This window comes from Chamaea fasciata, unplaced genomic scaffold, assembly GCF_029207755.1.
Source record: "Chamaea fasciata isolate MVZ Bird 193981 ecotype frontalis unplaced genomic scaffold, bChaFas1.0.hap1 SCAF_1, whole genome shotgun sequence".
NCBI lineage: Eukaryota > Metazoa > Chordata > Aves > Passeriformes > Sylviidae > Chamaea > Chamaea fasciata.
In genome coordinates this window covers 127849820-127993998 of record NW_027094086.1, presented here as the reverse complement: position 1 = coordinate 127993998, position 144179 = coordinate 127849820, and the positions used below count along the sequence as shown (strand labels likewise).

General features: G+C 38.7%; 5 protein-coding genes across 12 annotated transcripts in view; 3 read left to right on the top strand and 2 right to left on the bottom strand.

Annotated features, from left to right (window-relative positions):
• The window catches only part of TAC1 (tachykinin precursor 1), a 6697-nt gene extending 3733 nt beyond the window's left edge, over positions 1-2964 (top strand). For 3 of the 4 annotated variants that reach the window (XM_066197041.1, XM_066197056.1, XM_066197033.1), the window contains one exon: positions 1875-2502. In XM_066197041.1, coding sequence (XP_066053138.1) covers positions 1875-1924 — 50 coding nt within the window. In that variant the 3' untranslated portion in view covers positions 1925-2502. Of the gene's footprint in view, positions 1-1874; positions 2503-2617 lie in introns of those variants that run through there. The other variant, XM_066197048.1, reaches the window with a different exon arrangement.
• Positions 2965-14111: 11147 nt separating this feature from the next.
• Positions 14112-30384, bottom strand: ASNS (asparagine synthetase (glutamine-hydrolyzing)). The gene is made up of 12 exons (XM_066197021.1): positions 30316-30384; positions 28330-28612; positions 24897-25134; positions 23281-23466; positions 22871-22972; positions 20711-20838; positions 19868-19994; positions 18374-18480; positions 17938-18038; positions 16386-16467; positions 15964-16119; positions 14112-14638 (listed from the first exon to the last, which is right to left on the bottom strand). The coding sequence occupies exons 2-12, from the start codon at positions 28576-28578 to the stop codon at positions 14429-14431; spliced, it is 1686 nt and encodes a 561-aa protein (XP_066053118.1). The 5' UTR covers positions 28579-28612; positions 30316-30384; the 3' UTR covers positions 14112-14428.
• Positions 30385-42437: 12053 nt separating this feature from the next.
• C1GALT1 (core 1 synthase, glycoprotein-N-acetylgalactosamine 3-beta-galactosyltransferase 1) lies at positions 42438-56916 on the top strand. Of its 4 annotated transcripts, none has more exons than XM_066196990.1 (5): positions 42439-42491; positions 44756-44841; positions 48689-48928; positions 50674-51341; positions 52523-56916. In XM_066196990.1, the coding sequence occupies exons 2-5, from the start codon at positions 44835-44837 to the stop codon at positions 52730-52732; spliced, it is 1125 nt and encodes a 374-aa protein (XP_066053087.1). In that variant the 5' UTR covers positions 42439-42491; positions 44756-44834; the 3' UTR covers positions 52733-56916. The 4 variants fall into 4 exon arrangements, with proteins under 4 accessions (XP_066053095.1, XP_066053087.1, XP_066053105.1 ...); XM_066196979.1 differs by lacking the exon at positions 42439-42491 and adding an exon at positions 44188-44246; XM_066196998.1 differs by lacking the exon at positions 44756-44841 and having other exon boundaries at positions 42438-42491.
• An 11071-nt stretch (positions 56917-67987) lies between these two features.
• COL28A1 (collagen type XXVIII alpha 1 chain) lies at positions 67988-126643 on the bottom strand. Its single transcript, XM_066196967.1, has 36 exons — positions 126262-126643; positions 125322-125476; positions 124289-124848; positions 123610-123630; positions 122925-122981; positions 121657-121710; positions 121102-121143; positions 120414-120440; positions 118955-118999; positions 117310-117354; positions 116955-117008; positions 108729-108797; positions 107205-107273; positions 106710-106778; positions 105700-105768; positions 104847-104915; positions 104238-104306; positions 102847-102915; positions 101814-101885; positions 99822-99890; positions 99180-99251; positions 98498-98566; positions 95648-95716; positions 92256-92327; positions 90655-90723; positions 84740-84808; positions 82556-82624; positions 77414-77482; positions 75399-75479; positions 75273-75308; positions 75045-75081; positions 74195-74749; positions 72245-72432; positions 69933-70149; positions 69317-69493; positions 67988-68726 (listed from the first exon to the last, which is right to left on the bottom strand). Exons 2-35 carry the CDS (start codon positions 125452-125454, stop codon positions 69324-69326), a joined length of 3504 nt encoding a protein of 1167 aa, XP_066053064.1. The 5' UTR covers positions 125455-125476; positions 126262-126643; the 3' UTR covers positions 67988-68726; positions 69317-69323.
• Positions 126644-137282: 10639 nt separating this feature from the next.
• MIOS (meiosis regulator for oocyte development) overlaps positions 137283-144179 on the top strand; it is a 12551-nt gene continuing 5654 nt past the window's right edge. Inside the window, exons 1-7 of one of the 2 annotated variants that reach the window (XM_066196943.1) lie at positions 137283-137708; positions 137982-139351; positions 139550-139648; positions 140545-140802; positions 141637-141806; positions 143439-143504; positions 144117-144179. The exon at positions 144117-144179 is cut by the window's right edge and continues 96 nt beyond it. In XM_066196943.1, coding sequence (XP_066053040.1) covers positions 138055-139351; positions 139550-139648; positions 140545-140802; positions 141637-141806; positions 143439-143504; positions 144117-144179 — 1953 coding nt within the window. In that variant the 5' untranslated portion in view covers positions 137283-137708; positions 137982-138054. Of the gene's footprint in view, positions 137709-137930; positions 139352-139549; positions 139649-140544; positions 140803-141636; positions 141807-143438; positions 143505-144116 lie in introns of both variants that reach the window. The other variant, XM_066196954.1, reaches the window with a different exon arrangement.

Genomic DNA, 144179 nt, shown 5'->3' with positions numbered 1-144179 from the left:
TGCCTAGAGTGCTAATAAAAGAGAAAAAAACCCATAAATTTTACTGACATATCAAGAAAATTTTGGAGGCTGAAAATGCAACTTGTGATCTAAATCCAGATCTCATCAGGTAAAGGGATATCTTCTCTGGAGATCCTTATTTCTAATATTTGGAGTAGAAGGTGAAAGAACAGGACTTTGCCATTAACACCACCTCTTTCAGCTTTTGACTTCACCTAAAGCATTTTAAACTCTGAATGGACATTGTGAATTTGTTTTCCCATAGTATCCTCGCAGAGGGCAGAATTCTCCTCTCCCCTCATGTGCAGAACCTGTGGGAAACTGGAGACTCCCCATAGCTCTACATTCCTTCCCTATGCTATAGGGCTGTACTGAGTAAATCCCTCACTGTGAACCATAAAGTATCAGTTGATTCTCCAGGATAGGAATTTTTTAAAAAAACCTAATATATATTTCATGTCTCTGAAATAGTTCTTACTGTTTTGTTAAATGGATGATAAAAGTTAAATTACTAGCTGACACCTTTATATTATGTGGATACATGCTGTGATCTATATTCTGCAATTATGGTTGTCAGTAACTTTCATTTTCAATTAAACCCCCTTCAAGACTAGTAATATTGCTCTCTGCATTATTTTGCAAATTGCTACATATCATGAATAATTTTGTACAATTTTCTGCGGTGGCAATAGCTATTAAATGCATAATACCTGTAAATATATCTGCTATCGCAAAAGTAAATAGCCTGTAAGTAATAAATTGGGTTTGGTTTCCGCTGGGATTACATTTACATTAATATGAGAATGCATTTTTAAAAACATTTTCTGTATTTTACAAAGATTTTATTGCCCTAATTTCAAAATTGCTGGTATAGTCAGGATACTGTTATGTGGTATTTCTAACAAAAGGGAATAATGATGTTTTACTCGTTGGGCTATGTAACACTTGTCTGACAGGTAAAACTAGAATTCACAGCTTTTCTGCCTGATTCCTTGAGGGGGAAATGGTAAGAAGTTTTTTCTGCTCCTTTTGAGGGGGAGATAGGTCCTAAGGACCTATCAAAGCAAGATCAGGAATATTAAGTGTTAGGACTACCCTCACTTCACCCATTTGGGAGATATTTAACTGGGCAGGACCTTTACCCCATGCTGTAACCACAGCAAAAAGGCTCTCAGCTCCCTGGTAATGGGCAGGGGTTCGTGCTGTCCCTCTGGATGTGAGCACATTGTTGATTTACAGCCTCAGGTGCCAAAGCAGGGTAAGGGGATGCTGATGTCTCAGTCCCTCGTTTGGGGACAGCCTTGCTCAAGACGGGCTCTCTGGATTTTGCTCTGATTTTAAATGAGCTAAAAGGAGAGATCTACCACTACCAAACAAAAAATGTTACTTAAGTCTCTTTTAGCCTGTGGCTTGTCAGCATGATAGTCTGAGTACATCTGAGGCACTTGGCTCCTGCTGTAGAGTACAGTAAAATTATTCCTGTGGACAGGGAGAGTTTCAAAGAGCTGACTGCACAGGAATGAAGGTGAATATGTCTGTACAGAAACCCTCTACCACAAATTGACCTGAATGCTTAGATCCCATCAGTTAGATGAATTACTGGGAAGGGGCTCTGAGCTAATGGTGCTTCAAGCAGCTCAGCAGACTAAAGGTAGAAGACATTCCTCAGACCTTCAGCCTTCTGGAGGAGAGTGTAGTCTGAGAGGTAAAACCAAATCAAAGCAGCTCAGGGATGGGCCAGGAGCCCTGGTCTCTGTTCCAAACACGCCACTGGTGTCTGGTGCCAGCTGGCTGCAGGTGTCTGACACTTCTCGTGCTTGCTGGTGTTTATCCAAGGCTGTACCTTGTGCTTCAACCTGCTTCATTTTTTGCAGGGTCCTCTGAAGGGAGCATAGCACAGAATTACGAACGGAGGCGTAAATGAGACATCCCCGTGTGTTATTTATTAAACTTCATTTGTTCTAATGGCCAATGCAGTGTAATATAAACTAACCACTGTATGAAATAATTATTTATTTAATAACTGAGGGGGTTTGGTTTTTTGAGTTGTACATTCAATAAAATTATTATTTTTCATATTGTGGCAGTGACACGTGTTGTGTAGGTGTGTTGTGGTTCCGAAAGGACCAGCAACCCTGGTAATGTCTCACAACAAAGCACATTGTTTGATATAACCTATAAAGTTATGTTTACTAAACAAGCAAGTATTCTTTTGTTCATTGAAAGCGAGTCTATCAGCTTCACAGCTAGTCCAGAACAGAACTGATGTTCAGTCTAGTGCCTCAATTTGTTTTCATGGTTTATAATGTACTGTAATTTCTGTATCAAAAAATATATTTGTATCATTGCAGCATGTTTTATGTTCTGTGATTATGTATCAATATATTTTAAAAAGGGGGATGGGTAAAGTTTGAATGGGAATCCAAGGTCTTCATTTCATAGTCTGGAATTTTATGATAGTAACATTTTAAATAAAAACTCCTCTGGGGCTTTTGCAACATACTTCCTTGGTGATAGTGATGGAGTTATTTCCCATGTTGGTCAGGAACAAGATTTGGATCCAAGCAACAGTGGTCTGAGACTGGAAAGAAATATCAAATTATTTTCTTTTTTGCAGGGAGTCTGTGAGCCTTCTCATATATGTTTGGTGAATGTTTGAGGGATTTGTTACTGGAGATAGGAGTTCCTGGGATTGCTCCTGGTCACACAAGGTGCCATCTTTTCTAAACCTGGTGGAAATCATGAAGCATGTTGGCTGAATGGAAGGAGCATGATCTATCCCCCAGTTCCAAGGGGAATAATTTGCTGTGGTGTTAATCCAATACTGTAGGTTTATTATTTGAAAGTCAAGCTCTTAATAAATTCTATCCCTCAGATTCACAATGAAAGCACCTGTGGGCATGAATACATGCAATATAAAAGAAAAAAAAATGTGACTGTAATTATCTTTTTAATTAAAATATCTGATTGCTGTATATCCAGGGTAATCCTGAAATGCTACATCCATCTCACCAGAGGACAAGGCATCTGAAGTTCTATCTTCTTTCCCCCTGCTATGGGTTATACTTTGCTGATGCTATGATGCAAACTTTCATTGCCGATGCATCACCAACAAAAACAGTCAGCATATACAAACTAAATTTAAAAGTACGCAATACAAAGGGATTCACTGCTTGAGTTCATGGACTCATACACCTCCATTTTCAAGGCTATCTGAAGCATCATTACAACTTCCCCTATTAGGAGCAGGTGGGGGCCGGGCCTCACTCCTGCTAGGTTAGAAGCAGCACATAATCCTGCCCCTGCTTAAAACAGATTCCACTTTCAGCTAGGTAGAAGCCAGATCTAGCACGGTTGGGGGCTACACGGTGGCAGGGACCACACTGATGTGAGATGCAGTGGTTGTACTGGCACTCTGGCAGCTCTTTGTCTTTCCAGGGCTAATGTTCAGACTAACAAACTTCTGTAGGAACTCCCATAGAGCTCAGTGAGGAAGAGAAACTGATTGCTGGGTTAGCAGCACAGCAAAAGCACTGTGAAAATCACTGTTGAATAATGCTTGGTGAAGGGTAGAAAGAAAGAAAAACCTTAAACTATTGTTACCTCTGCCTGGAGGACCCCGGTGCTCACAGAGCTCACAGTCCATGTGTGCTGAATTATGAGACACAGAGAGGAAAGAAAAAGCCCTGCCATTCACTCCCTGCAGCCTCCACATCTCAAAAACGTCCCTGCAGAAGAAACCACTGCAAAGCCCACAAATATACATGGTGTAGTGGTTTGAAAGCAAAACAAATGAGAGGCTCCAAATCAGAGATACAATTTACTAGGAAGAAAGGAAAAAAAAAGTAAAATAAAATAGATGCAATAATACAAAAGACCATTGACAGAATCAGAATACTACCTGAGCAGAGTGATGGAAGCAGTCCAGATGAGGTGGTCTTTTTGAAGCAGTGATCCCGTAGAAAGGTCTGGTAGCTCTGGTCCTCTGGGAATCCAGTGGGTAAGGACCCCCTGTACTGTCCCAAACTCCAGATTATATCCAGGTGAGAATTCTTGGTTTCCCCCCCTGGGCGGAGCATCTCACAATGGGATGATGAGTCATGCAGGGGGTCCTTGATGGCCCATTAAACAGAGACAACTCCCGGAGGGAGTTATCTATGAGTCATGGGCAAGGCATTTGATGGGCCACTAACAGAAGATAATGGCCCAGAGGGAGGGGGTCTGGGAAAATACTGCCCCACCTGGATTCAACAGTTCATGAAGATGGTGGTAGAATACTTTCTGCACATCCTATACTACAACCCAGGACTCATGGGCTTTCAGTGTTTGAAAGACAGCACAGGTACTAAATAACAGCAGTTAACACATAAGACTGAATTTTCTAGAAAAAACATAGAATGGTTTGGGTTGGAAAGCACCTTTAGAGATCATCTAGTCCAACCACATGCCGTGGACAGGGACACCTTTCACTAGACCAATTTGCTCCGAGCTCCAACCAAATTGACACTGAACATTTCCAGGAATGGGGTATCCACAATTTCTCTGGGCAATGTGTTGCAGAGTCTCACCACCCGCATTGTAAAGAATTCCTTCATTAAAACCAACCTAAGACTACCCTCTTTCAATTTAAATATTTGATCAGCTTCATGCCCATCCTCTGTAGTTGCTCCAACAGATCCATGTTCTTCCTGTGCTAGGGAGCATGGAGCTGGGTGCATCACTCCAGGTGGGGTCTCATCAAAGCAGAGTAGAAGGACAGGATCACCTTGCTCCCCCTGCAGCCTGCACTGCTTTTGATGCAGGCCAGGATGTGTTTGTCTCTGTGGGCTGTGAGCTGGGTCGAGTTGTTGCTCATCCACAAAGAGCCTCAAGTCCTTTTCTTCAGGGCTGCTCTCCATCCATTCCCTGCCCAGCCTGTATTTGTTCTTGGGATTGCCCTGACCCAGGTGGGGGGTGTTACACTTGGCCTTGCTGAACCTCATGAAATTCACATAGGTTCACTTCTCACACCTGTCAAAGTCCTTCTGGGTGGCATTCCTTCCCTCAAGCATGTCAGTGGCATCAACACAATTTACTCTAGAATGAAAGGCTGAGCCTCTGTCACTAATACAGTCTTCTTTTACATGTCAGTCTGTTGAGTGATTTCAATCTGGCATTTGAAACAACTCGTTTTAATTTCTGGTGGCAAAATAATGTCAGATTTGTGCTAATTTGGGTTTTGAACAATAAGTTTCAAATTGACATTGATTTATATGTTTGTATAGACATATATTCCAAGCTAGAAATAAAACAAACACACTAAGTGGCATAGCCTGAAATGTTCCAACTGACTCTACCAACAATATATTAAAATCCCCTCATCACATTTCAGCACTGGCAGGAAAAGAGAACCCTCCTCACATTTCAGTGCTGATAGGGGTGGCTCAGCCAGGCCATGCCACATCAGGGCTGTGCCTACCCAGCAGGTCCTGGGCACATGTGCAGGTGCATGAATTGCCCACATCTGCAGGCATACAGTCCAGCTGCCTGTTCCTGCCACAGACTCACTCCCAACATCTCCCCACAACAATATTTGCCCTCACAGGCATCCTGGAATCCTGGGGATGCAAAAAGGAATTACGTTTTTTATCTGCCTTTAATCTTAAGCAATATAGACTATTGAGTACTTCAAAGGGAGTTTTAAATAATTTCTGTGGTCTTTAATCTCCCTTTTAGGGCTCCATCAGCTTTTAAACACTTTTATGTGTTGGACAGCATTGCTTGCAGTCCCAGGCCATTGGTGCCTTGGATCTCTGGGCAGTGCCCACTCTCCAGCTCCACTGCAGGCTTTGGAGAGGCTTTCACTAAATCCCTCACTGTCTCCACAACAGCTAGCCACAACTGTGACACAGACCAAGCTCTTTTTGGTGGCGGCAATCTGACATCCATCATATTGCAGAAACTAATCAATAACACTGCAGCAAGGGCATCTGTCAGCAAAATGCAAACAAGTTTTAAATAAAGCAATGAAAGTCTTTCTAGGAAATCAGCACAGAGAGTAAACCCAATGCTGATAATTGTCCCCACTGGGGATGCTGTAGGCAGCTTGACATCACAGCCCACCTCCAACATGCTTAGCACCCGTTTTGCTTAATTCTTCCCCCAGAAATACATCAATCATCTGCACTGTGACATGTGGCTGCTCTTCTGGTGGGAACTGTCTCCCTTACACACAGGCACTCCCCTTCACCCACACAGGGATGTTGAAGTCAAATTCTCAAAAGCCTGTCTTGCCCAAGAGTGACAGAGGGCCGGCAGCTCTATTCATCATCTCCATCTTTCTGCTGTTGCATGGACACTGGTTGTCCATGGTGGAGATTCAGCCAAACTTAACCTGGCAGGCCAAAGCCAGAGCCAGAGCCATTGCTCACAAACCCTGCCCACGAAATGGGGAGCTTGGAGGGGGGTCTGGCCCCCCATACCTCATTTCATCTGGGGAACTCAGGCTCTGTAGTGCTTGCCTAATTCTCATGCCACAAGTAAGTCCTTGTTCTGTTCATGCCTGGAGAATGGTATATTTCAGCTTGGTCTTAACCAAAAGAAAAGGAAGGATCTGGAGATGTCTGGGAATGGGGATCTTGAAGGAACCAGCTCCTAGTCATCATGAGCTACAGCAGAAAAACATGAAGAGGTTTTTTGAAAATTATTAAAGTGAGTCTTTAAAATGCTGTTTATTCAGAGTATGCCAGGAACAGCTCCTTCAGAGCTACCAACAGCCATTATTTAAATGCAAACTTTGTCCCTTAAACTATGTCTCCTAAATTATGGCTGACTGCTTTATCATAAGAGATACCGAGCAACTCCCAGTGCAAATTTTGATAATGACCAAATGCTTTTCTGATGAGCCCAAGCAATTCCCTTCGCCATAATATTACACACTGCATTGACAAACATCTCAGAGTGACAGGACAAGAGCATCCACTGGCCCCTTCCCTGGAGCTGTACTGTGTCAGTATACAGCCACCTGCAGGGCCAGATACAGCCACGTGTCCTCCTGTTGTCTGCAGATGAGCTCACTTCCCTTTACAGAAAATACTTGTTACGGAAAGTGTAGTGATTTTTTAATTTTTGTTTTTGGTGTTAGCAAGCAAACAAATATCCTTGAACCTACATCTTTCAGGGAAGAAAAAAGGATTCTCTGTGCCTTATTCTTTTAATATTTTTGATGGAGACTGAAACGTTTGTCAGCTGGACAGGCTGTGTGAAATTCATTATGGTATTCACAAAAAATTATTGCTGCACCATTCCTGATAGATATCTGATTTCTATCAGAATAAACCAGCTCAGAAACTCCGTTTTAAAGAGAGATATACAGAATGTGCAGAAAACATCACCTCTTGTTTTCCATGTCCAAATTAAACAATGTTACTGCATATGGAAGAAATGAAATGTGAACAGACTGTTAGACAACAAAACACTTCATCTGTCACGGTGCTTCACACTCTCCCAGAAGCCTGAAGGGAGGAAACCCAGCAAGGTGAGATGGCCAGAAGTAACCACAGTGGCTGAGCTAGAAATGCAATGCACACCATGGACCTACCCAGCCACTTCTGCAATGTGCTACCTAAGTGCAAAGAAACTTCACAAATTAAAAAGAATAATGTTAAATGCTAAGAAAATAGTTGGGGGGGGGGGGAGGGTGGAGTGCCTTTTCTGTTTTTTTCCTATCTGAACCATTTCCTACATTTTTATTTCAGCAGCATAGCTGTCAAAGACTTACAGGATACACCTGCACCAACATATCACAGAAGAATTTAGGTTGAAAAAGACCCTTAAGATCACCAAATCAAGCAAATGTAACAATGGAGACACCACCTGAAGGCAAGAGAGAGTGGAACTGTGTGAAGTAGGTAAAGAGCTGCATAAATTCTTGTCTTATATTCTCAGTCAGAGCTGGAGTGCCTCAGTACCAATACATATTAAAACACCTTCAACATTTTATTTTCATGAACTAGTTAGCATTGAAAAGATCTAGCTGAGTAACAGAACATTTTTAACCACAGATATTCAATTTTGGCACATAGAAATGATTTCATTTTCACTGTTATAACACTCAGACAACAATAGTCACATTGTGTTTCTGTGTACCAAAGCATTAAAATTCAAGCAAAATGCTCCAGAGGCAAACCTTGCTTGGAGAAGACACACAATAATGAGTGAAGGAATAGATACATACAGTGTAGTTATTCTAAGACTGCATTTTAAAAAAATTATAATCCTGTGAATTTTAAAACAGTGAATTTTCACAATACCAGAAGACATCACAACTGTTTTGGGAGACTTCAACATGTACAGCTTGGATTCCCACAGTGCTTACTCAGCCCAGGTAAAGCCTGCACTGTGTGGGTGTGAGTGAGACCCACCCAGTGCACCGCAAACCTCACCAAAATCGTGCATAGGCACAAGACAGCATTTCAGAGCAGCACCTTCACTTCTTGAAATACAGCATAATGAATTCTGATGTCTGCAGATGGAAACCTGTTTATCCACAGCACATCTTCCCCTCACTTCCTTACCAGCCCAATTCCAGCTCGAGGAAACAATCAAACCTTCCTGTCCTGCCCTCCCAGGCTGCCGAAGGAGTTCCAATTAGTGTCAATTGGGATAATAGCTCTATTTGCATTTTTAAGCTATTATTAGCAAGTTGTCAGTCAGCCAGTAATTTGTATCACTTTGGTATAATGAGTATTTAAATATTTAAAAAGAGAATGTTCCTTTCTACCACCCCCTTCCTTTTTGTGCTAAAATAATAATGGTTTTAATCAAAAGTAATTTGTATTAATATACATTTTGCCCCAGGTGTTAAAGGCAGTCTTCAAGAGCAGTGGTGAGAGATGCTAAGTAATACAGCTTATTAATATAGACAATTACTCCTATCCTTGATAGTAGCAAAAATGGAGGCAGCTTCTGCAATCAGAGTAATCTGACTCTCCTCTTGGCCTCTGCAAGATGACTATAGTTTAGGAATTGAGGTCAGTTCAAACAATTTTAAGTACCCAGCACTATAATTTTCAAAAGAACTGTTTTGGACCCAATTACTCTATCTATTACTCCTTTATGAAAATTCATCAAATAAGCACCCTGTACCACAAAAAAAAAAAAAAAAAAAAAAAAAAAAAAAAAAAAAAAAGAGAGAGAAAAAAAAGAAAAAAAAAAAAAGCAGAAGCCCTCTTTCACAGTACGTCTGGAGCAGACAAAAGGTTGTGTCTGTTTCCACATTGCCATTACACCACCAATGGTCACGGGGGATGTTTTTTCCTGACAGGGCTCTAGTCTAGATGCTCAGGTGTGCACAATGCATTTGTATTTTTAAAATACTTTTGAGATAACACCTAAGCCTGTCTGATGTGCACTTGTAAAACTTCCTAGCAGCCTTGGGAGGTGGGTTTATCAAGTTCAGCTAGGCCAAGGGCAAGGCTCACACCTGGGTCAGAGCAATCCAAGCATAAATAGAGGCTGGGTGGAGGATAGATTGAGAGTAGCCCCGAGGGGAAGGACTTGGGGTGCTGGTGGACAAGCATGAGCTGGTAGTGTGTGTTCAGAGCCCAGAAAGTTGATGGTTGCCTGGGCTGCACCAAAAAAGGTGTGGCCAGCAGACCGATGGAGGGGATTCTGCCACTCTACTCCACTCTGGCAAAACCCCACCTGGACTGCTGCATCCAGCTCTGGGGCCCTCAGCACAGAAAGGACATGGAGCAGTTGGAGCAAGTCCAGAGGATGCCATGAAGATGATCAGAGGGTGGGAGTACCTCTCCGTGAGCACAGACAGCATTAGGGCTGTTCAACCTGGAAAAGAGAAGAGCGTACAGCTCTTGTACCTCCAAAGGAAGCCTACAAGAGAGCTGGAGAGGGATGTTTTGCAAGGATATTTAGTGACAGAACAAGGGGAATGGCTTTAAACTGAAAGACAATGGATTTAGATAAGATATAAGGAAAAAATTCTTTACTGTGACGGTGGTGAGACACTGGAACAGGTTGTCCAGAGAAGTTGTGTGGATGTCCCATCCCTGCAAGTGTTCAAGGCCAGGTTGGATGGGACTTTGAGCAGTCTGGTCTACTGAAAGGTGTCCCTGCCAATAGCAGGGAGGTTGGACCTAGATGATCTCTAAGGTCCCTTCAACCCCATTTTTTTCTATGATTCTATCTTAATGTTCTCTTCCGAAATCCTACTAATCCTTCTGAAATCTGACTATCTGAAATCCTGTGATCCCTATATTAATCATGACGCAAAATAGAAAAATGAAAAACCCCAAAAACTTCAGAGGTAAAATTAACGCTGCTCATTCCCTGGGGTGGTATTGTCTTCCATCTTCCCTAGAACATTTTATAGCTATTCTAACTCACGTTACTGATTTTAAAATATTACTAGTTTTGAATTACTTCTAAATTGAATATTGAATGCCTTCAGTACTAATAAAATTCAACCCTTAGCTGCCGCTTTACCTGCAGCACCAGCACGAGAAGCTCTGCACAGCATCTTTTGAGCAGGATCAATTTGAAAGCATTTTATTTTATGCTTGGTTTTATCCTTATTCTAATCAAGTACTTATTAAATTCCACGAGGCTCACGCACAATTTCCAGTGACAATCGTTTGTGAAGGAAGATATTAAAAGCAGAAAGAGAGCAGGATGGAGAGCATCTTCCCCAGGGATGAGGAGCTCATTTGCACGGACGTGCTAACTAGCGGCTGCCATCTGCCGGCTAGAAAAAGAAATTTTTTTTAAAAATGAAATCATCCCAGAAGCAACTTCCCCATTCGAATTCAAATTTTGACAGACTCTTTGTGTCATGCTGGGGGAAACGTGGCTGCCCGTTGGCTTCCCGGGACACAGAACAAGGGGCGGAATCAGCTCCGATTCGCTTGCACGGGAGAAACACAAAGTCGGGTGGTCTCCAGGGTAGTCAACATCTTCTGTTGTAGCTCATAGGATGATTGAAAGATCCAAAACTGCGCATAGTGCTGGAAAAAAATGGTTGCCCAGCTAGTTTTCTCTTGTTGAAAGAGTTTCCAGGCAACAAAAAGATGGAAAGTGGCACTAGAGAGGTGTGGGTGAAATACCACAAACAGGTCTTAGAAAGAAGCTGTTAATGTACCAGCTCCACTAGCTACCACCCCTACCAACTTGCAAAGAAGCACAGCAGCAAAGACCACCTCTCTATGTCATTCTTCTTTGTCCCCTTTCTGGGAACAAGCTTTGTAAATAAAAAATTTAAATTACTGTTTTAAATTAAAATAAATTGAAATTATTAAATTAAAATAAAAATACAATTACAATTCTGTGCATTACCTGTATCCAGAGACAGGTTTACACGAAACTAAGACTTTCCTAACTGCAGCCTTTCTGTCAACCACAATGTCTATGTAAATACATCAATAAAAAGCAATAGGCCCTGAAGTTCCAAAATGAGGAACTGTGACAGGCATGGTACAGGTGATGCGTGTACTTTGGCGATCCCATAAAAAGGCACTGAGGAACACACAGTGGAACTTGTTACAGAAATAAGCTGCCTGCTTCCTTTGGAGACACTGTTTAGTAGCCAGCTCAAACACAGGCTTACCTTGTACCAAATCCTCCTTCCACAACTTCTGTTAATGGGAACCAAAAATTAGGTCTCTATCAGAAAAAAATAAGTCCACACCTCCAAAGACTCTAAAATAGGCTGCTTTTACACGTTACTGTGATTTTGAACATAGATTCAAAAATGTTGTATTATTTCAAACCATCCCAAATTAAAAGACTCTGACCAATGGACTAAGGGTTTGTAAAGTGCCAAGTGCTCTCTGGATCTTACATGCCGGTTTGTACTGGGAACCTTCTCTAGAGAGCCACTGTCAGGGACATTGGGATGTGGCAGATTTAGAGAGGCTCCACACAAGCAACAACAGGAGGCTAAAACAGCATGTAGGCTTTATTAAAAATATGAAGGGCATGGGTGGCACTGAGCAAGCCTAAGCACCTGGTGGGTCTCATACCCTGCAGTGCTCTCTTTGGAACTGGTAATTTCTCATTCCTCAAAAGGACGAAAGATTGCTGTGAAAACAAAATTTATTAACTTAATCAATTCAAATTTAAACAAAACCAAACAAACCCACCACAAATCAATTTAAAGAACCCTACATTCTTTTAGCCACTTTGAAAGAACCCTATAGGTTCTCCCTCAGCCCTCATCAGTCCTGCAAGCCAAGCAAATACTCATCTCTGCCTTCCCCATGTGGACCGCCAACTTCAATTCCCCATCCCCACCTGACACAATACTAAAAAAATATACTCAAGCTATCGGAACTGTCCAGAAAAGAAACAGAGTAAGAAAAAGAGGCCACCACAGCAGGAAGAAAGCTAGATTAAAACTAGACAAGACAGTATTGCACCCTGGATCTGCATCCTGTTCCCTCTTGTGACAAACTACGAACATGGCTGCAGCTAGCAAATGATCCAGAGTAGCTGGGTGTTTTTTTCTTAAATTTTCTTTTTTGTCTTTTTTTTGCCTCAATTTTTATTTTAAAGAAAAAAAAATAATGAGAAAATAGAAATAATCCATCACAGAAACAAAAAAGGCTGTAGAATTCCATACATGGAGAAGGAATAAACAGGTTTTATACTCAACAAGACCTTTGACAAGGCAGCAAGCACTGTGTTCTTCCTGTGCACATTAGTAAAAAGCTAAAATAACTAAATCATCAGTCTAGAATATTGCCCTGATACATAAGTCTCCATTGCACTAGGAATTATTAAAAAATTACCTGAATTTCCTTGAATGCTGCAATGTTGCAGCTGAAAGTGCATTTGAGCAGTGGTCCCAAAATATGTTTAGCCTATTTTCACTTTAGGCAAATACTGTTTTCTTATCACAGACTTGGAAGTTTACAGTGAGTAGTAAATCTTACCTGTACACATCAGTACCTAACCACGTATTCTACACTCCTCTCTCAACTCCAAATATTCTTAACTGTTTCAAAGAAATCCAAGAAGACAAGCATATGGCCCTTAAGTAAGGAAGGCTACAGGAACATATTACAGACAGCTTGGTGCTGTGGTGCCACCAAAAGTTTCTGGGATACAGATTCAAATGCAGGATGAGGGTGGAGCAACAAACAGACAACCACTCATTTTGTAAAGGTTTTAAATCAGAACAGCTTATATTTTATCTTTTAAATAAAAATGGCTTTGGTTTCCTAGTCAAGAGGGACAATAAAGAAGACTTGTTTTCATGAAGAGCATGATGCTAATCAAGTCAATCTGCAGCACACATACGTATTTCTTGACCACCCTGATACTTAAGTTACCTTCACAAAAGTAACCCCCGTGACTAAATAGTTAATAAAAAGTTGTCATGGGTAAAAATTCAGGTGTTTTTTCAGTAGAGTATTAGAAGTTCTTGTGATTTCTGAAGCAGTTTTTTCCCCAATTTTTTCCAAGCAAGGCATCTGATCGCATTGTTGTCAGTGATGCTTTCTCCAGCTACAACCTATGGTTAACAGATTTGGTTCACCCACACAGTTGGCCACATGCAGTTCAGCAGCAACACAGATGACCTTTTCATCATACAGGTGAGAAATAAAATTCTCACAATGAAAAATTTCTTAAAATACTTCCTCATGCAATTTCCATCAGACTGATACACATCACCCAGTTAACACTCAATTTTTTCAAGAATAATAAATACTTTTATAAAAACTGAAGTCCTTGAGTTAGAAACAAGGACATAACTTGGCTTCTCCTATCCATTCTGCTCTTTGATAACAGTCACATCTTTTGACTGATGGTATATTTACAGAACAGCCAACTGGTGGCTTCACAGTAACAAATAAGATTGCCGTTCATTTAATTAAAACCCATCTCAATAAAACTCTAGAAAGCATCTCTGCATAGCTGCGAATATCTAAATACTTTTTGAAACCTACACCAAAGTTTTCAGGTGTGTGCAGAAGGACATTCAAAAGAGAATATAGATACTATCCAAGTCCCTCAGCCAGGAACACAAATCACTCGATAGCTAGAGTCCCATTCCCCTTTGCTCAGAGGGTCAGAAGCAGTTGGCATCCTTCAGTCTGATTCAAGTCCTCAAAACAGAGCACACATTAAAATATATTAAATGATTTCAAGGAAAATTAATACAATCAAGGTTACATAAGGAATAGAATAAAGTAGTCAAATAAAGTAGTCCCCTGTCCAGAAAGTATTTTCCCATGAATTACAAAGTTTTGGTACAGCAGCATGGATTTTTAATAGTACACTAACAACAGAAAGCTTTCATTTCCAATAGCATTGTCAAAGTACATCTTAAAGACAATTTAAGCTTTAGGTGTGCATAATTTGTTTGGTTTTCTTAAAGCAGAGTGCACACAAAACGCTTGCAGCACTTTTATTTGGGGATTACTTGAACAGTCTATTCTTGGGCAGCCGACTTGTAATGTTTCAGTGTGCGTGCAGAAGGATCAGTAGCTTTAACCCATCTTGGCATCCAGTAGTGGGGCAGCCAGCTGCTCCGCCCTGAGTAGTGCTTTTCAAAGATCTGGCGGTAGTAATAACTTTCTTTTGTTTTAGGAGGATTGAAAGGATATTTCTCTGCTGCTTTCTCCAGTAGAAGGTCATCAACCTACAGACATCAGCAAAACTCAAGTTAAGTTGAAAATACCTTCAACTGTCTAAGACACACAAGGATTCACCAACCACTAAAAGTCCACAGTTTTGGAAAAAAAAAAAAAAGGTCTATTCTAGAGGCACAGGTTTGACAGGTTAGACCTTTGTCACAGGCTCATTTGATCTTTATGAATATGTAAATGTATTTCCAGTATTGTTGGTATTTCTCTACATGACATGTGAAGCCCATTTCTCTGGGTCCCAAACACCTTTGTTAGCAAGGTCACAGACACTTTTTTCCTACCCCTCCTTTGCTGTGAAACAAGTGCAAAAGCTTAAAGTAGTCATTTTGCCATGTAAGTGGCTTCCTAGGTTGTTTTTGTAGCTTGGGGAAGAGCTGGCTGTTATAATCAACACCAATAACCATGCTCTTAGCAACAGAAGACCCGGGATGCAGAGGCAAAGACACCTGCAGTTGCTAAGTTGGCTGAGAAAGGAAGGATAAATAGTTGCACCACTTGAGGCAATTTCAATGAGCAGTTTCTGCTGCTATCATGCTGTTGAACTTTTCATGTCTGTGAAATAGATTTTCTGCTCCTACAGCAGCACAGGCTCAGAACAGGCAGCAGAACACTGCTGCCTGACCCGACTACTTTCCTGCCTGAGGAAACAGAGAAAGAAAATGGGGAAGAAAGAGTTGGTGGTAAGACAGAGAGGCTCCCATCCAGAGGCTTGACTACATGTATTTCCATGTAAGAGAGTTCTGGTGTAAATAGGGTGTTATTCCTTCCTCTCCATGATTAAACTACCTCTGCACTCCAGAGAGGATTATCCTTTGTATAGAGTCAAAACCAGTAAGTCTTCACTGGTTAACAATGCAAGCAGATGCTTTAAAAAGCAAAAAGGCTTAGCTAGGGATGGCTTTGAAAAATGAATGACGCAAACAAGAAAGTACATTATAAAGTCATTATGTTGTTACTCAGCTGCAGAATAAGTTCATGCAAGTGCCTTCAGCTGAAGCAGCAGCTTTGCCTGTAATCCAGAAATTGTGTTTGTTGATACACAATCTAATTTGCAATCCAGACACTTAAATGATGTTCATTTCCTTATACAGTAATTTCTGGCAGAGTCTAGAATTTCTTTGTAACTAGGATCACAAATGCCTTTAACCAACTCAGATATCTAGAAGAATGTTGATTAAGGTTTATCTTACGCCTCCACAGGGAAGCTCAAGTTAACTGTTATATCCAGACTTATTCTCTCAACTAAGCATGTGAGCTACCTCTCACTGGCAACCATATCTAATACACCTAAGTGAGAAAGGAAAAAGTGGTATTTTACCTGTTGATCAATATAGTCCTGAAGAATGGAAAACCAGGATTTCTTTACTGATGCTATACCATCACTGAAAGCTTCTTTGGGTCTCCATAGAATTTCTTTGGGAAGTAAATTGGAATCTTCAAAGGACAATCTTAAAAGGTATTTTTCAACTCCATTCTGTTTGCAGAACAAAAAACAGTGCCATGAGTCTCAGGAACTACAGTGCAAAGATCTGGATTTAAACACTTATGAAATGGTTTCCTTCCAGACGTTTTGGTCAGAAAAGGGTTCCCAGTAGCCCAACAATTCAGTATATATATTTAAGAGCGTGCTTGACTTTGGGTGGAGAACTTAGCCATCAAATTCAGCAATCTCGTCATGCTTAGAACATGTATCACTGAATTTGTAAACTTACGTTTGGATCCAGCCCTAGTTTTATGTACCTTTGGGATTCGCAGTTCTGCTGGCAGAGATAAATAATAAGAAGTAAACCGATGATCCAAAAATGGGACTCTCAGTTCAAGGCTAAGCAGGGGGAATAAATAGAAAAGACACTGAATTAATCCAACAAGTCATCTACTTAAAAATTCCACAGCAGCTAAGCCTTCCCTATCTTTCACATAAACACCAAGTTTTCTGCTTTTACTTGAAAGAAATTTCACTTGCATATTTACATTTACCTGAATTTAATTCACCAATTTGTAAAGTCAGGTTTATAGTCTGCACAGATTAAAGATTACGATGTTTTATAATGCCAAATGCTGGGCAGTTTACAGTGCCCTGAATTTACAGACTATCGTCCTACAGGATCTGCAACAACCATTGCAACATGTGTGCAAAAGCACACTTTAAAAAATCCTCTTCCTCTCAGAGAACTACCAAGTCACTCACTAGGATTTTCATCAGCATTCGTAAACATATCACAGAACCAAGCAAGGACTTCTGCTGTCGTTTCTGAAATCCACATTTGTTTGTGCTCCCAAGACAACAAAAGAGAGCCCTACAGCATTCACACAAGTTCTCTCCTGTACCTTTGGATATACATACAAAGCCTTCCTGCTTTTGTATACTACAGCTTCTAAGGACACAGAGGGCAACAAAAAAAATGACAGTAACTGCATTGTCAGCAGAAAGAACCCCTCTTGGTGTGTCTGCTCAAGAGCCATTATGCTGTCCAGCTTCACAAGTGAAAGGAAACGTTATACTGCATTCTAGTAGTTTCACTGTCTCTTTAGCTTCTACTCTGATAAAAAGCTTCAGCTACTTCAGGTTATACCCACCTTAAAAAAAAAAAAAAACCCAAATGAACCCAATACTGAGTATTCAGTAATCGAAACTGAGGCTCAATTTCTCCATATACTAACAAGATCTGCACTGCAAGCCTCCCCTTACAGTTATTCTTGTTCCTAACTGGTAATGGTAGTTTCATCCTTTCCTCTCTACTCTTAGTTCTAGACAGCTTTCCAATATTATTCTCAGTTTAATTAATGCATTTCTTTCAGTAAAATGCTTCTGTTTAGTAAAACAATATTATTTTCTACAGCACTCAATTTGAGATTCTTTAAGGTATCAGTTACACAGATTGTATCCTAATATCTCCTTATTACAGTCAGCTACCTAATGCATATCTCTTTTTCAGTATGTTGTTTTAGTTCCGATTATCATCAGATTCAAGATTTCTCTTTATCTAAACCTCCAAAGACCCCAAAGTCAAATACAACTTTGCCTTCCCTCCTTAACTCTGAATATTTGTATTTTTAATTCACTGCTTCTGATAAGACCAGTACAGTCCTAGACAAAGAAATATTTCAGTTGGCAATACAGTGGGCCCTATAGTCACAGATCTGATTAAATTTGGCACTGTGCTTTACTGCTGCTCAAATGCCTTAAGGCAACAACTTTATATTGGTACACAAATCCTCAGCAGTCTTTTCCTGCCTATCTTCTCTTGCTTTTAAATTATGAGGGCTCAGCATCCAAGGGAATACATTTTACCCGTGTGCTGCAGTGGTTCTGTCTGCACGAAGTACATCAAACAGGTAGAGCTCCTTCAGAAGCCTCTCACTCTCTTCTGCAGCTTCCTCGGGAGATGGTGCCTGAAAACAAACATAGCATGGAGCACAGAGGTGGAACACAGCTGCACTCAGGGAACCATTGCTGGCTGCCCTGCATTTGAATTGTAGTGATCACCAAGCAATCTCAAAACCAGCAAAAACTACACACAAGAAATAACAGTCTCAGGAACTGCTGAAGATGAAGAAAGCTATTTTTTAGGTGATTAAATCCCTTGGATTTTATGCTACTCCAGAAGAAAACCTCAACAAATATACAGTTATGAAAACTCAAACATCACACCGTGAAATATCAGAGATGCTCTGTTGGAAGGCAGAACAAGCAGCACAAGGGCATTCTGTATAGTGAATATATTTACCTTATGGAAGTATATATATCCTTGTGTTAGTTCATCTGATCCTTCTCCTGAAAAAATGACCACACTGTCTGTTTTCTTCCGAATATATTTGGAGACAAGATACATACCTTAAAAAAAAAAAGTATTAAGTTATTAAAGTACATCTACATACATAATGCTATATACAGCTAGTGGTTTAAAATTTAGCTTTTTAGAAATTTGTCTCCTACACTACCTCTTCTGAAGCAAAAAACTGATATCAAGCCATAGCATCTTGTTACTCAAAGCCACCAACAGCCACACTAAGTTGGTGCTGCAACTACATTTAAACTGTGTATTTACACTTGGCCCTCAAAATATTGGAAAGATATGTCTACTTGTGATCCTGGGAACACTGGGGGATTCCCATAGGAATACAGAGAGGAATTGTTCTGAATCAATTTGAAATTAAGTGCATGATTAATTCCAGCACAGTGCTGAAGAAACTTCCTAGCCTTGGGGAAAAGCAAAGTTGCTGTTTAACTCTCCACCACTCTGAGTTGAGCTGGATAAAGTAGTTTTTTCAATTTTTTTTTGCGAAGAATTATTTATAAAACAGAATTATGCCTTCCACTTTTTCACTCAGTGCATCTTTCTGAATGGGATGTTTTTATAACAAAATTATTACAAGTCTAAAGAAAAGGATCTAGTTTATTATTATACTAAGTAGCAAATCACAAAGAAAAAATGACAGCAAGAAGTTTTAGTAAAATGCCTTCAATTTTTAAAGAAATGCATTCATTATTTCACACTGCTAAATCCCATTTCATGAATTCCAGCCAGAGAGTTTAGTTTCGAAAACTGTGTTGTCTCTTTGGCTTCATAACTCTTCTACAACAACACAAGATTAAGTGGGTAAAATGCTGTAGCAGTTTGCATTACACAAAAGGTCCCATTGGATTAGAGGTTTTGCCCTCTTATCAGGCTGGCAGTGCTTTGTTAGAAGCTGCTGATGACTCCCTTCACTTTTCAGAATCAAGCATACATTATAAGAACCTGTGTTACTAAATCAATGTTATTAAGGGCAATAATAAATATTTCCCATTAGTATCAAAATTATGCAAGGAAAAGGTAACTGTGATTTGCTGTCATAATATTCAGTACCTCACAAAACCTGTGAATTCCCCCCTTCCTCCAAGGATCATACTTACTAGAGCCAAAAGCTCAGACCTGCAGATCTATAATTTCTTCTCCATGTAACTATCGCTTTTCATCTCAAAGCTTCAAGAACAGTTCTTGAAGCTTTTCATCTCAAAGCTTCAAGAACAGTTCTTGACAGTTGCTTTGTGCAGTCAGGGACTTGTAAATAACTGCTTTTGCCTCAGTATGGTATCACAGGTAAGTCTGGGTAGTAGAACTTTGGAGTCCCAGTCCCAGTCCCCAGATCCTGTGACAACTAAGGTAGATGACCATGTAAGTTTGCATAAAATATAATTTGAGTGCTATAAACCAAAGATTGCCATTATAAAATCTTACCAATAGAAGCTCTTATTGTTGTTATATCGTAGGTTTCCAATGAGAAGATAACCTCCTCTATTGCCTGAATCCCCTCTTCAGTATTAAGTATTACTTCGTGATGTTCACTTCCTATATGTGCTGCCACCTGTTTGCAAAAGGTCAAAATAACACATCACTTCTCAACTAAAACATTTTATAAACATACATTGTGTTTAAAGCAAACACACTCAGCGAAAGCACCTGCTCTGTTCTACTACAATGAATACTACGACATTAGGCCAAGAAAAGACATTACTTAGCAGACCTTTGACTTGCAGTGGTATGCTCACCAGAAAGAACACATTCTCCTTAATTACAGTGTTCAATCATGATTGCAACAGACCATCCAGCTGCTTGCCTAAAACATTAACAGAATCTGTAGAGGCTCTAAATATTCCAGAGAAAAAGCAGCACACAGGACCCCAGATGCCAGTTGGTACAAAACTGTTAATTTGGCAACCTGACAATTAACTTACAACACTTAACACATACACAAATGCCTTAGTGTGGGAACCATAACGTGGAGACCTACCCTAAAACCCAGTGGCAGAACTGAGACAAGTCCAAAGTACTACCCTTTTGACAACAATGCAAGAGGACTCTGTCATGAAAGTCTTCCAAATGGAAAACAGATAAGGTTCCAGCTGCCTCTTTTGTAAGATTAAGCAGCAAGTGAATGATTTACTGCAAACTGATTTACATCATAGCAACAAATGACTTTACAGTGTTGCTATTAATGCCATACCATGAAGTTAGCACCATTAATATACACTGTTTAGCACTCAGTAGCTCAGAACAAAATCAAAGCAATGCTCAAGATACCTTTCTGGCAGCAAGTAAGTCAGGACTGTTTTCCATTCCAATTGCAAAGGTTTGTAATGGATAATTGATGTTGATTTCTTTCATCAGTTTCAGAAGTACAGCTGCAACCAAGCTGGAATCTAAGCCCCCTGCCAACAAAACAAATTATCTGATTAGGTGTTTGAATGATGTTTTGCTTCCCCCTCAAGGAATCTAGGTACTGGAATCCTATGAGTGGCTTCATTTTTAAGCTGTGTGAATACAAGGTACTTCTCATACACATGCACATTTACTTCTGCTTAATGAAAGAATCAGATAACTTTAGTGGAACATCTTCAGTAATAGTTATTAGTACTCTTGGTGTCAGAAGCATCAGTGGAACTCCTTATTTAAGATAAACAGAAAGTATACAGAACACATTGTACCACTAGAGAATAAATATGCCCTTTCTCAACTTTGGGGATTTATTCTCCATTTTAAAATCACTCCCTATCTTCCTTTTACCTACACATTTGACAGTCAACTGACAGGATTATAGTTTTTTTTTCTTTTGCTGTAAGTAAAATAACAGATTTAAGTAAAAGAACAGAATGCTTAGTGTAAGGGTTCTACTCTTCTTCAGTAATTCTTTTTTTTTCCTTCTCTTCTTTCTAGAGGAGAGTGAAAGGATTTGAATAATCTGGAGAACAAGCAGAAAATAAAACCAAGAGATGCACAAGCTGCCTAAATGTACTCCAAGGATCCACCTCTTTATTATCATGAGCTAGTTCTGCTAATCCTTGGCTAGTTTTACTTGCTGCTCTCGTAGAAATTACTTAGCAAAACACAAGACCTGTTTGCCCATATCTGCCTGCAGTTCTGACAAGCTTGAGGCAAAACCCTCTTCTCTTTGTTTCCTATAGTCTGCATATGTTTTTTCAGCTAATTTCATTAGCATCAATTCCCACCCTGATCCCCTTTCTGGGCATGCTATCTTGTAGAAAAAAATATTTCCTGATGAAATTACATGCAAATTCTGAGAAAAGGAGAGCACAGAGTGCTCAGGATGCGTAAATTAGGAAAATAAAAACTGTGACATTGAAGAATTCCTTCTGTGATTAGAAAAAAAAGCAGTTCTCTGTGATGTTCCAAGCATACTCAAAATTGTGAAACACTGAGATATTCTGGTATTATTTATATCAGCACATGGGCACTTAGTTTTGCTGCTTCCTGCATGTGCATCTGAGGAGCAGCTGACTGCCTTCTAATTTGATATTTGAAATTTGGGGTTGTTTTTTTTCTTCACTGAATTTTTTTACTAAAACTGAGATCTTCCAACTCTGTGTATCTTTCAGTTTAATTTACCTTCTTCCTACTTTTTATGATTGCATAGTAAAGAAATGGTCCAGCAATATCTCCTGGTCAGTCCCCTCTCATCCAGATGCACATTTAATAGGGTTCATGACAAATGAGTGTAATTACTGTTGCTCAGTGAATGCATGAAAAGCATTCCAGAACTCTAACCACAAGCACCAAGTGCCACACAAACACAGGAAATAAGGTGTCAGAACCCATGGTTACAGAGCCTTACCTCTGTAAAACTGAACCATCAGATCACAACAGTGATCAGGTAAGTCAGTGAACAACTTCCTGTACCACAAGCTATTACCTTATCTGCAAAAGAGCGTAGCAAATAATTTTGGTCCAGATGGTCTCCTGTAATATGGTAAATTAAGGAAGTTTAGGATGGAGACTAAAGCAAAGATGGCAAGTAAGAATTCTCCTGCTTCTGAAACATGCCAAGGCTTTCTTCTAGGTTCAATCTGCGCCAAGTCAATGTAATAATTACATTCTCTTTTTAGACCAACCTAAGCAAAAATCTCATGTATTTAAGAATACATTGAGTGATTTTCAATTGGAATACTCCATTTATTTGTCTTATTTAAAAATGCTCAGTGTCTCAATAAGCCAAGATCCCAGCCAAGAGTAAACTTTAAAAGGATAAGACTTTTAAGATACTTGTAAACTGGGAAACTTTACTCCAAACTAAGAAGTTCCCTGTTGCCTGTTCTAAAAAGCATAAGAAGATTCAGATCACTCCAGGTATATTGCAGCAGAACAGCTAATATACTTTCCTTTAACTAGCAGAGGATGGGCAAAAGAGAGAGAAGGTACAGAATCCCTGTGGTTCTTGCTACTTACCTGACAGAAGACAACCAATCCTTCTGTGAGCCATCAAACGTTTTCTAACAGCATTTTCAAAGAGAATACGGATGTTGCTTTTCACTGTTTCAAGGTCAAAACCTGCTCAGAAAAAAAAGGGCAAAAAATGTCCAAAAAGTGTTACTTAGACTTTGCTGGACGATGCTAATTAAGAAACCAAGATATTTGTGTGAATCTCCTTTGATAACAAGGACACTCAAGTCCATCTTTGTACAAGGCTGCCTACAAAAACAATTCTAAAATCCCTAACATTTTAAAGGTTCTTACAGGTTGGGGTTTCTTTTTTCTTAAATGGTACTTTTTAAATGAATCAGTGCAAATTTTACATCCAAAGATTATGATTTTTCACTTTTAAATCAGAATAAGTAGCAAAATATTTACTGTACTACCTGAAGGCAGAGCTTCCACTGTATCACATGCAACATGGAGTGGTTCATCTTTACAGCTGTGAAATTTTACTAATTCCACTGATGCAACCTTGCCAGAGGGCTTTAAGTCCAAAACTTCATAATGACCCGGAAGAAATGGCTCCACTTTAGAACATAAGGATGTTGAATGCTTTAAGTTGATAAGTCCTAGACAAAAAATGGGAAAAAAGAAGAATTGTCAGAGTTTTTGACTTAAAATGGTTAAGTTGTACCTCACTCAAAAACCTCTCTACTAAAACGATATACAAATATATTCTTTGGATCCTAAATCTGATATTAAAAAAAATATCCTTCTGAGTCACCATCAGTCCTGGCCAGAGCATGATTCTGCTTCTGGCAGGATGTACACATAGATCTGAGGCAGACAGCAGAGAAAGCAAACGAGCAAGTTTTACTAATTGGCAAGTAGCAATTTATCCCTGTGAACACTAGGAAGAGCACTTTTCTAACTGACTGCATTACGGCCAGGTCGAAGTATAATATGCTTAGGAGAATTTGACAATTATTAATTAATTTTGTGTTTAAAATTAATGAAGTCAAGCTAACAAGGGGTTTGCAAAAAAATAACATCACTGTAGTGACTGCTTAATTGACATACATTTGGTGATTTCAAAACTCATTGGTTCTAGACTGATCTACTCCACTGCTATTGAACGCTAGCTATAACACTTGTAGCCAAACCCCATTTCCATTTCCCATGGAGAAAGAGGATGTTTTGCACCTGCTGGTTGTGATCCTCAAAAGGGACAATGAATTGCTGTTACAGAGGGAATAGTAATTCACTGTGATTGCTATAGGACACAGTTGCCAAAACATTCACTTCCCTTTTTCTTTCACAAGCAACAGAAATGGTGCAGAGCTCTTAGTATTACTCCACAGTACTATTAGAAGAGTCAACCTACACTGGAGTCTGATAATAAAATACATATACAATAAATGGGAGAGAAACAATCACATAAGTCAATTTTAGCCAAAGTGCATTTTAGGCAGTAAACTCTCTTTTGACACTGTTTGGATTTGTTTATGATCACACCAAGAGTAGAAATAATTACTTTAAAAGACACATCACTATGTGTCATCTCAAAGGAAAAAAATCATCATCAAATAAAGTATGCGATTCTGGGAAATTACACAATGCTGCAGTAAATTCCAGTAGGGTTTCAAAATTCCTGGCTTTTACAGATTATCAGTTCTTGTGGTATAATTACCTAGTTTGCTACGTAACACCAAGACCAAAGTCTAATATAATTTATTGTAACATAAGTCTAGTCTAAGTCAATAGACTACATTTAACTTTGGTCTAACATAAAACATCTTGAGTTCAATACTGCTATGACTCCAGCACACAAAAAATTCTAGTTACATAAGCAAGCTATTTTAGAGATATTAAGGACAATAAAATATCTTGGATGTTCTTACTTTAATGATGTATAGTTCTTATATTACTAAATATAGTTCATTTATTACTGAACTTACAGTTTATTTTCTCTTCACACTAAGAAGAAAGCCCAACAAAGAAGTTAGTCTCCAACAGAAATACCTAAGATTATTTAGGCACTAAACACAACTGGCTTTACCTTTTGCCTCAGAACAGACACCCAAAAATCCATCATCAGTCAGCACCTTAAACAGTGGTCTGACTCCATAGGTATCTCTCGCCAGAAACACTTTTCTGTTTGCAGTGTCCAGAAGGATGAAAGCAAATACACCATCTAGCATGGATGCTGTTTGTTCTATTCCTCCTCTGTTGTACAGATGAAGGATAACCTCACCATCCACTAATGTTTGAAAGTCAAATCCAAACTGCTTCTGCAGCTAAGAAAAAAATACAAAGAAAAACGTAAATAAGCATTTGCAAACATTGGCTGCTTATTAATTGTTTCTTAAGAATAATCCTGTATGTAAAAATCACAGTTAAAAAGTTATATAAGTATTTCTGCCAAAGAAGGAAATTATACTTTTGTGTTCAAAGTTTTATTGGGTTTGCATGGCCAGGCTCTGGTAGTAGAAGGACTACAGGGGTGGCTTCTGTGAGAGGCTGCCAGAAGATTTCCCCGTGTCTGGCAGAGCCAAAGCCAGGTGGCTCCAGGACAGACCTGTCACAGGCCGAGACTGAGATAATATTTAAGAATAAACGAAAGTTTTGTGCAAATGTAATTGTGGCCAGAGAAGAGTGGGGTGAAGCTATGCAGAGAGGAACAGCCCTGAAAACACCCAGGTCTGTGGAGAAGGAGGACCAGGAGGTGCTCCAGGTGCCAGAGCTGAGATTTCCCTGCACTCCATGGTGCAGCCCATGATGAAGCAGCTGTGTCCCACAGCCCTTGAAGGATCACAGGGCTGCAGAGATCCACCCACAGCCCATGGAGGAGCTTCACACTGGAGCAGGTGGATGCCTGAAAGGAGGCTCTGAACCCATGGCAGACCTATGCTGGAGCAGGCTCCTGGCAGGGACCTGCAGACTTGTGCAGAGAGGAGCCCATGCTGGAACAGGTCTCCTGGCTGGACTTGTGACCTGTGAGGGACCCATCCTGGAGCAGACTGTGCCTGAAGGAAAGCACCCTGTGGAAGAGGGACACACACTGGAACAGTCTGTGGAGAACTGCTGCTGTGGGACAGACTCATGCTGGAGAAGTTTGTGGAGCACTGTCTCCCATGGGAGGGACCCCACACTGGAGCACAGGAAAAAATCTCCCTCAGCAGTGTCAGGAATATCATGTGATGAACTGACCAAAACCTCCATTTCCTGTTTCCCTGCTGGGGAGGAGATGATTAGAGCTCAAGAAGGAGGAAGGGATAGAGGGAAGGTTTCTTTTTTCAAGGCTTATTTTACTTCTCATTACCCCACTCTGATTTTGTTGGTAATAAATTCAATTTAATTTCCCCAAGTTCAGTCTGTTTGACCCACGACAGTATTTAGTGAGTGATCTCCCCCAGTTCTTACCTCAGCTCATGAAACTTCAGCTATATTTTCCCTCTCCTGTCCATTTGTTGGAGGGAAGCTTTGGTGGGTACCTGGCATCCAGGCAGGGGGACCCATTACAAAAATTTTACCCAGGATCATCTACAACAAGACTGACAATGCAGTCTTAAGCAATTCACATTAAGGCAAGTTTTCAGGGATTCACTTCTATTTGAGGATGTCAAACTGCAAACCCATGACCCTGGTCTTCGGAAGCACTATCCAGCCACTGTCTAAAAACAAAACCACCAAACAACTCAAAACACATAGACAATGTGCAACATCTCTGCAAAGTACTTTGGAAATAATCTTTGGTTTACTTATGCAGTCTCTGCAATTCCTCTGTTTTTTCTATGCAGAGAATTTCCTTCTGCCTAATCTTCCTCCATTCCTCAAACCAGCCTTTTCACTCTGTCTGTGCATATAAAATGGAAGAGGAAGAAATGAGCTGTCAGACTTAAGTCAGACCAAATATCTTTCATGTTCTTCTGGTACTACTCGTAAAAGTCCTTTCAACACATACAAAACAGGGGGAAAGAGAGGGTTTCACTAAAACTCTAACAAGCCAAGAAACCCCATAAAACCGATGCTTTGATATTTAAGTTCTTTGGTTTTAATTGTTACTTATGGGGCACTCTTAGATCAAATTGAGTGAATGTTAAAATAAGTAAGTCATTGACCTGAGGAAGGCACCTGTTCCATCAATGATCCTTTCTTAGGTAGGTTTCAGCCACAAGCTTGAAAGAAAAATCTCATTATAAAGAAAGAGGGTACATAATGTAGTGACAACAAACAAAAAAATCCCTGCAGATGGCAATGCAAGTGTTGCACAGTTAAGGTCCCCTTAGGATTGTGTGTTGCATGACTGAGAGTAATTCTCACTGCCTTCAACAGCAGAAAAACCACAGTGCAAAACACTGCAAGTAATACAGACTGCTGGTACAGTGCATTTCACATGCACTGAAGGACAAAGTCTCACCCTTCAAACAGCCAGACACTTGAAGACTGGGAAAAAAAATTAAATCTCCTGCCTATTCAGTCAAACTCCCAATGACGTTACTGATGTCACTGACGTGACTGAGAGCAGCCTGACTTGACTTAAAAAATGTGACCTTAGAAATGTTATAACATTAGCATTGGAAATGCTATAATATCTCAGACTATTCATACATTTCTGATGCTACTACACTTAATATGTGATACATTTTACACATTCATTCAGCATGATTCAGAATCAGACACAATTTTAAGCCGCTTTATAGATCAAATTTGGACAATCTGAATCATCTTGCCAGTAACAGGCAGCATGGACATCTTAGCACAGGGACTGGGAAACACTGACAGTGCTCAGCATCAGCATCACATCCATCAGGGACATTTAGAAACTTGAGGGACTAAATAGAGTTGCTGCTTATATTGTGCCTGAGAGACTAAGGTGGCTCTCAAAAACCCCACAAAAACCCTGACTTCTGCTGCAGACACCTAAGGACTTCTGTGGCATACTGGAAACATCTCCCTAAGGCTTTTTGCTTTTATACAAATATGTAAGCATACATAATATGCATCACTATCACTTAAGTAACACATCCCATCTAGATTGAAATGCAGTAATAAAACTGTAATACCCAACAACTTGGAAGAATGACAACCCAAAACAATTGAAGAGCAAGACAGTCTAAAAGCATTTGCATTATGAAGACAGAAGAAGGGAAGAAAGAGGCCTGGAATTCTTCTCCCCAAGAGAGAATGAAGTATGTGTCTTAACTTTCAACTGAACAAACCTGAAGATGCAAATATTTATTGCCCTTCTTGTCAATTTAAATGTGATTTTTCAGTGTTAAAGATTAGGTATGTTGCTAAATAAGCTACCAGATTCACAGCTCATTGAGATGATTTACTTCCCTTTTAATACTACTTCTTTGATAACTTTCACTTTTTTTCTGATATTCTAGTCCAACACATTTTAAAGATGTTCTGAATCCACTAGTCTTGAAATTAAAAAAAAAAAAAAAAAATTTCTTAAATTGCCTTATCATGTATACAACACTTACCTGCTTGAAATTGTAAATTTCTCCATTGTAACACAGCCAGAGGTATGGGAATTTCTTCACCCGGATAGGCTGCATACCATATAACTGATCAACAACTGCCAGGCGGTGGAAACCAAAACAACAGTTGGTGAAACCATTGACGTTCTCAAAACGAAATGCATCAGGACCTCTGTGTGCTATCTTCATGGCACTGAGACATTGCACAGAAAGGCATTCATCGCTCCCAAAGAGGGCCCAGATACCACACATTGTGAGGCTCTTCTTCTGCCTGCACGTGGAGAACCTGTTCAATAGAGACATGAACACTGTAAGCAAGAGCTGACACTTTGCACTGGGCCTGGCTGAGAAGGAGTTCATTCTCCCCTCAGCAGCCCTCACAGTGCTGTGTTTCGTGTTGGTATCACAGCAGTGTTTTGGCTACTGCTGACCAGTGCTCACACAGCCTCAATGCAAGCCAACATTTCCTCCTAACCAGAAGGCTGGGAGCAGGCAAGATCTTAGAAGGCAACTTAGACAGGACAGCTGACCTAAACTATCCAAAGGGATATTCCATATCTGATGTCTGCCCAGATAAAAAATATAAGGAGGAGGATAAAGGCAGAGCAACTACTATGTGTGCTGGAGCCCTGCTTCTCAGGAAGTGGCTGGACATTGCTTGCTGATGGGAATGAGAGAATAACATTTTTGGTTTTTTTCTTATGCTTGTGCATGATCTTCACTTCTCCTTAAAAGTAAACTGCCTTTATCTCAACTCATAAGGTTTTTTATTTTTCATCATATTTTCTTGCCCCTCACTCCATCCTGCTGAAGAGGAATGATAGTGCCTTGGTGAGCACCTGACATCCAGCCAAGGTCAACCCACCACACACCTAAAACCCATAGATAAGAGATGGAGTCTGTTAATCACTTAACTGTCAAGAGACCTGATAAAAAGAGTAGCAGACCTTACTAACATGAAGTAAAACCTGGCTTGTTCAAAGTATGATAAGCAAATTTTAGCCAGCAAGAAACTAGGTTTAAGTTTTACCTTCAGATACAGCAAGGCTGTCTATGTTGTTTTGTTTTGTTTTTTTTTAATATAGAGCACAAATAGAACAAACCATTACTGGTCATAGAGTATGATATGTTGAAGTAACATCATCTGAGCAGAAACATTAAAGATCCTTTCAGTTTGTTGCTTTCACATTCAAAGGGGGTTTGTAACAAAGAGGGAGGCTCTTCAGCAAGATCTGTAGTGACAGGACAAGGGGGAACTATTTCGAACCCAAGGCGCATAGATAAGACTGGAGTTCCCCAGCAGCAGCGTGGCAGGCCCAGAGGCAAAGGTGTGGCGGGAGCAATGCTGTTGCAGTGCCATGCTCCCCCCAGCACGCCGCCGCAGCCCCGGCGTCTCTGGAGATGCACAGCGGCCTTGCAGCTCCCTGAACCCTAACCCTGACAGTGCAGAAGCGCTGAGGCTGGGGACCCACAGACCAAGTGATGTCCTGGAGCCAACAGCCCAACGCGGCCATTAGGGTTAAGGTTCAAAGAGTCACAAATCCTACAGCTGCGGGGACACTGGCGATGCAAAAGGCGCGCCAAGGGGAGCACGGCAGCGCAACAACACTGCTCCCCCTCCAACATCTGTCCCATCTGGACATGCGATGGCGCTGCGGACCTCAGCCCCAGCACATGGAGGGAGCTAGGCTTTCCCACCATCTGGAGCGTCCTCCTGGCAACCCGCGGTCCCTGGGCGACCGCGGGCAGCCGGGGCAGGTTCCCTCCGAGCGCACCCGCTCCTCTCGGGCCCTTCCACACGGCCGCCCCTTCCTCCGGCAGCCGCCGCACCTCCCGGGCCCGCCGCTCCCTCGCCAGCCGGCGGCAGGAGGCCGAGCACGGCGGCAGGAGGCCGAGTACCGCGGCAGCTCCTCCGGCCGACAGCCCCTCGGGCCGGCCCTGCCCGGCGCAGCCCCGCGGCCCCGGACCACCCCAGCCCCGCAGCCTTACCCGGTGCTGCCGCCGGCGCACGGAAACCCGCCGTCCACGCCGCGCCGCGCCGGGGGATGGAGGAGGCTCCGCCCCCGCCGCCAGCCGCTGTTGAAACACGCTGCGAAGTTTCATCATGCGCCTCCCCATCCTGCCCTGCCCTGCCCTGCCCTGCCCGCTGGCGGGGCGGTGGAAGGTCGGGCTTGGGCTCGCAGCCATGCCCGTATCTCCGTCTGCAGCAGGCCCGGGCTGCCCCGCAGCAGGGCGGGAGCTCGCAGGCCGAGCAGCGCCGGCTCCGGCACCTCCCCCGGGCCGCCGTGAGGAAAAGCCAGCACCGGCAGGCATCGCTGGGCGCTCTGGCTGGCGTGGGCTCAGGCGGGCGATTTGTAGCTATCAGAAATTCAGTCCCTGCAGGTGTGCTCCCAGCTCTGCCTTGCGTGGTGTCCAGGGAAAAGAGCTAAGGCATTGCCCGAAAGCTGCTTTATTTGGTTTGGGAGCCGAGCGCATGCGAAGCTCATGCCTTTGGAAGCATTTGCCGAGGACTTTTTCTTTGCAAAACTAAGTTCTGAATCGTAGACATGATGGCTAAAACAGGATTTTGGTGTTTATCTGAACTTTGTTGTTGGACAGTTATGCCTGTTTGTCTTTGAGAGTGCTAAAGTAAATGAAATTCAACTCTGCATATTAGAATAATGAAGTCCTGAATATAAACCATAATTCTCCACGAATACTTCAAGAGAGCAGTTAGTAATTCACATGCAGTGTGCTTTCATAGCCAGCTTTAGTGGAATTACTGTAAATCTGCAGTACTGTGCATAAAGTTCTTCAGGTCATGCAGTTTGTCAGCAGTAAGTGTAGTCTGTGTGTAGAATTTTAAAAGGACCTTTAGGAAGCCATTAAAAGCATATTTTTGGGCTTCAGAAAGAAAAATGTGTTGAAGCATCCTGAGCATGAGAAGTAGACTCCAGTGCTGATCAGGAATAGATGTAGGATGCTTCTGTTCAGCACAGCTTCACCTGGATGCAGGCGGCCTGCATATGCCATGTGTGCAATTCCCAGAGCTGTGCACTGCCTGGAAGGGCAGGGTGTAAGCGTGTGCAATGGCACATGGAGTCACTGCTCACAGAAGAGAAATGGTTGTGGTGAGGAACACCTTCTCTCTTGAGGTTTTTTCCAGAGACCTAAATGTCACTCTGCATTTTGGAAAGCTACAAGACATTGTAGACAAACCTAGTACTAGCTTAGGTGGTTTTGGGGGGTTGTTTGTTTGTTTGTTTGTTTGTCAGAAGCTTTTGTAAGCAGCCTTTCTTTACATCTTCACTTCTTTCCTCCATGCAGAAGAGATTTTTTAATGGGTCTGCTTATGCTCAGATTGTTGTCTGGGCGCTTTTGTTGATGGTTCCTAACTATTGAAGTCCTGGTTAATAACTAGATCTCATACAGTGCTTTATGAGAGTCTCAAACCATTGGTACAATAAAAATCTTTTAATGGAGAAACTGAGGCAGGGCGACTGAGAAGTGACTTGCAGAAAGTGGCTTGGTAAGGTTGGATAAGCACAGCCAGGGTAGAGCAAAACCTCTCAAGTCCTGATTTTAAAGCCTGCATCCTTAGGGTACACTGGGTAATTTATCCTACCCTGTACTATCACTTCTAAAAACTGAGGATAACTGCTGCATTTAACTGTGTCTTGCATGTTTAATGCCCAATTTTAATGAAGCTGATGGTGTTATATATGGGACTATTTGCAGAAATACTACCCGTGATCTCTTTCTTAATATCGGCAATGTTATTGTTTGGTAGTTGTAAAAGCGCAAGAAAAAACTGGTATGTCCCTGGCCTTTTCTCTACTATTGTCAACTAGCCAATTATAGTCTGCTTATATTAAGTCTCATTCTTCAATATCCAGTGTTTTCTTTCAGCATATCTGCAGGCAGCACTAGATGTAATTGCAACTCAGTTTGTCACCTTTGTTCTTCTCAAGTCACATCTTTCCTCTCAGTTTTCTCATTCCTGCAGACATCATGTGTAATAGTTTCTCCAAAGCATTGTCTTCTCCACTCTACTCCTCCTAAGGTTGATTTTTCCTTATATTTTTGTTGAAAGAAATTAACCTTGCTTCTAGCTGGGTTAAGAGAACAGGTGTAAATACTGGGTGCCATTAGTAGCTAGGAGACTTTCTGCTTTGTGTAATGTACCTGAGTATTACCACTTGGCCACTGAATAAAACCATTTAGTAATGGCTGAAAACCCTGTAAGAAAGTTCCTGATTAATTAATTAGGAAGTGCTTGTATTAGTTTTGTTCTAATCAGCTGAGATGAAAGGCTAAGAGGTTTCTCTGAAGGCAAGAGATAAATGAGTGAATAAAAGGTAAAGTTAACAGTTAACCCAAAGCTAATAGGTAAGTGAATAAATGTAGAATGAACTGGTGCAACCTCAGGACTTACTCTGAACTGATCACTGTTAGCTCAGCTCTCAGTTGAGCATTGCTCATAAATGAAGTCTGTGTTCTTATTTTGTCCCATTAAAGATGAGTACCTTTGGTGCATCTGTTGCATGTGGTGCCACCAGCATGTTTGGAAGCCTGGAAATGTCTAAGTTCTGTGAGATTAATGAAATGTATTTGGACAGGAGAGAGAGCTAAGGGGAAGGGGAGAAGTGGAGGCTGTGATTAACAAAGGGAGATGGGGAAGGTTTTTTGCTTTCTCTGCAATGACTAACAAATTAACAACCTGTGGTACAGGGGGTTTTAGAGGACATAGTCTCCTGAAGAAAGCCCTCATGAGAGGGCTTTTTCACGAGAGAACACATTTCAGCTGATTTCATGATAATGGCTCTCTCAGCTCTCTAGTCCCATCTTTTGCTCTCACTGCAGCTGTGCAAGAAAGCAAGATCTGAAGTGGAAGACAATGGCAAGATTCCAATATTAGAGAAGGACTTGCCCTTTTCTGCCAGCATCCAATGCACATTCTCGGAAGTTTCTCAGGCAAGAATTCAACACCCTTTGCTGATGGTGGAAGTTGCCGCAAGTGGATTCATAGACGGGGTCATTAAGATGGGCAGGACTGTAAAACACTAGAAATTCTGTTTGTGTGTCTCAGCACAGCCTTACACCAGCCCTTTGCACAGAAATTACTAGAGAAGAGGCATTCTGCACCCTACCAGGCCACCTACTTAGTCATGGACTGTTTTAAACACTTCATCACTGTGAAGTCAACACAACGTCTTCAAATTGTTGGCAATCTGAAGAATTATAAAGATTATGCTAAGACAGTTTCTGGTTTTAAAAAACTGAAGATTTTGGCTGTGAAAAGGAGAAGTATGTATCTTGTCTGTGCTTTCAGGACTCCCTTTGCAACCAGTATCCATTTTTAGCTTGGACCAAGTACTTGGACCTAGTGGTCTTGATCTGGCCATGAAAACGTTTCAAATTGTAATAGGAAGACTTGTCTTCTCCTAACTTGTGTAGTAATGGAGGTGTGGGAATAGGCAATTCTAAGTTTCCAGATGCCTCAAGCTGTGTTTTTCTCAGCATTCAGTGACTAAATGTTTTCTAGGGCAGGGGCTTAGCTTGAGAGCAGAAGGTTGTTCCTCCTGATGAAGCTACACGGAAAGATCTGTGTACCATGGTGACACGGCAGCCCATTATACTGAGAGAGATCAGTGGTGGGCAGGGCTCAGGGAAAGGTGGAAATCAGTTTTTCCTCCCCAGTCACATGAGTTGGCAAAAACAATGTTTCACATACCTGGCTATCTTTTAAGTATAGATGCTTGTTGGATAGGGGTAGATCCACCCCGCAGTATTGTAGTGACAGGTGCTCTGCTAACACATCTGACATCTGAAATGCATGTTTGTATGTCAAGGATATGCACATGCAGAGAGCAAAGGCCTTTGTCTATATTGGTTTTCCTTCCCCAAGAGATAGTAACACTGTGTGCTCTTGAAGTCTGAATGCTTGCACTCAAAATCTCAGGCTGAATTACTTTAATTCCTGAGTAGAGAAAAAAATGAAAAGAGAAACTCTCAAATTCAAAAGCTGTTTTAAGACCCATAGCTTGAAATAAGGTAGGCTCCCATTTGTATTATTTAGTGTGGCTTTTAGCTGGAGGGAGTGTATCACATGCCAGCAAGCTTGCAGCTTTTAAATAACTTATCGACCTAACAGAGCTCTTTGTTCCTATAATTTTGAATTTATTTATTTTTCCTTCTTTTCTTGTCAGTTCCTTTCCTTTCTAAGACATTTAAAGGACATACAGCCTTTGTCTCTCCTCCAGACAAAATCTTTTTTCTCATAGTATAAAAAAGTAGCTGTCTCTCCCACTGGGAGTTCCTATTGCTATAGTCTCTCTTATTTAATCCTTTTTCTTTTCTTCCTGCTTAATTATGTTAAGCTTGAAAACAAATAAGACTTGCTCTGACCTCGGACTTAGAGGTCACAGCACTGCTGAGTGTTGAAAGAAAATCTCTAGAGCCCGGGCATTCAGGACTTCAGTAAAGTACTAGGAAGGCATGGCTAGTGCAGCAGCAAGGGAGAACACAAAGTGAGGTGATTTGTTATTGCCTACACAAAAGGCTAAGCATTTTTCACCACTGCTGCATCCTTTTTTTAACGTCCCAGCCCTTCCATCATCCCCCATGTTTCTTAGCACAGACAAGAAAGGGTTGTTGTAAGAGCTGTTGGCCATACAGTGCTCATGGCAGGCATGGCATATGGCACACCAATGGCTCTATTGTCCAGGCCTGGACCACAGAGGAATGAAGCATTGCTGACTTTGACTCAATAGTGGTCTTGGCTAATGAGAAAGAACCCAGTGTAATTTATTCTCTTCCTGGGGAGGGTGAGACAGGAACAAATCACAAAACCAAAACACTATATACATATATATACATATATATACATATACATATATATATATATATATACACACACTTATATATGTGTGTGTGCTTTTTTAACCACTTACAGAATTAGAAAGAAAAAATAGCTGTCGCATATTGACTGTGCAACATAAACCAGCTTAATTCTCTAGAGTTCGTAGAACCATAATGGTAGAACTACTTTAAATTCTGGTTCTTTTTTATATAGTAGTAAAGATTAGGTGTCAGCTGAATTAGCATTTAAACTAACTCTTGTAGTCAATACAGCAGGATTAACTGCAAATTACAATCTTCAGTTCACTTTTTCATTGTAATTTGCCCATTGTGGTATTTTGCCCTGTTCAATAGATGTTTTCTTTAATACAAACAAGATTTCTTTTCACCTAGAAAACAGCCAAATTCAGCTGTAAGAGAGATGGTTAGCTGTTATAAAACTGTGACAGCTGAATTCATACTTGAACACATATAATTGAGTTTTAAAATACACTGATAAATATTTTTCAGCTGCAATAAATGGGCATAATTTTATTGGAAAGTTATGTTGGCACCCTCCGTTGTGTTGCTTTAGTCTTTTAAAGTGTATTTAATGTTGTGATTTGTTTCTGGAAGACAAAAAACAAGGGCTCAGTAAAATATGCTAAAAAGGCACAATTATGTTCTCCTAAGTACAGTTAAGAACAATAAAGGAAGAATGATAACAGTTATTGGACACTGCATGAGAATTTTTTTTCCGAGAAAGTCAGATGGTCTTTGGTTTTTAAAAGATTGAGAAACTATTCTAAAATCTATGACTGTAGGAGCTCTTTCTCATCACTAGGTCGAGCTATTACCTCAATATGAGAAGCTATTGCCATGCTAGTACTGTTACCAGAAATAGAGGTGTAGAAGAAATACAACAAAGGTCTGCAGTGGAATAATGAGACTGCCTAATGTAACCTTTGCAGTGTGGAAAATAAACAGTTGCATTACCACATGCACTAAGTAAATTATTCCTTTAAAAGAAAAAAAATTAATAATGAAAGTAATTTCCCCCCATTTTCTCACAGAAGCACACACTAAAATAGAGATCACAGTATGTCTTACTAATTGTATTAAATCACCAGCACTGAACTCTTCAAAGGTAGTATAGTTATTATAGCTACTTACTCTCACATTTTACTAGGAATTGATTTTGAATTCTGTACAGAAGTAAACTTCTGTTGTTGTTACTGCTATCATATAAACGGTAAAATCTAGTGTCTCTCCTTCCAGTTCTCCCCTAGCTAGAAACTGAAAACAGACTTCATAAAAATAGCTTTGTCTTTTTACATATAAAGAGAAGAAAGAGAAGTCTTCCTGATTCAAAACCAAAGAAAACCAATTCTAAAGGAACTCAAATGCAGTATCCATTCAAAAGGATTAAAATAATTAAATAATGAATGACTGCAAAGAAGAGTTAGTTCTGCATTCTAATTCTTACTGAACAATATCTCATCTCTTATTGTGGATGCCAGATAAAAATGTGTTTTCTGGTATTAATGCCAACATTTTTATTAAGCTTTTTTTCCCAAAGAAACCTGATCCAACTGAAATCTTCTGTCAATTCTCATAGAAATACAACTATATAAGAATTATACTTTATAGCAGCATTACTTTGAATCTTGTTTTAATTGACAGCAACCCTCAGAACCTCTTTGCTTTTGCCAGGTACCAGATGGGCAAATGAAAGGATCTATCTGCAAGAGTTGGCTACTCCTCAATCTGTTCTGAAATTTATCTCTTACTAGAGTTTTTATTATCAGAGAATGTATTGTTTTATTTCCGTCACAGGATTTGACAGATAAAATATCTGCACTTGTCCTGGCTAACTTTTAAGTTGTGTGCATATGTAAAATAAATGGAAAAACACTTATCTATACAGAAATATATCAGCAACAAGAATAAAGAGAGACACACATTTTTCTTAAGTGCTTAAATGTTCACGAGGCTATTTCCACAAATAAATCAGGGCCAGAAAATAAAGTATGGGAGGCTAATTATTAACATGCTTATTGGCATGACTTACATCCCTGCCAGGTAGTATTTCTTTGAGAAAATCTCTGGGCAAGGTACTAAAGTAACGCTTGCCAAGAGTTATTTCTAAAGACCAATATGGACAAGGCTGAGGTTTGGGTCAATCCAGGGGAATCCCAGCAGACTTCTAACCAGTCAGTGCTCCCTTATGCCTGTCCTGCCCATTATGTCCCATGGCATTGAAAATGAGTGTCATTTTCTCAGTTTCGTGATATGAAAATCCTTCTGATGGGCTAAAGCACAGTATTCAATTTACTTTGAACTGAAAATTTGTGAAATATCTCTGTCAAAGGATGGTCCCTGGTGCTGTTTCACCTACAGAAACACAGTTGTAGCCCAGAGCGTTTTGAAGTGGGCTTTGGGGCAGGTCTGTAAGCAGGAGAGAAACATTGTGACAACTGGTTTTCTTGCAGTCTCCAGAATGAGAGCCTATTACATTTTGTCTGGTATTTTGAATGAAAATACAAAGATACTCTTTTTTCTTTTTTTTTTTTTTTAATTATTTTGATAATGAATAAATTCCCTTTACTTCAAACTTTTTAGAAGTGTTCCTTTGAATTTCATATTTTTATCAAGATTCAGGGATTAATTCCTTATTCTGCCACCTGAAATGTACAACCTGAGTTTTTGGCACACGCTGAGTACTAATCTACACTGAATACTAACCCGGAAGTTCACAATGGCTTGCTTTAAGTCAATTATTTGTTGCAAGGAGATCTGGTTAGCAGGAACAGCAGCATAGAGATTGTACAATTGTTTAAAAGAAGACAGTACTTCCAACTTCACTGATCAGTAACGTGTATTATTCCAGTCCTGGTGGTTCTACTATTGTTTGTGCAAGAAACACAGTGAGTAAAGTTCCGTATCATAACAGGATGTCAGACTTTCAAGCCAACTGGTGTTCTTACTTGTAAAAGGAAGGTGGGGTCATACACTCGTACTTCTTTATTATATTAAAACACACTTTATGTCACACAGTAATCTTACCATAGTAAATAATTTACTTTTCCAGCTCCATATATGGTTCTGACTATTCCAGGACATCCCAGCACCATATTAGTGCGTCCTGCCCCAAGTCAAGTGGGCAAAGGTGTGGTGGTAAATTGAAACTCCATTCACCTTTCTAAAGGCCTTTGTTCTGTTCTAGGAATTAGGGTTGGTATGTGTAATTCTCAAACTTGATCTGGCCCAGTGTGCTTGCAACTACAATTCGTGGGTTCATAAATGGGCACAGAATGGATAGTTGTTTTTTTAAAGAATAATGGCCTTGCTAAATCTGAATGGTCAAGTTAGTGAGGTCTTTTATAAATAATATTAAACAAGTAAGGCATTCAATTTAATCTGGCTGTCAGATCAAATAGGAGTGAAAAGAAAACACAAAAGTAGTTTTCAATCAAAATACATGAAAATTACTTATATAATGTATATTTTCATGGTCTTACCAATGACCTCTAAAAGCAATGGCATAAATGGACTCAATATAAGATCATTTAAAATTGAACAAAATTCCTTAACAGCCATTAGCTTGTAGAAAGCTATCTACAGAAGGCAATCAGTTTCACCCCAGATATTAGATACCAATTACATATTTAAATGATATGTCTGTAATCAGTGACTTGCCAAACTGCAGACCCTCGCAGCTGTTGTTGCATTTTGCCTTCTGCCTTAACTTTGTGTGAGCTTTCCTGTCTAGAAACCTGTGTTTCCGGACTCCTGCAGATGGAAATGGGGGGACTTGAGAGCAGTAGCTGATCTCTGAATGGGCTTTTATGGAAGGTCTGTACTCCAGAGTGCTGACCAGAGGGTGTAAGCATCGAAATGCCCAGACAATTATCTCACAGAGACCTCCAAAGTGATGAGCAGAGGGATTAAGGGCTTGCTACTCTGCTTTTGCCCTGCTCAAAACAGTCTATATTGAACATGGCTGGCCCTCCTAGGTAGGGAAAGATCTCGTTCTTTGTATTTACCAATATGAAGACCAAAGTGATTGGTTCCTTTTTAAATTAAAATACTAGAAATTTAATTTCCCTTTCATTTGTTCCCAGCCACATGTGCCAGAAGGTAATTGGTGTGAATCTCCTTGCCATATTACTGTGATATCACTGTGTCCTCCAACACTGCTGGGCTTTCTCAGCAGCTGAGGATAATTTCCCATAGTACTGGTACATTTATATAGAAAAGGACTGTGGTCAAGCTCATCTGCACATTGTGGAAGCAAGACTGAGCACCAGGCTCCTCTCCCTTCTGCCTCTGGCTTTTCCCTCGACCACCCACCCAGAGGTATGGTGCTGAGCAAAGCAGTGCTGCACAGAAGCTGTGGAAGTGTTTGCTACCATTACACATGCAAGACAGTCCCTTGGGGGGGCCTGTTTCCTTACCCTGAACTGTAAGAGATTGCTGCTAGAGAGGTGTAAGAGAGACAGCTCATCTCTCCCTGAGTGAAAAAAAAAAAAAAAAAAAACAAAACCCAAACCAAAAAAACCCAAAAAAAACACCAAAAAAACCTGCTTTTATGTGTGGTATGTAAATATCTCCATAAAATATTAAGCAGCCATTACAACATGGCCAAACCAGTTGCATTTATTAAAGCAAACTTTTTGTACCAATATTAATAGGCAAGATGTGGCTTTTGTTAAGTTACAGAACATTCTACCTTCTCTCTGAAATTTCCTTTTCAAGCTACCCTAACAGAGTGAAACAGCTCAATGAACATGTCAGTATGAAAAAAGTGTAGCAGTTCATGCATAAATTTACGGGTGTATAATATACATGGCCACAGTACTTGATAGAAGAACTCCTGTGATGCAAGGCCAGGCTTTAAAGTTCACCAGACAAAACTGAAGTCTTGTATTCAACTCAGACATGCTGCATTATCTGTAATATAAAGCAGTTTGAAAACTTTGTTTAATCTATTCTAGAAATTTAAAGCGTGCATTGGACATGGGATAGGCAGTAATTCTATCCAAATTTTGTGGGGGTGGAAAAAAGGGAAACAAGAAGATAAACACAGACTCTTTTGTTTGTTTGTTTTACTTTGCAATTTCCATTGTCTTTGTTATTGTTTATTGTAGATTTTTTTAATGCAAATCAAACTTCTGCCCTACAAGAAGCCTACCCTTTCTTCTGATGAAACTAGTTCAAGAAGATACTGTTCACCAAGTTGTTTGTAATTTTTATTTAAAGAGGGTAGCAGAGTGGGATAGGGCAGAAATGAGAAACTATGAGCCAGAGTAATGTGAGACTTGGGGGCTTCCTAAATTGTTACACTCAGCATCTCCTGATGGCCACACTTCAAGTGCTGGGTCCAGCTGTGGGTCCCTTACTTCAGGAAAGACATTGAGGTGCTGGAGCGTGTCCAGAAAAGACCAATGGAGCTGATGAACAGTCTGGAAAAAATCATATGAGGAGCAGCAGAGAGAGCTGGGGGTGTCTAGCCTGAAGAAAAAAAGAGGCTCAGGGGAGACCTTATCACTCTACAGCTGCCTGAAAGGAGGTTGAAGCCAGTGGAGGGCCGTGCTCTTCACCCAGGCAGCCAGGGACAGGACAAGAGGAAGTGGCCTCGAGCTGCACATGGGGAGGTTCAGGTTGGACATCAGGCAGAGTTTCTTCATGGAAAGGGTTGTTAAACATTGGAATGGACTGCCCAGGGAGGTATGGAGTAATTGACACTGGAGGTGTTCAAGAAATGACTGAACGTTGCACTTAGTGCCGTGGTCTTGTTGACAAGGCGATGTTTGATCATAGGTCAGACTCAGTGATCTTGGAGGTCTTTTCTAACTTAAATGCTTCTGTGATTCTGTAAGATCCATCATCCAAAGAAGTAAAAACAGACATGAAAATGGAAATGAAAGGGCACACCTCTGAGGTAATTGTTTTGGAGAGAGGGGAGACAGAAGGAAAATACACAGATCTACAGCTATGATGAGAGAAACCTATGGTTTGGACTGAACCCATGGACAGGCTGGAGGAAGGAGAAGGAGAGAGGGAAAATCAAGAAGAGTGTGTGCAGTGACCTCCATTTACAGAAACACTAGTGGCCCTCAGCATGGACCAGTTCTTCTCTGCACGTACCTACACCCAGTGCTTAAAAACACACACACGACCCCCCCCCCCCCCCAACCACACCACAAACCCTCTATGAACTGCAGAGCTCCATTTTCTACCCAGTGCTGGCAAAACGATATTTTTCAGTTACAGTGAAATGAAAAATACCTTCCAAATCTACAATTCCTCTTATTTAATATGCTTTTTTCCTAAGGAAATCACCAACAGATGAACGTCAAGAGCTGTTGGAAAGGTAGGCAGCTTTAGCACAGGGAGATGAGAAGCGATTGCAGAGGGCTCGGTATCCTAGCAACATCCCTTGCAGTTGCCTAATGGTATTTTGGAAGAGCAGCGCTCCAGACAGGCTGAAGTGAGGGAAATGAGGGACTGGAGCGCAGAGGAGCTCCGCAGCCCGGCCTGAGCTCCCGGCACTGCCGCTTCCAGGCAGGACCAGGCAGGCGACAGCGAGGTAACGCGGTGGAAGGGCGGGTGGACAGCGCTGCCCGGGGCATTTCCCCGCTGGTCGTGCCGCCGGGGCGCCGCGCCGCTTACCGACTGCTGGAACCTCCGGGGAGCTACCGCTCTGCGCTCTTCAGTCCCTCCCGCGCCCCCCCCTTCCCCCCGGGACATTTTTTGCCCCGCACCCCTGGAAGTCCGGGCCGAGCCACCGTGCGCGGCAGGCAGCCCGGCCACCGCTCTCCCGCTGCGGCTTCGGCCTGGGGCGCCCGCCCTCGCCCGCCGCCGCACGCCGGGAGGCTCGGGCGCCGCTCGCGGCCCGGCCCGGCCCGGCGACGTGGCCGCGCTGCCAGCGGATGGGGAGGAAGGGGCGGGTTCCCGTGACCGCGCCGCGCAGGGGGGACGGGGCGGGCGAGAGCGCCGCGCTTCTCCCGCGCCAGGAGCGGAGGGAGCGCAGCGGACGCGCGCGCTGCCACGCGGCGGAGCCGCCGCCGCGGCGGGAACAGGGTTAACCCCGCGGGTGCCGGAAGGGCCCCGCCCCCGGCCCGCTCGCCGGCCATTGAGCGGGCGGCGGGGCGGGGCGGCGGCGCTCCCGGCCCGCCCCGGGGTGGTGCGCGGCGCGGCGCGGCGCGGCGCGGGGCGGCCGCGCGATGGGGCCGGCGGCGGCGCGGGCCGGCGGGCGCCGGAGCCTGCCCTGCGCGCGGCCAGCGTGTGCCCGCGCGCTGTCGCGCGGCTGAGCGCGCACCGGGGCCCCGCCGGCCCGAGAGGTGAGGGGGGCCCGGCCGGGCCCGGGCGGCGGGGTCGGGCCTCGGGGGGGCAGCGTCCTGTCCGCGGGGGCGACGCGGGAGAAGGCGCCGAGGGTGCCTCCTCTCCGCGGGGACGGGGCGGAAGGGGGCGGCCGGGGCGCTGCGTGTCACCCCGGCGGCGAGAAGGGTGCCCGCGGCTGCGGGGACAGCAGGTGCCCGGCTGCACGCCTGGGAAGGCGAGGCGCCAGAGCGGGGGTCTCCTTGGAAGAGCGCGAGTCCCTGGGAGCCCAGCGGAGGGAGCAAGGTGCCCGGGGAGCCGGCAGTCGCTGCTCCCGCCCCCGCAGCGGGGACTTCCTGGGCGGACGTCGGTAGCGAGGGCTCGCTCGGGAGAGGTCTGGCGAGCCGTGCTTCGGGCACGGGCACTTGTTGCCGTAAGACGGTGTCAGCTTTTGGAATGAGGAAGGAGAGGCCAAATCTCCTTTCCAGCTCACCGGTACTGTGGATTGTTACACGTCTCGTTTCAGTGCGGTTGTTGGCCTGTACCGAAGTACCTTGCTTTGATGGTTTGTATTTTCCGGTAGAACAAGCAGGAATTATTTTGAAAGAAATGCTTACGCTATTAGATATTTAAAGTGGAAAGATACAGTCTGTGCTTAGTCGATAGGAAACTGCAGAAGCTCACAGAAACCCTAGATGCAGGCAACATTAGCAAATGTGCATATATGCACAACTTGTGCATATAGCTGCATTTCAGAGGCATATAAATATACAGAGCAACTAGCAATAAATATGACTTAAGGAGCAGAAGGCCTGTTTGCACAGCTGACGGCGTTTTTTCTGCATTCTGGTTGAATTATTCTGATGTGTTGCTTGACTGTTTAGGACATGGTGGTACAGATGAATTTCATTGCTAATTGTGCAACTCTCAAAGGACATTTACGTTGTTTCATCACGGGGCCTCAGAGCTTCCCCCTTGATTCCTAAGTAAGAGGTACAAGAAAGAATCAGCTCTTTACGTGGGTTTAACTTTATCGAATCATAAAGTGATTATGGAATGATAGCAGGATAAACATGTTTAAAATTAGAGTTATGTTATGTTCTACATTGTGCAAATTTCAAAATCCCAGACTTGATAGTTGTGGGGGGTGTTTTGTTGGTTTTTTTTTCATTGTTATGTTGTTTTGAGGTTGGGGTATTTCTGTTTGTTTGCTTGGTATTTTGTTTAATGTGTTTCTGTACATGGCCCAAGTTTGCCCAAATTTGTGTAAAAGTATTAATTTTAAAAGTGGTTGGGTTGTTTTCTTTTGGCGGTGGGGCCAAATTCTTGCCATATATACATATTGCATATTTTTTCCCTAAATTCCCATTGGCTTGTGGAAGTGACCTTAAAGCCTTCATTGGAACAGCAGGGTGAGAGCAGTAATTTAAATTAATGTGTTCACACAGAGAATCACACACAGAATCATTAGGTTGGAAGAAACCTTCAAGATCGTCGAGTCCAACCCAGCCCTAACACCTCAACTAAACCATGGCACCAAGTGCCACATCCAGTCTTTTTTTGAACACATCCAGGGATGGTGACTCCGCCACCTCCCCAGGCAGACCATTCCAGTACTTTATTACTGTGTCTGTAAAAAAACTTTTTCCTAATATCCAACCTATATTTCCCTTGTTTCAGCTTGGTACTGTGTCCTCTTGTTCTGTCAGTTGCTGCCTGGAGAAAGAGACCAACCTCCACCTGACTACAGCCACCTTTCAGTTGTAGAGAATGATAAGGTCACCTCTGAGTCTCCTTTTCTCCAGGCTAAACAGCCCCAGCTCCCTCAGTCGTTCCTCATAGGGCTTGTATTCCAAGCCCCTCACCAAAAGGGGCTTCAGAGGTTCACCAGCAGGATGCACAGAGGCACAGTCTTATCAGAGGAGTCAGCCCCTGGTTGTGTCACTGGGGAGCCACCAGCCCCATTGCCCAGGTGTGACATATGCAGCAAGAGAAGAAGTCTCCAGGAGGGATGTCTGGAACAGCTCACAAGATCGAGGGAGCTAACTGCCCAGAAAATATGGGTCATATGGGATGCAAGAGAAAAGCATCTTGTGATGCTTTGTGATGTACAAAATTATGGGGCCCTCCTGGGAGGGGCTAAAGGAAAGTGGTTTGAGGAGGAACAAGTATAGGAAAACAAAAGGATGAGATAAAGGACCTGGTCAGTTAGAAACAAGTGGCTGGTCAGTCTGTTTGGCTGTGTCCTGGGCCAGATTGCCACAACCTGTCCTCTTTTCTCATTAAGGTGCCTTTCTAGCTGCTTTGCTGGGCGAGAGGACTCTGTACCCTATTCTCGTGTGCATACTGAGTGCCAGCGACTGGAGATGCACAGTAAGTTGTAGGGACCTCTGTGTATGGTATGCCAGCAACTGGAGGGACTGGAGTGAGTGAGGGGCCTAAATTTCCAGCAGCTGGAGTGGGACTGTGAGGTGCAGAGGCTTGCGTGTCTGCAGTGCCCGTAACTGGGGAGATTGGAGTGCGTGAGTACAGTCTTGGTAAGGATGCCAGTGTATGGTTGCTCGTGAGTATGACACAGGGTTAGCCAGTGAGGAGGATTAAGAGGCTTGGGAGCCAGGCTTTGATGCGGCTGTAAGTGTGGGACAGGTACTAGTGAGATCAGAGGGTCATCAGTTTGACAACGGAGCAGGGCTCTGGGGAGTCTGAGGATTCAGGATTGGTTCCTGAACAGGTTGAGGGTCTGAGACCAGATACAGAGGGATCCACGTTGTATGTGTATATTCCCCACTAGCAGACCTTTTTCCTGGGCAGCTAGGCAGAGGAGTAGCATAAAGCCAGGCCATGTTTGTGTCTGCATGAACACTTGTTTTCGTCTGTGCTGATCTGTATGGTCAGCCGCGTGTATGTGCATCTTTGCATGCGCTGCTGTGGGAATACATCCTCAGCCTGGCTGGATCTGGGCACATGGAGTTGCAGCCGCCTTGTTGTCAGTGGGCTGCCAGGTTCAGCAGCCCCTAACACAGGAAAATTAGTTTTTCTGTAAGCTTGAAGATGTAGAAATTGTTGACTCAAGAAACTTAAATTTAGAACCAAATCTTCAATGACTTTTACGTTGTGATAGAGTTTGAAAACATTTGTTGGTTTGATTGATGTGAATAGGGCTACCTACATGAATATCTAAATATCTGTATTTGTTTAAGCTTCCATGATAGAGCAGTGGAGCATAAATTAAATTCAAACCTAGCCTTTTATTGTAGGTGATTTTTTTGAACAGTATGTTTTTAAGTCAAGTAAAAATAAAGATGTGAATAAAAGCGGGGATGTTTTAGTGACCTGGTAGGTTTTGTGCTTACCTTTTCCTTCTCTGGATGTCATAGACTTGTAGCATCACAAAATTATTTGAGTTGGAAGGGATCTTTAAAGATCATCCAGCCCCTTTTAAAGTCCAACTTCATGCCATGAGCAGGGACAACTTTCATTAGATCAGGTTGCTCAGAGCCTCAACCTTAAATGTTTTGCGTGTCTTCCCCCTGAATAAATCTGTGTGTAAGAAAGAATATCAGGAAGGAGTGGGGATGTTTATCATCTGACAACTGACCTTCCTTTTAGGCATTTTCTGGTTCTTCTAATGTAATGCTGTAGTATTCAGTTATTTTTGCTGTCAAGTTAAAAGACTCAATTTATGTGCAGTATCAAGATATCATAAAAAATGAAAATTTCTCTCCTGTTACTGTTGGAGTTTACAAACATGTGGATATACACCCATACATGTTTATAGTGACCCATTCTGTTGGTATAAAATTGATAGAATGATAAGCAGATTATTTTAGATTGAAACTGTAACTAGAGGCATTTTTTATCAAATATGAAGTACAGCTACTACCTGAGAAATCCTCTTTGTGTGTGAAGTACTGCCAAATCAGCTTCTGATTTCCAATGTGATGAATGCATTTTTTTCATTTTTCAGCATTTCCAGCACATTTCATTTTTTTCCATAGAATTCAGTTGTGTATAATTTCATAGTTAAATGAGCAGCAATTATTTTCAAGTTATTTTCATTTTCTTCTCTCCAAGCAAGAGTAATTTTAACAGCTTTTAGAGCAGATAACTGAAATTGTATGGCAGAGAGACTCCTAATATTGAAAAGTAGAACAGTGGAGACTTTTCTTCTAGAAGGTGGTGTAGCTACACTGTGGGCATGCATGGGTTTGTGTATTTCCCCACTTTGAATATACCAAAAGAAGGCATTGTTTTATTTTGGCCATCTCCCTATGTGTATTGCAAATTTTGGGGAGATTTGTGGTGATAATGGGGAAAGCAAAACCAAAAAAAATAATCTAAGTACAGCAGATCCTTTGCATTGTCACAGGCTGCTTTTATGCATGGGCTTTTTGACTAAGAGTTTGGGAATTTTGCCTTCTTTTTTTTTTTTTTTTTTTTTTTTTTGGCACCTGATCAAAATACTCATGTTTTCTTCTCAATTTAGTGGTGTAAAAGGCAATAGAAATAAAGCTGGAAATCAAGTAATTTTTTCAAGGCCTGGGTCACAAATGATAATACAGTCAGTTTTTACTTTGTGATGTGATGTCTAAAGGTAATCGCTTGCTTCTATCAAGATGTAGTAGTGAATTGAGGGAAGACAATGTGCAATTAAAAATTTTTATAATGTGCTTGTTCATGTTAAAGTATTACTACAGCTCCTTATCAACCACAGTTATAATCATTTAAGTTTTATATACCCTGTACATTTCTTGATTTTTATTTTGTGCTTCGAGTTATGTTTTCAATTTTCTTTCCTTTTTCTAGCAGTGTGGAAAGAAAAGCATTACCACATGTGAGAGCTGCTTCACTCTTACATGGTCTTCATCTGCACGTGTACAGTAAATCTGGTGGATTTTTGAAAGTGCCAACCTTACAACATGCACACATGGCTTCATCCTTTGCTTTCCCATCAGGGGAGTGGAAGAACAGACAGAAAGCTGGAATTTGGAGTGTATGTTGCTGCACAGTGATTCATGCAGCTTGCCTGGGGACAGCCTGTTTCCAATACACTTCCCAGGCAGTGAGAGGAGGGGATGCAGGCTAAATGAGTTGTTTTGGTGGCTGCAGCTCCTCTCTGATCGATGGTTTTCATCGATGCTCTGTGCAGTCCATAATTTTCTTTTTTGGGCTCCCTCATGAGCTAAATTGGCTTCTGCCCACTGTCATTAATAATGATCCTAATGGATGGAACATCATTGACTTGTTTGTAAGGCTCTGGCTTGAATTCAGTGTGTACTTAATAGTCAATGTTTTTGTAGTTTAGTCATGAGTTATTAGAAAATAGCTCAACTCTTTCCTAAGATGAAAAACCCTCTACAACCTGAAATTGCTTTTCAAGTGTTAAATAAATTAAAATTCACACTCCTTTTTGATGCATTAAAAAAAAATCCCTTTATGCAGGCATAGCTGCTGATCTGGTTTAATAAAAATGTCAGCCAAGTCCTTTAGTTTTTGAGGAGCAAGGGTGTGGCTGATATGAAGGGGTGTTTTTATTACTGGAATACAAAATTTTTGAAGTGTAGAAGAGGATTCAAGGCTGATGTACTTTCTCCTTCTCTTCCTTTGAAAAATGAGTGTTTCTATATGAAAATTCAGATGTTGTGCTACTCTTTCTTCTGAAAGTCAATCCTCAGTAATTCCTAATAGTGTAAGGACAACTGCCCTATTTTGGGAGTAGATTTGCTTTTATAACTCTTCCAAATCTGCTTGTGATTGACATATGCTAAGAATTCCTGTAATATACATTTGGCTGGAGTTTTAAGAACATGTTGTGACCATGTTGTATCTTGACCTGTAGATTGCCACTGATCATCATCTTTTAGCTTCATGAAAGACTTAGGTATTACGTTTTAAAGTGCAGTTTTGTAGGCTGAAGAGATTAAAAAAGTGTACGTATATTACAGTTTATAAAGCTACTGCAATTCAGTGTGTACAATCTTGTTTAAATGTTGTATAAATATAATTAATAGGGTTTTTTATGTACAGCTACTATCAATGGATGTAGAATTTTATATTGATACTTGCATTCTCTTGTACTTAAATTTCTGTGCAAGCCTAAGGGAGCTGAAACAGCTAGGACTGAGTTCTGCTTGCAGAAATTTAGTCCTTGATTTTTTCCTATAGTTTTGGATTTGATTTCTATGTTAAGTCTAATGTATTTTTCACTTGGTTTTGACAGCATCTCACCTTCAGGAGATGGCCTCTTCTAAGTCTTTGATGAACCTTCTAACCTTCACTTTTGGCTCAGCAATAGGATTTTTCGTCTGCTATCTTCTGTTTAGCATTGTACTAGAAGAACAGGTTAAGATCCAGCCTCATGTTCTTCACAATGATCCACATGGTCAACACTCAGCAGATACTGACAACAATCAGCTGCAAGGACAAATGAATTTCAATGCAGATGCTGGACAGCATAAAGGTATTTTGTTACACCTGGCTGATTAGCAAATGCCCTCCCTTTTCATGCATTGCAAAACATTGCTTCTTCACTGCCAAGAATTTATATGAATAATTTTCGTTCAGTTTCCCCATGTTCAGGTTACATCTAAATAACTTTTTTCTCCTAAGGTCTCCTGAATAGTAGTTTTCTTTGTTTACATTTTTATTACAGTATTGATTTTATTACAGTATTGATTATTGATTTTGTTACAATATATTTTTATTGCAGTAGTGTTGGGTTTTTTTCCTTAGAGTTCAACTGTTTGTCAAACTTCTATGTATAGACTTGTTTGGAGCAGGGACTTCTCAAATGAACTATTCACACCAAATGGCAGTTTTGCTAAGCAGATATCTTTGCTAGCATTGTAGATGTGGCTGCATTGCTTTTTTACCCTTAAGAAGCTAATTTTGGACATCTAACTTTTGATCTAGCCTCTAAGATAAAGCTAAAATGAAATTTTAAAGAATTCCTTTTTGGTACAATTAGTAAAACACAGAATTGGAGCAGGGGGGGCAAAGGGGGTCACTGTGGGCATGATTTGCCAAGCTGATTATGCAGCAGTCCAGGCACAGATTGCTGTTTGCAGTCAAAGTCAGAGAAATTCTCTTGCACTCTGATTATTTTTATTTTTCCAGAGAAGGTAGACACTTCAGATACTTCAGGAATACTTTTACACTTGATATATTTCATTAAATGAGTTCATTTCAAATCCCAAATACAGAGAGTGTTTGAGTAGGGACAGCTTGGATGAGAAAAAGTGGACTGCAATGCATTTGCTGAAAATGTTAGTAAGTAATTTGTTATTTAGACATATTTAAACTCCAAACTTTGTAAGATGAGTGTGTGAGTGTTTCATATGTAATTGTAGAACAGTGTTACAGAGCAATCTTATCTATAGTTGCATAAAGTGTAAGCAAGTGTATTTTAGTACCAGTTATGCAGATTTCGGTGTCCATGAAACATTCTTTTATGTGAGTTAGAATCTTTCTGTATGTATCAAATGAAAATGTTTCTTTGAAAGCAATGAATACTTTGGTAGCTTGAAAAACATTGTTTCACACTTCAGATAACTGTGTTTATTCTGGATTGCTGGAAATAAAAACATGTTATCAACAATAATAGTAGTTTCATAGTAACCTAAATTACTTAATCTGTTAAATTATTTCTGGTTTACCATTGGCTTTATTCTTAAAACATATTTTGCTATTTTAGAAATATTCATTAGGTTTTGTTAGTTAACGTGAGAACTTACTAGCTTTTATAAGCTTAGCTTTTATATTAAAAAGCTTAGCTTTTTTGCCTTTCTGTGTTGTAATGATTTAGGTGTGTTCATTTTGAATGGCAAAAATATTCTGTTTTTAAATTTTTATTAGTCTTCCAGGACCATAAAGAGGTTGGCTCTGAGCAGTTTTTATGTACAAATCAGGGTTTGCTAAAGCCACACTTCTCTGAACAGACACCCATTTTGATATGACTCTTATGCTCTCCTTTATCTTGTGAAGTTGAAATATCTTTAGGAATCTTAATTTTTGAGAGTCTTGTTTGTTTCCTTCCAGAATCTAGCGTGGAGTTTATTAACTGGTACATTTGGAAGCAAAAGCCTCTTCTCTGTCTCTATGTTTTTTCTGATCTAGAAGCTGAATATTTGAGGAGGGGGGAGATTGCTGTTGGTTTGTTTGATGATCACGTCTAATATGGTTTTACAACTTTCCTCTTTTTTTTAGATGAGGATAAAAACATTGCAGAAGGACTGTATCACAAGGTGAAAATACTGTGTTGGGTCATGACTGGACCTCAAAATCTGGAAAAGAAAGCCAAGCATGTTAAGGCCACTTGGGCCCAGCGCTGTAATAAAGTACTTTTTATGAGCTCTGAGGAAAATAAAGACTTCCCAACTGTGGGCCTAGAAACCAAAGAAGGCAGGGACCAACTGTACTGGAAGACTATTAAAGCTTTTCAATATGTATATGACCATTATTTTGATGATGCTGATTGGTTTATGAAAGCAGACGATGATACATATGTTATATTGGACAATTTGAGATGGCTTCTTTCAAAATACAGTCCTGAACAACCAATATACTTTGGAAGAAGGTTTAAGCCTTATGTGAAGCAGGGCTACATGAGTGGAGGAGCAGGGTATGTTCTGAGCAAAGAAGCTCTGAAGAGATTTGTTGCTGCATTTAAAACGAACAAATGTACTCACAGTTCCTCTATTGAAGATCTGGCTCTAGGAAAATGCATGGAGATCCTCAATGTGGAAGCAGGAGATTCTAGGGATACAAGTGGTAGAGAAACTTTTCATCCATTTGTTCCAGAACATCACTTAATCAGAGGATACCTACCGAAAACATTCTGGTACTGGAATTACAATTACTATCCTGCTGTTGAGGTAAGTCCTGAGGAACCTGGTATCCATTTTGTCAAGTGCATCTTATAATGTGTGTGAGCATGTGATGTGTGAATTAGCATTAGGTGGAAGAATTCAAGAACAGGATTTGGAATTTTTTTACATATTAAAGCTGAATAAAAGAGTCTGGTTCTTCAGTAGATTTTTTTTTCTTTGTAAAGCAGCAATCTATTTTTATACTTGTATTCAGCAGCTAAAGCATCTCTGAAGCTTAAACCAGCTGTATGATGCTGTATTTAGTGTGTCAGGAGGCAGCAGCTTTAGCTAGGGCTGCAGTGCGTGGCTGAGCTGTGGACAGGTCCATCTGTAACCAATTCATAATGGAAATTGCCTGTGCTTGGATGGAGACTACTTCATCTGGTATCAAAATCAAGCTATATTGATGCAACCAAGTAAGTATTGAAAGAACAACAGTTACATAACAATTGTTCTCTTCTGTGTTTTAAATATTTAATCTTACTTCCAGTTGGATTTGAAGTATTAGTAGCTCTGCAGTCAAAGCTGCTGAAAAAAGAAACCCCAAAACTATGCTCCGGAGAAGTGTTCTCAAATTTGAGCTATAAAATATAAGTTGTTACCAATGTGCTAACAATGATCCTATAGCTCTTAATAAGCTCAGTGAAATCAAGACATTTAAAACAAAACTCTGCAATTACTTGTTACAACTTTCTATCAGTAGGAAGTTATATATTGACAATGCTGCCAAACTGTATAATATGTCAACACACAGAGATGCAAGTACACACACAATTTGCTTATACATTCTGTCTGGATGCTGACATAAGTAACAGACATGTATTGTTTCATATAAAAATGTAACTCATTTAGGCCTGCTTGCTGCTTCTTGCTGCTGTTTAAACACCACCATCAAAAATTAAATATGGAAAAGCAGAAAACCTCTGACATTAATGAGAGTAGCTAGTTTTTCACTGGCTTGATCACAGAAGCAAAAGACTTTGTCAGCTTTATTTTGGAAAGATACCTTGGCAGATATGTCTGGTACATTTTGCTTGCCTAACATTAACTTTTGAAGTATATGTATGACTGATGGTAGTGAATTTCTTACCACTAAATCAAGTATTTCTTTGAATTCTCCCTGGATCTTTAATCCAGGGCGTGCTTTGCAATTCTTGCTGATGGCTTTGCTTTGTTTTGTGTTTCAGGGTCCTGGATGCTGCTCCGATCTAGCAATTTCATTCCACTATGTTGACTCTGTGACTATGTATCATTTGGAATATTTGATTTATCATCTTCGTCCGTATGGGTATTTGTATAGGTACAATCCTGATTTGTCAAAGAATCCAGAAGAGCAGAGCAAAAATGAAGCACTGGAGGATAATCAAAAGATAAAGCAAAAAAATTCTGAGAGCTAATTGGACTTTGAGAAAAACAAACCAAAAAGAAGCCAGTACAATGAGTAAGAGTCTCCTCAAACTTGTGCATGAAGCTTGTGGAATGAAATTACTCCTGGAGATTCTTATTTCAAAAATCAAGTTGGCAGCACTTCTTGTCACCCTGTGTACAACAGAGTGGTGCTGGCTCTGACTGCTTGGGATAGTGTGACCTTGCAGCCCTGCTTATGAAGATTTGGGGCCCTGAAGCTGTGAAATTGGAGGTTTGTCTGGCGCAGTAATATCTGGAAGAATTTGTATAAAAACCATAGTGGACAAGTCCACAGATGATCGTACCATATTTCCGTTCCTTTTTCTGTTCTCCTCTATTTCCTTTCCATTAAGTCAGTTCTAATATTAGAAATTGGATGCTGCCCAGTCAAACTCTTCAGGATGGCTTTCTGAAGTATTCTCAACATCTTGAAGTTACTTTGTGTACCTTGTTCTAAAAGTAAGGCAGAGACACAGAATTAGAGTCTCCAATCTGCTTTGCCTTAACAACAGAGTGGCAGAATTTCACCCACAAGACTAATCTGAATTGTTTCAGAAACAGAATTCACTGCTGTGAATTACTTATAAAGTTTTAATTTCTATTGTGCAAAACAATATGAAGTTTTTGGGGAGGAATACTCTTCCGGAGAGAAACTCAGAAACGGTTACTGTTGTTTAAATTGCTGAGGTGATGCAAACTGCTTACATATTTGCCTGTGGCTTTCCCCTCCCCCCCCTTTTATTAACTTATCCTTTTGGGTAAATGGATATAAACATTCATCTTAGCATTTCTCAGCATAAGGTAGATGCTTTTGAAAATAGAAGTCCCATCCCACCTGCCACATAAACCAGGAAGAATAGTATCTTAGTGAAGCATTGTAACAGCTTGGTTTCACCCGCTATTTTAATTAGTTTGTTTCCATTTTAATTTTCACTAGAGGTTAAAATTTTCAGGTACAGAAATGTCCTATTTTAAAACTGCACCAAAGCCTGTTTGTTTGGTTGAAGTACTTAATTTCATGTTTCTGAACATTTTTTTCTTCCACTTAAAAAAAATTTCTGTATCTGCTTCTTGTTACCCTTTTCAGTACAAAGTGTTAAGTGATCCTTTTTTCACTGTTTTTGAAGCTGAAGTACGTAGTTATTCAGGTAAACAAGCCTGAATGCAGGAATCTTTCAAAGTGCATTAACGTTCTCCACTACTTCATAAGTATCTCTGCCTTTTAACTGGAAACACTTTCTTGGGTGGGACAAAATAGGTGTTTTAATTACTGATTTTTTTTTTTTCAGAGGCCAAATGTATGTGTTATAGAGTTAATATAAAACTTTCTGCTTTTCTCCTTTTCAATTTGAGTGAATGGCAGTATGGGAAATGGGATTAAGCGTGACATGGAGTGTTTTTATTCCACACTTGAACAAGAGTTTCTTCATCTTTTTGTTATTTTTCATCTTCATCATATTGATGAATTTGGACATAACCTAATTACCTCCAGTCATTGTTTTGAAAAGGGCATATAGTGGTAGCAGACAGCCTTATTTACTACTGCTGGTCCTTCAGGATGTTCCTGGAAGATGATGTTACCATAAAGTACTGGAAATTTTTTTTTCCAAAGATAGTTCTAGTGCAGATTGGAGTTCTTTCTGTTGTCCAACAGTAAAGTCATGGCTTTCTTTCTGACCATTGCTGTGCAGCATGATGGTAATTACTGAAATAGCTCATGATGTTGAAATGCTGCATACATCTTCTTCTCTGCCTGAACGTAGGCTGACTTCATCTATCAAGTATTGGTTGAATAGTTCCTGCTGGGTTAAATCTGTTGGTCTTTATGAGCAGCACTGCTTCTGAAGTACTGATAGGGACACGAGCTTTATTTTACCTTAATTGTCTTAAGTAGAACATTATAACTGCATTGGTTTAAGAAAGGAAAAATCTCCAGTTTGCTGTAGTCAGAGGGATGCTTGTCCAGAGGACGGTGGGTGTTAACATGCTAAAAAGTGCTTCCTTCTGTGAGCTAAATATTTATCCCACAAGCAGCACAAACCAATCATTTTGTGAAATCCATATGGAATTGATAACTCCAATAGCATTGTTCAAACAAGTGGTTAAAATATTCAGGGATACTTAAGGAAGTTATAAAATGAAATTGATATCCCAACCTATTCTCTTTGTAAATTCAGCCCATGTAGAAGATCTGTTGAACTACTGTACGGTTCCTTTATTTCTGCTTTCTTCAGTTCATCCTTGGGGATTTAAAGATTTTCTACCACAACAGGCAGAACTAATCCTGCATGTTTTCTGCAGATTTGTGTTGTATGTTTGCCCTGTGCTGTCCTGTGAAGCAAAATCATTTCTTCTTCACGTTCCTTACTGTGCTGACTATTCTGTCTCTGGCTTTCCAGTTTCATCCAGCATAAGTCTCAGGTGGACAGGAGGAAGCAGGATGTTTGAGCTCCACACAGGTTGTTTGCTGGGTAACAAGGTAAACCAACCACTGCTGAGCTCAGGATGAAGCCTTCTCTCAGCAGCAGTTCTAGTTCTTATCTGCTACCCAGCTGAGGCTTGTGGGTTTGGCGGAGTAGGGGAGGAATATCCCTTTCCACAAAATGTGCAGGACCTCAGAGAGACTAGAAAAGCAAAGGAGCAAGTTCCCTTTCTGAAGGGAATAAGGCTAAGGACATAATACTTTGTGATAAATGGTTGGCCTGTCCGGAGAAATAAATAGCCTTTTCTTCAAATGTCCATTCTTTGTTTTAAAGTGTCCTTGTGCATAGGCCTATGAATCTATTTCTTTTGCCTTTATAACAGCACTGCAACGATTTTTTTTTCTCTCCAGACAAGCTAGAAAAGTATCAGGTTTTACATTCTGTGATTATAACAGAAACCTGTTGTTCTCTTTGAATTGTTTTGCCATTACCATGAGCTGATACCTTTGGAATAATTGGTTTCTCACTGCCTTCAGAAGCCTCAGTGGACAAGGTTGGAATGTGAATGGTTAGTGTAATTTTCACATACAATATTACACTAATATTAGTAGTCTGCTATTTCACTCTCAGGTCTTTGTGCTTTGAGAAAGTATTTATTGAGTTTGAGAATTTTTGCAGCCCAAGGAGACTATTTCAGATGCAGAGACTTCCTGAAGCACAGCGACATGGACTTACTTAGGCTGTGCAGGTTACTGCTCTGTGGTTTAGTTTCTTAATTTTATAAAACCTAAAAGCTTTCATTGTGAATTAAATTACCCATCTAAAAATTTTGAACTATTTTCTTGAAATTACTAGGCAGTGGATGTGGGAATGTCCCCATGTGTGACAGAATAACACTTTAACATTGTGTTAAGTGGTTTCACATCAGAGAGACTGAGAGTGGCAGGAAGTTGCTTTCTGATCATTGGACTTAATCAGAGGAGAGTATCAATCCTTGTTTGCAGAAATAGACCAATTGTAATCTTCTTTCACTCCCAATTCATTTTTGCAGTCTGTATTTGTGTTATTTAAGAGGTTACACACTGGTGATGTTTATACCATCTCCCATTTTGTGGAAGCTCTTTTCACAGTACTTTTGCCTTTAAGGACACTTTCTTTGTTTTGCTTTGGTGGGGGTGTATATTAAAAATCACTTTTTCTTCAGCTGTTGCCATTTGTTCTGTTATGCTTGCAGAAGTATAAATTTCAGTGAGTAGCTGATAGACCTCTTATAAATGCTTTGTTATCTGGGCAAGATGTTTTGCCTTTGTATGACAGAAAAGTGTGGGTTATTTCTCTGCTGTACCTGCTACTGATGCTGATAGTGCACGCACAGGTAAAGATTGACCCCTCAGTACCGGACCACTGGGAAAGGCAGTTTTGTTCTTTTTCTGTCAAGAAATCTTCTGTGGAACTCCAAAACTGTAATTTGCTTTGTTTTACCATATTGTATTTAAAATACTCCACAAATGTTATTAATAGTCTAAAAGAATTGAATATTGCTGCTGGACAGTATGCTCCACTTAAAATCTGTGAATGTTTCACTTTGCAGTTATAGGTAGTTGTGTTCCTCATGGCAGATAAAAGTTGGTGATGTGAATGGAATGGTCACCATAAGGATTTGTTTCTTAAATACCTTCTTTGAAGTGCCTTTGACCAATTTCTAGCATCAAAATTAAGTTGAGAATTGAATAAATAAAATAAATTATCTCATACACAGTTAATGTCTGTCTTCATTTACCCCTCCTGCATGTCAGTGGTGTTGCATGGCAGCACTGTTTAGTCTAATAAAACTGTTCTTACTTTTTCTCTAGGGTGGGTACAGGAAATTCAAAAAGCTTTTCTCATTTGTTATGATTCGGTGGTTCTATTTTTATGCTATTAACAAAATACCAAGCTATCCAGAAAAAAAAAGATAGTAGACTTTTAAAGGGTAAAATAAGTACTAGTACCAGATTCACATAAGCAGGCAGCTGTTTCTGCATTGTCCTGATTCTTTAGTGTCTCCACATTATTACAGATTCCTGAGTGAACTGACTACAACTGATACCTCAGAAATAAAACAAAACTGTCCAAAGTTAACCACCTTTTTTTTTTTAAAAAAAAAAGGATTTATTCTTTCAGTGAACCTCTTATTTCTGGGGAAAAAAAAGACCTGTTAGGATTTAAAAATTGTGCTTTCTAACCTAAATGTTTGTGCAGAACAGCATTCAGCAGTAAAAGTGCTGGCACTTGGGCAGCTGGGAGGTGTCTACATCTGGAACTCTGGTTGTTGGACAGGGTGTTGGCACAAGCACAGTACAGCTGTGTGTCATTACCTTAAGTACTGTAATAGACCCTGCTAATACTATTAACCTGGATTAATTAACTGTTTAATTTCAAAGTGCAGGAAATGGGTGACAACCAGTTTAACTGAGCTCAAAAGTTGGGATATTTAAGGGAACAAGAGCCAATTGAACAGACCATAAAAGCTCCTCTCAAGTTGCAGGCAAAGGTTATGCTTTTATGTGGTGGTGCTGCTGTAACTTTGAAATTGTCAGGATCAGACTACATCCAGCACATTGCAGGGTAGTGCAAGTGCTGGAGCAAAGCAAAGGCTACAGCTGCTACTCTGGAGAAAAACTTTCCTTAAATGTGAGTCTGCTTTGCTTACTTTTTATGGTTTGTTTGTTTTTTAAATATATCACAGACTCACCCATTTGATTACCAGAAGTTGTAGGCACAGTGAAATGTCCGTAAATGACGGTAAGCTCTCATTGCCAGCTCGTAGAAAGCTTCACTGGCTCAAGGGAATTTTCCTAGAGCTCTTCCCTTGTGGACTACAGCCAACTAAAAAGTAAGTAAACATTTTACACCCAGGAGCTGCTAAGTTTGTTCTAAGCTGCAGGGAAGATAAGCCTCTGTACTGCTCATTTCAGCTCTTCTTCCTGAATGTATAGCAGCCTTTCTGACAATGTTTCACCTTAACGAAACCCTTCCATGGGTTCCTGAAATTTGGTGGTGAGGAGCTTTTTCTGACAATATGAGGAGTAAGTGAGAAAATCAGAGCTCAGCAGTGAACATTTTCATTGTTCCACATGTAAAGAAATTTAACATGGACTTGGGGAAACAGATGGATCGTGGGATGTCACTTCTAGGTTAGGGTGATATTTGGCATTTTTAAAGGGAAACTGGTTATTTAATTCAGAAATATAGCCTGAGGTCTTCATTTTTTTCAACTTACGTATAGTCCTTCAAGACTTCTTAAAATGCCAAAAAAAACCCCAAACCAACCAAACTGTAAAGATGTTACTGTCATTGGTTAGTAAAAAGAATGTTACAGGGAGAATTAATCATTTTTTCATTTAAACTCTGCTTTACTTGAGCAGGTATGTAAATTTGCAGTACTGTTCTTCAGTTGTACAACACCTGTCTTGTACAACAAACTGTGATGTCTGTGAATCCATCACTTTGGCATCTTAAAGTCAAAACGATTGGTTTGCTTTTTTGAATTTCTAACCTGGCTTCCAGCAACTCCTCATTTTCCCCTCCTAGGATAAATTTTTAAGTGACTGCAAGGAAAGGAACTTTGTCAATAGCTTCAGTCACCTGAAGAGCCATATCAGCCTTCTGGTGCTGCTACTTCCCAGTTCCACCCTGTGTTTTCAGTGTTCCCCAACAGAGCTGGATCATCCAGCATGATCTCAGGGAGTCAAGGTTTTGACTCTTACTCCTCAGTCAAAGAACTGATAAAAAAGACTTAGGAATTAATGTGCATTAGTACCCTGCACCTTTAAAACCTTGTACTATGATTTTTGTTGGATTTTTTTCACTGTCCCACATGAGTTCTTTACTGGGAATCACTCAAATGTTGTGCTATTAAGTGCTGCCTTCCTGCTTCCTGCCCCTGGAGATGGAGACCATAAGATTTAACATAAATGTTAACCTAAGGCCAAGTGAGTACTTGGCAGAAATAAAACCAAATAGATATGTCTCTAATTAATTTTTAAATGAACATTTTATTCAATCTTGTTACTCTAAATGTGGGAGTACTGTTAAATGTCTGTTCTCTGACTATTTCTCAAGTGGAGGATGTGGCTGTAAACTGGATCCTATATCCTTCCTAGATTTATAATCCAGATGAGCACTCTGCAGGGATTAATCCTAAATCAAATGAAAATCACACCTGAGGGTCTGAAATTTTTCCCTGCACAGGAGAGTGCTTCACCAGCATTTGACCATTTACCATCGAAAACAGCAGGTTTCACATATTCCACTGTAGGCTCTGTTGAAATCATAGCTGAAATATGGTTAGTGTTTCAAGGACAGGTAGAGTAATCATGTCTAAACCAAATTTTCAAACATAATTTAGAAAAGCAAACTGCTGTTCAGAAGCTGGCAATGCTTCCCTGGGGACAATGAAGCCTTTGTTCCTATTCCTGTTCAATGTTACTCAGGGGTTTTTTTGCAGAGAATAGGCGGTGTCTGTTTACCCAGATTAAAACATCATTTGTCACTCTAATCAACAGCATCCTGCTTTTAAACTATTTCCCTGTCAGCCAGCTTGGGCTCTAAGCACTTTTTCTTTGGCAGTTTCCAAAAGCTGCATTTCTTATATCTTGTTCAGACTCATTCAAGGAAATATTTCCCAAAAGGCACTGGGCATGTCTTGTTTTTGGGTAAACTTCATGATGTCTAAATGCAGAAAATGTCTTATCAAACATAGAAGTTGTCTTATCAAATGTAGGTCTGAATATTCACAAATTCATACTGTTCCCAGTGGAAAAAGTCTCATGCATAAGCTCTATCTTCTTGCTCTTAAACGATACAAAAGCAGCATTTAAGTCTCATTAGCAATTGTACAACTGCTGGTACTTTCTCCAGGAGAATAAGTTAGATTCACAGAGTCTTGATTATTTCATATAGAACTACTGTAATTGCACAAAATTTCCAGTTATGCCAGTCAAGTGTCAGCAATAGCAACTTGGAACCAAAGCCTTACGGATGTGTGGTGGCTCTCTCATTTGATCTCATTTTTGCAGCATACAGTTTGTGTTACTGAATTATTTTTTGCTTATTTGTTTCATTTTGTGAGTCAGAGTTGTAGACTTTATGCATATTATAAAAGCAAAAGCTTTCTAAAAGATCCATGTGTACTGGTGGTGAGCTGTCACCCTGAACTCTCAGTCCTTTTGAGCCTCAAAGAAGTGGAGGGAGCATGAGTTTCTCTTACGTGTAGCATCTAGGAATTTCATTCCTCACATCAGGGCAAAATGAGGAAACTATTACAAATGTTTAACATTATGGAAAAAAAAAAAACCCCATGAAAGCCTGGCTGGAAAAAATTTGCTGTGTCCTATTAGCCACACATATTTGTGGGCTAGATGTCTGGGCCCAGGAGAGACTGAGAAAGCTGTTGCAACATATAAATGAACCAAAAACATTAGCAGGTTTCCTATGGCTTTTGCAGTTAAACAAAGGTTAATTACACATGTTCAGCTGGACCACCTAGTCCTTTGACTTTTAAATATATAACTGTGTATGTGGGAGTGTTGTTTCCAAGATGAGCATAAGGTAAGAAAACGCTGGTATGAGGAATGTGCGTGTCCCATGCTAGGAAGCAGTCAGTAGTGGAGACATTCTAAAATGACTAAAGAGAGGACAATCCCTTTTGATTTTACACTTTGCAATGTGCCTGGGTGGCTGAACTCCAAAATGTTTCAGCAGGAGCACCTCATCAAGGGAACACCTTCACAGTGGGGTTTCTGTACAGCTGCAGTGCTTCTTACTTCCTGCTGCCACTCAGCACATTCTGTATTTAATTCCTGCCTGACCTCTCACCCTGACTGCCCTCAGGAGCTTTGGACTGTTCAAGAGGGTCAGGTTTGAGGATGAGACTCACTTCCTGAGAATACTTGCTTGTGTGCAGGAGTACAGAAGCTTGAGTAATGCAACCTGACCTTGTACTTAACTCTCCTTTGAGAGGGAATCCTGAATGGACTGGATGATTTCTGTGGTCTTTTCCTACCTGAATTAGCCTACAATCCTAAGAATGTCTTGTCAGGTTTGCACGTTTTGCACCTCCTTCAGCTTCCTAATATCTTGTTGTTAGTCCCTGGTGCTGCTTTACATTCTCCTCCCTTATGCAGCCCACAGAGCCCATGCCTGACCATCAGCAGTGCTGGATCGAGCCCATCTCGCCCTTTATGAGCCTTCATGTTCTCCCTTTCCTTCCAGAGGAACAGTGGTATTGTGAAAGTTCTGCTTATCATTCTGAGTAGCACTACACAAAGCATCTCTTTATAGTCCCACATTACAGAAGGGTGGTTAACTATCTTTTGTGTCTGTGCCATTTCCATCATGAGGGAAAAGAACTGTTCTGTTGGATTGCATGACTAACTACAGGGTGAGTTTGCCCTCCTTCCAGTGTTGTGTCCTGGTTAATGCACACTGGGGTTTATGGGTCTAAAAGTCCCTTTCTCTGTCCCTGTACAATCACCATGCCCACTGCTTGCTGAATGATGAGCTTGCATGTCCTTGGTTAACCCTGGTATTGGCTCAGTTCCTTCTGTAACAAAAGCTTCTAATCTGACAGCCAGGAGGTAGCTCGTATTTAAAAAGAAGATTATAGGCAATGTGAGAACAGGATCCAAAATGTTTTTTCCTACTTGGAAGTAATAAATTGAGGCCTGTGCTGCTTGTGGCACCTGTGCATAACTTAAACCCAGTGCTTACGGATTACTTGTAATTCTTAAAAAGCACGTACATAAAGAACAGGAAATAAACGCAACAAGGCAGGAAACACTTTCCCTTGATGTTCAGTTCAGCATTATACTGATGTTTAGCATTTCACTGCTGTTTCACAAATACATCTGCTCAGTATTAGAGCAGGAAGCAAGCTGGTTAAAGAAAGCACAGTTAAAGAAACATAGCCAGTATCCAAAACATATCTGTTGAGATCCATAGAAGGAAATGCCCAAACAAATGCTTGCTACCCTGTGGTAACCAGCTGGCAAATAGAGTGCCTGAGAGAAGGTGGAGATTGCGGATTCATAGAATATCCTGAGTTGGCAGGGATCCACAAGGATCAAAGTCCAACTCCTGGTCCTGCACAGAACCAGCCTCAAGAGTCACACCATGTGCCTGAGAGCACTGTCCAAACACTTCTTGAGCTCTGCCAGGCTTGGTGCTGTGACACTTCCCTGGGGAGCCTGTTCCAATGCCCAACTCGCCTCTGGGTGAAGGACCTTTTCCTAATATCCAACCTGAACCTCCCCTGACCCAACTTCAGGCCACTGCCTTGGGTCCTGTCCCTGCTCACCACAGACAAAATCAGTGTCTACCCCTTCTTTGCACCTCATGAAGAAGTTGGAGACCGAGGAATGCTACTAGCATGTCATGAGTGTGAAAAGTCAACATACGCCTGAGGGTGAGAATGACCTGATGTAACTGTTTGAATTAATTTTGTATCACAAATATTAATGCTGCCCTCTCCCATTGTAGCTGTGTGAAAAATAGGCAGTGCTGGAGTGGGCTCCCATTACAGAACAGGCTGCTACAGAAGAAAAAGTCTAAGATAAAGAAAAGTAAAAATATTTCCCTGTGCAAAATATACGACTTTAAAAGAAAAAGAGGAGTTTAATGAAATGATGTTCTGAATGCAGCCTTGTTCTCAGGGCTGTAGGGTCAGAAAGCTTTGCAGAGAATGGATGTGTTGGGACATGGCTAGTTTGAGCTGACTGGAGGGGCAGGTTCAGCCTGTGCCCCAGGCTGTAACCAGGAGGGGTCATGCTGGGTACATCCAGGCACCATCCAAAAGCAGAGACTGAAATCTTTACTCCTGTCTCAGACCTCCTTGGCCTCCTCAGATACCAGCTCATGAGCTCTGGAGCCCTTCACTTTTTATTTATTTATTGATTAATAGATTTTTTTTTTTCTTGATTTGCTAGATTCAGCAGTACTGCAATGGTTATAGGTGAAATGGGGTTCTGCAAGGGCATTCACAATGTGATTATGGGATATGTTGCTCTTTGGCTTTCATACTATGTATGGTACGCTGCATACAAGCCCTTTTTACAGCTGTGCTCCTGCTTGGTGTAAATACCTTGACCCTGCAATGCTCAGAATCTGGTTTGTGTAAACATCCTGTTTACGCAATGTTCAGGTTAAACCAGTAAGGCAACTTATGAATTTGCCAAAGGGACTAAGGAGCAGCTACAGTGGCCAGTACAAAATGTAAGTAGTGAGATGAATTAAGAGGCAATTTAAGCAGCTTCTGCTGCTGAGCTGAGATTTGGAAGTCATTACTTCGATATTCCTTCTAAAAACCTGTTGATGTCTCAGTTTGTTTAAAAAAGGCATTTTGTTGTTTTCCTCCTGGTGGCACTGCAGGATAACACTGTGGTCCATGGGGCCCTGTACTGCAGCTGCATCATTTAAGATGCTGAGATATCTTCTTGTTGATGCAATAAATCCTGTTATGCTTGACTTGAGGACGAATACAACATCCTTACTCCAGAAAAATCTATAACTTATTTGATGAGACCTATGTTGGATGATTTTATCCTCTTAAAAAGGAAAGAGCTTATGAGCCGTAAACAGCTTATGAACTGTAAACAGATCAGGCACATCACTGAGAGTGTAAAAAATCTCAAAAAAGCATATGACATATGATGCTAGATTCTGACATATGACATTTGACTGCTAAATTCTCAACAACTCTGCTCAAAGGATGGTTTTCACTCAGACACATTCACTTGTGTTCTCTAGAATGTCCAGCAAGTACCGTGACTTTTGTTGACTATATTCTACAGTTCACATGGAAAAAGAATGGGTGATTTCTACTTGGAAATGTGATTGTTCCCTTCAGGCAGAACATGGTGCTGCCTCCAGCACTGCCCTCATCAGTACACTTTCCAGCTATTACAGACACTGTGTATTTTGGCAGCCTTTGCCTCAAGTCACTTATGATCTGTTCAGTTATGTGGTGTGCAGACTAAAAACATCCAGTCATAGTTCTCTGAGGGACCTTGAAATGAAAATATGAATTTTCAAACCCAGATTTTATATGTAAATCTCATTATGTGTTAATTAATTTGAAAATACTGCCTCTCTGGTCAGCAGAAATATATCTTACCTATTAATTTACAATGTAGTTAAGACTGATAGAAAGTATCCTTTGAGAAAACATGATGCGCTAGGGAGTTGCCCTGAATGAAGTAAGAAGTAGCTGAAATTGCCAATTATGTCATGAATGTAATTCAGAAGAATTACTATCAATTTGCTTTCCATGGAAAAATCTGTCCCCAGCCTCAATCCCCACACCCATGCCTGTGTGCTCAGCCAGCCCAAGGCACCCCAAGGGCAGGAGACAGCAACCAGGCCCCAAAATCCCTGAAATCCTTCTCTGAATTCATGCTTTCCAGTGCTGAGCATCCCTCTCGCCTGCAGCCCCTCTTCCCAACCTCTGCCACTGAAGGCACATCCTGGGGCCCTTTTTGATTTGTTGATCATTTATTGCTGTGGGAGGTTTTTTTGAGTGTCCTGAAAGCTTTAAACTGCTGAGACAGGAGCACCAGTCAAAATAATTCCAGTAGCATTTGGGATTAGCTGAGATATTTTAAAGCTAATCCAAAACTCTTTGGGAGTTTTACTCACATGTTGAGCTTGTGCTTGCCAGATTTATTCTTGTCAAAGCACTTACTGACCACTCTTTTTTATAACAAGAAATGGTTTCTTTGTTTCCCAGGGTTAACCATGCCAGATATTGGTGATTGCTTTTGCTAAACCAGTAAAATGCAAAAAAATCTTCCTTCTCCCTCCCTGTCCACATGGAGGGAGATTACAGCTGCTAAAAGCAGGGGCAGTGGGACAATGGACCTCCTTCTTTTGTCTTACAAATTGCTCTTAAATAGGTCTTACATTAGAATGCCAAAATAGAAAATCTTTATGGATTATGTTTTAGAGCCTTACCCATTTGGCTGAATTTCTACATATTCCTGGTTGGGAAAAAAAAGTTACACTTCAGAAGCATCTGGCTCAAAATTTGAGTTTCACGTATCCCTGAAGCAGAGAACTGATTTTATCTCATGAAAAGATATAATAATACTCCTGGAAGTGAAGACTCTGATATTTAAGGCAGACTCAAGCAAAAAATCTAGTAACTAAATATAATTTATAATTCATATTTTGTTGTCTATCTACCAAGTATGGTAGCTTAGATGTCTGCTTACATTTGCCTGTGGAATTTCAAAACCTTGATCTGCTGCAGATTGGCTTCAGCAGCACGTGGAAGAGTTCTACAACTGGGAAGATAAAAGGTCAGCCTAGGGAGACAAAAAATTATTCTAAAGAATGGTAAAAAGCTGCAGGAGGAATAACAGTAATGTCTAAGATCTCAGTGCTGAACCACCATTTTCTCATGTGGCAGCAAAAAAATTGCTCTACTTGCTGGTGGAGCTGGGATGTCCCAGCCCCATGAATGCTTTGGCCCTTTTACTGAGGGGTGGAGAAGGAGGAGTTATTTGTTCTGGTAAAAAAAAAAAAATCATCAGCTTACCTGTGAGAACCTGCTTGTAACTCTGTGCTGTGCTGGCCTTGCAAGCTTGGGAAGGGTGTTCTATACGTACAGATGGTATCAGAAGAGCTCAGGAAGCAACCAAGGAAAAGAAGTGTGGGAAAGTGGCACTAAACCTGCACTGTCCATAATATGTTTCTTTACAAATGTATATATTGGTCTCAGCCATGCTATCAATAGCATAATTTTTAATTAATCTTCTTCTTTCTTTTTCTTTTTCTCTCCAAGGAATGTCTCTGATGGCAACTTCCTAATGAGGAAACATCTTAATCAGTTTTCCAAGGATGTTCAAAACTGCAGTGCAGGAAATGTTGCATATTTTCAGTCAATTTAGGGTAACAGAGAGGAAATTTGAAGATGTAAAAGGAACAGAGGAGTGCAGACAGCAGGATGGTCAATGCAGAGGCAGTTTTATCAATGTCTGAATGTCCTAGGGACGGACAGTGAGTAAACTGAGTTAAGGCAAAAGATGAATTCTGTTTGATAGTTCTGAACAGAGACTGGTAGAGCTTCTCAAAGTGAAAAGGTGCTGCGGTTCTATGCTGAGCAAATGGAGCACTATTTTCCTGTTAATTTTCTGAGTCTTTATCTGAACTCAGAATCAAGGATGCCAGAAAAAGAATTTATCTTATAATGATCAGGTCTATAGAAAAGTCTCTGTTATTCACTACTCTTAGCTTTTATGGTTCACTGCATTTGGCCTGGTCTAGCAGAAGATTTAAGGATTAAACTATTCTTCCTTTCAGAATTCGCCCGTGAAAAAAATAAAGGGTTTGTTTGCCAGTGAAAACTGTAATGCTCTCAGCAATGATCCCGTATGATTTTACACTAGTCAGGAATAAAACAGTGGATGTTTGGCAAGCAGGGCCCTCTCCTGGTTTACTGCCCCATGACACCCTTGAGAAAGAAGAGCTGGGTGAAGAGGCACGGGAGCCAATGCTGCCTGTCTCTGCTGATGCAGATTTAGAGAAGAGTCCTTTCAGGAGGGACTTATGTGCCTCTCCATGGTTTACTAAATATCAGAGCATACATTCAGAGTTTGCAGTCTGGAGATACACAGAAAGACCTGAACAGAAAAGGATGCTCATTTCAGGATGATCTGATTTGAACAGCACACAACTTTTAAAACAACTTTTATAGTCTTCACTTTTCCTTCTTTTCTACAAAAGGTTTAGTCAACTCTACACGAAAGTGGAAAATAAAGCAGTGGTCTTTTGTATAACACTAGTTTAACCGCATCAAAACAAGTCCTTGTATGCATGTTAAAGAGTAACTGCTTGTTTTATAACCTTGTTAAGTAAAAAATTATGTCACTATTTGTACATACTAAAGCTTGTCAGCTTTGCCAGAAAGGTTTTCACTAAAGATTACAGAAGATATTGCACACCCATTACTTACATCTTCATATTTATTTCCAAACTCATTATCCCCAGCATTTCTTAGACAGATGTGTCTCTTTGTCTGGAGATCTGGAGCTGAACACACAACTAATCCCATCCCTGAAGCAACTGCCCAAGCAGACAAGATCAGAGCAGATTTGAAAGATCTTGCAGATTCCTAGTCTCTCTTGCAATTCCAGTGGGCATTGCTGCTGTGAGTTTCCAGGTGCAGCTAAATGTAAAATGTTCCTGGTAGGATCAAGGGGATTTCATACTATGCACAGCACAAGGTATTATCTTCAGTTTTACTGTTCCATGTCACACAGAAATTAATTGTACCCTCAGAGGTTTTTTGAGTGATCATCATGTTATTGAGTATATTATAATCATTTTAGTTCTGAGTGTAAGAACAGGATGTTTTCTGGGGTTGCTCTCAGGTTTTTTCATTTCTAACTTGAAACTTATTTTAAAAGGCCAGATTTTTGGGGAAAAAATTTGAAATTTTACACTCTACTTCAAGAACAGCTTTCCACAAAATTAGGTTTGCATCATATTTGCTGCAAACAAGTTCATTTTGCAAAGTACATCCTGTCATTTATTTACAAATTGTGCAAGGAATTGTTTGAACATATCAAGAGTTGTCCATACTGCTGGTGTAGATTCTATTCTTTTGTTTACAAAGAAATAATGATGCTTGACTCTTTATCAGGTATTACATCCCATTTTAATCATGTTTGTCATTTTCAGTTTTAACAATGTACTCATATAGGGTTATGTCTAAAAGTAGAAAGGATACAAGTAAACATTAATATACATCTTTCAGTGCTTTCCCCCTTTTTAGTTTAGTAGCATATATTAGAGTATTAGAATGAAATAACCCTTTTTTTTTTTTTTTTTTTTAATCCAGGGACCCTGAGAAATCGAAATGTACTGACTGGCCTAAAGAACATTAAGAACTCTGGTTTTAATGTAATTCTAAATGAAAGTCCAACCTTTATAACTGAAACTATTATATTGATGTTAATCCAAGTGTGCTTTAATAATGGACAAATCCCCTCTCTCATTACCCATAACTGTGTTACTTACATTCCAAAGAAGAACTCTAATCAATGGAAATCTTTATTTATGTCTCTAAATGTTGTATTAAGAATGCTAATTTCAGGAACTACTTACTATTGTTTAATACTACAGCATATTTTATTCTTCAATGAGTCTAAGAGACCTTGGTCATTAAAAACTAAATGTAAACACTTTTGACATTTTAATCCTAAAAATAGAATCTCATTATTGCCATGTGCAGTAGTATCAAGTTACTGTAAATTTGGAGGCGAAAGGTATCTCCCTGTCTGTGTGTATGTGTGATTGCAAGTTATTGCTCTGGTGTTGCAGTTAACATACATTATACAGGAATATGGTTAATGTGCAGACCATAGTGGGGAAAGCAATAAAGCACAGCAGTAATAATTTCAAGCTAACACCCTTTTTGGATTCTTCTCAATCAGTTGTTCCTCAGTACACATGAACTTCCAGCTTCAGAATTTCCCAACAGAAGTCATTTCTAGAATAAATAAGAAGTTGTTTGATTTTCCTGAAAAGTTTTGAAAAACACAATCAATAAAATTTTCCTGTACTGTAAGTTGAAATAGAGTAGTTAATGCAAGATTTTTGGGATGAGTTATATGCCTTTTGTAAAGGCAGTCATGCATTACTGGTAAGAAACCTCTCTGAAGGCCATGTCTTGTTCACTAAGCATATAAATCTAAGATAGCCAGTATAGTTTAACTGGATTTCCAAATTGTAAGGTCCCTCTCCAAAGGAAAGCTGTACTGATTTGAGAGTGACAGTCTTGTAAGTTGTGAAAAGAATAAAACAAGAAAATGGAAAAAGAGTCAGTGGAGAGATGTCACTGAAGGATGGATGCCAAGGTCTGTCCTACTCAAGATAATAAGTGATCTAGAGAAGGGAGTAATTAGGGAGGTGATGAAATTGGAGTTGGTGACAGTATTGTGTTCCTCTAAAGTCGTTAAGTAGCAGTAGTAAAGAAAAGGCGTGACTGCAAGAAATTGCAGAAGGACTTTGTGATATAAACTGCATAGGCTGTGAGTTGAAAACTGAATTTTGATTAATGTAAAATAAAACATAAGAGAGAAAAGAGGTGATTGAAGGAGGACAACTTACTTATTCATCAATCAACACAGATTTCTTGACATTCTTTTTCTGTTTCAAATCTATTGTTGTTACCATTGCAACCTCCATACCAGAACTGGCCACAAGAATTGCCATTCTGGTCATAAAACCATTTCACCACGAAGTTCCAACAATCCCCTTGCTTCATAGGTTCCAAGCACCTTGGATCTGAAAGTGCATCAGTAGAAGTTAGCTTGGATTCTGGGAATAAGTTATGTTATCTTAGAAGTGCCTCCTTCACTAAGAAAAGCATTCCCTTTTTTTTCCTTTCTTGTAGTGCCTGGCCAAATTCCACTTCCATTAATGAATTATGTGAACAGGCCTAAAAAATACAGGATGAGTTGGAAACAAGACTGCCTAAATCCTGATGCAAGAATGAAGCTGCTATTTAAATACCTGAGCATGCAGTTGGTACACAAGGGTATCACCTGAGTCTGAAAATCTGGCTCTGACTGTGTGTGATGTCTGTGGACAGAGCACCCAGAAATATGAAAAGTAAGAAAATCTAAATTATATTGGAAGAGGGAGTGGGATTTGCTTTTTTTGCCTTTTTTTTTTTTTTAACAGATTTGCTACCTGATATCTGCAGACAGTATTTATTACTCACTTTTTTGGGTTGTTGCTACATGTGTTTGCCACACAGCTGGCTGGGGATCTTCAGCAGCAGTTCCACCAAAGAAAGGATTGACAGCTGGACTCAGGGGTCTGATTTCAGACATATTAGACACTGGAGGAATTATGGATTTTCTGGGAGCAGAGGTGGTCACAGTGTGGTCCTGAGCAGATGGCAGAGGCTCAGTGTAACTGGAGAGTGATGGACTGTGCTGCAAAAGGAGTCAAAAGCTTAAAATTCTGTCTGGGCATAGATGCTATGACAAAAAAAAAATCTATAGAATTACACAGGAAATTTTTCCTAAGCAATGTGTGAAAAAATACTATTAACAGCACGTTGGTTACTGTGATTACTCACTATGGAGCCATAATTTTCTGACAATGAGAGCATAATGAAAAGGCAAAGTAATGCCTTTGATTTAGCTACTAGGCTGAATTCATTCAATCTAAGCTAAATTCCAGTCATTACTTAGTTTGCAATATAAATAAAACAAAAAATGGGAGGAATTTTTGGGTAAACAACTGCTGCTTAACATGTAGTACACTCATTGGGCATGATCTGACATCTTCAATCTGTCCTTCAATCTAGCCTATGATCTGACATCTTCAATCTGTCCTTCAACCTGTCCTTCAATCTAGCCTAGCTGGCTAATCGCCAGTTACTAATCATTAGAATTTTAGAATTTACCTTGATAGAAGTGTTAAGCAGTCAACCCTGCTCTTCAAATTGCAACTATTATAGAAAGATTTGCCTAATATTTTAGTATATTCAAGAGGATTTACAAGGTCCTTAGTACAGTATAGTACAAATAACTGCCTTAATCAGACGTTGATTACCTACTGAGAACAGAAAGGAATTTGACACTATTCAATATCTTCCCATTTACAGACCACCACTGAAAAAGTCAGTTTAAGAAAACTCTTCAGAGTGATTGGAACTCAGTCTAGGTGAAATGTAAAGGTGTAGACAATTCATCCAGTCCTTTGAATTTTGCATTTCTTCTCTAGGTCTACAAAAAGATTGTGTTTATTTATGATAATCATTCAACAGTTTGAAGATTTAACCATAACAACAGCCAGCCAGAATCAAGTGTGTGAGCATCCAATCCTATCTGATAAAACTAAGAACCTACCTAAGAACCATTTCTGATCCTTATCACGTTTTATAAAATCAGCATCTATCTAGGTTTACCTTTATTTTTCTTAATAATAAAGAATGTCAAAACTGACCCTCAGTGTCTCACAGATCTGTCTAGATGTATTATAAGCCAAAAACTGAAATCAATCACTCCTACCCAATGAGGTCTCTTTCTTGGAAATTAACCTAGATTTTGAAAGTGAACTATTTAATTATGGATGATATTATATAAATAATACTACAAAGATTAATAGTGGATAATCCATTGGTTCCTCCACACTAAGTCAGTAATATTTAATTATCTCTAATCTGTATTCAATTAATATTTGAATACCAGTATCATGGTCTGCTATATTCATTCCATGCAGCTACAGAGGTTTGTACATCATATATTTCAACCAGTTTATCCATCTGGTTATAAGAGTCATTTTGTAAAGCTCAAAATTTTTATCACTGACCAATTTAGGCAAAGCAATAAAAATGCCCTAAGGAGTTGAGAAATATCCTAATCCGATGCTCCAACAGTGGCTGAAAAATACCAGAGACCTAATAAGGGAGCTGAGGTGATACACACCTCCAGGAAATATTATCTATTGCATTAAAGCTCCCCCTGTCCTGTCTGTCTGTGCAGCAGCACTGCTTTGGAGGGCAGAACCTCAGTGTAGGTCAGGAGAAATTTAAAGCTGGGGAACAAAGACTAACAAATAAGGAGTCCTAGAAGTTCAGCCCAATGTGGAAAGTGAAACAACACCAAAGGCTTAATAACTTGGAAATATGGCTGGGAACAATCTGGAAAGTGTGTGACCATGACAAGAAGCATTGTACTAACAATCAGCTTGCACATAAATAAATGTCTTATCCACTGCCACAGTAGAAATGTAAGAGTTTTAACCCCCTTCTAAGATGAATAAGACCTATTAAAAATGTGAGGACTGTTAGCATTTATTGCAACTGAGAGGCAGTATTGCCCTATTTCTTTTGTAAACGTTTGTTCTCAACAAATAAGTTCACTCTAACTTTAAAATTTTTTTCAAACACTTTGGTCTAGTTAAATGACATGTCATTTGCATATTTAAAGGTGAATGGTGACATAAAGATGGTAAAATATTTGAATTCAAATAAAGACACACATTTTAAAAACATTTCACAACTGTTAGTTCTTTACTCACTGGGTAGCTAATTCCTTCTGTAGGAAGCATATCAATCTCTGAAGTGGTCATTTTAGGTAATTGGCTGTTAGCATCTTTCCTGGAAATTTCAGATTCCAGACTTGGAGATGGAGATAAAATATTGTATTTTCTGGTGTATATTGCAGACTCGTTCTCACAGATTTTTGTGATTAGTTTATTTTCAAGAGCTGAAAAGATTCATGAAATAATGACATTTTTAAAGGCTAATGAAAAGAAGTCACAGTGATTCAGAACAAGCTTTTAGTGCAGTATTAGCCCTAAAAATTTAATCACAGTGACTTGTGAAAGACCATCCTCTGTAGTTATGTCAAAATGCAAACGATAAGTAATAAAGTAACACAGTCTCTGAATTAATTTATTTTAGTGCCATGTTGTTCTTTTAAGAAGAAACAGATAAAAATACCAAGTCCCTCTAGGAAGTAGAAGTCATAGCAGAGAAGAAAAAAACCAGTCAAAAAAATGAGGGTGAAGGAAAGAGTTTACATGTAAGAAAGAAAAAGAAAAACTGGGCAACAGTTTTCTACTTATTTGTATAAACAAAAAACACCAGGGACTGGGAATATTTTTATGTTGAATGCTGGAGTCTGAGTCAAAGTCTTAAATTTAATCCCAGTGGGAACCAGACCTTAGCTTGAATTCCTCTTAATGCCTTCAATACAGACTTAACTTCATTCCCAATCTCAGCATAGCAAAATAAGTTTATGCCCAGGAAAAGTATAGGCTGGTCTACAGTTAGTCTAGATCAATGTACCATTTTTTTAATGGGTCATTATAGATTTCCTCTGGATTTTCTCCTGATTTCACCCACAGATTTTTTTCAAGCCACATTGTCCTGAGTTGAAGTTTATTCTATCGCCATCTTCATGAACTGTTGAAACCAGGTGAGGCAGTGCTCCCTGCCTCCTCCACTCTGGATTATCTTCTGTTAATGGGCCCATCAGCACCTTTGCTACACAGCTCACAGATAACCCCCTCCTGGACTATCTCCTGTTAATGGGCCCATCAGGCCTTATCACATGACTCACCATCCCATTGTGAGATGCTCTGCCTAGAGGGAGGAACCAAGCATTCCAACCTGGATATAAGCTGAGACTCTGAACACCAGAGGGGCGCTTACCCACTGGATTCCCAGAGGACCCGAGCTACCAGACTTTTCTACAGGATCACTGCTTCAGGAAGACGACCTCATCTGGACTGCTTCCATCACTCCGCTCAGGTTGTATTCTGACTCTGTCAGTGGTCTTTTGTATTATTGCATCTATTTTATTTTACTTTCTTTCCTTTTTTTCCTATTAAATTGTATCTCTGACTTGGAGCCTCTCATTTGTTTTGCTTTCAAACCACTATACACATACCTTGAAATATATCATCTCTATCATATCCCATTCCCTTGTTTGTGGCTCCAACATTTATTTCCTGGAATCAGGGTGAAAGCGTAAGTTTCCTTATGGCTTTCAGAAAAAACCACAAAAACCCCCCAAAAAGACCCAACAAAAACAAAAAGATGAAAGAGTGCTTATAAGAGAGAGCAGAAGGATTCCAAGACTGACAAGACCCAAAAGAAAGAGAGAGAGAGTTCGAGATGTTACATCAAAGTGGAAGGAAATCTGCATCTCTCTAGGATCAAACTATGTCCAAGCACAAAAGGACTGTGAAGGAAGGCTAATGCAATCCCTCACAAAAAGAGGAGTATCCCAAAGAAAACCTGGGTAAGAAAACTGACGTTCATTATGGTTCATTGTTTCTGCAAGAGGTAAAAATTTGGCAAAGGTTTCGTTCGGCCAAAGATGATGTGAAAATAGAGCGAGCTTTATCCAAAAGAGAAAAAAAAGCTGCCAGTCAGCAGGCTGCCTTGCCTGTCCGTGGGAGAGGCCAGACTCCCTTACATGCTTATTTCCAGTTTTCCCTAACTGAAATAGTTTCTTTTACCTGAAAGCGTTATGAAGTCGTCTATCTGGTAAACATGTTCTTCATCAGGGTCTGTTGCAATGAGCTGCATTTCTTTCAGGAAATCATCAAAATGAGTATCAGTCCTTTGTACAATCCCAATGACAAATATCTCAATGTTTGTAGCATGGGCCTCTCTTACTACAGTGTCCAGTCGTACTTTGTCACGAGTGTCTGTCTGTCCATCCGTTATTACAACAGCCACCTTCCTTACTGCCGGGCGCGCTGCCTGGAATAGGTGAATGGCTTCTTGGATGGCAGAAGCTGTGTATGTGCCTTCCCCTAAGTAGGGCATCTTGTCAACAGCTGATTTCAGGTACTCTTTGCCTGTGTATTGCTTCAGAGAAGACACCAGGTCCACTCTGTGGCTGAAGTTGATAATGCCAATGCGGGTTGTAGCGGAGTCGGCTGAAACCTTGTCAATGAATGTTTTCATGAAGGTCTTCATAATATTGAAGTTATCTGGTCCAACACTTTCTGAGCTGTCAATGACGAATACTACTTCCAGTGGTGTTACTCTACATTTGATACCACAACCTAGAAGAATAACAATTTCAGACATTTTATGAGAAAGTACCTTCAAAACATTAATTGAACTCATACATCAGATTTACAGTCAGTTAAAAATTAATTAATTTCTAGTTACTGGTACTGATCCCAGAAACAGAGCTGGACTGAATTATTTTGGGTATAGCTCTGGTAACATAGTGAGGATTGTTTTCATATCAATGTTATACTGACACAAAAACATGCAGGGGAAAAATCCACTCAGTCAATATAAATTCACTGTGTTTTATCAGAACTACTTTTTTTTCCATACTGGAATGCTTACCACATATTTCATTGATAAGTCTGATAACATCTTCTCTCTGAAAAAGAGTAGTAATATGTTGTGTGTTCTAGTGTTAAGAATGCTGAAATATTCATTTATTTACAAAAATCGTTAATCATCGCAGGCAATGAAATATCTCACCCACAGCCTTGTGTAAGATCATAAAACCTTTAAATATTTTCCCCAGATAAACTACTATTGCTTCAAATAATTTATTTACCCACTTACCGAAAGACCAGCTTCACCTTTTCTTCCCTCAGTTCCCTGAAAACATGTAGAGTGAGATAAGTAACAAAAGCCAAATTTTTCTAGTTTCTACTGTGTAAATTTAAGTAACATTAAAACATGTTTTACCTTTGGCCCTGGAGGTCCTGGGTCTCCAATCTCTCCTTTGGCACCTTTGCTCCCTGGATCACCTTTATCTCCATTGTCTCCCTAATTTAAAAGAACTGTATTAAATACAGTCATAGCTCCAGTTTTGTTGATTGTCAGAGTTGAAAGTAAGCTTCACTGAGCTTTAAAGATAAATTTTCTGGCTCTTTTGGTTTTTTATTAATGGTTTCTCTTGTATGTATTAAAAGGACAATATCTGAAAGCAGGCTCAGAGAAAGCAAAATGGGCAGTAAAAGCATCTTTAAGAAATTTCTATGAAAAATTACCTTAGTTCCAGTGGGGGAGTAAAGACATCTGTATGCAAATGTCAAGCACATATAATATTTTCTGTTCTTTGATTTTCTTGAACTGTAAAACAATGTTGATACTGGACCTATGCTAATTTAGACTTAAGGAGAACTATAACTGCCTCAGAATAGCCACTGTGCTCAAACTCACACCAGCTCTGTATAAAAGCCAAATGAAAACCTGTGAGCTTTCAAAGGACAAATGAAGAGGCATGCTTGGTCTGTTAAATCCATTAGAAAATAAGTTTCACATTCAGAAGCAATTTTGCACTTTCCCCTCAACTGACTAGACCTTTTGACTTCCAAAAAGTGAGAGGGTTTTGAGACAGTTTTTGAGACATTATGAGACAGTTTTCACATAATGCAGGTATAAAACATTTTAAATAAGATTCAGGTTCTAAATTAGACATTTTTTTATGCTGGACAGTTTTTTTACTTCTCTCTGGAAATTACTAACCAGCTTACATTTCATTTAAATGTTAAAGCTTATGAATTTATCTAGATTACTGTCCATTATGATATTATTCCTCTTTATTACCCAGCCAAGAGAATCACACACTCAGGTCCTGTGTTATAGCTTTCACTGTGGTGATTGGTACCAGTTTTAAAGAACCCTTTTGGCTTTCTCAGTCTGATTCTGATCTTATTCAAACTGGTGTAAATCTGAAAATTGTAAATAGCTCCTCCACAGCATTAAGAAACCAGTTTCAACCAAGCAAGGTCTTGGAAGACCTCTTCTTATTCTATTTCACAAAATCATATTATACAGCAAAGGATATTACTTTCCATTACCTGTCTATGAATTGAATATAACATCATCAAGATTAACGTCAGCATTAATAATAATGGGAAAGCAAATATGATTTGCTGACTCTGGTGGTGGTGCTACTTTCTTACACTTAAATATACTAAAACCTGATCTTTTTGGTACATATACAAAATTCCTGCTGAACTAAACAATTCCTTTTCATGCGTGACAAGTCTGATATAGTAATAGCAAACAGAAAAGCAAGTATTTGGAGAGATTTACATTGGATCACAAATTTTACTCAACATACAAGATGAATATGAAGATCGGTGAAAATATTGCTAATTATTATTATAGTATCTGGCATTTGGAATGTGAGTGAAAATAGAACTAGGAGGCAGAAATTTGAATCTGTGTGAAAGAGCTTGATATTCACATAAAAACTCCCAAGCTCTTGGATGTGAATAGCTAAGTGTAGGAAATTCTCACAATTTTAACAACTGGGAAGTTATTCAGTAAGGAAAGATTCAACCTTGGGCTTCAACCATCGTAGAAAACAACAAGTCAAATAAAACAAAGCCCTGAAATGCCATTAATCATAAAGAAATTCCTTTCTTTGTCAAAGCCTAGCAAATAAAAGGACATTTTGTAATACCTGAAGAATATAAAAAATAACTGAATACATAATTTTAATAACATAGAATTATTCTCCTGCTAACAGAAATGACCTCATTCTAGATTCTACTTTGTAATCTGATCCTTAATGACCATTTAGGATTTTCATAGACTTTAAAGCTGACAATGAGTAGTAGATACCTTGCTAGCTATATAAGGTAATGTCTTTCTCTTCTGTTTCTCTTCAAAGACCTGTTCACACCAAATAACCAATAAAGGAAGAACCCCCCCCCCTTTTTTTTCCTTGCTATAAGCCTAGGATTTACCTTTCGTCCAGGAAGGCCAGTTCCTACTGATCCCTTTGGTCCCGGCAAACCTTTATTTCCTTTTTCCCCCTGAACAGAATATGAAATTTAAGTTTAACTGAAAGTTAATGTAAAATCTATGCTGTCTCTATTCACTTTAGAACACTCTGCATCACAGAAAAAAACAGATATTTGTACTATGGGATGAAGCACACAATTTTCAAGAAAAAATGGTCTAACCCTGGTGAAATAAGCAACTGGCTATGATTCAGAACATACATGAGAGCCTTATAAAGTATGTTATGAAGAATTTATTCCTGATTAATTAAATGAAAATTTGTCATTCCACTGAAAGAGATGAAAGACAAAATAACCTCTCAGAGGCTCAGATAGTTATTCATCCTGTCTACAACCAGTAAAATGAGGTCCAACCCAAAACTTCTCTAGAAATACACATTCATGACCTATCCAGGGCAGATTTTTTTTTCTGATATTAGGTAAATAAGATTACATCTCTACTCTTCACTTCAGCAGTGTGGGAAGCAGAACACCATTCTGCTGTTACTTCAAAAGATAGTATCAGTCCACTTACAAAGCTCAAAATTGTTAATAAGGATTGCTACACATGCCCTACTGGATGTACTCAGACTTAAAAAGCACGTCTATGCTACCAGTGTGGGCACACAATGTTATAAAGCACAGCTGATATATAAAAACAGAAAATTCTTCATAGCTTCTGGCTTTCAGAAACTTTCTTGCTTTATTTAATAGGGTAACACAAATGTTTTTTACAGATCAACTGTTGTATGCATTTTAAACACAGCTAGAAGTGATTATGTTTCGTGGTACATAAATGCTTCACCAAAATTCACATTACATATATAATTCACATAACAGCAGTGCCTGATGCAGATATCAAAACCAGCTCCAGAGAATGTCAATGAGATCAGGAGCAGTTACCACGTGTATCAAACCTAACTATGTGCAAGTACAGGGTTAGTCAGTTGTATTTTTCAGTCAAGAGCTCCCGCTGTCCCACTAAAGCATCTATTTTTAATGCTTGTATTGGTGCTCACAAATGGGTCTAAAGGGGTCATATTGCTCATAATGGACAGAGAAATACAAAAGTATTTTCAGCTTTATCCAGCCTTCACGTCAGGTGCACCAGTGCAGCAGGATTGATCACTGACTATTCCTGCTGTGCTGGATAGGGGTTTATGGATTTTTGCAGGCAAAGAAACAGCTGCACACTGCACACCTAAGCCAACTTTCTCTTCCTTGTACCAAGGGCTCCTGGCTTCCATGAGGTGGGAATTCACCAGGAGTTAGGTAATGAGATGCAGCTCCTTGAAGACACAGAGTACAAATCATGTCCATGGATGCTTTTGCCTGTCCAAATTCCAGATCTGACTGAGATCCTGCTGAGATGACAGCTTCTGCTTGCACATGGGTGCAGTGTGGTCCTGCCCTGTGCTAGGGAAAGGTATCCAAGGCATCCCACCATCCACATCTCCACTGGAGCACTGCTTTCACAGCCTTGTCCTGTGAATACCACTTGGTCCACTAGCCCCAACTTGGGGAATTAAATGCTCTGCTTGCCACCAAGGCTACCTATCCCTGACCTGCTAACATGTAATCTCTTGCCTCTGTAAGCAGAACTTACTCTCCCCCCAGTTTCTTACAGCAGCAGCAATTCAGACACTATTATGTAGACGCTGGAGACTGAAAAACTGTGGATGTAACAAATTCCATAGCTGATCCACTAGGGGAATTTCCTGTAAATAGGAAATAATCTTAAGGTGATGGGATGCACAAGGCAATTTATTTTGCAGTGTTACAGGGGCTCACAGTGGCCATTTAATCTAATTTCCTTTAAGTCACTTTTTAGCAGGATTGTGCTTCTTGGGGCCCTCATTTAGGTATTAATGCAAATGGCTTTTAAACACAGCGAGACAGCGTGCTAGTTTGTTTCAAGGCTTGCTGTTCAGCACTGGGACTGGCTTTCCTTCCCACTCGGGTCATCACACAGCTTCCTGGTTAACACCTCTGCAGGTCTGCAGAGAACATACATATGAACCAAAATCAGGATATGCTGTGTATTCTAGTGGTCTTTCACTAGTAATAAATGTCAGACCTAAGAAAATGGTAGATTTATTGCTGTCATTTTTTACTGCCTATTTGACATTGTTAGGATGCTGTTCAGGCAATGAAAACTGAATGAGACCTACTGTTCTAAGTAAATTCATGCCCATATAGCTGACACTTCTCACAAGCACACATGTAAGTTTCACCCTTTAGAACATCGACTACAGAACCAAATCCTGCTTCCTCTACTTGTGCAATAAGTATGAATCAATATTAGAAGGGTTTATTGTATATTCCATAACAGTACATTTGGCAAAACCCAAGAAATGTGCTGTACTAATTTAAAAATATTTATGGCTTCAACAGTTCAATTCATGTATGTAATTCAATTCAAACTTGACTACCAGTATTACCAAAATGAACTGAGTGCAGATCTCAGAATGTCTAGACTGTGGTTTTGAAGGGAACCAAGCACAAAAAAAAGAGATCTGTGACTTTAGCTATCAACATAAAGTAACTGGAAAACCAACTCATTTTTGACATTCCATTCTTACCGTAGCAGACCAAGATCTCTCTCTATATGTAAAAAAAATATTTGGAGTGATATTTATAGCTCAAATGCAGGAGTAAAGTAGCTTTAATCTGATGAAAAGTGGCCAAAAAGAATGAAGCTTGATGTGTGAAGAGGTAGAAGGAAAAAATAGACAGAAGATCAACAAGCATCAGTGGGTAGAAGAAACTGGCACTACCAGAGCAAGACAGTTTCAAAAGCTGCTCAGAAATAAGCTGTTCCTAAGAATTATATAAAAATTGTCATAATCTTAGAAAGAAATTTTTAAGGGAAAAAATAGAAACGGCAAGACCAATCACACCTACACAACTCATGAAATGCTACAGAAACACCAGCAGCTGAGTTTGATCCACCATATCACTACAGTTTTGTCTTCAAACCCAAAGACACTTCATAACCAGGACACATTACTTTCCAACATCCCTAATTTCCACATCCTTGCATTAGAAACATGCCTTTTTTTGACAGTGTGCCAGTGAACTGTGTTCCTCCACAGGAAAGCCTCATAATGAAACTGAGTTCTCTACAGTAGTAAAACATGCTTTAGATATTTATTCACAGCAATGCCATCATAACGTCTAGATATAGATCTGTGTGTATCTAAATATATAGAGAGAGACAGAGACAAGGAGAGAGAGAGAGGTGTATATGTGCACACTGAGCGTATTTTGGGTAACCCTTATCTTCCCACAGGAACAGAAAAATATTGTGAAATCTGAATATTTTTAAATGTATCATCAATTGCATTTGATTGCAGAAACATTTTTGTCCAGAATGGCAATTGTGCTTTTATAATTGACCTCACATACCCATAGAATTAACAAATATATTTCCCAAATATTAGATTCTGAAAACACAGCAGGAATTGTTATTAAAGGCAGACAGGAAAGAGTTTTCCTATACCATAAAGTGATCCAGAGATGGCAAAAAAAATTTATGGTTTTCACAAGAAAAGAGCAAAGAGCCTGTGGATATTCAGCAAACAAAGGAAGAAAAGAAAAGAAAAGAAAAGAAAAGAAAAGAAAAGAAAAGAAAAGAAAAGAAAAGAAAAGAAAAGAAAAGAAAAGAAAAGAAAAGAAAAGAAAAGAAAAGAAAAGAAAAGAAAAGAAAAGAAAAGAAAAGAAAAGAAAAGAAAAGAGAAAAGAAAAGAAAAGAAAAGAAAAGAAAAGAAAAGAAAAGAAAAGAAAAGAAAAGAAAAGAAAAGAAAAAGAAAAGAAAGTTTTTTATGTCCTCACATTAAAATATGTATTAGCTTTGTGATTACTGATAACAATTAATATAGAGCCAAATTACAAACAAATGAGAAACAAAGGTCTAAACCATGTAGAGATCTCTGTCTAAGAAAGTCTGGGAACAGCATAAGTCCGAATCCATAAAAGGGAGTTATACAATAAGGAAAAAAGAAAGAACATAATAAAGTATGTCTTTATGTTATGAAAGACCTCAGTGAAAGAAAAGGAAGAGCCCTCTGCAGAATAAAACCAGAAATGGTGGAACACAAATATAAAAATGGAAGACATTGAAGATATAATCAAAGTAAATCCTGAACAAAGTAAATTCTGAAGGAATCTATACCTTTCTGGTAAAGCTTGTATGAAATAATTCCACAATGGACCAAAGAAAGATTCTCCTCTCCATCATTTTGCAAACAACTTGCATTTTCATAAATTTGTTTGTTTCAGAATGTCACTGTTTTCCAATGAAGACCTGTTTCCCAGTAAATTCCCTGATGGTTTTAGTATCTACAGCCAAAATCACAGTATAGATTTTTCTAACCAAACTAGAACATTGTCCCTTTTACTGAATCACTGGTGGTTGACCATTTAGAGTTGGAGACCTGAGCTCAATACTCTTGATCCTGGGAAATATTCAATCATATGCTCAATTTTAAGCATACTGATTTAAGGAAAACAGGAGAAACTTGAGTTGTTCTCCACTGGAGCCTTAACTTTTAATACATTTTTCCATGCATATATGACAAGGCAATTTAACAACTGAATGATCAGAATATGTTGTCATGCTTGTGTTTCTCCTTTCAAGGGGAGAAGTTGTGGCTGGAACTGGGTGAGTAAAACCCGAATTAAGAGTATGTCGGAGACTGCCTAATTTCATTTATATTCCTACATATCTGGTTTAACTTGTTTTGCCACAGTAGATCTCCGTTACTTGCCTTTAACAAGTGCAAGGAGGAAGCACAAGTGCAAGCCCAGAGGAAACTACAGATCTAAGTAAATCAATAAGATGTAGCAGAGAGAAGCCTTTTTTCTTCAGATTAAATATATTTTTAATGACAAGAACGATAGGAGAGTAATTGGGTGCAAACAATACTGAAACTGCAGCAAATAAAGTAAATATTGCATATCTTATGAACATGAAAATTAAGTGTAAAATTAATACTTGCAGTAGTCCACTGATCTAGTGGCAAAAAAATTGAAAAGAATACAATGAATCTCTTTAAGAAGCAGTTTTAGAAGAAACTGAACAGATATCACATTACCATGGATTACCTTGTCTCCTTGTATGCTGATGCCAGGGGGGCCAGGAGGACCAGGCAAGCCTTTACGTCCCATAATACCCTATAAGAATCAGTGAGGCAAAAAAAAAAGAAGGATTAGGAGGTAAACTCCTGGTAACACTGTGGAAATAATCCCAAAGTCACTGCAAGCTAAAAAAGTAAAGCCATGTGAAGACTCTAGTTCAGATTCTTCTCTGGTTTATAGTTTCTCACTGTGGCTCTTAGTATATTACCCTTGGCAAAATCTCAGGAAAGCAAAGAAACAATTAACCTGAAAATAATTAAAGAATTAAATTTACTCATGACACAGAGTGATATTTTCCTCATTTTTCCCCACATAGAAGACAACAGAAACCATGTTTACAGAACAGCTCTGTGCAATTACAAAAGGGAGGCACAACAGCAGAGGCACAAAGGACCAGAGCAATAAAACACAGGGTAAGTAAATCTGCCAGGCATTTTAGCTAGTTCTTGGGCACTATGGGCATATGCCAAGCCCCTGTGATGTCACAGTTTCTAGGAGCACCAGTCATTCAGAAAATCCTAAGTGGGCAGGGACAAGAGAAAAGCCAAAGCAGCACATGCTGATTTGTATCGATACAGTCAAACTCAGGTACAGCCTTTGTGTTTGCAGGCAGGCTAATCTAACATTTCAAAGTGACAAAGTGAAGAATATACTTTTGATTACACCTAGACTAAATGATTTTCCTATTTTAAAAATTTATTTTTAATTGAAAAAGTTTTCAAAATTTGATCAAGCTTCATAAAAGTTTCTGTTAAGCTCAGGTTGGACTTTTGGTTATTGTCTTATAATAAATAATCATTGTGCTCCAGTACAGTAAGTGGAAATTATTCAGTGGTATGTATATTACCTAGATTTTGTACATGTTGAATATTTAGGCAGAAGTACAAGAAAACTTGGTTATCATGAAGTACAAATTTATAGTTCTAAGTATTTAACTTGAGATATTAGTGATGTTTGAAAAGTCATCATTATCATCTCTGCAGACAAAAACAAAAAAGTCACAAGTTTTCACAAAATCTCTTGTGAAAAATACTGTTTATACATATATAAAAGGTGGGTCATCTGAGCCACAAAGCCTTCTCTTTGCCAGGCTGAACAACCCCAGTTCTCTCAGCCTTTCCTCATAGGAGAGGGACCACATACAGGCCCTCACACTTGAAAACAAAACATTGTTTCCCCACAGAGAACACATTTTTCAGTCTCAAAGGCTTGTGGAAAGAGCACATAGTGTCACACAGTTGTAGGATTTTGACACTCAGTCCAAACGTACTCTTTTCAAACAAGCTGTATCAGTATGATTTACCAAGGTACTAAAAGTGTTGCAGCTTTCAGAAAGCAAGGTAAAATCAGAGACATCCTGAAAAAGTACTCATGCCCTGTTATTTATTGCATATCTGGAGTTGGTAACAGCAATGTTTCTTCATTCAGATACTAGTTTATACCAAATGGCATTGGAGGGTTCTGTTACTCTCTGCTATTATGCAAAAAAGTTACAAAGTTGTATCTATCTTTAAACTAATGGAAAGTTGGAGAAATATACATAATGTTTCTCCTCATTGACTTTGTAAAAATAATTGATGGATAAACATGTAATAAAGAAATCCAGGCAAGTACTGAATTCCTTTTCTTATCAGTATGTCTTTTTGTAATTATAAATCACTTTAGTTGAGGGAGAAAAAATTGCCCAGATGTTGCATGCTGGTTGCTTATAGAATTAACTTTTTTCATATTTCTTTCCTAATAGTTTAATAACAAAATCATTTGGATTTAAGTTGATTGAGCAAAAATTGCAAATGTAAAATTCACATTTAACGTATTTTCCAGCACAAAAGAATACCTTGGAAACAGCATAGATACAAGCAGAAGAAATGCATCATTTAACTAATTTACCAGCCTGATAGCTCTGTTCAATCTCCAGATGTAATCTCATAAAGTTTAGCTGCAAATGCAATTTTCATCCCATTAGTATTCTTCCTAATCCAGTTGGTAGAAGCGTATGGTTGGTGACCATGTTTACATGCTTGATTTGTCCTGAAGCTGCACCAACGTAAATCAATAACTGATGAAAATCATTTGGCATCTGAGAGATCAGGGTCTGGCCCCCACCATCACAAAAGAGCACAAAAAACTTCAACAGGGCATCATACCAACCTTGGGACCCATGCTTCCCCATCCTGGAGGCCCCGGAGGCCCAGGATGGCCTCTAATTCCACGGTCTCCCTGAAAGTAGCCACAGAAATGTCAGTCATCACCCAGTAAATGTTACATCTCCCATTCATTTACAAAGCAGTCAAACTACTGAGTTTAGAAAGCAAGTCAAACAAACACTACATAAATAAACAGCTGCTTTATAGATAGATATTAAGGAAAAAAAATCCCAAAATACAGGCACCCACATCATTTAAGCTCTAGGTGAAGAACATTATTTCCCAAGCAAACATCCATGTGATCAAAATCACCAACAGAGGTGGGACTCTACTTTGCAGGCTTATCAGTTAGCAAAAAAGAAAACAAGAAAAAGAAAAAAAAAAGGCAAACCCAATTGGAAATACCACCATTTTCCCATTGCATTTTGCAGGGGTTTACTAGGATGGAAAGGGAGCTTACTAGTGGAACTGTGACCATGATGCTCTTTACTGGTACTGTGCTTGTTCTGACACCAGAGACATTTTATTTCCAGAACTGTCAAATTTAGGCATTTTTGAAAACTAAATTAATTTTAATAGCATGAATGTAGGTGAATGAAAAGAACAGCACCCAGTTTTTTAAAAAAGCCTTAATGTACATACATTTACCTTGATTTCAGAAGGAAATGAGGCTTAAGTTATATACTCTGCCTGTGCTTCTGCTTGTTGGTTCTCTTTTTTCTTTCCAGTCAGTGTATTTTGAACACACCAGTTGATTCCAGCCAAATTTATCAGAAATGTACAGGCTTTGACCATATTAATTTTCAACAGTTTTGGTGGTAGTTGGAGGTTAGGTAATGGAGAGACATTCCATTTTTACTTTTACTGAAGAACAAAGAAAACCCAGAGGGTACTCATCCCCCTAACCACCAGGCAGAGAAAAGGCAGCAACTGTCTGGTCAGGGGAAAATGAGTGTAACAGAGCCTGGTGCTGCCCCTCGTGCTGCAGACAAACCCAGCAAAGGAGATGGGGAGTCAGGGGACATTAGTGACAGGGGAAATGCCCAGGGGCAGACGAGGCAGTTTTATTTTCCTCACACCATGATTGTACAAATGAGGGAATAGGCACACAGTCAGCACATGATTACTAGAAAAGTCCTTGAAAAGAAAAATTCCATTCCTTGAAAAGAAAGAAGAAGTCTATAACTGATAAGTTAGAGATGCAGAATATTCTGAATTGTGTTTAGCTTGATATTCCTAAACCTATTCCTGTGCAGGTAAGTGCAAATAAAGAAAAAACAGGGCAGAAGAAATAGTATTTCTTGACAAAAATTAAAAAGAAATCATTGTAAAAACTCTTAATTGTTATTTTTGCACTTGGAAAAGCTGTAGAAAGGGCTGTGCCTGCAGAGGGAGCATTCGATCTAGGACAGAAGTGCAAAATCACATCATAGATCACAAATGTCACTGAGTTGGGGTCGGTGAAATGAAACAACATATCAAACAGATTAGAAAGGAAAAACAATCAGAACCTTCTACTGATTTTCTTCAAATTCTGGAAAGGATGTGTGCAGTCATTATAGTGACTGCTTTTAGGTGAAATTCCTGAGGTTCCAACATCACTTCAATTTGTGTTTTTTAATCTATGGCTATGATACTCTCATGCTAAGTCCCAACACATGTGCTAGCTATGCAAACATACTAAAGTACAAACTATGCTCAGGTTTGAGGAATTTGGAGAGGTGGGAACTCTGATTACAAAGGCTAAGGCTTAGTCTAAAGTTTATAATGCTCTCCTTCCTGATGTAACATTTATCTTTTGAATTTCATTTCCTGTTTCATCCAAAGCACTGGAGACTGGCCACTTTGAGTCAGGACATAGACATGGTATATGAATGCTCTTAGCTCTAAATTGCTGTCAGGGTGATTGGGTAAAACTAAGTGCCACGTTCAGTCAGGAGGAAATTTTTACTTTGGATGACCTAAGGATTTTGTATCAGACCTTCCTTGCCAGTGCAAAGAGCCAAGACATCGGCCATGTATCCATCCTCCTATCTAGTACCTTCTACTATCAAAGGAATATTTATTTGTTCTCAATGTCACAACCCCAATACAATCTTAAGCTGTTTGTAGGACAGCTCTTCATCAGCAGAAGTTGTGCAGAGCAGCCAAAGCTTTCACTGTCCAAGCCTCCCTCTGAAATCTGTCAGAGATGCCAGAGTAAAAATATACAGATACTGCATTAAAAGACACTTTTCTAGGAGATCCTGGAATTCTGTGGCCTGTGAAACAGCCTGTAAGCTGCTGTGATGGAAACTGAATGAGAGGTTACCAAACGTAAGTGATTCCTTATGGCCCAGTACCCAGTACACCTACAACCTGCTCTTGGACCAGCCCTGCCCAAAAACAGCCTAAGGGTGACCTGAAGTCATCTGCCTCTTCCTCCCATGGGTAACACAGTCTTCCACAGGGTCGTTGCAGGTGAAGGATTGAATTTTAGCCTCACATGCTTAGTTAATACCAGATGTCTCATTGAAAAGCTCTTTTGTAGAGCTTTATAGTAATCCTCACAGTTTCTGTATTTCTTGGAAAAAGACTTTTATTTTGCTTTATGAGTTGTGAAGTGGAGCAGTTCTTTTTCCTAAGGTGTCATACTAAACTATGCTTCAGGGAATTCATTTCAAAAACGATTAATACTGTTCTTTGATGAGGTCTAATTTATTTCCTGTATTGTGCTTGTAGACAAGCTTGACACCATCAGCAAAACAGTGAACTAGAAAAACACTACTGAAGCAAGAAATAAAAAGCCGAGTCATGACACAGTAAAGTGTGGGATTCCAATGTCTATTCTGTACCTTTTATTCAAGAAAAAAACCATTAAATGACCTAATGGTCAACTGAAAAGTAAATCTTGGATTTCGCAATATATATACCTCATTTACCATGAAGTATGTGTATTTGATACTGAAACATACAGCAGACACTGCAATACTCTCTTTAGTGAGAGTTAACGGACATAACAATATTTGTAAGAACAACATATTATTAAAAAAAAGATATTACATCTCTACTTTCCACATTTTAGTTCAAATAGGCAAGCCCCAAGCTGCAAAAGTTGTTTATATTGTAACTGGATCCAGCCCAAATGTTCGTGCACAAGGGACTGAGCTAAGGATTTTAATAATCTTTCTGTTCTCCAGTTACTTGCTTTACGTCTAGTGCTGTGCTCTTGCTCTTGAATGTCTGTAACTCACCTCCTAGATGGCCATAGTGCTTTTAAATCAAATTTTTATTATATTCTGACATTATGTGCTTCTGTTTTAATGCTACAGAAAATAGGGTTCTGCCAGGACCGAATGTATCCCACATGTTCCAATTTTGTTTTCATGTGAATTTGACCTCTGGTACATAAAATTCCTGTCTAGCAGTGTGCACATATGTGAGCCATTTCTGAAAGCAGAGAGAACAGAGCTTTGATTCAGATGAGTGGAACATTCCTATATAATGATCCTCAAAGGAATTTCAAATTAACTAGTGTGTAAATTTATGAGCCTCTTTTATCAAATAAATGTTCTTTTTTTATATGCAGAGATTGTCAATGTTCTTACTTTTGGGGGCTGTGGGGGAAGGTATAACAGGTAGTCAATACACTTACATTTCATTTGAAAAAAACCAGAATATTTTCCATTTTATGAACTAAGTTCTGGGGGAATTCTTGCAGTTCAAGTGAATTCTTTTTCCTTGTGTCACCTTTGCTACCAAGACATTATGCAAAGATTAAAAAATCCGAATGTAATATGCGCAAACAGAAGAAAAAAAATCAGGGAATGAGAAGAGATGTTTATGTATTTAGTTTCTTTTTTTTAATTCGGTGCACACTTTACTATGTCTGGTGTGGATAAAGAGAAGTAAATCAGACATTTTATATATATATCTTGTTAGATAATGCTTGCTTTGGTGCATCACTCATATACTCCAAAAGCTACAGCTGCTCACTCTGCATAAAACAACAAACATTTCACTCAACATGACTAACACACCAATCTAGGGGCATCATCAAAAAGAAGCCCACCTATTTTAAAGTAAAAAAATACAAATTAAATTTTTTATCAGATGTTTTTAACTCTTGCATTTTTCATTATCCTGACAGTGTTAGATAAGCATTACTCGGAGAAGGCAGGTTTGGTGGGCAATAACACAAATAAAATTTTTCATACAAAATTTGGTGTAAGCATGATTTTCCCTAATTGTGTTGGTTACTTGTTCTGTTTTTCAACAACTTGGACCTTAGATTCAAACTACCTAACTCTGACAATTTTTGTGACAATGGAGATGACTTAATGGAAATAGGACACTTTTAATTTACATGGCAACCCTGACCTGAGCTGGAATTGTCAGGAAACACAAGAATAGTGAGAACTATTTAACAGTTTGCCTAAGATAAGGATAAGAGAATCTATCCCTAGACATTCCATTGTTATATTAGTAATATTAAATTATAATGAAATTATTAGAACCTCACATCCTGGTCTCAGCTGTTTCACCTTGGCTTAGTCAAAGCTGCATCACAGTAACAGGCCTTTTGCTAAATTTAATATTAATTGATAATTTCCACTAACAAAACACAGATCATACCTCCTCAGAAAAAGATGCTACCAATAAACCCCAGTTACTAGCATCATGAATATAATTCATTCCACACATCTTGAGGAATGGTGATACCTTTTAGGCTGTTCATAAGAGGAGAAGAGACCAATAAACAAGGATTTGATGTCTTTATAAAGGAATATGAACAACTCTCTTCAACTGGCAATGATTAACATAGAAAAGGAAAGTGGAAACTCTAAGCACTACAGAATCATTGAATTACCAAGGCTGGAAGTGAACTTCAAGTTCATCAGGTCCAAATGTCAACCTTTAGTTCTTGCATTACTTGATGTAAAATGCCTTGTACCGATAGGCAGCAATTCAGAATAGAAGCATAAAGCCAGGTTTCTCAGACCCCAAAGCCATTGGGACCATTCCGGGTTATTCTAAAATCAAATCGTTCTAAGAATGAATGCCCTTCAATTTTTCCTTTATTGTGGATGTTTTTGAGAGGTTATTGCAATTTATTCTAAACATGAATTCTCCTGTTCAGAGAACTGAAGTTGAAAGTTCTTTCTGGGAAAAAACTTGTTTGGGCAATATTTCTTTTGCTTCCTCCTTCAACAGACCTGTTTCTTATTTGACATATGCAATGAGGAAATCATTAATAAAACCACTCTGTGATATTTTAAAGCAATTTTTTTGTATGATTCTAGTCTTAAGTCTCTATTGCTGACTTTTTATAACATAACAATTACTATGTGACTTTTTAGGTGAGTTGCCTTATAGTTTCGTAAGACCTTAGCTATTCTGCGTTTTATGAAAAACTTTGGAAGTGTTTCAGTGTTGTACTTCTAATCCCTTTATCAGGTTTTTTGTTTGTTTGTTTGTTTGGAGTTTTTGGTCAGTTTTGCCTCTAAACAAATATTTATTTTAGATAAAGGTTTATACTCTTCTCTTAGGAATCCAACTTAAAAGATATCTCAGTAGTTCCATGCAACCCTTAACTAAATTTTTGGTGTCATCCCTCACACTTCTGCCAGAGAAAGGAAGGGCATAATTATTAGGCAATACTGTGCTTGTGTTGAATCCTGACTTCCACCAGCATCTAGAAACATCCTGGGCTTTGGATGCATGGAAAACCTGCATCCAGTCTGAGGAAAAAGTGAGAACTAGTTTCTGTCACATTAGAAAAGTCTATTACAAGCTTTTTTCCTAACAGAAATGAAAAGTGGAAGATGAGATGAGAATGCAGCATTTTGTCATATATTTGTCATTCTTATCCAATGCATTTTTGAAAGGTGTCTACCTTGTTTACAGGTCAGGTGCATTGGTCTATCATTGGACAAATACCTTTGGTCCAGCATCTCCCATGCCTTTTGGTCCTGGTGGTCCTTCAGGGCCTGCTTGTCCTGGAGGTCCCTGGCACAGCAGAGGAATAAAGCATATCAGTAGTTGTCCTCAGGTATTTGTGTTCTTCAACAAAGAAGAGAATTTCTTCACATTTCTGATGTGTACTGAGCAACAGCTATCCTTGGTCCCAGGTGGAAACCTAAAAAGACTCAGACTGGTGGAAAGAAGTACAACTCCCGACTGAAGGACATTGTTCTCAGCTCAGTGAAAACAGTGAGAAAGCAGACACTGCTCCATGCTTTATATGCTGCAAGCATTAGACAACTGAAATACCAGAGCTAACCCATCTAAATTTAGGGGTTAGGTGACCCTAACACATTTGTGTGTATTTGTGTTTGGTAGTCTGTTCTCCTGAACTCTCTGCTCAATTCATCTGCCCCTTCAGCTGCCTTTCATACTGTTGGAGCCATTCCCAGGCTCCCTTTCAGCATTCCTAAGGCAGATGGCTTTGACCCACCCTGCTACCTACTTAGCCACATAAATCTTGTTGTGACATGTCTGACAGTGCTTTATTAAGTTGGTCTTTCCAGCTCATGGGGCATGGAATGGCGGGGGAAAGACGTTACCATGAGACAGCACAACAGAACCTTTGCACATTACACAGCATGAAATGTGTCAGGTACATTGGCATTACACCAGGAATTCTGAGTGAATGCCTTATGTAATAATTCAATTCCCAAAGGATCTTCTCAGCATCAGTCTGAATGATAGGAAATTGGAACTGAGTAGGAATTTGGAAGCACTCAGGTCCCACCTCAGTGCATTTGGGAGTGCTTGCAGGGTTGTAGTATGAAGTAAAGCTGGATTAGACACATAAAGAAAATAGTGCTAGTGGAAGTTCGACATGTGGTGGTTGAAGGATGGCAACAGTATTTCCAATTCCTAGTGGTAAAGAGAGAGGCTGATCAAACATGTCTGTGTGGTTTTGGGTGACTGAAATTTAGGACCATATGTCCTTGTAATGGGATGTGCCACCTGGAACACTCAGGTATTAATTCCCTCTGAAGCCAACCATCGGAAAAGCAAGAGGTGGAAAATCTTCATATAAGAGGATTTAACTGCCCAGTATGAAAAACAGCTGAAAATCCAAGGAACTTAAACTGTAAAATTTGGTCAAGCAGATGGTATTAGAAATCTTGATCAGAGAAGAGTAAAGAAAAGGGAGGGAGAAAAAATAATTCAAAGTAGTGATTATATTTAAACATGTGTGAGCAGGCGCAATGATTTTTATGGAGTTACATGGTATCCCTTTCATGACAATGAAATGAGAACCATTTATATCCAGTTCCAACTTCTTGTACAACTGGTGCTGTATCTAGGAAAGGGCTTCAAAAGATCCATGAACCATTTAGCTAAGGATGATTAACTGTACTTAGTTAAGTAACTAAATCTAAGCAACTAAATACTGAGTTATCACATAGCAATGTTTGGTGCTGGTGGTGTGTTTGGTTTGGGGTTTTGGTTTGGTTTTTTTGTTTGTTTTGTTTGGGGGTCTTTTTGTTGTCGTTGAACACTAAGAACAGAATTAAAATTATACTTACAGCTTCACCTTTTCCACCTTTGTCACCTTTTGCTCCCTGGGGTCCAGGTGGCCCAGGTAGTCCTCGGTCTCCCTAAACACAAAATAGGAAGTCAGAAAACATGCCACTACCTGGACTATCAAAGTGTAAAGAATATTAACAAATATGTAAGGAAGCTATTTAAAATCTTCTTCGAAAAACAGAACAGCAGTTACCAGCTCTTGATATTCATTCACAAAGTTCAGGAATTCCTGTGCTTTTTTTTTTTGTTGTGGTTTCAATTGAATTAATTAAGATGTTAGAAGAATAAGAATTCCTATTAGGAAGTTGTTAATTTCCAGATTCATAGTTCCAGAGAGAAATCTTCAGAGCCTTGACTTTATATTCAGCCCATACATAGTTAAGCTTATTTTCAAAAACAAACTTTTATCAGTCTGGGGGTAAGTTTGAGCAATGAGAACTGAAATCACAATACTGAAACATGATATGCTGGCCTTGAGTTACGTGTTGCACATTTTGCACTTCCAGGTAATCACATTGGTTCTCTCAAACAGTAAAGAAAAACTTCATTCTACAAGGGAAAGTAGGAAAAGAAAAATATAACAGTTGTAAGAAAAAGATCAGCCTTATAAGAGACAACCACTCCTTCTCTTGACCCTTCCACTGACTCCCACTAAAGGTTTGTGCATCTGCAAAACCTCAGTGCTTCCTTTCATGGCCAGATGAGAAGCAAATTGCAAACTTTTCCTCTTCTCTCACTCCAGTGAGAGTTTTCCTGACATTTTATGAGAAAATTAACTGAGCTTGCAATAGACTGTTTTCTGAACCCAGAAAGAAAACACACTGCATTGAGGCATCTCTCAGGGCACGCTGTTGGGCTGTACTGTAGATGCTCACATGACAGCACTGGCAATGGGAAATCCTCATGGATGCGTGTAGGTCACACATCCACCTCCCTCCCAAGCATGGTATTGATGTTGTGACTGTACAGAGAGAACTGCATGCCCTTCACTCTGTCCCACAGAGCCAAGAAATGTTAATACACTCTATGAAAGAGTGTAGTAGAGTGCTGTCAACAACTCCTTGAGTGTTGGTGATGTTGAAAGGTATAACATATCCTCAAGAATAATCACATACAAATATACAAATATTTCCCTGTCGACTCCAGTAAAAGGAAATAACAAGGAAAAAGGGACAGAAAACTGCTGTTCCACTGTGCATTGTACCTGTAAATTTCTACAATAATATAATACTTCAAGAAACTGAAAAGAGAGTCCAGTTAGCAGCTCAGACTTCAGCAGCTGGTCTGTCTGAATACAATGTCCATGTCTGGAAAACAAATCATCTTGCACTCTAGCTGGATATACAATGAAAACAAACTATTGGCCCAAATCTCCTGTCCATGAATGTCTCTACCATAGACAAAAATAATCTATTCTTATTAACCAATTTAGTTCTATCAGAAAAATGGAAGAGATGCTTTGGGTCTCCTAAAGATACACATCATAGGTCTAGGCTAGCAGGTAGGTAAATGAAGAAAGACAAGGTAGACTCAATGTTCTGGTTAAGATGAAACCCTGAAATTACTTTGGCTGAAATGTGGATAGCTATGCAAGCATGCCTTATGCCTAAGTAAATTTTATATAGTAGGTCATTCTGTATGAGTCATATCCATTCTTGAATCCAACGGGTCAGTTTCACTGAGAGACTTTAAACAGATCCTGACCACCAGATTCAAACTGTGCCAGCTCTCGAAGATGTCTCTTCATGTCTTCTAATTTTCAAATGATGGAATTCTGATCCACCTCTGTAAAAATTTAAACAACAAGCACGCTTCTAGATCATAAATAGCTTTATAATGGAAAGTAAATTTCAACTCTTCCTGATTCTTACTATCCATAGTTCTTAAACTGTGGATAAAATGAGAAATGTTTTAGAAATGTTTAATAACATTTTTATTTAACAAGAAAGGAAAACATGGATCATGGGTTCGTATCTGTTTTTACTTCCAATCTCACTACAGTAAAAAACAGCCAAACAGATGTTTCATTCAGCTGTAAATACCAAATACATGTTAACACATTCTCCTCTGTGAGAATTGGGATTTTGTCAGTGTCTGGGTTTGCTATTAGTAGCATAACCATAAATGCTATAAATCTATTTATGCCAAATCTACAGCCAAATTTTATATAAGAAACCGTTCTCTAGTCCAGATTATTTTGTTGGGGCTTTTTAAACAGTCACACAAGAGATGGCCCAGGAGAAATTCTGTGATTACTGCTTCCCAACAGTTTTGTGGTGCCTGGAAGAGAAAATCACAGTGACTCACTCTAAGTCAATGCACTGGTAAGAAAGCAAATGCCTCTGATGTCACAGATAGTCTGCTAAATGAATTAATCTGCTTTTCCAGCCTTTCCAGGGCAGGTTCTAAAGTAGTTTTGTAAAGCAGTAATACAAAAACAGTTGCTTCTACATGCTTTCAAAACAACAACAAAAAATGTATATAAACATAAATCTTGCATCCATGGTCATTATAAAGAAAATAAAACAGCTGTCATAAGCAAAACCTAATTGATTAAGGATACGACTGGACAATTAAGTCATATTCATCACTTCTTTTTATAGGAATAATAGAGTGAAGTAATTCTAGATTATGGACAAAGGAAATTTAGAGTTTTCAAAAATCAGAAATAAAAGTTACTGAATGGTTCAATGTGCTATTCAGCATCCTCTGGTAAGGGTACTTGTAGAACTGTGTCAAGCCTGGAGTAAATACCATTACTGGCATTCCTAAAATGTTATCATGCAAATGCTATTGAATTAAGTAGCTATATTTTGAGCTACATTGTGTTAGGTAGACTAATTGGTTTCTGAATTTGGGTCTATTGTCTATATTTCCAAAAGTGCAGTGATGAAATTGGGTGGAATATTTTACGTGCAGACATGGTAAAGTAGAAAGAAAAAAAAAAGATGTTTCTGAAGAAAGTCCCCAGTTTCAGTCTGGAAAGGAAATCATAAGAATGGTACCTTTCTCTGAAATACTCCCTTATCAGAAGTGGCAGAAGTCCTAAAGAAAGTTGCAACCCAGATCACAGGTGACAGAAGTACACTATGATATAAAGTGTGTTAGAGGGGAACAAGTGAATCTGAAGAACTGCCTTCCTAATGAAGACTTCCTATGGGAAGTTTGCAGGGTGAGGTACACTGGACCTAGTTATTTACACAATTTTGTGTTTTTCTTTGTAAAGATAATAAGTTTATTTTAAAAATAGACATAACCTGGAATGATGGAAAAGTTGAAGAATTGGTGAATTTCTTTACTTAAAAGGTTCAAGTGGTGTCTATATTTTCACTGGAGTTTTGCATACATCTCACACTTATTTACTTTCTATCTTTTGTCTAAAAACTCCTACCGTTGGTCCCATTATTGAATTTCCAGGAAGTCCATCATCTCCTGGGGGTCCCTTGTCTCCTGGATCCCCCTAGCCAAAAAGAAACAAATTCAGAATGATATTAAGTATATTCAGCTTTAACTTTGAAAGCTTTACAGAACAAGTATTCGGTTCTTTCTTACAGTGACAATTTTTTGAGCTAGGTAACATGAAATCATTATTTCTATAGGAAGATTTTACTACCTTGATTCTGACCTCTCTTACACTTCTGCTTCTCCCCAGCCATGTAAAAGAGTTTGTTCTACTTTGACAAATAACTTGATGGTTTTAGTTTTCAAATGAAGGTTGAATGTCATAATTTACTATGAGAGGCAAGATGCACCTGTGGCTCCTGCCTGCTTTTGCCCACAAGCAGGCTGCATAACCTTGTTTCTGCCAGAGCACATAGAGAACAGCAAGGAAATTCAAGTGCTGAGACAGAGTATGTTTAGAAAGCCTGTAGATGCAATGGCACAGCACTTCAAAATCACAAGTTCCATAATCTGAAGTCTCAGGGAGAAACTCGAGTTTTCCATAAATACGACACAGCCCAACTCTTTGGTAACAGGTCTGTCAGTGGCTTTCTGGAAAGCAATCAGGGTTAGAATTCATGTTTCTTATGATAACCCTTCACAGAGCAAAATTCGGCTCCTTCTAGTGTTTAAACTTTGGCAACAGATGTTTCATTATGAAAGCATCTTTCATAACAACTTACCAAACTTACAAAGAAAATCTAAATTTGTAATGAAACATCTGCAATTTCTCAGTGGGAAGGACATGCTGTATTTCAGGAAACATTTGCTAGGGAATGCAATTAAATGTTCTATCAAAACCACAGAGCAGCTGTAACAATGACAAAGAAATATTAGAAAAAACAGCTTTCTAACAGCTTTTTCATGTTACTGTCCCCATATTAGTAACAGTATAATGATTGTTAAGGGAATAAAACTCCTGTCCCCAAACGTGGGTGTAGTTTAAAATAAATAAACTCCCAGTGGACACAACCATGGCTGCCCAGGAGTTAAGACCTCTAGCAATCACCCATTACCATCTCAGATACTTAGAGATGTCCCAAAAAGACCTCAGACTCACAGACATAACTCCAAGCTTTGAGAAACATTCTCTGCATTAGAAATTGATCATGTCTGTCTTCTCAACTGCAGACACTAGGATGTTTTAGGAACAAAATTAGTAGTTAGCATTGTGCTTTCCACAGCCGATAGAGAAAACAGACCTGTGTAGCCTGTTACATTATTGATCAGCTGTCCAAAACATAGTAGATATTTGTTTAAATGAAGAAGTTATGATGGCGCTCAAGAGAAAAAGTTTTGTATATTTTCTAAAAATCGACTTGCATTTTATAATTACCCCAAATACTTGGGGTTGGTTTTTTTTTTCAGCTACTGCCCATCTAAGCCCTGCTCTAAAATTCAGTAAGAAATTTCAAAATACTCCTACAGACTTCATTGGATTTTGGATAACGGCCCATCTGCTATGAAAGTTGTATGAACTGTACTGAACAGAATAAAATCATACTGAAAAAGGCAAGGAAGTCTACAAAGTTATTTTTAAGCATGAATTTATTAACGAACAATCTTTACTCCCTTACTTGTCTGTTTAAAAATGTCACAGTAACTAAAAAAACGTGAAGAAGGGAGACTGATTTAATGAAACCTGTGTTCATAAAAGTTGTGCCATTCAGCATGTCACCTGTATTCTCCTCACATGAAGTTTGTCACATTATTATGGTTTGAAACCAATTTAAGAGACATGAGCACCTCACAATCTTCTTTTTTCTTCCATGTGGTTACATTTTTACTCCAGGTATACCCTGAGAGTTTTGCATTTTTGTCTTTCTTTCTCCTTCATGCACAAGCAAGTCCAAAACACATCATATCCCTCTGTGATGTCCTGTTGCCAGACTGATGAGTACACTGTATATGTATTACCCTCCTGTACTTGTGGGGTGGGCCACATACATTTTTAAGGAAGAAGAAAAATGGGGATGACATTGCTTCAGAATGACACAGTACACATTAGTGATTCCCTCACTCTAATTGACATTTTTCACCTTTGCTGTTAGTTTTTAAAGTTGAAGTTACCTGACATATTACAACAAGAATAATTTAAGTAACAAGAAGAGTACTTAATTATTTAAATAGCACTGAATTTTCAAACTTTTTTAAAATCTTCAAAGATAGCTTTATTTTTGCTGAATCCACCTATTTTACTCAGCAGGACAAGCCCCACTTATTTCAGGTACATTTTTCCTGTAGAGAAAATGAGATGGATGCAGCCCTAGCTATCTTATATTTGACATTTCATTTCAAGTAGTACCTACAGCTGTTCACTTGGAAGTGACATACAAACACTCATCAAAAAAAAAAAAAGCAGCATATAACACCCTCAAACTACACATAAACATACTCTTGTAGGGGTTTAATGCCATATTTTAAGAAGCAAAAGCCATAGCAAATCTGGAAAAAAACCAAGCAAACAAAAAAAAACCCCAACGACTTCAAACTGATTAATTTCATAGGAGGGACCAAACCAAAACAGAAATCTAATAAAATTTTGGGGTTTTTAAAAACAAATGGCTTCAGGAGGAAGTAACTATGTACCAAGTTCAGCATGCTGTTAAAGGGCCTGGCTTTCAACACTGCCTGTTAATTTTTAATACTTTTTAGTCTTCATTTTGGAAATTCAGATTTTTGTTCCTACATGAAGGAATTTTAAGTTCTTGAAATCAGATTCTTTTAATTTTGACAGAAATGTACACTAGAAATTTCCAGTCTCTGGTCTCTAGGAAATATGTGTTAGACAGATAGTCACCTTTGGTCCAGGAGGTCCCCAAACAGATGATCCAGCTTCACCAGGGGGTCCTTTCTCTCCAGGATCACCCTGTTACAAAATGGAATAATGTAGACTTAAACAGACAGTTTGCCTTTCTGAACTAAAAATATCTACAATATCGATCTACCTGCAAAACAAGCAATACTGCGAAAAATACTTAGATCAACATATTGTTCTTATGAAAGCTGGTCTAAGTTTCATATTTTAAATAACTATTGGTTGAACTGCATATTTGACTTTTTTACCTTTAATTAATTTTTTGTGTCTGGCTTACAATCCAATGGAATAACAAAAACATCCATATTATTTCAATTTTCTTATCATTTATTAAAAGCAAGAGTTACAAATATTATAACAGAAAGTTAATGATTCAAAGTAAAAATTAGCAAAATACTCATGGTTAGAATCACTTGGAGAACTTCAGTTTAGCATATGAATGCTCATGCATAACTATAACATACGTAATTATATCTTTATCCATTCTTTTTCTCCTTGACACTTCTATATCATTTAGGACAGATGATGGAAATATTTCTGCTTTCCCTTTGTTCTGTTAAGTCTCTAAGCATCAGATGCTTGAGAAATGTTTACACTGCATAAGCTCCATAGATTTTTAAAATAAAATACAAAGAGAAGGGTTACCATGGACAAGCAAGCTTACTTTTGGTCCAGCTGGGCCTTCTGGTCCTCTAAGACCAATCAGTCCTGGGGATCCTTTTTCTCCAGGGTCACCCTGAAGAAAACAAACTTTTTTTTTCAATCACAGCCAAGATTCATTCACAGCTGCAGCTACACAAATAACCAAAAACACAACAACGATTCTTAACCCATAATTAGAGAGATGTTTAGATGGTTCACTCCAACTGAAATCCTTCTCATTTCTAGAATATGCCCCAAATGTCCTAAATCATATGAAATGGGAGATAAAAGTTGTCTGTCTACTAATACATCTTTCCAGGCTTTTAATATCATATTAAGATATCTAACTCTTCTCCTAATTTCTCTTAGCTTCTCTCTCTATATGAACATACTGAGCTAGTCTGTCACCTCTGAACTTAAATGAAAATTTTGTACTGAATTTTTAGGAAATTTCTACTGCCCTATTAACTTTAGGCTGTGTTTAGAGTCTGATTTTGCTGCACTTGTTCAGGTTACAGAACACATTGCTCTCTCTCTTAAATGTTTTAAAATTATCAGCTAAATTAGAGTTGATACTTAGGATACAATGAATGAAAAAGTAGGTCAGAATCCATACTCTTATAAAAGTCTGTAGTATTTCCCCAGTGTGCATGTCAAGGCATACCTTTTGACCCGTGTCTCCTTTTCCAGGGGGTCCTTCTGTGCCTTTTAGACCTCGATCTCCCTTTTCCCCCTAACAGAGGTTAAATGCAACAGAGATTCATTACTTTTCCTGTAGCTAATTTTACTGATAGATTTATGAGAAACAACGTTTGCATAACTACTTTCCAAAAAAAAATGTCAGTAAATATCTGGTTAATTATTTTCCTACAAAAAATAAAGTATTCTGCCCCTTAAAGCCCTTGCAATCTCCTGCATTCATATTCCTTATTTTCACAGACATTTGTAATAGCACCATTTGTAACTGCATCAATCTTTTGTAGGAAGGATTCCATGTATATACTTATAAGAGGAAGATAAATGTTTGCGAAGTTATCAGAAAATGTCTTGATGGACCAATTCTGAGAAGTAATTTTAGACAAGTCTGTAGCCAATGGCCAATCCAGGTTGAAAATATCTGCCAGGAACATTACATTAAATAACTCACAAATAGCCCACAGAAAAACATTGTATTAAGGAACATTACCTACAAAATATTTATGCATAATACAAGTCAGATTAGCATATCAGGGTATCTGTAAGCAATTTAGAGAGTGAAAGGTATATTAAAATGAGGTTAAAATCCATTTCTGATTTGAAGTGTTGATGAAAATGATATTACAGAACCTGTTGCTGATAGGCATCAGTCTGGAGCCCACTTTGGTGAGACGTTGTCACACCTGCAAATATCTGCTGTAATATCACCATGCTATTACTCCCTGCAGCCATCCAGCTGTTCTTGACACTGTCCTGAATGCCCAGGGTAGCTGCTCAGTACTACTGTTTTTACCTTCAATGGGAATGTTTTTACCTTCACAGGGAAGGTGACAGCACAGAATCAATCATCAAAGTAAAGGCAATATGCAAGAGAAAAAACCAAAAACCCAGAATGACCATCTGTAACTTTAACCCAGCATTTACTCTTAATTCTGATGCACTTCTGATACACTGGAATCTTACTTTTTAAGCAGTGGATGATACAAGTTTTAAAAATATAATTATGTAGCAACAGAAATGCTACATATTTTCTCACAGTGGAAGGCTTACTGCTTCAGGCTGGAGCTTATCCAACTGGTATTTGCACTTTTAGGTGACAAAAATGTGAAGTTGCATTCTTAATAGATATTTATTACAGCTATTCAAATATTTTCTGATTTAAAACCCACAGTCAAAAATGCTGATTTCCTTACACCAAATTATGTTTAGTTTATCAATTCTACATGTCAGCCAGCTGATACTCCCATATAAGAACTGTACAGTAGAAGTCTGGAGGCACCTGGATTCTCAGCAGCAGTTAAAAATCATACAAAGCACTGACTTTTGATTACTCAGCAGCTCAGTCATTTTGGAAAGAGAACAATTAAAAACTTTCATTTTTAATTTGCTTTAAATTTACTGTTTTAGGCTCTCTGCTTTGCACCCCTCTAAATTACCGTATACCATTTTGAATTCATGCTTCTTTTTCCAAATATGGTGGAGTTTCTCCTAGATCTTCAGAGTTTCCCCTGAAGACAAACAGTGCTGGGTTCAGCTGTTTGTGCAGGTTCCTGTCCCATGGCTGGTAGGTTTCAGCCACAGCTCACCACCCTGTGACATGCCCTCAGTCACACTGATGGAGCATTACTTCTCACTTTCAGGAGAGATCTCAACGGGCCATGAGGAACAGGCTAAAGGCATGAGCTATCTGCTCTCCCAGAAGGTTATGAAATTTAACAGTAGTCAATTGCCCACAAAAGGCAGGGCTGCCTGCCTGCAGCTCAGTTTCCCATTCAGATGGTAACCACTGAGTAGAGTTTGTTGGACACATCTCACCCAGACCCTTATCCATGGCAAAAGTATTGGCATATGCTCTCCTCGAGGGTGAACTCCTTACCACTGCAAACCTGCAAATAATCTATTCTTCCTTCATCACCACTTTTGTACACATTTTTACATGAGGTAAAATATAATTCCTTACCTTTTTCCCTGTCAACCCCTGCTCTCCTTTCACCCCCTTCTCTCCTGGGGATCCTGGTAGACCTCTAACTCCCTTAAAGAAGAAAAAATTGTTATGTCTGCATATTTCAATAAATTGTTTATTCTGTAAAACGGATCCAAGAGTTTGTGAAAATATGAATTAAAGATAAACAATATTTTCCCTCAAAAAAAGGTTGGTATTTCCAGTAAGTTATATGTTCTGTAGAGACAGTAATTTTATCACCCATAAAATAAGTATTTGAAATTTCTCTCCAAGTTCCCCACCAACATCTTAAATCTTGGACTAGTATTAAATAAATTTATATTTATTCAGTGAATAAAACCATGGCTGAATGCTGTTTGTTATTCTATGCACAAGAACAATATTGCATGAATGTAATGCACTTGCTAAGTCGAACAACTGGGACTTAAAGGATGGTCAGCCAAAAATGCCCAAATGGTGTTATTGACTGGACACTAACTCCTCACCATTTGTACAAACTGACCAAAGCATTACTTTTAACATTTACCAGAAAGAGTCGAGAGAATTCATAGGAAGCAGTCCTGCCAAGCACTTCTTTCATGATCCAGGAAACAAATCATTAAAAATGAGATGTCTGTGCCACCTTACCTGATTTTGGGAGCCATACTTAAGTCATTAAAGATTTGGTTTACAATCTTCAAAATGGCATCTGAAGCCAAAGCTTTAAGTGTTTAATGTCTCTTCCAACACATAGGCAGTATGACCACTGTTGTCACACAGACTGGCTTTTTGTTTCCGATCAGAAAAAACAGGGGGACAGAGTTAGCAACCTTTCTGACAGGCCCTGGAAAGCCCTCATTAGTTTAGAAAAGATTAGGGAAAATTTTGTTCCAGTTGTGGTAGTGGCAATGCTTATACGACTGTCACTGAAATTCCATCTTATTTTGACCAAGTTAATTTACACCAAAAAATCTTTTACTTGGTTTATCAGCAATTAGTGGAAGAATTAAAAGACCATATAAAGAACAGTTAAAAATAAAAGCAGGCTCACTTTAAGTCCTGTTGAGCTAGTTCCTGGAAGTCCTGGTTCTCCTTTTTGTCCAGGATTACCTGGCTCACCCTAGCAACAAAAAGTTTTTTGTTTAATAAGAAACACAATTTAGCTTTATTCACTACTTGCACTATTTAATTAGCTGCTTACACAAAGAGTCAGATGTGATGATATTCTACAATTCAATGAGCCTAAGTGGTCAAGTGTTCAGACAAGCAGTTTTCAAATGGAAAATTCTGTTCTTTAAAACCCCCTGTAACTTGTAGGGCTGGATCTATTTTATTTAACCCTGCAGTGGGCAGAAAGTCAAAGTGAATCAATCCAACTTTCTTCCTTATACTTCAATGCATTTTACTTTTTAAGTTACAGGACTATATCAAAACACCTTTGGTCACTGAATAAAAAGCAAATCCAAATAAAGAAAAATCAGAAGTCCTGCTTAAGAGAAAGTTTTAGCTTTTCTTCCTGTAGTTTTAAAACAGTTTAAGAGATAGAAATTCCATTTTTCAATTTTGCTTCATCACCTTCAGAGAATTGGCCTATCACATAACATATTGCACAGGTGCCTGTTTTTCTGTACATTAATATTAAATATTGTTGGTATAACTGCTGCTTGCATGCCAAAGCTACACCCAGAAGAAAATTACTGGCTCTCTTCCTGCTTTTGCTACAGTGATTAATATCTTCCCTTCATAAATCAAGGTGATTACTAAGCACGCTTCTGATTTATAGTTCATTCCATTTGCTCTTGTTACATTTCATCAATTCCTCTTTCCTCCTCTGACTGTGCTCACCTGACACTGTAACACAAGAGGCCTGGGCTCTGACAGCATTAATTGTTTTCCTCATTTTTGTGTTCTCTTCCTACTTTCCCTCCCTCTGCGGTGCAGGATCAGTTAAGTACACTTCAGCTCTTTTTCCTCTCCTAGTGCTTTTGTCTTTGGTTTTGGTTCTTTCTCACAATGACCACCAAAGGCTGAAAGCCAGGCTGCAGGTGTGGTGGGATTAGCTTGAAGTCTCAAAACCATCACTGAACTAAAGCTAAACTGTTTGATAAAACGATTTACTTGAACACAGCATATATGTGGCACCAAACTCATTGGACACAAAGATGTCTGAAAGATTATCTGTTTATAAATATGTGTTCCTTTAGAACCAACAGTACACATTCACAAAGGTTTAGGGCTGATGCTAAGCAGGCAGAAGCCATATGCTCCATTTGGGGAAGATCTTGATAATATGGATGGCTTTCTCTCTAAGATTCAAAAGGAACTGTTGTCTTCAATGAAATTACATTTTCATCTCATCAAACACACTTTTGAAAAGCTTGGCAAAGACACTTACTGTTTTGTGACAGTGCTGCTTTTAAAAACCAATGTCTGAACCATTACCTTTGGCCCTGGCTGACCAGAACCTTTAGAACCTTTTGCCCCAGGGACTCCTTGTGGACCCTGTATACCCTACAAAGCAAAATAAATGAGTTTAAGTGCATTACACTCTTCCACATCTGAAAATCACCACATGTCCATCTTTCAGTTAATAATGATCTTATTATCTTATCTTGTCTTATCTTCATAAGAAATCTTTCCAAAATTAACAGAACCCAGAAGATATTTTGGAATGTTTCAGTTTTTCTTTATCCAACTGCTAAAGGGTGTGTTCAAGTTTCAAAGGGCTTGATATTCAGATTTGGTAGGTATTAGCCTTGTAAAATTCTTATTTATAATATATCACCATCAAAGCAATGCTATTGGATTTACTTTCTATGCAAATGACTATGCAGATTAACCAAATTTACATTTGCTTGATTCTAAGACCATTCAAATCTGTCAAAATCAGTTGCATTCACAAGCTTTGATTAAAAGCTAGTTTGATACTTTTAAAAATGAAAAATTACTACGAGATTTTTAATGTCCTTACAGCAAAAATCACAGCTTTGATAAAATATACAATTAAAACAGTATGCAAATGCTCATTATATATTCAAAATGTAGACTTACCTGGCTTCCTGGATTGCCTATTCCTGGTGGTCCTGGTGGGCCCTGTGGTCCTGCTTGGCCTTGTTCACCCTATAGAAAAAGTATTCCCAAGAACTAAATTGCAACAGCTCATGCTATCAGATTAACATATTTAAACTAAACACAGAGTAGCAATCCTCAAGTGGTATTATCTTGAAGTCTGCTGCTTCTATTTGAATTAAATGTGTTTGGAATACCTGGATATCTGTCTATGACAACTGATCTAATAAAAATAATACCCCTTCTTCCCTATGAACTCTATCTTGTTTATAACATTAGATGATCACAGCTGTAATTTTATTATTAGAAGGACCCATAACTCACCTTTACATAATGAGATTAATTTTAAAGATTTTCTTGTACAGACATATACAATTTCTTGCACAACACTCAGAAGAAAAGCTTGCAAGTGCAAACACAGCAGCTACGGCGTATATCAAAAACCTAAAAATATCTGAGTGTTCCTTTGCCTGTTCCAGGTCCATTTGATTAGATGACTCAGGGATTTTTACATTTTAATATTTATTTTAAAATTAAATTATTTAAAATAGAATAGCTATGAAATTATTTTAGGAGAAAAATAGTACATTTCTTCCATCATACTCCCAGCTGCACAGAATACAGTCCTTAGTGCTCTAAGTTAACATTAACCCGCCCAGCTGCTTGTATTGATGAATGCAGCCCATGGAGCTGCATGGAACAGTGTAACATAGCTCCTCAGATCCAGGTAAAACATACCTTTGTATAGCTGTGATACAGTGTAAAAAATTAACCTTAATTTAACTGTGAGTACAATAAAGTATAGATAAAATAAGAAAAATACTCTGTGCCTCACCTTGTCACCTTTGACTTGTTCACCTTTCGGTCCAGGAGGACCAACTACACCTGCAGAACCTTTTTCTCCCTAGAAATAGATGACAGTTTTGAAATTTCTATTTGGGAACTTGTGAAGAACACCATCTTAGACAAACTCGTCACAATGTGGATAATGAGGAAAAAAGCATTCCTTTACAAACAAACTAGATAAATAATATATGGAATTACCAATATTAGAGAAAAGAAAATAAATTGATAACAATTCATAACATGCTTCATCTGCATTCATTGTGTTTTTGAGCATAGGACTTCAAAAGCAGAAAATTAAGTACTAGGAGGAAGGAAGTTACATTTTGAAAACATGACAATATGTTCACTAGTTGGAGAGATCAGTTCAGAACTGAGTGCAAGGACATGACTGATGCCTTTTCCATAAAAGGAAGAAAAATCTGCTTAGTAGTTCAAGGCTCTAGAGAATCCTGAAGCCACTAAAACAGAGGGATATATTTTGATGAGAAACCCAGTTATGATTTATTTGCAAATTTTTGATTGTTTGTACTTATTTTTAAAAAAAGGAAAGTTGACATATATTAACCTAGCAAACGCCCTAAATGAGATAATTGTCCACAGAGACTTATACAACCCATCTTTCAGTTTCCCAAAATGGCAAGGCAAAATGAAAACAGCTGCTGAATATTTTCTTCCAATACAGAACATAAATAGCTTAATAGCTTCTTGGAAGACAATTTATCTCACTAATGCTATCAAGAGAAGTTATCTTTATTAAACACATAAATAAGAGAATCATTAACTTACTACTGATAGAGGAACTGTAATTTTTTTTTTTTTGGAATTACCTGGATAGAGTTTCTGAAATCAGTGGAATATTCAGAGAGCCTAGTGATTCAGAAATCCAAGATCCATTATCTAGCATTTTATACCAATGGAATTATCAGTGGCCTTAAATAAATTAGACACTACTGCAAATTTGGTCCACAATTTTAAAGAAACTAATTTCCATAAAGCTACCTTTTGGCCTTGAATGCCCTCTCCTGGCAGACCTCTCTCACCTGGTGAACCAGCAGGGCCAGGTGGTCCCTGAAAGGAAAAAAAAAAAAATTCAAACTATACCAGCAATTCAATTTTTTATAGAAATTTTGTCTAATTTGCTACTACAGGATTTTGCAACACTTATGACACTGGTAAGTGAAAATGCTTCCACAATATTTGACTGAGCCTAGGCAATGAAAACGAACTGTGGCAACCATTAGTTGGATCATTTAGAACAGAATAAGCCAATGCTGAATTGATGTGAATTACATAATCAATGTCTAAAGACTGTACTCTTAAAACTCAAATGAATCTGCAGATTTATTTATAAAAGAATTAGTACTACAGTGAAATGTATTCCATATAATTTCATGATTTTCATAATAAAAATCATCACTTTTAACATATTTTTTATACATAATGACAGGTTAAATGTGCAACACTAGAGAATGTTAATTTTGATCACTGACTTACAGGTAATCCTGGCTCACCAATTCCAGGAGGTCCTGGCAATCCAATTTTACCTTCTCGACCCTCAGCACCCTTGTAGAAAAGAAAATCAGAAAGTTCAGTCCTAATCCAACTTGGTACTTTTGACGTGCTTTACATATAGATGATTTTACATATAGATGATTTAATAGCATCACCAAAAAGGCTTGAAATCTAATGCGCAACTTCTCCTAAAGGAAAAAAACCCATACATGATGTTTTAGAAATATTTGAAAGTACCTTTCAATTAATACTTGAAACATTAGGTTGCATTCCAGCCCTCAAGACATAGGGGTAACTGCTTAAAATTGCACTGCCTAACAGATGACAGGGATGAAGGAGTTAACTCAGATTAAATTTGGCTGCAGTGTCAAAGCAGGAATGCTCAGGTGTAAGGGATGCTCACTTTAGCCTCTATCTAGGTACTGGAATTGAAGCCTGCTTCAGTGGAATATGGGATTGCATGGGAACTCCAGGAGCTGTATAGTTTCTCCATCTTCTACTTCTAAGGTGCCACAATCTTCACAATTTCTCCAGTTTACTGAGGACTGTGTGCTTCAAGGATAAGGGCACAGAGGATTTTAATCTTTCTGCAGAGTAGTAAAGAGACAGGGGTGACATTTCTTCTGCATAAACTATTTTCTCTTCTAGAAGGACCCAGCATTGCTCCTGTTGCATGGGAAAACATTGGTTTCAGAGCTCATAAACCTCTGTGTTCTGGGGTCTGCCCCACTGCACAGGAAATACGCAGGAATTCAACAAATGTACAAATTACAGCACTAAAAGCAAAAAAGTGTAAGTGTATTAGATGGTGGCATTTGGCTCCAAAACACAGGGAAAAGATGGCATAAAGCCACACCAGAGACTTGGCACCCGAACTAGAATGAGGTCTAGTTCTGCCCAATTTACATTTCTTGTCTGACTCTGAGATACAGGTCTCTGACAAAACTCTCGTACACGGAGGAGTCGTGTTTCCTGTGCAGAAGCTTTCATAGTTTTCTGAAAGCAGATCTGGCTGGTCAGCATAAGCATGACTTTTCCAAGACTGGATTCCACTTTCTAGTCTTTTGCAATAAAATGAGATGGAGGAATTAAATGCTGCATGAGAGAATCTTATACTCATTAAGAATATCTGTTCCCTGGTGAATAACAAGGCAAATCTCTCATTTTACCATATATCACAGTGACTGAGATATTTTTCTATCCCTTGAAGTGCGGTTTATTCATTAGTGCAAGCAGCTGCTAGAGCTTGAAAATTATCTCATATAGGTAATCCTCATTTAAATGGCATTATTTCTGACTTCCATCAGTAGGATCATCATAAAAATTCAAGAGTTGCTGGAAAAGCAGGTCTTTTATCTCCATCCTACGTGAATACAAAAACCTGTCATTCAGTTTTACATTTAGATGATAGGAGTTTGAATTTGATAAAACTGTAGGTGAGAAATTTCATTCAAAAAAATGACTGCCCACAGCTATGACTTTAACAAACATCTTTCTGAGAGTTACCTTGGGTCCTGGCTCTCCAATGCCAGAGGGTCCTGCAGGACCATAGGGACCTGGAGGGCCTTGTTCTCCCTAAAGAGAAAAAATGGAAAGAAAGTAATAATGAGAATAGAAGTTTAACCAAATTCTGGCAGTGTCCTTCCAAAGCCTCATTTAGGGCTACAGAAAGACATTTTTAAAGTAAAAAACAAATAAACAAAACAAAACAATCTAAACCTGTCTTGAAGAGATATGTTTAGATTAGAAGCAAGGCCAACATCCTGGCCACACAAGATAATTTTGTAAAGCCACTTTTTCATATGCATCATGAAAGATTTAAAAAAAAAAAAATTGTCCTATCTTTGGTCCTGATTTCATTCAATATTTTGGTGTTTCCACAGACTTTTCTTGATAGAAAGATGGGTATTTGGAAATGAAGCAGGGCTTAAGCTTCCAACATTGCCATCAAGGTTCTAGCTGGCACAACAAATGCACACATAGAAGGACTGTTGTTCCTACTGCTATCTTTGACTGCAGCTCATTACTTTCATCCTCTCTTCTGTATGTTGTGTTTCTAACAAAGCCAACACAGACACATAGTTACTAAATTTCTAAATTTTTTTTAATCAAAATGTGTTTCTTTTGTGGAAAGGTGTTAATTTTGGGGTAACTGAAACTTCTATTTACTTAGAAATTTTTTATGCTGAGTTCTGCAACCTTTCAATGAGAATTTTACACTTGAGAAGTCAATAGATGCGTAAAAAATTTCATTTCCTCACAAAATCAATCAGGTTTTAATCAGCCAAAGAATGAAGCTAAGATGCAGAAAAGGAAAGATACAGCAGAGGTAAATAAACAGAATATTCTTGAAGCTTAATATCTGATAACTATGCACTTGTAGTGTTATTGTTGCAGCTTTAAATTTAGAATATGGAACTTGATGCTCAGACTTAAATTTGTTCCACTACAGAACAGTATAATAATTTGGAAATAGCTATGAAATTTTAAACTTATTCAAAATGCAAGACTTGCAGGCACATCTTCATAATCTAATAAACTAACACAGCACCAGGAGAAGTTATGTCTTAAAAGAAACAAATCAGACAAAACTGCTATCACTCAGCAGAACAGTGTATCTCCACAGAGGACACTGATAGGGCACTAACAACATTGATATTGTGTTAATGTGGATTCTGTGCATGCAATTATCACAAAAAATACAGAACACCCAACTATAATGTTGACTGTCTTCCTAGGTAGAATTTATTGTTTGGGTTTCCTAACAGTATTTTCATGAAACCTTTGGACCAGAGTCACCATTCAGTCCATCTGTATACAGATTATCATAAACAATGCAATTTTTACTGATGTAAAGCAAATTGTAAATTTACCAGTTTTCCTCATACCTGTTTTTTAACCTAAGAAACAGATCAAACAACAGCAACAACAAAAATCCCTCAAACAAACCATCTTCTATGCTTCTGGTGCCCATGAAGTTTTGCCTTTCAGCCCATAGTCTCCCTTACATCACTACCAAGTCTGGCTTCAGTACCTTTCCACTTGACAAGCCACATTAACAGTTTCAGCCTCATGCAGCTCCAGGGCCTGAAGACAGTCTAGGATGGACAGGAATGGAAATACTCACTACAAGAGGTGCCAGAGAGAGAAAGGAACAGTCACAGGCTGTTGTAAGGCAAGGCAACAGACTAAGTATTAGCTGCTCCAATTCACAATCCTTGTTTCTTTAATAGAGAAGACAGACTGGGATTTCTGTCATGCCAGGATGTATGAGCATGCTCCACAGAATGAATCCAAAAAACATGCAAAGTTCAAAATATATTTAAAAAATCTATTAGGTAAAAAAATATTTCAGCTGCATACAGCACCATTATGCCCTGGGCATAGCAAATGCCACTCAGCACATTGTCTCCAGTGGATAAAACTAAACCTCTGAAAAGGTGTAGGAACTTGTTGCTAAAAATGTTATTTGATAAATACAGGCTCATCTCTGAGCTGAAACAATAAGCCAACCCCCTTCACTCTAGTTTGAAAGTGCTCTACAATTTTTTTTTCCTGTCACCCAAATGGGAATCGTGATTCCTGTCTATGTTGACAGTTCCTGACAGAATTTCCCAAGGACAGTAACTCTGAGGGATGCTTCCTATCACAAAAAATTCATCCCACATAATAGAGCCATGCCTTGAATGCAGATGGGAGTCCTGCTGAAGTTAGTGTTTTTCTAAAAGTTCTATTCTTTAACTGTGATAAAAACATTACACAGTTTTCCTTCCAATAACTGGTGTCATGCACCTTGCAGGAGCTGTTGCTGTAGGTATGGTACTGGCAGGTGCTGGGGTAGGGAGTGTAAGAAGCCCTTGTGATAAAAGTCATGTAGGGTAGTATGAAAATGTTGTTCTCTGAAACATTTTTTTTCTGGATAGAAGAGGATGACTGAATATTAATAGAGAAAGAAACTCAACCTTCTACCAGACAACATAAAAAACTTGAAAACTTAAATGATTCAGTCTATTTTAAAGACTGAATGTTTCAAACTTCAAATGGCTAGTAACAAATCTGGGTTTTATCTTCTGTGGTCTTGGTGCTACAGGTGATGTGGAATTCATGAAAACCATGAAGTTCTGGCAATAATATCACATTGTCTACATGTAAAGAGAAAAGTCTGCTTTTCCAAAAAGCTTTTTGGCAATAATTTTCTTCATTTAACACTCTGCTCACATTCTTTTTTCTCTCCTTATTGGGATTTTCCTTCAGATGATGTAATATCATCTGGAGCAATGGGAAGGAAAATTACACTTGAGCTGAGCTTAATGTATTTACATATTGAAATTGTACCCATTTTAAGCCTGGAACACACCTAACAGTCTAACCCAAAAAACCCACCATCTGCCCCCTCCAAATTGTTCATTATGTTAGGATGAGTTCCAGTTAGTGCCAATATAAATTCTTTCCTTTTCAGAAAGCTCATATATATATATAAGAAACACAATCACTCTGTATTTCAGCCTACAATGTAATAGTGATTAGGCTACAGTAAAAAAAAAAGTCTTTCAAATGTAATGATTTTATCTTTTAAGTAAACATTGGTAATAACAATGTAAATAGATTTAGCTATTTTTTTCAGATATTATTGATATTTTGTATTTCTAAGTAAGTTGAGATATCTAGGAACTAAACTTGTTTATAGGAAAATTGGATTTTTTCAATCTCCTGGGAAAGTTGTAACTTGCCACATGAGTGAGGAAAGAATTCATAAGTCATCAGAGAAGAAGCAGATCCCTTAGAAGTTTGTTTTGGGACACGTATTCAAGAAAATATGCAACAATAAATTTTTTACAGAATTGTCCCAGGATGATTTTCTGGGAATAACTGTTTTAAATATCTGCATTCAAACTTAACCTTTTCCTTAGAAGTTTGAATACATGTCTGTTAATAGAACTTTGGCCTTTAATTAAAAATCCTACAACACAACTCAAATTTTCCAGAGAGGCTCCTTACTACAGCAGTGGATCTTAAGAACGTCATTCTCAGCCTTTCCATGAATATATTGTGATTCCCGGAAATATGCACTTTATATCTAGTAGCTGGTTCAAGAGGTTAAATAAACCCCTGAAATGATAACCATAAGTACTCCCTGCTCATCACTTTTTTATGAGTGGAACACAAGTCATACATGGATTTCATGCCTCACTTTTATAAACTGTAACCATATAATTCGGTTTGTAAATTATTCACTGAAATTTGTGAACAGTCACTAAAAGACACATTCTCAAAATTTACCTTTAATATACTTTCATGGAACCTTGCTGGTGCTATAGCATAGAATTCATGGTTGTTGGTTTGGGTTTTTTAAAATAAATATTAGTTAAGCATATGAAAATAAATTAAAAACAGACAAAATAATGCCAAATAGTCTGAGTAAATCAATAGATATATGGATGCTTAAAATATTTTTTTTATCCAACACTAAGAATACTAGGGACTCCAATTTAGCTTTGCAAAAGTGCTATATTCATTACTAGAAGTCTGTTTTCAGAAAAATCTTGGTGATTCTGTTTCCTTCCTGGAGAAAAAGGAACCAAGATGAATTAAGTCCTTTTGTGTTACAATGTTGGATTTTTCCAGGATTGTACTGCCACTGAAGGGCAAAGGTGTCTTCTAATGAGAACACAACAACACAGTATGTTGCTAAGTCCAGCAAAAGACATGAAGCAACCAGTTCAGATGTTTTTTAATTGTATTAACCAACTGAGTTAAGAGATATGTAGAACCTAAGTAGGAGAATCAAAGAAATCAGGTTGCTGGGAAAGTCAGACAATAGATGGGATTCTCACTGGATAATGTTCATGGACATTAGTGCTTATAATAGACTATGTTACATTTACAGAGCAGAACCAAGCGTGGCATGGCTTTTCTCTTTGCCAACTTTCGGTTTCTTGTACTTTTAGTATTTTACTAAGTGAGATAGTGTCTTCTGTGTTTTGGAAATTGTTGAATCATCCGGCAAAATTGTATCATGGGCCACTCTTGAATTCCTGGTGAAACAAGGAACACAAAATCTGAGTTCCTTGCCCCTTTAAACTGCAGTATGACAAGAGTTGAGTGTCTCCACCTTAGACTCAGAGCTATAAATTGGTGTTCTGAAAATTCAATTAATTAAATCTGTGTGAATTTTTTTCCTATTGATTTTCTTTGTAATTTTCTTTATGTTTTATAGCTGAGTGAGGTACACTTTGATCCAAGTTTTTATTTTATGTTACAGAATAGACAATATGTGATGGCTGACGAGGTCGAAGAGTGCCTTAAAGTGAAGCAAATGTCTAACAAAATAAAAAGCACAGGTGTGAATAATATTTTTTTTGGTATTTCAAGTTAGTGAAAGAAAAAACAGCATAGTATTTGTCTTTAAAAATAGTTTTCCTTGATAAATTTAACATCTTTGTATGAAACTTGTCAATGGCTAATAGAAAGTCAGCAAACCAGAAAACAAACAGAAGAATCTTTGTCCACTGCTCAGGATTTGCTCTGGAAACAGGAAAAGTTGTCTAGTTCAGAAGACAGGAGATAACACAGTGAAAATTGCCAGTTCCCTACTCCTAACTCTGAGTGAAGTGCCCTGTAACCCTCTAATGTTTTTCTCTTAAAGTCATTATATACTGTGCTGTATATTTACTGTTAGCATGATAACTGTGAACAGTTTAGTATTTGGTTAAATGGAAATACATTTACTCAGGTAAATTAATAATAATAATGGTTTATGGCTTTTTAAATAAAAATGGAGCTAAAATGTCCCATTTTAAATGCCTTGGCCTCTTTATGGAGGTTTATATATACAATAAAAAGATTATTTAGGTGTTTTTGAGATGTTAGAACTTCACAGAATTGCAAATAAGAGAAAAAAATTTAAAAATTTGAATAATGGCAAAACCTGGTTCTGGTTAATGCTACACTGAGCTGCCTTCTGGGCAGGATACAGGTTGTTTAACATATTCACACGTTTTGAAAAGAGGGTGGCAGTAAAGTGATGAAATTTGCTTGTAATTAAAGAGGTTATTAAAGATAAGGACTGATTATAAAGTGCATTACAAAGACTGAGGTTAAGGATGTGATTCAGCTCCATATGATCACTCCTGAACTTTTATGTCTACATGGAAACAGGTTGGCTGTGTTCCCATCTGTGGAAGGCTGTTCAGTGCAGGCAGTGGGACATAGAGAGCTTCAACTCACTACTGGCAACACAGTAAAGCAGTATCATCAGACAGAAAGAAAGTATTGTGCAGTCAGTGAAAATTTACATGGAGAGATTAGCCAGAAGCTTGAGAATAAGAAAATGCATATGAATAATAGAAGTAAAGAATGAAAAGTTCCTTTAAGTAATTTCTTAGATAATATTTCTGGACACCATGGTACCCTGCTTCAGACAAGTCAAACTGAATTAGTTGAAGGTGCAATGCCACTAAGCCTCTCCAGCTGGTGGCCCCCAGAGCCATGGCACTCAGATAGCACCCAGATGACACTGTCCTCACCCGTGTCTGCCACCTGGCACTGCAAAGTGAGAGGATGCATCTGTACCCATAACGTGCATTACAGAGGGGTGGCATGCACTGAGCCAGCCAGATATGTGAGTGGACTGTACACTCCACAACTGAGACCCAAACCATCTGTAGGCTGAGCTTGATCTGGAGTTTGTATTTTGAGGAACTGCATCTACTTCTTCAAACCTCAGCATGGCCCAGTAACAAAGAATAAAAGTCCAGCAGTGCTGTTCTTTGTTATGTCACACCAGTACCAATGCCACCAAGATGAACTCACCAGTTCAAAAAGCAGAAAGTATTACTATGGAAAGGCCAAGGAACTGCACTAAGAATAGACTTATTTATTTTATCCAAGGCTATTATAAATAACTGCCACTTTTCAGAGATATTGTATTATGTGTCATGAAAACTAATTTCAAAAGAGCAATTTAATAATCCTTCTGTGAAGACAAAAGATACTGGAAAGACTGCTATATGTCTAAACCAAAAAGGCCTTGCCCTTTACTAGCTGAATGGCTGTTTATTAATCTGAAAACAACCACTCATTTTCTTTACTGATCATTAAAAGATTTTTCACTCATCTCAAATAAGCTCCAAAATGCCAAAGGTTAGGTTTGGCATTAGGTATGGACAAGAGGTAACCCTTAAACATACCTATGCTACTTCTATTCTCTTTAAGTATAATTATCTAAGTGTATTAGCTAAACTTGTCTGGCAGTATTTTTATTATTATAGATGTTTGAGCGTGGAAATATCTTGACTATAGACTTTAAACAGCAGGCTGGGGAGTTGAAAGCTGATAGAAGAGGGAAGTTTCTTATTCTTACTGAAAATCTGCAGCTAAAGCTCAACAACAGACCATAAATATTGTATCCATGTAGATGGATTCTGTAGATGGATTCTAGAGAAAGATGTTTGTATTTTAGACCCATGAAAATATGTGAAGAGACTGACAGGAGGACATACAAGATTCAACAAATATGGTTTTGTATATAATAGAAGTATCTGGTTCTTTGGACTTATCAGTGTCAAATGACAGATAAAAAAATTACTGTCATTTGCTGTGCTGAAGTTAAAGACAGACATGATTTTTCCACCATATGTATGAATACCTTCTTTCAAACTCATCATCCTATTTCTTTTTCCACTTCTGAAGTACTCTGCAGCAGCTTTCCCAATCAAGCATTTTGTTGAGAAGATGAAGAAATGAGAAATATGAAAAAGCATTTGTGAGGAGGAGAAAAATCAGCATGGATGGCAATATTCCAAACTTTTTATTATAAACATTTCCCATATCTAAAATTATTTCTGTGAATTTTCTAATTAAATTGTTGCCTAAGAAACAAAACATGAGTGTTTATATACTGCATCTTTAACAAAGCAGTTTTGTGCGAATTTGTCTTGTATAACTTAGATTGTTAGCCAGGCTATCAATGATCCTGTTGTAGAAAGTCTTTGTATCAAACTGACAAATGAATGATCCTTCTGTACCAAACACTGATGTTAATAACTCTCCCATGGGCAAAACAACCATATTCACATAAAGCAATTTCCCAAAGTTTTGTGAACCAGAAGACTTCCTAAATTAATCACACACTTTATCCAACTGATTTTGCTTGACAAGGTCTAGTCATTAACTCTAAATAATCTATTTTAAACATCACTAAGGCATTAATTGTCATAAAATCTCATACCTCAACCAATTTCAAAGTTGTCCTGAGTTTTTACAGTACCCTAGCAATTCAAAATTATTATAAGTACTCAGACTGAAGGTTTCAACCTTCATCTAGAAATACTTAAAATCTTCAAACATAGGCACTGTAGGTAAAAATATTCTAGAAAAAAGGCCTCCAAAGTGATGGCAAAAGTCAAGACATATATTCAGGTGACTGAAACTCTGGCATAAGTGCTATGGCTCTAGGAAGGTCCTTGGTTGCATCCCATTGTGACACTTCCAAATGCTCTTGGCGACCCAGATAAGAAAGTGGTAGCATGTGCCAATACCAAGCCTCCATCACATGATAGTGCACCACCCAGGTGGGGACATTATTCCTGTGCAGATAACACCACTAATTAAAAAAACTACTGACAAAAAAAAAAAAAAGGATGGTAGAGTATAAAGATTCTACAGAGTTTCTGCATCCTGTCCCCCTATATAAAAAACATATTCACCTACACATATACAACTATATCTTACCTTGTTTCCTTGAGTGCCTTTCAGGCCTTGCTGACCTGGATCTCCCCTGATACCCTGCAAAAAAGTCAAAGCAAAGAATGACCTGCCTTTGAAGACAAGTATAAAATTTGGGGTTTTAATTCCCCAGAATGGGATACAGTAGGACAATTCTATAGGACAATTTTAAGCTCTAAAGGACAAGTATTTTCTGCTTCATACCCTGCGAAGTGCCCAACACATTGAATATTGTTAAAATTCAAAAGACAGTGCCAGCAGAAAAACATGGCTGTTTTTCACAGAATTGACAGGTTGTATGCAGAAGAAACTTACAGAATGTAATCTTCCCTTTTTATTTGGTGGCTTTTAGTTCCCTTACCTGAGGTCCCCGAGGTCCTGTAGGGCCCACGGGGCCCCGCAAACCCTGAGGAAAAATGAGATTCAATTATCAGATTTCAAGAAAATTTCAATCTGCTTTCAAATACCAAGCACTTGACACATACATATCATGGCTCAAATCTCTGTTCAAGCATTTTCTAGAGACTCTATTCTCCCATCAGAGTACTACTGCTCTTATACTGTATTCAGTAATTGCCTGTTATATTTCACCCTCAATATTTGGTTAAAACACTTTTCATATACAACAAGCATAGAGAATGTCTACTTAGCATCCTAGCTTTTTGATACAGGGTTTTACATTTAATTCCCGAAAGGATATTAGATACAGAATTCTTAATAAAAATGCTGCAGTGTCTACACCAGAATAACTTTAGGTAACTTTGTCTCACTCACTCAAACTGCTGATCAGCAGCCTGACAGAATCCCACTAATAGTTCACCAAATCCATTAAAAATGCATACAAAAAATTTAAAATGCCATGATTTTTTATTCCACTAGCTGTGATTTCTCCATTTAATGAGTTCTAACCAGTCACCATCAGTGCAGATTATTCAAGAATCTTCCTGCTTTGCTGTTCTTTGTTTCATCACCATAAATCATATTCTACAGAATTTCACTTCCACTTGAATCAATACTCAGTTGTAACTTACTTCTAAAGCAAAAATACTTTTGAGCAAATTTACTGTTTTTTTATTTCTCTTACTTCTCTTTTAATTAGTAAAATCTCTTCAGGCAAAGGCACTGGCAGACTGCTACATTTTTCAAGATATGTGTCATATTTTGAACTTCTAATAGCCTTGACGAATTTAGCGATGATACCTATGCAGACACTCCATTGGCTTCCCCCACTAGAGATTCAGAGTCAGAAATTTTAAACAATTATCTGCTCCCTGGCATTTGCTCCCAGGCCAAGCATCAGCCACCAGGGAGAGAGATAACCCCACTGAGTTCCAGCCCATTTCCAGCCCAACTACACAAGCAATGGATGGTACAAATAGTGATATGCTGACACAATGATGGCCACTTTTGGTAGCATACAAACGTATGACTTGAGTCATTTCTGATTTCAAAGCCAAACAGAAACTGTCTGAATTTCAAGCCTGAACAGCATTTGAGAAACTCTGATATACAGCACCAAAACTACTGGATAAATGCAACATTTTCAAATTGGACTCCCAACCACGCTTCAATATCCATCCCTCCAGTTAAATATTGGATTTGTTTCTCATACACTTGGCTATATGTGTTCTGTGTCTGATTTTGTCTAGCCTAGAATGCTTTCTTTAAAAATGAAGCCATAACTTTGTTCTGTCTTCAGGATTTGTGAATGTGAAGGTGAGAATTCTGGAACTGACTGATCCCCTGCAGAGAACAAAGTTTTTTCATCATTGTCCTCAACAGAAACGAAGCAAGCAGATTTCTGGCAGCCCCGGCATGTTTTCTATATCCAGATTTCTTGGCTGCTTTGATTACGCTCTTTGCCCCTTTTTGAACAGCTTCCTTTTAGCTTAGTAGACATTCATAAAATGTCATATATGATGTTTCAAGATGTTTTTATGAATATGTTACATGATTTGCTAGTATCTTCATCAACATGAAATAGTTCAAATAAAAATTATACTTACCATTTCTCCCTTTGTTCCTGGGGGTCCACATTCTCCTCTTTCACCCTTTATAAGAAATCAAAGGGTTCACAGCTAAACAAGATGATTTGATTACATTACATGCACTAAAGACTATGCAAGTAGTAGCACAAGGTTTAGTTGACTCCGAGGACCTGGAAGTGGCATCATTATATATGGTCTGTAAAAGATAAGATCTGCTCTACTCAAGATAGGTTATTTCTGAAAATGCCTGCAAAAATCCAACTTCTATCAGAGGATAATACATTTAGTACCTAATAAGTTTTGCTGTAGTTTTCCACCTCCTTGCACTGTCTCCAGAGATCCTCTCCATGCTCTGATTTCATTACTGTGATGTCTGAGATTTTCCTGAGTAACAATTGTGAGATTGCACATATGGAATGAAGAAAGAATTAAGTGTTTCACTGATAATTTAACATCTCAATAGACACATGCAGAGTAGACCTATGAGTCTACTGTTCCCATTTTCATTAAATCTTACCACAAAATTGACTGAAGCATTTTACTAGTGAATACAAAGATTCATAGAGGCACTGCTTTTATTAACAATGTAGAGACATAAGTGACAAACCAAGAAAAATCAAAATAGTATTGCCTTTGTTTCACTTCTGACTATGATGGTCCACTTCGCAGTTCATCTCTAGAATCCTGCAAGTCTTTGAAATGTATAGTTTTTTATCTTCTTGGAGACACTATGTTGAAAATTTTCTTGATCAAGCATTAGCCCTTGCAAGATAGGAATAGGTTAAAAGTAAACTTCCTTTTGGTAAGTTTTTCAAAAGCTGATGATTGCCACATTGTGTTTGTAGTAAGCATTTTCTCTTTCTTTCCACTTCACCTCTTATTCAACTCCCAACTTTCTTTTCCTTCCAAAAATTGTATTTCTGGTCATTGACACTTTTCTTTTTCACATTTAGATTACATTCTCTAATTTTGTGGGGTTTTTGTTTTATTTCCAGCAATCCAGTCAGTAAGCATTTAGATAAATTTTGAATTTACTTCCAGGGGTTGCATTAGTAGCTTTTATGACAACAAAACAAGGTCTTTTTTCCATTCTTTCACATACACTGTCAGCAAGTGACAATTTACTTTCAGATCACTTCTATTCTACAAAAAACTTGTCGCTAGACGGACACAAAAAGGACACTTACACAGCCAGTGTCAGAGCAAAAAAGAGGGACGGTTTATTTTTTCCTTGGGTTTATATAGTTTTTGGAGTTTGATCAGCAATCAGGCAACGAGGTTGACACCTCTCCGACCTCATTGATCAAACTAGAAGTCTATCAAATGTCCTCCCTTCAAAGAGGTATGTAAACATCAAGAAGAGTTTCCTAAACAAGAGGGACAGTCGCCATAACATCACTTGAAAGTCTGTGTGAAACTCCAGTATAAAAATTCAAACATCAGAAGGCTGAAAAAGATCAGGGTGACAAAAACTTACCTTGTCTCCCTTGTAGCCAGGACCTCCCTAGTCAAAAAATTGAAAAAAGGAAAAAAAATCAGAAAAGAGAAAGCAAAAACCTAACATACTGCTAATTAAAGCAGAAAACCTCCAACCCCCCCCCAGTAAAGAACTATGTTTCAGAAGTTTAACTATTCACAAAAAATAAAATATCTTTCTGAAACTGTTTTACATTTAAGTCTCTGCAAATCTAGATGCGTATTTTTTATTCATATATTAGCTGTAAATATGCCACTCAGTTTGCCAGCCTCCTAGTGGATACATGCTGCCATTTAAATGGGACTTTTAAATCAAGTTACTTTTATACAGGGAGTAGTGTTAATCTTTTTCCAGTGAATCAACAAGAATTCTGAGAATTATCAGTTGTTAGAAGCCACCAAAGAACTATGTAGTATTTTTATCGGGTCTGTCTTTTTGATAAATCTAATGCAAGTCAATACAAAATCACACAGCTTCTGAAGTTCTTCCTCCCAGTAACATCTCATCTCCGTATTCAAGCACATGGTTAGACTGTTTCCCTCAGTATCCATACTTCTCTAAACCAGGCCTTAGTGTAGGTGCTTAAAATCATTGAATAAAGTAGACGCATAAAAAATGAAAATAACAATTTTTAGTTCAGAAAATGTAAAAAGACAAAATTTGAGTTAGCACTGTAGTAGTCACATACCTCTTTACCTTTCTCTCCACGATCTCCTTTTTGAGCATCACCCTATTGGAAGCAAAGGAATACAACTGAAATATGTATTGCACTTTCATTTATCCCAATTGCACTAAAAACCAAGAACACTGTTATAAAGCAGAAATGCTTTTCCTATTTACTAACATTCATACTTCTTCCTTCCACAATAAAGGATACACATTTCCTGTTAATTAACATAGAAAACTCAACTATTGTCATTAGATGACTGAAATCTTAGTTATTAGAGTGAAGCACTCTGATCAAGGGATCTGTGTACCGTTAGAAAGCTCTGTGGAACCTAAAGAGCCTTCAGCTATATTCAGAGACCTTTGCTGTCAGAGGAAAACTGGAATGATAGGCAGTTTCAACTTGATAGCAGTTTAGTTTTAAATTTTTGTCTCACACGTCTAAAGCAGCTAACTACAAACTAGCAAACCTCAACATTTAGAACTTATTTTAACGTACTTTTCCTTTGCTATATTCACATCTATGGTTTGAATGACTGGATAGAAATTTGCCTGATTTCTTTTAAATTCACATTACCTTGTTTCCTTTTGGTCCTGGGTCACCTTTCTCCCCTTTGCTGCCAGCACCGCCCTGAAACAAAGGAGGAAAATGTTATTATTATTGTGAGGATAAAATTCTCCAGCCTGTCTAAGACTATATTTTAGTCCAAAATCATTCTGGAATATGTTTTGGTAGAAATCCCCACTGATTCAAGTATGGTACATGTGATACAATATTCATTTAGCTAAACCCACATTGGTAGTATAAGGTATCTACAAATATTCAATGATAAATAAATTTTCTACAGAGCATCAGAAAATCTGATCAGGAAGGCATTACAGAAAACAAACACAGTTCTTCCTTCCCATTTCTCAATTAACCTCCACTGTCTCATCTTCTCTGCTTAGAAAAAAACTGTACAGAACAGTTTAAGGTCAATATTCAGCAGCCCAAAGGAAAAAATTACTGCACCATTTTTTATTACTCTTTGGAGGATCATGATAGTGGGGACTAGAAAGTTTGGTGTACACACGTCTGTGTAACTAGCTACATCTAATAATTTTGGATAAAATAACTTAAAAATTCCTGGATCTAAAATTTCAAATTGCAAACAGAGGTTCTGGTGCACATTATCCACAAGGATTGAATGATAAGCCCAGGTGTCATAACCTGCTGATGGTACAGTTGACCCATTAGAGTCTAGGGAGAAAGACAAAACCTCTGAATGTGCCTTGCTTGTCTCTGGAGGAGCTATTAAAGACAGAAAAATTATCAGAGAGGTCACCTACTGTCTGAACTCACACTTTTCTGTTCCTTACTAGAGCCAAGAAATATGTGTTGAAAAGTCACAAGAAGAAAGAGAGTGTTGAAGGCAGAGTTTTATACCTTTCCTCATATATCCATTACCCTCAGAATTTTGAACTTTTACCCCCTACAAAAATAGAAGTTGGTGGTGGGTGAAAACATTTGTCTAATGGACCTTTCCTTCTCCATTGCAAGTACAAGAATAACTTTTTTATTTGGGCTCCAAAATCACCTATTTATCCACAATGTTTTACTACCCAATAATAGAAGCACATTTTCAAGATAGTACCTGACTACTGAGAGTTTTTTTTTCTGAGCTCTTTTAACAGTGGTCTTTCACCACCATGGTATGCTACAATAAATCAATTTTTTTGCAGTATATGCACAGCGAATGTCTTGTTTTTTACACAGTTCACACAGTAACCAATTAAAGTACGGTGCAGTATTGATCTTGATTAAAATTCAAATTCTTGAGCCTACTCAAATAAATGCATACTTACTGAATCACCTCTGTCTCCTTTTACTCCCTTTTCACACTCGCAGATCTTCCGCACACACTACAAGGTCAATAGAAAAATAAAGGAGAATGTTTTTCAAATATATTATTTCAAATATTTAAAGGAAAAAAAATTGGTTTTTCCTAGCCACAGATTAAATAACATAATAGTAAAATAATAGGAGATAATTGATGTTCTAATATATTTATTTCTCATATAATAAACATTAAACTTCCATAAAGAGCAACCAAAATCTGTTACTTGATTTGAATCTGTTACTTGACACTGCACTCACTGTCATAATTACAAATGTTTAAGATAGCATGTACATAGTACACAGTACTGTAAATCCTTAGCTAAATTTGAACCATTTTAACATTGTTATTGTTTTCAAATGAGATCACAAATGAATTTGTAATTCTTGCATTACACCTATTTCACTCTTGTAGGAAGAATTCTTTATGTGTTACTGTTGATACTACTCACTAATGAGCTAACAGCATAGATTTCTCAGGAAAAAGGATAGAAGAAATGCCGGGAAGTTAAAATAAAAGTAATCGTGGTCAGAAAATTTAACCAGAGATGGAAGGTTGATTAATCCTCAAGTATTGTTGCATTATAGAAGAAGCAGACTTTGGGAAGTCTAGTGTCAGTAAGAGTAATCAAATACAAAGCTCAAAAACCATACCTGTTTCTGTAGCAAGGCTTCCTGAAAATAAAACAAAAATATTACTTTCATAAAGATATGATTTAATTTAACAGAGTATTAATTTTTTCTCTCTAGTTTACAGAATCTCCAAGGTGAATGGTAGAGACAATAAATACCTTTATCCTTCATTCCTTCCTCAAAGGGGAAGAACCAATCTGTGGAACTACTCATACAGAAAAGAGTTCTTGGTAGGAAGAGAGGGTTATTCCATGTGACATGCACTGATCAGACAACACATGAGAATTAATGGGAGAGCTAAACAGACAGTGTTAAGGCACAGTGCTAACAACAGGGACTATGAAAAGACTTACTAATCAGTAAGTAGGGCCTCCTTTGGAAGGCCCTACAATCAGAATACATAGGAGAAGGATTCAGTGATTATGCAAGAGATCAAGCTAACTTCTAAAGTATTTTCATATGCTCAAAGACACACTCTGTGTACTGGGAAATGTGATCAGTTCAGCTGAACTACTATTATCCAAGCACACAACTACTTGGAGAGTGGCTGGCAGAAGGAAGCTCCATCTGCTCTGACTCCTGCTGTGGCAGAGAGGTCACCACAAACCCCTCTGCACTATTTTCAGGGCTCACCTAATCAAAATTAAATGAAATCTGCCAAGGATAGACACATGACAAGATTGACATCAGCAAAACTTACCAGTTCCAATGCTACATCAACTACCAGGTTCTGATCATCCAGGCATAGGACATGTTTAGAGGACGAGTCACCAGATATCATGCGCAATTTTTCCTCTTGGACTGTTTCTTTAGAAAGGCCAATGGTAATAAAATGTATTCCAAGACTTCTAGCTGTTGCGGCTATACCCTGGACATTAGGGCTGTTTGGATGATCCACACCATCAGTCATCAAAAAAGCCACTTTCACATTTCTCTTATGACTTTCAGTTTTGAACAGCTGAGTGGCATTTGAAACTGCATAATAGGAATAAGTGCCGTGGCCAATAAAGCCCAGAGAATTTATTTTCTCCTTAAAATTCTGGACATTTTTCCAGGCTGTGAAGGGATGATCAATGCTGACTGTGCTGCTGAACTGCATACTTGCTAGTTTGACACTATAGATGTGAGACTTAACTGGCTTCATCTGGAAAATGCTGTCGGTTATGTTTTGAACAAAATTCTTCTGTAAATCAAACAACTGATTTTTGGCACTTTCTGAACTGTCCAAGATAAAGAGTATATCAATGAGACACGTATCACCTGTTAGGGAACAAGAAAGTTAAATCTATGAATGATGGGAACACCTGCACAACAGATTTCAGGTAATTCTCCGCAAAAAAAAAAATTCCCGAAAAAAAAAAATTCCTAAAAATTCTAAGGATAAATCTCACTGTAAAAATCCAAGAAATTCTAATGAAAACTGTTGAGTTAGGGTCTTGATGGGATTGTTTTAGTATTTTAGTTGATTTTGTATAGAAAATTTACCACATGCAATTTCAAACAAACAATCGGGTTTCTTATACTTTTTCTTAAGAGATATGCATACCGATTAAAATCATTGATCAAACTGGAATCCATGTCCAAGTGGTCAAAAAATATTTTCCATCCCTCATAATCAAAACAAATCACATTTTACATATTCACATGAAAGTTATCAATTACTAAATAATTATGCTCAAATGCATGGATACATGCAACACAGTCAATCAGAAATTTTAAGAAAATGGTTTTACCTTCATCTTTTGACATAGGAGTGTATATATTCTTTCCTTTCCTTCGGTTTTGCCCATGTACTATCTGGTTTGTTAACACAGCCAGAAGTATAAAGCAAAAGAAAAAAAATTTTTTCGTCATAGTGACCTTCATCCCAAAAACAGACTTCTCCTTCCTGTTAAAAGTACAAAGCCACCTGTGAATACCTCATTAATAGAAGCAAATAAATAAATACAGATACTTAAAACACATATTTATGGGAAGCTTAGTTCTAAAGAAAATATATAAAAGATGATTATAAGAGGTCACTGTGTAATTTAATTTAAGGACAGTAACCAGCCCTACCTCAACTGTAGCTCACCTGGATAATAGAACCTGTTTATTACGGAAGAAATATGAGGATAACACTGCCTTTTCTTTCGTAACCGAAAGTCTGGGGCATCAGTATGAACAACTCATTCTTCTAAGAAACAGTGGCTTACTAATGAAATTCAGTACATGAATATATGATTAGTATCACATGGATGTTACAGAACATGTGCAGTATTTTTCATGAAGATAATATTCTATTATGACAATATGCTGATAAAATGAAAATTAAAATGTTTAAATGAGCTATTCAACATATTTTTAGAGAACACTAAACTAATTTAAATACTGAACTAAAACTGATTTACACAAAAAAGCCTGTGATTTACAAAAGTTAATTTTAAATATCATTAATAATGAAGACAATATAAATATAAATATAAATATAAATATAAATATAAATATAAATATAAATATAAATATAAATATAAATATAAATATAAATATAAATATAAATATAAATATATTGAAATATACTTTGAATACAAAATACTTTATAAATCTTCTTTCCAAGTCCACCAAGCAGTTACATATACAGAAACTGTAAGTGCAGTCCTCTAAAACTAGAGAGGAAATAACAAAGTCCCTTACCTTTGAAGGCATCCAGAAAGCAAACTGTGGATTAAAAAAGTTTTCAGTGTAGAAAATATTTTCTGTAGGTCATACTTGAAAATCTGTTTACCAAAATAAAGCAATCTACAAATTATTAGCCTATCCACTTGTAAATGGCTCTACCTTGCATATAGATATTTTATCTTTTAATGCTGCTGTTCAGTTGGCCAAAGTTTAAATGAAGACAGTTGGGCACTTGGCCAGGGCTGAGCAAGAGACCAAGCCATTTTATTAAAGGGACAGTGTCTGGGAGCACAAGTGTTTTCCCACTTAAAGTAACTGTACTTTTCCATTAAAAAAAAAAAACAAACAACCAAAAAAACCCCAACAATTTTAGACAGCCCACATCTTTACCCTTCACTCTGCCAATCACATGTCTTCAGCTTGTCTGTGTTAATGTTGCAGCACTGGCTAGGTCATAAATGTGAGAGCAGTACAACATCACTTGCAGGCTAGAACTGAAGTCTGACCTGATGGTTTGAGAGTCTGCAAGGACTGCAGGACTCAAAGGTGGTAACTGCAGTAGCAATCACAATACTAAAAGACAACTTGAAAAAAATAAAAAATAAAAAAAAATATTCTCGAGCTGGTTTCCTCAGAAATTCTTCCCGCTTTTTAAATCCTCTGAGGGATCAGACACAGACAGGACATGTAAAAGGCAGATATGCAGACAGCTTTCAGAATGTTGCATGGAAATTATATTTACTCTATCTACTGGCAGACTTCAGAGTAAAATTGTGTTATCACAGTGTTAAGTAACAAAATGGGGTGAGAGAAAGCATGCCAGTGATAAGCCTCAAGGAATTATAACATGCCCTGGGGGAGTTAAGTGCAAATGCTCAGCAGAAGGTAGTAGACATCCTCTATACAGGCACTGCCTACCAGGCAAGACATCCCTCAGCACCTTGGTCACAGGGTAGAATCACAGAATATCCTGAGTTGTCAGGGACCCACAAGAATGTAGTCCAACTCCTAGCTCTGCATAGGCCGACATCAAAAATCACACCACGTGCTGAAGGAGTTGTCCAAATGTTTCTTGAACTCTTATAGGCTTGGGTGCAACCACTTTCCTGGACAGCCTGTTCCAGTGCCTGCTCCTGGCTGCCAGGACACACTATCAACACATGTTCGCCTTGCCATCAACCAGGATCTCTAGAGCCCTTTCCAGCCTCTTGTTCCCCAGTCTGTCCTTACATCCAAGGTTATCCTGTCCCAGGTGCTGAATCTGGGACTTGCCCATGTTAAACTTGGTACAAATCGGGATTGCTGAGCCCTCCAATTTGTCAAGGTCTCTCTGCAGAGCCTCTCTGATGGAGTCAACAGCTCCTCCCAATTTAGTATCATCAGCAAATTTACATAGTATACCTTATAGACCTGTGTCCCAACAATTTATGAAGATGTTGAAGAGCACAGGGCCAAAGATAGAGCCGGCAGAACCCCACTAGTGACAGGTCACCAGTTTGATGTCACCCCATTCACTATAACTGTATGCCTGACCCCTGAGCCAGTTGCTCAACCCATCACATGATGTGTTTATCCAGCTGTGTGATCGGCATTTTGTCCAAAAGGATCCTGTGAGAGATAGTATAAAAAATTTTACTGAAATCCAAAAAGATTGTATCAACTGGCTTTCTTTGATCAGTTAGGTGGGTTACCTTGTCATAAAAGGAAATTAACTTCAACAAGTAGGATATTTCCCTCGTGAAGGCATGCTGGCTTCGGTACAGCTGTATTGTCCTTCAGGAGTTTTTCACTACTTCCCAGAATAATCTTATCCATAACTTTACGAGGCACTGATGTGAGACTGACAGACCTGTAGTTACCAGAGTCATCATCTAGCCCTTCTTGAAAATTTCACCAACATTTGCCAGCTTCCAGACAACACAAACCTTTCTATATTCCCAAGATCATTGAAAAATCATTGAGTGAGGTCTCACAATGACATCATCCCTTTGAATATCCTGGGATGAATCCCACCAGGCCCTAAGAATCCAGCTGCAGCAGCAAATACCACATTAGTTCAGGGTTGGCTGGGATATTTTGACTAGGAGCTTGTAAGTAAGCCAAGTACATTAAGCTTTTAAGTAAGTAGAGGACATTTCCTGCTGATTTCATTAAAATGTTGGCTAAAGGGAAAGAATAGGGAGGAAAAGAATAAGGCATAACTGACCAATGAATATAAACTATCTGTCTTCATTAAGGTTAGTAGAAACATCCTTCATGTAGCCTGGGTGCAAGGTCTCTCTATTGATAGACTAAACACTCCCTCTAAGCAGTCACGTTCTGCTTCTTCAAGTGTATATCCCTTCATAAAGAGACACGCAGCTAGAAATACACCTTTGCAAAAAACATGATCTATTCATGTGTGTTGTGATCCATGAGCCATATGTAACTTTAAATAAATTAAAGAGTGAGACAAATACTAAGAAACTCAAAGAGATCTTAACTCTTAGCAAAGATGGAGATAAGAGTAAACTGTTTCTGTTGCTGGTTTTGGCTGGGGTAGAGTCGATTTTCTCCACAGTAGCTGGGATAGGGCTGTTTTGGATTTGTGTTGGAAACAGCACTGATAATTCAGGGATATTTCAGCTGCTGCTGAGCAGTGCTTACACAGGGTCAAGGCCTTTTCTGCTCCTCATCTCACCTCAGCAGGGAGTGGGCTGTGGATGCACAAGGAGTTGGTAGTGGACACAGCCAGGACAGCTGACCCCAGCTGATCCAAGGGATATCCCAGACCATATGCTATCACTATTAGGATATTAAACTGGAGGAAGCTTCTCTGGGGGGGCCACGACTCAGGGACTTGCTGGACATAGGCCAGCTGGTGGAGAGCAATTGTTTATATTTGCAACATTCTTGGGTTTTATTTCTCTTTGCTATTTTCCTTTTCGTTACAATATTGTTACCGTTATTGGTTTAAAAATTTATTAGTTTAATTGGTTGAGAAAAAAAAAATAAACTGTTCTTCTCTCAACCCATGTATTTTCTTATTTTTACCCTTCCAATTCTGTTCCTCCCATCCTGATGAGGGTGCAGAGTAAGCAAGAGGCAGTGCAGTGCTTAGTTGCTGGCTGGAGTTAAGCCATGACAGGTTACATGTGAGAGCTGTATCTTTGCCCTGTGACTGTACACAGTACCATTCCTACACAGATTTGTCAGTCTGTTCATGCTCTATTAACATGAAATGTATTGAAGGAACATGCTGCAAACAGGAAAAAATCCTACGCACCACCACTGCTCACACTCTTCACCCAGTTCAGGTGAGGAAGGATTTGCCGGCCCAGCAGCTGCAGCCTAATCCTAAAGGGCTCCCTTCCTAGAAACCTCTACATTGTCTCCTCTCAAATATCTTTATTGAGGGTAATTGTCCTCATTAAGTAAATGTTGTCTTCATTACACACATGGAAAACAAAGAATTTCAACAGAATACAATATTTTACACTAAGTATCTGTTAGTGCTACAAACGATAATTTTTGTTAGCACCCAGCATCTGCTGTATTAGAGACACTGATGATGAACAAACATTTCATTAGCAACGAATTAGTCACACAGATCACTCATACTGTTTACATACTTATTCTTACCCTTGTGCATGCTCTGGTCAAGACTGCAAACAGCCTATTGACAGCCTATCGCATCAACAGCTATGGGAAAAAAAAAAAAGCTTTTTTCCAGCAGTTGCAAGTCTTATCTACACTATGTGCCAAAACAGAATTGAACGAATGGATTTCTAGATGTTTTCAAAGATTTCTCACTTATTTTGGGGACCTGCAAACATTCCTCTCATCTGGCAGAGTTTGGAAAATGTTAACACTTGTGATTTTTAGATGTAACAATTTGACTAGTCAAATATACATGTAGCCTGGTAGTTCTGATGCACATACTATATTTGGACAGTAATGGGGTCAAGTTTGGTTGTATTTCCCTGGCCAGAACATCTGTAAATCTGTTACATGTTGGTCTGTAACTGGTCTCTGGGGACAGTCTAAGCTCTTCTTCACTTCTTACTGTGTTTTCAAAGTACAGTAAGAATCTTGACAGTTCCACAACAGGATTGTTGATTTACAATTCAGAGTTTTTCTTCTTCCCCTAGTCTTTTTAGTATATATTTTCAAAGCTTTGTATTCACTTAGAAATCAAGTTTTGGATGGAAGTAATGACTCCAGATTTACAGCAATGTTTTAACATTAATACTTTCTGCAAAGCTTTTCAGTGGTCCAATGGCTGCCGTGAACCACATGCTCTGAACCAGATGTTCAACATATTCAGCTGCCAGGACTACTGAATCTGTCTAAATGCACCCATTACATGACCATACTAAAGCTCTAATCTGTTACACAAAGTTTTATCTGTATATCTTATGCTGCTAGTGAATTTCAAGTTAAACAGCCTTTAGTTCCTGCATACATTCTTCTACCGGAAAAAATAATGTCTAGGCTTTGTTCCTGGTACATACCTATCCTCCTTGAATACTTCCTGCTATTCTCATTACTGAAACTCAAAGATGGTAAAGAATAAATAAAAAGAGAGAGTTGACAGAGATAAGAGAGAGCTTCTGTATGAAGACCGACAAAGTAAATTATGGTTCTGTTGCTTGAAAGCAACCACAACTGAATGCCAACGTGATACAATCCATACAAGTATCAAAGAACGTGAGTATTCCAGAGTACACGAGTGTAAAATGTCAAAGGATTTGAAATATCAGGGTCAGTTTGTTTAATGGGATCAATCAAAACTCACTGCCTTAAATTTATTTTTTTTGCCCTGGTGTGCAAATAAGAATGACATTCACTCAATAAGAATGACAATTATTACTATAAAGAATAGTAGATATTTTGTTCTCTGGCTAGGAGACATCACTAGTAGGTGCAATTTGAAATAAATACTTTTAAATCACTGTTCCTAGTACTAGATATATCTTTACTCAGTGCCATTGTTACTCATACACTGTGCAAGCTAAGTTGTGATTACTTGCCTTCTTAAAACCAGATTGCAGTAAGTGTGTCAAAAGGATCACTTAGTTGCTGAATACTTAAGCTATGAAGATATTTATGCTATTTAAATCCTGCCCTCTGGTGTATCTACATGATAATGCATAATGATAGTACTTCATACTGGGTGACTCACTGAGCATTTAATCATTTACATACCTGGTAAAGGAGGCTAATGTCTGGGCAAGACATTTGTGCCCTTGTAATAGAAGGTGGAAGCTAAAGACCAAGACATCAAAAGACTAAGACACAACACTTTGAGGAGGAAGGATATGTCCTGGAAGATCTAATTTTACTCCTTAGTTCCTAGCTGATCCTGAGATTCTAAATACCCATTTCACACATTCCTCTCTTTTAGATACCCAGATTAAGAGCACCAGTACATCACATGGATCTTCTGAGTACTGCAAAGTTAATGAAAGCCAAAAGTGAATGTATTGGCAAAGCAGTATGAACTGCTGAAGTAAGTAGAGTTCTAGGTTATCAGAGAAGCGAAATGACAGTCTTGTGTCACTTACGTAGCACTGGCCTGAGAAGTAATTTGCATTAGTAATAAGGTAAAATATTACTTATATTTGTAAGAAAACAGAGCAAGGATTCACTTTACTTCATGGCAGTCCCATTCCTGAAATTCCATAGTTTCCATTTGGACCACTTTGTTGTCCCTAAAAAAAAGACAAACACATACCTCCCACTCCATACCGCAAAGAGGAAAAAAGAAGAAAAAAAACCCCAAACCAAAAAAACAACAACAACAACAAAACCCCAACACCAAACCAAAACCCACAAAAACCACAACAGCAGAAAACATCCAAAATTCCAATTATTTGTGTAAATGTTTTACTTCACTAACGGCTTAAAGCAAAGATGGGCAAAAGTTTTGCCACCACAGCATCCATTGCGTAGCCATTTTGTGGCTACAAAAAATTGTCAGTTTGAATAAGGGACTTGGTCAGGCTCAGCAACATAGAATATTGTTTAAAAACAGTTTATTTAATTTTCAAATTCTTTAAACAACCCTTTGTAAATCCTCTATGTTTCTGCTTATCATAACATACAATAAAGCTCAAGCGGAGTTCTCTCTCTAACAGCCTACTCTGATCAAAACTGAAGAGTTACCTTTTATTTCATGAATTTTTCTAGAAGAATACTATCTCTAATTTATAAAAAGCCTTTTCCTCTGTCACATATACCCCCTGCTCTATCCTTCTAAAATCAGGATGTTTTTCATGGGTTACCTTTGGACTTTGAACACTCAAACTTTGCGATCCAGGTACGCTTTCAGGAGCCCGGATACCCTAAAAAGATTAGCTAGGACACTAATTTCTAAACTTCCACTAATTGGTTTTTCAATTAATAAAATGCAGTAGTTATCCTCAAAAGAAAACAAATGTACCTGTGAAATTCTTGTTGTATTTATTTCAATTCCCGTTGCTCACATTTCTAGGCATCCCACTGAATAATATGTACAGCAACCACCAATAACATTAATGGTGTAAGTTCAGCCAAGAATTTTTCACTCTTATCCAAGCCTGTGCAGTTGACAAAGGCCATTCTGCCATCAAAAGAAGAGTCCCTTTCCTTACTTAAAAGGCCTTTTATTTTGAATTCCTCAATTAATGAATGACCAAGGTGAAAGACCTGGTGGGCCAACTGGACCCACTGGATCCTCTGAGTCTTTTTCACCCTGAAAATATATGGCATTTGAATAAAGTAACTTGCATTATGTTTTTAACATGAAACTGTATAAAATTAAGTGATAATCCCAACATATATTAAGAACAAAAGTATGACCTGTGCAAATAGAAGAATTTTCAGTAGAACACTAAAGCCTGGAGGAAACAGTCTTGCAACCCATGCCTACGACTTTGGCAATCACACTGCTGAATCTGTATAATTTGGAATCCTTTCATAAAGAGACATACATTTTACATAGGCTGAGAGGTCTGAATTCCAGCTTTAAACTCCCTGTGTAATGAATACTTCCCTCTCTTACCAGAAATCAGATAAAGCAATATTACCAGGTATGTATCATAGCATGGAGAAGTACAACACTACATCTGAAACAGGCTGCTAGGCTCCATCAAGCCTCTGCATATTTAAGTAATCATTACCCAAACCAGTTGTAATGTTAAAAATAGCAATGACAGAGTATATAGTTTTTCTTTTTCTGTAAAGGGAGGAGCAGCAGTAGACTTAGATAACAAAATTAATAATTGACATATCTTTAAACCCAGTGTTAACATCACATTGCAATATACAAAGCTCCAGCAGTATTTAGGTCTTTCTGTACTCTTGAAAGGATTTAGCTATTTTGGCTGGTTCCCCTTGGCCAGACATGACACAAACACAACAAATCTTGGAGATCAACATAAACTAAACAAAGAGCCAGCCTTCCAGGAATCAAATATGAAAAAGAATAACAAAGTTGTAGGGAAAAAAGAGCTTCCAGTAAATATCTAAAAAGATATTAACTAATCTTGGTATACCTTGATCTCTTAGGAATTTTAACATATCTTTAAAGAAGAAAATAAGTTCAAAATGGAGCTTTCATTGTACGAAGTCTCCAAATGATTAAAAATTCTTAAAGAACTCAGAGATTTGTACATACAGCAAACTTGGAATACTCTGCAGTCAGAGCAAAGAAAAAAATTTATACATCATCCATGAAGAGAAATTGCTGAAAATAGTGTGAGATACAATGACATGAAAGCAATTATTACATGTAAATTTACATTAGAAATAAGCAGATCTTACAAGGAATATAACAGGGACTGATCATAAGTGCGGGCAACATCTGAGAGGCTAAAAAACGTAGGATTAAAATGAGACTCGATGAAAGTCAAGCTGAATTAGATCCTTAATGATTTCAGGGTTTAAATGTGTATATTTGTTTAACCACATCCATTACAAGAAACAATGAAATATAAAAATCACTTGTTATGCAATGGTGATGAAGAGGTTAATAATCACCTAAGTACAGCCTCAAAACTTAGCAAATATTCCGCATTATTTGCAATTAAAGATGCTGCTATTGGACAAAGATGCAAATGTGGAGACAGCTACATGCAAACTAAAAGGGTAAATCAGAGCACGGAAAACAGAAGCAAAGATCCAAGAGTTTAAAAGGTTCTGAAACATTAGAGGAAATCACAACCTCAGTAATGAAATACTGCTGCAGTATTTATTTTGAGATTAACATAGGAAATATAATTTCTCTGTGTGGTAGAATGATCAAATATGAAACATCTATGTCCCAACAGTTCATGTAACACTTTTAGCAACTGTGACCTCTTGGGTGGTAACATTACTTTGCATTCTGAAACCCCAAATAGCTCTTATGTTCCTATTTACTTTGTACCTGTCATTGTAGTAACAGCATCTATTGCTTCAAAATACCATCGTTCCTTTTTAAATTTCTCTGATTCTCTCTTGTGCCAAAGACACAGGAAACAGCTTTTCTGCAGTTTGTGCATTTGCTAGTAGTGTATTCGAACCGTCATTAGGACTCAAGAAACAAGTAAGATGTCAGATAGTTAAGCTGCTGATTCCCTGGTACCTGAAAAACCTATTCTTAGAATCAAAGTTAGATGGTGTGATTATTGCAAGTATTATATACATTTATTTATAAAAGAAACTCCTATACTTTCCCATGGAAAAATGTTAGGAATACACAAACTGAATTTCATCTTTGTCACAAAAAGAACCACCAGATGATTACTGGAAACAGATGTAAAAAAGTCACTACGTTCCACTTCAACAGCAGCAGAGGAAATGGAATGATGAAAATGAAACAGATAAGCATGAAAATCAAGACTGCCAATTTTGCCTTTGATATATGATAGACTACTTAATCTGAATTCCTTTTTTATTTTTCCACATACTTCAGTCTATTTTATTTATCAAAACAACTGCTGAGCTCTTAAATATTTCTGCTATTAAGGAAAAAAACCATCTGGTTTTATAAGGAAAAATGCTTTTCAAATGAAAGGAATATTACACAAAATCTAAGAAAACTAGTTGTTGTAGCACTAAATGACATTTATGGCTTAAACTAATGAACCCTGTGAAAATTTAACACATATTCTCCACTATGCTTAGAGACAAGAAAAAAGAGAACAGACATTAACACAAATGATGTACAAAGCCACTCCATACACATTTTTAAAATAAAGGCTCTGAATACATGCAGATTATCGAAAAGACAGATGAACAACGTATCATATATTTTCTTAAAAATGTTTTCTTAAGTTATAAAAACATTGGAAAGGTCATTAAAAATTATGTGCTGTAATTCAAATGAGAAAGTTGGAAAATATTTATTAAGGAAGCCAAAGAATATGCATTTCCTTTCTTTTATGAAAAAGGAAGTAAGAGAAGCAGTTACAGTAAGGAACTAATGTCCTGACTCCAACAGGGATGAAGAAAACTTTAAAACTGTGATATTTAAATATTTCCAAGCCAAATATCACTGTTTCTATATGAAGTTATTCTGAGAGAATCTGAAATTGTCCAATTAGTACTTCAGTTTATAATTTTTATTACAGAGTATTTTAAAGAGCACTGAAAACAAAAGGAAAAGGTAAAAGTCCACATCTCCATTCCTTTGCAGAAAAACAGGTTGTAAAATCCTAATCACATAGGAGTGAGGAAATATGTGTAATTTTTTTTCAGGTAATTTATATATAAGAAAATCTTCTCAGTGTGCCATCAAATAATGGGAAAAGTTGCCCAGAGATGGCACGTTGTCCCAACCCCCCCCCCCGTGCTTTGGCTGTTTGAGTAAGTCCCTAGAAAGAGGGGGTAGAGTTAGATTAGATATGAGGGAGAAGTTTTTTACAGTGAGTTTGGTGAGGCACTGGCACATTCCAGAGAAGCTGTGATGTCCCAAGCCTGGAAGTGTTCAAGGCCAAGCTGGACAGGGCTCTGAGCAACGTGGTACACTGGGTGGTGTCCTTGGCAGGGGTGTTGGAATTGATACCTTAGGATTTTAGCTTCTGTATTTTTCATATATTTGTAATCCTGCAATGCTTTCGTGTATTACTCTAAACTCCCTATAGAGTGCGAGCAACAGGTTTACCATTTTGGCCAGACACAACAATTCCTATCTAGGACTGGCAATCAAGGACACCTTACTGTTTCAGGCCCTGAGAAACGTAAACAAAAGCGAGCTGGGCAGGGGGGAAACAAACTTAGGTAATGACTTCATTACCTGAAGCTGTAGTTGAAAGGTTAACCCCCAACATGCAAAGGGACAAAACTCAGCGAAGTATGAAAACCCGTGATCCGTGGTACATTTTTTTTTTTTTGGGGGGGGGGGGGGGGTTGGCATCGTCTGCCCTAAATGTACGTGGAGCCTCTTCAACAAATACAACCGCTTTTTATTCTCTTAATTTTGTCTGGCCTGTTATTAGGTAATCCTAAAAGGCATCAGAATTAGATGCTCTTTGTAGTCACAGGATGTTCCAAGCTGGAAGGGGCCGCAGTTGGAGCTCCGGCAGGGCCCTCCTGGAGCACACTGCCAGGACTACAACCCCGAGGGTTCCTGGCTCTCTCCAGCCCGGGGCTCTCCCCGCTCCCGCCCCGCTCGGGGACGCGGACGTGACCCCAATGGGCGGGAGCAGCGCGGCCGGGCCGGAAGCGCGCGCGCGGCCTCGCCCGGCGGAAGCGCCTCCCGCGCGCGGTGCTTCCGCTTCCCCGGCGCGCCGGAAGCGCCGCCGCAGCCCGGAGCCCTCGTGCGCTTTCCGTTCCCGGGCTCGGGCGGCGGCGCCGCTGGCAGCGGCCGGGCTGGAGCCTCCCGCGGGCTGGGTGAGCGGCCGCCGCGCCCGGGAACGGAGAGAGGGAGGGTGGCGGTCTCCCGGCTCGGGTCCGCTCTTGCGGCCGCCTCCGCGTCTCCTGCCGGGAACGGACTGCGGCCGGGGGCCCTGCGCCCCCTCGGAGGCGGGCGGGGGGAGGTGACCTGCAGGCACACGGAGGCGGCCCAAATGGAGTAAATAATGCTGTTTTTTTTTACTTCCGATCTTTCATGTCCTTTCCCACAATAATAGCAGAGGTGTATAGGATCTGTGGGGTCTGTTTGCATGTAGGCGCGTGTAGTGATTCTGGGCGTGCAGCTACCGAAAGCGTAAAGGGAGTTTTGACAGTAATGTGCCTCTTTGAATGTTGCTAGACCACATGCGAACGGAGACAAGGTAGTATTGGGGCAGGTGGTGGGATTAGGAGCGGTACAATAAGATGACAATTTGAATTTCTATTGAAATCTTCCAAGAGAGGGAGCTTTTCTAGCCTGTGGAGCGGGCTTTAGACAAAACTGACGGACTCTAATTTTTGTCACTTAATGCTTTTAATTAGGCAGAGAAATTCTCTTCTAGGTGTTTGAGGGAGTGGCTCTTTCCCAGCGGCACACCCACGTGTCCTGCCACAGCGCATCTCGGGTAATGTCTTCTTGCTTAATACTGGTGTGGAGTGTGTAAACACGGCAAATCCTATTGTCATCACTTTGTAAGTGGCTGTGTTGGTTCTGCCTCAGTACATACATATCCGCAGAAACAACGTGTGCTGTGAAGAGAATGCTTAGTGATTTGGCCTGAAACGTGTTATGTGTTAAATCTTGGGCTAAAAATAATGCGGTTTTATTTGTTTAATGTTGATTTCAGATTGAAAAAGAACTTGGGTTTTGATAACGTTCCTACAAATGATTTTCTCAGCAGTGTCCGTGTGCATGGATGTCACCTGAAGCTTCTTAGCAGAGCTTAAATTGTGTGTCAACGTACCCTAGCCATGAGTGGCTCCAAACCTGACATCCTGTGGGCCCCACACCACGTTGACAGATTTGTTGTGTGCGACTCAGAGCTGAGCCTGTATCACATTGACTCCGCTGTAAGTTCAGAGCTCAAGGCAGGGTCCTTGCGGCTGTCGGAGGAGACCACGGCTACGCTGCTGTCAATAAACTCGGATACGCCGTACATGAAATGTGTGGCTTGGTATCCCAAGTATGATCCTGAGTGTCTCCTTGCTGTTGGACAGGCCAATGGCCGAGTGGTACTCACCAGCCTCGGGCAAGATCACAACTCCAAATCTAAAGATCTGATCGGCAAGGAGTTTGTTCCCAAACACGCTCGGCAGTGCAATACCCTGGCCTGGAACCCACTGGATAGCAATTGGCTTGCTGCTGGCTTAGATAAACATCGGGCCGATTTCTCAGTACTGATCTGGGATATCAGCAGCAAATATGCCCCAGAGACTGCAGTGGCTACAGAGAAAGTAAGACTTTCAGCAGGAGATGCAGAAGCAGGTCTGGTAGTAACAAAACCACTGTATGAATTAGGGCAGAATGATGCTTGTCTCTCTCTCTGTTGGCTTCCACGGGATCAGAAGCTGCTGTTAGCTGGAATGCATCGAAATCTGGCTATCTTTGATCTTAGGAACACAAGCCAAAAAATATTTGTAAACACCAAGGCTGTCCAAGGAGTGACTGTTGATCCCTATTTCCACGATCGTGTTGCTTCCTTCTATGAAGGTCAGGTTGCCATATGGGATTTAAGAAAGTTTGAAAAGCCTGTTTTGACCCTGACAGAGCAACCAAAACCCTTAACAAAAGTTGCATGGTGTCCAACAAGGACTGGACTGTTGGCTACTTTAACAAGGGATAGTAACATCATTAGACTGTATGACATGCAGCATACTCCCACCCCTATTGGAGATGAAACTGAGCCAACAATAATTGAAAGAAGTGTCCAACCATGTGAAAATTACATCGCTTCATTTGCCTGGCATCCCACGAGTCAAAATCGAATGGTAGTAGTGACTCCCAACAGGACTATGTCTGACTTCACAGTTTTTGAAAGAATTTCTCTTGCGTGGAGCCCAGTGACATCCTTGATGTGGGCCTGTGGACGACATTTGTATGAGTGTACAGAAGAAGGAAAGGCGAGTTCCTTGGAAAAAGACATAGCAACCAAAATGCGCCTCCGAGCTCTGTCAAGGTATGGTCTTGATACTGAACAAGTTTGGAGAAATCACCTCCTAGCTGGAAATGAAGATCCTCAGCTGAAATCGCTTTGGTACACTCTGCATTATATCCTTTATTTTATTGTAGTTTTTGTCCTAAGGAAGTAATATACCTTGATAGGAAAACCGCCTACATAAAATGCATTGAAACCTTTAAATACAGTGTAACATCCTGTAAGTCCTTTGTATGTGTTAACAAGGATGTGACTTCAAATTTTTAAAAACATTTTTTGGGAAAAATTAAGCTTCCTATACATGAAAATACTTATGAAGCAGTATACTGAAGATATGGATCAAAAACTCACAGGAAACAAAGGTCCATTAGTTTACGCTGGCATTAAATCAATTGTGAAGTCATCTTTGGGTAAGAATGTTACAACTTTGCTAAGTATTGTTGTAGTATGTTTGCAAAATGATGCACTCATGGATTTGTCTTTGGCAGTTGTTCAAAGAGGCTATTTAAAATATCAAAACAAAGTATTTCTGTTTGTGTCTTAATAATGTAAGTTGGCAGTAATTCCCAGAGTTTTCAGCATTCTTGGAAAGTCAGTAAACTTTGTAGAAGCATAGTATCCTCAGAAGTAAATCTTTGAACTATTTTCAAACATTTGAGTTTTGACTATGCCACTAAGAATTCTGGCTCCCTGCGTAACTATTTTATTTTTCAAAGCTCCACATCAGGTTGTACTTCTAGAAAGGTGACTTCACTGCAGTCACTGCTAATGTATTAAGTACATTTGTACAGCTACATTTAAATAAGCTGACCTGTTCTGAAGTGATGATTGCTCCTGGTTCATCACATTCTGCCTCTCATGCTCACTGCAGTTTTTCTTAGTATAATTTATTATTTGAATATTTCATTCTCTCTTCCATATATGTCTTATTAATAAAACTGCGCTTAGAGCAAAAAATGAATCTTCAGTGGTGGGAAAGCTTCTAACACATTGATGCTGGCTGAGAACTGGTAGAGCCGTGCTTGTGTATTATGTATTTTGAATTTGAACAAACTCCTGTCAAATGTAACAAGTGGTAGAAGAAAGAAAAAAGACTGAGGAATATGTGTCAATCTTAGGTGCATAATTTTTAGCAGATCAACATAATTTTGTGCATGCTGCTCCTTAACGTAGAGTTGTAAGCAGTGTTAAAATACTAAAATGTGATACTCAGCTTTTGTACACTGCTTAATGATTGAAGTCAGAGCCTTGTGTTGTGATTGCAATTAAAACTGTGATTGAAGCATAATTTATTTCCCATTTCTAGGAACAACAGAGAACCTCAGGCAGAGCAGGAGTGGCTCTGATAGACAGGCAGATATTATTCAATATCTGAGTGAGGAGAGATCTTTGGCTTTGCAGCTCTGTGGGTGGATAAAGAAGGGAACAGACTTAGATGTGGAACCTTTCCTAAATTCATTGGAACAGGAAGGAGACTGGGAGCGAGCTGCTGCTGTAGCACTTTTCAACTTGGACATACGGCGAGCCATACAAATTCTGAATAAAGGGGCTTCCTCAGGGAAAGGTGTGTATTGTGTTTACTCTTCTATCTTGGCACTGTATCATGTCAGTAGATTTTTTCTGTTAACAGAATTATGGAAGATAGTATGAAAGAGGTGCCTGTTCTATTGTAGAATTGTTACTTGAAACACTTGTATTGGAGCTTGACGAATCCTTATATTTCACTCATCAGACTACCATATGCCATACTGTCTATTTAAAATAGGCCGTATGTTTCAGAATTTCCTACTGATAAAAGCCCCAGAAAAACATATTTTCAGAACTAGTGGGATTCTTTTTACTTCAGTGGAATTGCTGGGGGAAAGAGTCTCTGTCTGTGCTTTCCACAGGGAGCGTTCAGAGTGAAGACATGCTATTTTCAAATTCAAGAATAAAATTGAACTTTCTGACAGAATGAATATTTAGATTAAATAGTTTTCACATTTTTAGGAAACTTCTTAGCTTGAAACTTCTGAATGAAATTGTCATCCTCCAGCTAGGTCTGTTAAACAAAGGCTGGATAAACAATCCTATCTTTCCACTTTTTGTGGATATGAATTATGATAATGACAATCTTTTATGATAGCTATTTCAAAATACCACAAGTAGTGTGACGTTTAAAGAGGCTGTCATGCATGTAGATGCTAACTTACCTGAACAGGTGCATTTAAAGCAAAATCTGTTATACATGATAGTGTCTGCACATTAATTTAGATAGTGTTAATTCTACTGCATTTTGTGTTGCACCCTGACAAATCATTGTGTTTCAAATGGATGCTTTAATTATGGTTTTAACTGGATTTTTTAAAAGTCCTTAACTTGAATAATCTTGTTTCACTGTTTGATTTTCATAAACCAGGTGATCTGAACCTAAATGTAGTAGCAATGGCTCTGTCAGGCTACACAGATGAGAAGAACTCACTTTGGAGAGAAATGTGTAGTACTCTGAGACTGCAGTTGAACAATCCCTACCTGTGTGCTATGTTTGCTTTCCTCACGAGTGAGTCTGGTTCATATGATGGTGTTTTGGTGAGTAAATTTCTGTGTTAGGGTAAAATTTCTTTATGCGGTACGAACATGTAGATACCTGGACATACGTAGGGGGAGTCCTATAAACACCAAGAATTAATCAAATTAAAACCTATTCTTTTATCCTGGTGCTGGCAAATAGCATTTCTTTCTGCAGAAGAGACATATCAGTGAATGTTATGTTAGTGAATAAGTCGTGCATAAACAGCCAAAATACTGATTATAGTTAATACTTTATTTTAGACGAATTTTATTTTTAGCATGGAGTTATTAAAGCTCTAGTTAGACATTATCAAAATAATGTAAGCAGTGGGAAGAAACAGAAGAGAGATTAATAATGGAATTTCAAAAAGCAGACTAAATGCAGGGGAGTTTGCAGAACCTTCATCAAGCTATATTTGCATTGAATTGTATTTTATTTTCCCTTGCTAACTTGTTAAAATAATTTCATTTTGTTGAAACAGTAAATAGAGTAGATCTAGGGCTTCTGAAACTGATACAGAAATGCCATTTGAAGGGAAAACTGAATCTTTAATCATGAAATGCTTTGAGCCTTTGGAGGAGTTCCTGCTTAGAGAACAGTCGAAATACTTGATTCAATAGGAATTATTTGGCCTAGGAGAGGACTCCCCTAATGCAACCGAGTAATTGGCCCAAAGCTGTTGAAAGTGAAGTCGGCATAATTTGATGCTCTTAGGGTAGTGAAAAATAAAAAAGTTCAGAATCTGAGAGGAGAGAAACCTGAATTTCATTATGTTTTCAGTCTGTCTTTGAGAGAGAGAGAGTATTGTTGTTTTCTGAATGTTGAGTAGTAATTTTATAGATGTTTTTATTGTTGGACTGGCAACTCACACATGATAAGGTGCTGTTTGTTTGGTTTTAATTTTAATTTTTCGTTCAGTGAGACCTGTTGAAGTCTGCATGAAGGATTTTGCCAAGCACATCTTGTTTTGGCAATGTCAGTCACAATTTCTAATCTGAGAGTATCAGAGGGGAAAAAAATGGGCATAGCGAAGTATGAGAATTCATATAGAGAAGTATTTTTTTTCTTCAGTGTCACATCTAGTAAAATGGTTAAAAAGCAGAAAGTAAGTATTGATACACTGCTGGACCTCAAGTGTTAATATACTTTGGAGAAATTAGTTCTGGACGCTTAGTTTTTCTTTGCTTGGGGCGTTTTGTTTGCTTTGTTAACTTTTGTTTGCAATTTAAGGAAGGAATAGAGTGGTTAAGCTGGTTGTTTTGTAAATACAGTAAACAGAACGTGGTTAGTTTTTCTTCTGCCTGTGACTTGATGGGACTCCTGGCTATACATGCTGAAAGCACTAAGTCCTCTACGGCACTTGCGAAGTTTATTTTTGTAGAGTTTCATAAATCATGTAGGATGTGTTGTACCAGACTTTCCTGGTAGGTTGTTCCCATATCTGCAGTCTTCCTCTGATACCTGTGTCTGAGTACAAACAAGTAAGCTGATACTTAGAGTTAGCCTTCTCCAGATGTCACATTTTCTTTGTACACAATCAATTTCATTGTTATCAGTTAGACAGTAGTGCAAGTGTTGTGGTTTTTACAATGTGTTGGAAAAATGGAAATGTGTATCTGATGTTAGTATTCCCGTTTTTCTCTCTAAAGTATGAAAATAATGTAGCTGTACGAGACAGAGTGGCATTTGCTTGCAAGTTCCTCAATGATGCTCAGGTAAGCTTGTGGCTGCACATTTAGCAAAGTTTTAAACTGGGCTTTATTCAGACGCAGAAGAAACTCTGGGGTGGAGGTGTGAACAGTGGAAATAATGAGTCATTAGTGATTTGTTTTTTCTTCTCATATTAGTATATAAGGTATGGTATAATTTGGTTTTTAGTTTATACTTTCAGCTTAAATTTTTATTCCATTTTTGGTTGGTTGGTTTGGGGGATTTATTGGTTTTGTTGTGGTTTTATAAGTTTTTGTGAGTATTCATTTCATGGTAGTTCAAATGCAGTTAACTGTACACCTGTTTTACTGGAGAGTATTTCTATTTATTCAGTATTTATTTCCAGGTGTTAATGTTCTCTCAAACTATGGTTTGGTTTTGCAGCAGAAATGTTCTATTTTAAATTCACCAAAGTATTCTAAGAATACATGACCTCTCTCCTTGCATTTTCTACCAGGAAACTTGAAGTTTGTTTATAAACACTTGATGTCATGCAGTGTCGTACGATACAGTGATTTAACTTTTTCTGCATAGCATCCAGCAAGCAACACATTGTGTTAGCAGCAGATGCTGTTTTTACATCTATTTATATGTTTCTTCATATATATTTTTTATAGCTCAACAGGTTTATTGAAAAGCTGACAAATGAAATGAAGGAGGCTGGGAATTTGGAGGGAATA

Bases quoted from the DNA above. Each gene is read 5' to 3' on its own strand.
- COL28A1 (XM_066196967.1), bottom strand. From the start codon at position 125,454: ATGAAGGTCACTATGACGAAAAAATTTTTTTTCTTTTGCTTTATACTT. The intron at 102,916-104,237 runs GTAATGGTTCAG...TTTTGTTGCTAG, and splicing joins CTGGTCAGCCAGGGCCAAAG to GGTGAGCCAGGTAATCCTGG. The intron at 77,483-82,555 runs GTAATCCATGGT...TATTCTGTTCAG, and splicing joins TCAGCATACAAGGAGACAAG to GGGGAAAAAGGAAATAAAGG.
- ASNS (XM_066197021.1), bottom strand. From the start codon at position 28,578: ATGTGTGGTATCTGGGCCCTCTTTGGGAGCGATGAATGCCTTTCTGTG. The intron at 19,995-20,710 runs GTATCTTGAGCA...TTTTGCAAACAG, and splicing joins ACTTACTTGCTGCCAGAAAG to GTGGCAGCACATATAGGAAG. The intron at 16,120-16,385 runs GTACATAAAACT...TTCTGCAAACAG, and splicing joins CAGAACTGCGAATCCCAAAG to AATGGAGTTGAAAAATACCT.
- C1GALT1 (XM_066197008.1), top strand. From the start codon at position 42,925: ATGAGGAAGGAGAGGCCAAATCTCCTTTCCAGCTCACCGGTACTGTGG. The intron at 43,034-48,688 runs GTTTGTATTTTC...TGGTTTTGACAG, and splicing joins CGAAGTACCTTGCTTTGATG to CATCTCACCTTCAGGAGATG. The intron at 48,929-50,673 runs GTATTTTGTTAC...TCTTTTTTTTAG, and splicing joins AGATGCTGGACAGCATAAAG to ATGAGGATAAAAACATTGCA.